The sequence below is a fragment of the Vipera berus genome, assembly GCF_964194415.1.
Source record: "Vipera berus genome assembly, chromosome: 5".
NCBI lineage: Eukaryota > Metazoa > Chordata > Lepidosauria > Squamata > Viperidae > Vipera > Vipera berus.
In genome coordinates this window covers 46,147,426-46,259,638 of record NC_138207.1, presented here as the reverse complement: position 1 = coordinate 46,259,638, position 112,213 = coordinate 46,147,426, and the positions used below count along the sequence as shown (strand labels likewise).

Here is a 112,213-nt window from a genome sequence, read left to right as displayed (position 1 = left end):
AAACCTAAAGTGACGTACTATACTCAATGTCAGGCAAATTATTTATTTTGGCATTCAAGAAAACCCCCAAACACTTCTCCTTGATGGTAATGTTAATAACCTTTAACACCACCAAACAACATCTGCCTATCCCAGATCCTTGGGAAGGACTCGATAGGTGGATAAAAATGTCAAATCTCATTTAAACATCTGGCTGATTAAGCATAACAACAATAACTGAGTTCTATTACCTAATATGAGTACATAAGATGATCATCTTCACTCTAATAATAGAACTAACCCTATTTTTCTGAGTAGTGGATATAATTTTAAAAAATAACAAAAAAAACTATTTCTGTGCCATTAAATTTAAGTGCTTGCCATTGCTTGCAAAAGGTGATAATACTAAAAATTTTAATGATGCTGTCACATGAAGCTTGGACTCCTGGTGACTACATTGAAATATATATTCAGAGGTCATCAGCATTGTGATCTGAATAATTTATTTATTTGTTCAATTTCTTTTTTTTTTTTTAAATTTTTATTAAATTTATTATTTAAAAACATTGGACACAGTACCAGCGAGCTGGCAAACCTTTTTGTCTACAATGTTTAAATATATATATATACATGTATGTATGTACATCAAAAATACACTTAAATACACTTAGATTACAAATCGGTGACATACCACAATATTTAAAACAGTGAGCTAGTCTGTAAAACCTAATAGAGACCTTTCTTTTTATCCATCCAAAGATACAATTTGTTCCAAATTCTATAATAGTCTGATTGGTCTTTATTCTTTAATTCCAAAGTTAATTTGTCCATTTCAGCGCAATCAAAAATTTTCCTAATAACCTCTTTTTCTCCTGGGATCTCATTCTTTTTCCATTTTTGCGCAAATGATATTCTAGCTGCTGTGATAATATGGATCATTAAGTATAGCACATCTTTAGGATATTTCTCTTTCGTGATTCCCAACAAGAAAAGTTCTGGACTAAACTCAAGATCTTGTTTCAATATTTCTTTCAGCCAAATCCAAATCATTCTCCAAAATTTTTGTGTTTTACTGCAAGACCACCACGTGTGGAAGTATGTGCCTATCTCTTCAGAGCACTTCCAACATTGGGGAGATGCTGTTGTATACATTTTTGCTAAGCGGGCTGGGGGAAGATGCCATCGGTAAAACATTTTAAATAAATTTTCTTTATACGATGAGGCCAATGTTATCCTTTTATTTCTATCCCAAATTGTTTGCCAAGTATCTAAGTCGATGTTATGTCCTAAATTGTTAGCCCAGGTCAACATGGGGTCTTTCACTTGCTCTTCAAACAGCTTATATCCCAAAAGTAATTTATAAAAATTCCTTATTTGTTTAGAGTCCGGTCCCAATAATATTTTGTCCAATGCTGTCTCAGAGGTATATATCCCCCATTCATTTTTATCCTTCCTAAATCTCGATTGGATTTGTAAGTAGGCCCACCAATCGAGTTTTATACCTTGTAATTCTAGTTCATTCCTAAGTTTCAATTCCCCCTCCTCATTCAGAATATCCTTGTATGAGATTATGTTACCCAAATCAAACAGATTTGGGTAAACTATCGCTTCAAGGGTGGATAGCCAGACCGGTATTTTGGTGTAATTGTGAGATCTAATTTTTTTCCAAGTATTAAGTAGCGCTTGTCTGATCCGATGTTTTTGAAAATGCGAGAAAAGACCTTGTTTCTCCGTCCATAGGAAAGCATGCCAGCCATATTGCAGATCGTGACCCTCTAAAGTTAATAGTCTTCTATTTCTCAAGATTACCCATTCTCTAATCCAGCTCAGGGCCGCGGCATGGTAATATAATTCCCAGTCTGGCAATCCAAAACCCCCATTTTCCTTCGTGTCCTGTAAATATTTCAATTTAATTCTTGGTTTTTTCCCCTGCCAAATAAAATTTAGTGATAATTTATCCAAATTTCGAAAAAATTTAGAGTCGAGTTGAATTGGGATATTCTGAAACAGAAACAAGATTTTAGGCAGAATATTCATCTTAATGACAGCGATTCTTCCCAATAATGAGAGTTTTAGGTTTCCCCATCTTTCCAGATCACCTTTTATTTGGTTCACTACATTATCATAATTATCCTTTTTGAGTGAAGTGCATCTAGCCGTAATGTTAATCCCTAGATATTTTATTTTCTTGACTATTTCTATATCCATGATTCCGGCCAGATTACCTTTTTGTTTATTGGTCATATTTTTGACAATCATCTTGGTCTTATTTCTATTTATTCGCAGTCCGGCAACCTCACCATATTTAGATAATTCTTCCAATAGCTTTGGTCCCGTCTGACATGGATCCTCCATAATAAAAACCAGATCGTCCGCGAAAGCTTGCAATTTAAAGGTTTCCTTTTTAATGGTTAGTCCTTTTATCTTTGGGTCGTTTCTTATAGTTCTCGTTAATACTTCAAGAGTCAATATAAACAGCAATGGTGATAAGGGGCAGCCTTGCCGTGTTCCCTTTTGAATTTGAAACTTGCTAGATGCTTCCCCATTAATAATTATTTTTGCTTCCTGATTGTCATAAATTGCCCTAATTATATTTATAAATTTTTCACCCATATTCATAAAGCTAAGCTGTTGGCATAAAAAAGACCATTTAACATTGTCAAAAGCCTTTTGGGCGTCTAGAAAAAGTAATGCCATCTGTTGTTCGCTATGTAATTCATAGTACTCCAATGTATCTAATATTATTCTAATGTTGTGCTTAGTGTGTCTCTTAGCGAGAAAACCATTCTGATCTGCGTGTATGAAATCATTCAGAAATCGTTTCAATCGTTCCGCTATAATTGATGTAAATATCTTGTAGTCCGAGTTAAGAAGTGATATGGGTCTATAATTTTGGATTAATGTATAGTCCGTGTTATCTTTCGGGATAAGGGTTATGTTTGCCTCTAGCCAAGATTTAGGCGTTCTTGCGCCTTCTAATACTGCGTTGAATACCTCCACTAGGGGTTGAGCTAGGATATTTTGTAATTCTTTATAAATTTCTGATGGAAGACCATCGGGGCCCGATGCTTTATTATTCTTTTGTGCATTAATAGCTTTTATCACCTCAGATAGTCGAATTTCCTCGTTTAACATATTTCTGGTATCTTCTGTGACCTTGGGTAGTTTGGCTCTTAGAAAATATTCCTCCATTTTCTCCACACTTGCCTGACTGTCTTCTTTGTATAAACACTCATAAAATTCCTGGGCTATAATTTTTTTTTTTTCCTCCTGGTGGAATATTCTCCCTTCCTCATCTCGTAGTTCGTGAATCCAGTTTTTCCCCTTTTGTTTTCCCAATTTATATGCGAGCCACCGGCCCGGTTTATTAGCATTTTCAAAAAAAATTTGTTTCGTGTTTCTCAATTGTTGTGCTAATTTCTCTTTGTCTAGAATGTTAAGTTTATGTTTAATCAGATCCATAGATTGCTTGATGTTCTCTTTTTGTGGATCTTGTTGGAGTGTAACTTCTAAGCTCTTATATTCCTCTTCTAGTCTTTCCCGTTGTTGTCTTTTCCCCTTATTTTTATATACCATGTATGCCCTCGCTACCCCTCTCATCATTGCCTTAGCTGTATCCCAATTGTTTTGTACTGAGGTATCTATAGCTTTATTTTCCTTAAAGAAAAAACTTAGTTCTCTCTCCATCTTAGATTTGAATTCGTCTTCTTTTAAAATTGCTCTTTGTAGCGTCCATCTGGGTATTTTTTTGGAACCTTTCCAGTTAAGTTTAATAGGATTATGATCTGCCCAAGTGCCTGTCGCTATATGTACCTCGTCTATTTCTGAACTAATTTCTTTCGTCATCCATACCATGTCTATTCTAGACCATGAGTTATGTCGGTTGGAGTAATATGTATATTGTCTAGCCTTACGATTTCTTTCCCTCCAGACATCTTGGATATTTAGTTCCTCAGCCAAGTTTAGAAAAGATCTCGGTAGAGTTCTTCTCTTCTTTTTCCTAAGCTTCTTTCCCATATAATCCAAATTTATATCTAGGATAGCATTAAAATCTCCTATTAGACAAATCTCCTCATAATCAATGCTACTTATCTTATTGTGAAGTGTTTTGAAAAATTGTTCTTGGTTATGGTTTGGGGCATATATCTCTACTATCATGACCTTCCTGTGATTTATTATAACCTCGACTATCAGTATTCTACCCTCTTTGTCATTATAAATTTGTTTTGCAGTCAATTTTGGGTTTACATATAGTGCCACTCCTCTCTTTTTCTTGTGTCGGTCTAAGGAAACGAATAGGTTCCCTATTCTTGGTTGTACTAACAAATATTTTTGTTGTTCCTTTATATGGACTTCTTGTATTGCCACGATATCCAATTGTTGGTGAATAAGCCTATTAAAAAATTTCCGCCTTTTCACTGGCGAATTCAATCCATTAATATTCACAGACATAATACTACACTCACCTCCCTTCATCTTACTTATTCCTGGTTTTTGTGGATCTCGTGATTCGGGGCTCTCTCTCTTCCTTGTCTCTAGTTCCATGTTTCTCTGTTAACTCACCGGATTTGTTCCTTCTATCCTCTGTAGCTAAGATCTTCCCATCCATTGCCACACGTATTGTATCTCTTTCTCTTACCTCCCTTCCATCTTGATCTTCTAGATCTACTTCCTCTTGGCTATGGAAGTGGCGTTTATAAAAATCTTCTGCCTTCTCTATCGTGTCCAGTCTATGCCTTCTATCCTGCCACGTAACTAGAATACCCTCTGGAGTTAGCCATCTAAAGTTTACATTTTCTCTTATTAATTTAGATGTTAAAAATTGATAACCGCGTCTCAGATCCCTCATCCTTTTAGGTATCTGTTTAAGGATGGTGATTGGTTGGCCCCGAAATTCTAATGGTTCCTCTCTAGATCTATGCAGAAGCTCATCCCGGATTGATTTTTTAACTAACCTTACATGTACTTCTTTTGGGAGGTTGTGCCTTCTCGCATAATTAGTTTGGACCCTGTATGTTTCATCAATTTCCGCCAGCATTTCCTCTTTCCCTACACCGAGTGCCTTTGCCATCAGTTCTGCCATCATGACCAACAGATCTTCCCCTCTTTTTTCTTGAACGTTTTGGAAGCGTAAATAATGGGCAGCCTTTTCTGCTTCCAGAAAGATGACTGTTGTTTCTAACTCCTTATTAGCCTGAAGGAGTGTTTCATTTAAATCATCTACTCTCTTTTCCTCTTTTTCCATTCTAGCTTCCATATCTTGAAGTCTTTGTTCATTTTTGACTAATTGTTGTTGAATCCCTTCAAACTTATCATCTATCGCTTGGATTTTCCCCTTTAATTCACCAGTGTCGTTTCTTATTTGGCCTATTTCTCTCTTCATCTCCTCGTGATTTTTGGCCATTGCCTCGTGTAGGTTTTGCAAAAGGGCATGTAAATCTTTAAAGGAATTCGAGTTAGATCTTTCCCTTTGTAGCATGTCCTCTATAGATTTCTGATTGGAGGGGCTTGAGGCCATCCCCTGTCCCTGTGCTGCCGCCTTTTTACCAGCGCTAGGCTTAGTTGCTCCCGAGATACTTGTCATGTTTCCCCAATTATAACACGCGTTTTATCAATATGTAATACCCTGAGTCTTATATAAACCTTTTAACTCTATGACAAAAGATATATAAAACAGTTACCACCAGATACTTATTACCAACTAAGCAATTTATATAATAGAATTCTATAGTATGAATATATTCAAAGTCACGTTCTTCTTCTTCTTTTTTTTTTTCCCCCCGTTTCCGGCGCAGAAATTGGCACCTTTTCCGTCTTCCTCTGCTGTCAAAGACCAGTAGGTGTCCCACTAAACAAACCTCCAGTTACTAAATTGCTATGTCAAATGGCCGCCCGTGACAAGTAGAGTAGAATTTCAAAAGTTCCAAAAGTTCACAAATTCAAAATTTACCAGGATAGACCAGACTAGACCAAGCTGATCGCTTTCCACGCCCGACAATCCAGAGTTCAGTCTCTATGGCTCCAAAGCTCAGATTTTGACCTGTTGTAGCTTATCTCCAGCTAGTATACAGTCATATAGCCTTCGGCTTTCTTTCCCTTGCTGTTTTTGCCAAACGCCTCCCTCAAGGCTTCTCTCGCCGCTTATTCCCTCTCCGTGAGGCTCCCACTTCGAACCAGTACCTCTTTCTCAAGCGCTTCCTATTAAATATTCGGATACACTCTCCATCAGCTCCGCTCTACCGTTGTCCCGCTGCTTACGTGCTAGCTCCGTCCCTCTGTCAGATCTTCATGTCGGCCATTACTGGCCTCCTTCTCCCCGGTTCGCTCGCATCAGACTTTCTCCGGATCTTCAACACGAACCGCCGCTCATGAAGGTTCTCCGGGCTGTCTGCAACTTCGGATGTCCCTACAGGACCTCCTGAAGCTCCGAAAAGCCCCCGCGAACACTGGGTGAGAGGTTGTGCGTGGAGAGAGCTCCGTTCACACAGCCGCCCGCTCTGACAGTTGGCTCCGCCCCCCATTATTTGTTCAATTTCTATGGCTACCTACTTCAGTCAATTACTGGACAGCTTACAATTACAATAAAAAACATTTTAAAACAATAAAAAAGTAAAACCACTAAAACATTAAAAACATCCAATTCAGCATACAAAAGACAGCAATAGCAATAGTGCAGGGCTTTTCAACTTTTTCACCCATTGTACCACTTTTAGGATATGGCAACATCCAAGTACCACCAGTCACCTAGCAAGGTGGCAAAAACTTGATCAAAAAAAAAGGAAAAAAGTGATGAAGTACAGGTAGTCCTTGACTTATAACAGTTCGCTTAGTGACTGTTCGAAGTCACAATGGCACTGAAAAAAGTGCCCCCCCAAGCCACAGCCGAGCAAGACACCTGCCTGCCACCCAGCAGCGCTCTTCCTCCTGTCCGAGGTTTTCATTGTTGTGAGCATTTCTGTTGAGGATTGGCAGCGGGGGTGGGGTGAGGGGGTGTTTGGTTTTTATTCCCCCCCTCTGCTGGGTGGTTGCAGCAGGTTTTGGTCACTTCACATGATCCTGGGACACTGTGACCGTCATAAATATGAATCAGTTGCCAAGCATCTGCATGTAAATCATAAGACCCTGGAGATGCTGCAACATTCCAGCTGATCAGCGCTTCTTCTGGGCTCAGCAGAAGCGCCAGGATCAGCACAGAGCTACAGCTGGAGCCTGGCACTAATCCTGGTGCTTCCGCTGAGCCCTGACAGCCCTGCAGCTCCAGCCATCTCTCACTCAGGCTTGTGTGGTGCTACCAATGGTTCAGCTCATTCCCCTCCCCCGCTACCACTTTTCTAGGATGGTTGTCTACCACCTGCTAGGTGCCAGTGTACCACAGGTGGTACCCGTACCACTGGTTGAAAAGCCCTGCCTTAAGGCTACAAAATAAATCTGAGGACAAGAAAACAGATTGGATAAAATCGACTGTAGAGATGACAGGAACATTGGAGAGAAAGGAAATGATAAAAGAAGCAGAGAGAAAGAGAAAGAAAAAGATTTTCAACAAACATGGAAAGACAGAAGGCCCATAAAAAGACACTTCACCTGATTTATTTTTTATATCTACAGTAATATTTACGAACATATGGAAAAACCTTTTTATTCAGCAAAATACATTGATTAAGAAAGATACTGGGCAAAGGAAAAAGACTAAAGTGGAAACCAAGAAAATAGATGATGGGACTTACCAGAGAGAATACTTAAAAAAGAACTATTTGTTTGAATATAGTTAAAGAAATAGAAAAGATTTGGAATATATATGACATTCCAAGAGGGATGAATTCCCTAAATAATATAGTATGCTTTTTTCACTTTTTTATTCTCTTTCTTGATAGGAGTAATATAAAAAAGTTGAAATGACTTTAGATAAAGAAAATGTTTTAGATATTTAAATGTGATTGAATTTAAGAAAATTATATGAAAATAGGTTTGAATAAGAGTTAAAGGACTAGATGACTAGATGTATTAAACGGAATATTTAAAGATTAAATATATTTTTAATTATGGTTAAAAAGAACAAGAAATTTTGGAAACAAATATATATTAGCTTAGGAGGGATATATATTTTAAGTAGTATGTTATTTTTTATGTTTCTTTACTCTTGTTCCCCTTTCTTTTTTTTACTGTTTTATCTATTCCTTAAGAAATGTAAAAGTGTGAGATGGTTCATATGAAAAAATAGAATTAATTTTTTAAATGTAATTAATTTTTGAGAAAATCTTAACAAGTAAGAATACTTAGAATTTGGTGGAAGAAACAAATTAAAATAAGGACTGTAACAGGATCTATGATAAGGCAACCAGAATGATTGGATAGAAAAGAAATATTATATTGATGTGATTATTATTTTTAGGCATAGTGGGAAAATATATATATTTGTTATCTATCAAAATAAGAATTGTATTAACTCAATGTTTGCAAAAGAGGATATTTTGGGAAAAGAGGAAATCAACGTGGATTATGGATTATAGAAATCAATTGTTAGTGATAGTTTTACAAATGTAAAACCAGTCAACACACTGTTCACCAATTATTGATTTATGTTTTTTATTTTTTAAAAATATTTTTTATGTTTTTAAATATTTTTTGCAATATACCAATTTAGAATAGAATAGAGCTGGAAGGGACCTTGGAGGTCTTCTAGTCCAGCCCCCTGCTCAAGTAGACGAATCTATACCATTTCAGACAAGTGACTGTAGTTTCTTCTTAAAAATCTCCAGTGATGGAGCGCCCACGATTTCTGAAGGCAAGCTGTTAATTGTCCTCACTGTTAGGAAGTTTCTCCTTAATTCCAGATTGCTTCTCTCTTTGGTCAGTTTCTAACCATTGTTTCTTGTCTTGCCCTCTGGACAATAGTTTGATGCCCTCTTCTTGGTGGCAGCTCCTCAAATACTGGAATACTGCTATCATGTCACCCATTTCTTTTCTTTAGACTAGCCCAGGGGTAGGCAAACTTGGCTCTTTTATGACTCATGGACTTCAACTATACTGGCTCAGGAATTCTGGAAGTCCACGAGTCATAAAAGAGCCAAGGTTGCCTACCCCTGGACTAGCCAAACCCAAGTCCTACAGCTGTTCTTCATGTTTTAGTCTCCAGGCCTTTGATCATTTTAGTTGCTCTTCTCTGAACTTTTTCCAAGATCTCAACATCTTTTTTGTAGTATGGTGAACAAAATTGGTTGCAATATTCCAGGTGTAGTCTTACTAGGGTTTTATAAAGCGGTACTAATACTTCGTGTCAGGGCTTTTTTTCCCATAGAACGCTCAGAACGGCGTTCCAGCACTTTTTTTTTGCACACACAAAAAAAAGCTGAAGGAAACTGTTCCGGAGCGCCAAATTCTCCTCGGGCAACCAGAATTCTTGCAGAGCAGCAGAATGCATTGCAGCGATGGGCCTTCAGATGGCTCAAATTGAAGGAAATGCAATCCGTACAGGCTAATATAAAAATGGGAGGGTAAGAAGGGCTGAGTGTGAACAGGTTGCCTAGCAACCTGCTTAAACAGTCTCTGTAAACTTGCCTTTTTTAAGCTGGGAAGTTGAAAAAAAGGCTAAAAAGAAGGCAATAGAGTGCTATCAAGGAAAATGTATAGATATAGCCAGCAGACATTTAGGGAACCTTTATTTTTCATACACTGTTCGAATTTTGTTTTAATGCCATGGTGATACACAATCAAATGTAGTCAGTCTTTTTTTTTAATCCCAAAGTATCTATCTGTTCGTTAAATACAGTATAACAAAAGTTTTGGATGATGGAATTATTTTTTATCTAAGGATAATTAATGATAACAGCTCTTAAATCTGTAATTTTATTTTTGCACAAAAAATTGTATAATTTGCATTTGCGTTCATTTACAAATAGAGTATGTTGTTAAAATGTATTGGTGTTAAAAAAATCTCATTGTCAACCAATATAATTCATTTAATTTGAAATCAAGTAAAAAATTGATTTAAATTATTTTACTAAAACAAATTAATGGCACTGCTTCTCGTGATCTTGATTCTATGCCTGTTTATATAACCCAGGATTGTATTAACTTTTCTGGCTGCTGCTGCACACTGCTGGCTCGTATACAAGCGATCATCCACTAGGACTCCAAGGTCCCTTCCTTTTATGTATCTGACATTCACCAGACAATAGGAGGCTCTGTTGCTCAGATCTTTTATTATTTCTGGCTGTGGCACATTCCGATCCCTTAGGAAGTTTTCAGGGGGAAAAATCGCGGCTCATCAGCTGACGCCACGCCATTTTTTACATGCGCAATGATTCTGAGGGACCAATGAGACGCTATACCTCCTAAACGCATGAAGAAAACTTTTATACTTAATGACAACATGCAAATAGCATGTCCCACACGCCCTGCATCTAGAGTCAATTTAACAAAATACCTTCTTCCCCTCCCTTATAAAGTGGGAATCACCCAAATTAACCCGCAATCTCGGTAGCTGCTGCGAGTCTACAGATTGGAAGATTACGGGAACGCCTGCGTCCTACAATCACAGGAGGCTCCTCTTTTGGCACATGCGCACTAGCCGGTAAAGAGTCTTCTTGTCTGGGGGAGCGAGAGGAACCTTCATTCTCTTTCGTTGCTGCTTCTCGGTTCAGTCTCTTCGCTTCAGAGTATGGCGGCTGCCTACAGGCTCGTGCTGATTCGGCACGGGGAGAGCACCTGGAACCTAGAGAATCGGTTCAGTGGTTGGTACGATGCGGATTTGAGCCCAGCCGGGCAGGAAGAAGCGCGGCGCGGCGGCGAAGCGCTGAGAGGTGAAGATGCGGAGGAAGCGGGCAGATGGAGGGAGCAATGCGGCTGTTGATGCTCTGCTGCGGGGGCCGCCTCTGCTCATTTTCACTTCGAGAAAATTGGGACGGGAGGGGGAACTGTTCGTTCTGAAATTTGTGGGGTCGTATAGGTGGATGTTGAGCTATTTACAAAGGTCATAAACGTAGCCTGTAATAACCGTGAACAGTGATCAAATTGTGGGATGGAGAATTCTTTTGACTTTAACCACCGGATATGGATTTATTTTTTTAAAAAAATCCCTCTCCACGGCGGGGGGGTTAGCGTCTCGGGCCAAAATTTTTACCTTGGAAGGTAATCAATACTCCCGTCCGTGTGTCCTCGGTGTCCTTTGAATTAGGTGCAAATGGGATTTTGCGTAAAATCGGCGGGATACTACTGGTTCGCGAATGCAAAGATGCTGCCTGTCCCATGCTAAGAGTGCCCAGTGGAAGACCCACGGAGTAACTTGGGCTTGGCGTTTTAGAGAAAATGGTCCCGAGGCGCTTGGGTTAGAGGACAAAGACAGATTTTGTCTGGGCACGTGCTCTCTGCCTTGTCCCTCTCGGCGGAGAAACGCCAGACGGCGCCTTCCCGCCGGAGGCGAAAGGGAGGAGTCCCACAGTAGCCCTAACCCGGTCCTTTTCCTTTCAGAGTTCATTGATTCCGGCAAGCCCTTAGCCAAGCGTGCTATCGAGCCTTTTTTGTGTGTGTGATTTTTGCTAAGGCTTCCTAACGTTCAACTCCGGGATAACGGAACAAACCATTCTGATTGTAAAAACGATATTCCGCATTAAAAAAAGGGATGCTTTCATTTGAGTAGGTGGCCCCTGCTTCTTTCAAGCTGTGCGTGTTTGACAGTCCCCTTGAGTTAATTATTTTTCCATCTGCCCGAGAAGGCACAATGATGTCTTAACCTAATCCTCAGGGAAAGCATCCAGCAGTTAGACTGTCTAGAACAGGGGTAGGCAACCTCGGCTCTTTTATGACTCATGGACTCCAAATCCCAGAATTCCTGAGTCAGCATAGCTGACTCAGGAATTCTGGGAGTTGAAGTCCATGAGTCATAAAAGAGCCGAGGTTGCCTACCCCTGGTCTAGAAGTTTGCTGGTAATTGGGTAGATACTTTGTTAAAGAAATGTAGTAGAAGCTGAGTCATTCAGTACTGCAACGGAGAAAGGAGAGCTTGTGCTCAATGCAGGAAATGGGGGAGGGCCAGGAAACATTTATTTAAGACGTGCACCTCTGCAGGTTCAAGAAACAGACTGATCTCGCTCTTTAGTTTACTTACCTTAAGGCCCGAAAGAGAGTCACAGTCCTCAGAAGATGAAGATAACCTTCTGCATTATCCACAATTGGAATCTCCCCAGAGTTTCATCTGATTGCTCTCCAGCAAGTTATGAAATCTGTAGAAAGTTTTTGTTAATGCATTAAAAATGTGAATATTAAAATTACATTTTTAATTTGTTGATGGACTTGAGAGCCCATCTAAATAGAATAAATTGTAAGTTTGGCCTTCTCCTGGAAATACTATTTAAAACAAGTTTATTTGAATTCAGCATGGTATCTAAAGAATAAAAAGTTCATTCAACAACTCTAATATTCATGTGTGCGTGTTGTATTGTATAAGTAAGTTTTGTTTTTAAACTCTACCTTTCATTTGGGAGATTCTGGCAAATATTATTCGTGCTTATATGTCCTCATTCACTCTTCTTGCGTTGCACAACTGTTGCTTTCTCCACCATGGCATTAGTTTGCATTATTGCACAATCATTTAATTTTCGTGCACTCTAGACTAGCAACAGGAAACCAGGGAGCACAAGGTGATTATGAAGATCTGATAAATAGTGTTAAAGCGGCCTCTCTCTTAGTTATAGCACGTTAGCGTCATCTTTTGTTCTGAGATTTTTTTATTTTATCTTTTGCAAGATTATTTTATTTTCATACAGGCAAATTTCAGTCTCATGCTAAATGAAGATCCTACATGAATAGAAGGGCCACCATAGTGATTATATATGTGTGTATGTGCACACACACACACACACACACAGACACACAAATACACTTTGCTGGAAGGGCAGTTCAGTTTGTGAGAACTCTTGTGAGAACACCAGATGGATGTCCTTTCAAAGAGGGCTGGTGGCAGGAACCAGGGCATTAGACTCCAGAGTGCTTCTGAAAGAGGAGATTTTAATCCTCTTATCCCCTGAGTCCATTTATCTGCTGCATAGAAATATTTTGTCAGTGGTTATTTTACATATTATGGCAAGTGATTAATGGACAAGTGCGAATATAGAAGGGTTCCATACTAATATGCTATTTTACAATGATTAGGGTGCTTCAGAACTACAGATTAAATGAGTCAAGATGGATTAACTATGTCAGCAATAACAGCTGTAAAGATAAATGAGTTACAGTATTATACTTTCTGGCTCTTTCAGATTCTAAATATGAGTTTGACATCTGCTTCACATCTGTGCAGAAGAGGGCCATCCGGACCCTCTGGACTGTGCTGGATATCCTTGACCAAATGTGGTTGCCAGTAGTGAGGACCTGGCGTCTCAACGAAAGGCATTATGGTGGTCTAACAGGCCTTAACAAGGCTGAGACAGCTGCTAAACATGGTGAAGCCCAGGTCAAGATATGGAGGCGTTCCTATGACATCCCTCCACCTCCAATGGAGCCTGATCACCCTTTCTATAACACCATTAGCAAGGTAAGATGAGGTCGTAATCTATTAATCTGATGAAGTTAGCTGTTGCTTTGAGGTTATTTTAAAGTAATTGTCATTAGGATATAATTATTGTGTAGTTTCGTTTGCCTTTTGCTTTTTTGATTTCTGACTCAAACAATAGTTCCATTGTAGTTCACTTTTATCTTGTTTGACCTGTACTCATATAATATTCTCACTGGCCCACTGTTCTGGGCTTTTTCTGTGGATATGATTACATTGCTGTATGTTTTGAGCAGAATTTTAAAATTTTAGAATACAGATTGCTTTCATGCAATTAATCATTGACATTGGTCTTTCATGAATGTTTATATTCTATGGATGGGAACAGTCAAGGCTATTCTTAAACTGGCGGAATTTTCCATCTATGCAATATTTGTTAATGAATTAAGAAATAGTTAGAGCATTGGCCTCACATGCCGTTTTAAACTTTAATAAGTTTTCATGTACTGTGGTAATATAATTAATGTAGGATATTATTTTAAATATTTAAAGACTAGTTCACCAGAAACTTACATAGTACAGTTAAACTGTAAACAAGGCTACTAAAGAGGCAATCAGTCCAGATAAGTTTGGGTATGAATCCAATGAGTGAATGATATTGAAGGCAGTTTTTCAGTGGTTGAAGATGGTAACAAGTTAAGACATTATTTAACGTTATACAACTTCATCAGACACCTTTAAATTATTTATTGCCTAACATATGGCTGATAATAATTATTGTGACAGTAGCAGAGACCTAAAAATGTCATTAAGCAGGGATTAAAAAAAATATAGTAGCCTATAAGATCACTTAAGTGCCTAAAGTATGGTGCCAAGCAAACAGGTAGTTTGAGACACAACTTTTCTAAAGCATTTTTTAAAATGAAGTACAGCAGTCTATAACAAGTCTTGAGAAAATATGAATCAATCACTGTGATTAAGTTGCTGCTGCCTTTCCTACTCCAGGATCGCCGCTATGCTGACCTTACTGAAGATCAGCTACCTACATGTGAGAGTTTGAAAGATACTATTGCTCGGGCACTGCCCTTCTGGAATGAAGAAATTGTTCCTCAGATCAAGGAAGGCAAGCGAGTGCTCGTTGCTGCCCATGGTAACAGTCTCCGAGGCATTGTGAAACATCTAGAAGGCGAGTATTCTGTTTGTAACTTTGGAGCGAAAGCTGATTTAAGCGTGACTGAATCTAAAAAGTTAGTTGAACCAAAGCTCTCTGGTAAATAGGTCCTGAATAGGGTAATATAATCAAGCTTTTTACCTTGTCATACATTTTCATTTATTTTATTCTTTGCAGGAATGTCTGAGGCAGCAATCATGGAACTCAATCTGCCCACCGGAATACCAATAGTCTATGAGCTGGACAAAAATTTGAAGCCTATCAAGCCTATGCAGTTCCTGGGAGATGAGGAGACTGTCCGCAAAGCTATGGAAGCTGTGGCAGCTCAGGGCAAAGCTAAGAAATGAGGGCAGGCAAAGTAATCAGTAGCATAACCCCTCTTTCCCCTTCCTAGCACATGCCTCAAGGGACTGGGCTGAAGAGCCAGAGATGGTGAAGTTTACGAGAGCCATGGCTTACCCTTCAACATTCACATTTCTCCAGCAGGATCTGGCTAGATATTTTAGAGGTGTGGACCATAGATCAGCAGGGTTACTGACAGAAACAAATCCCAAAGCAATGAAATTCAATGCTGCTGAACCGAAGGGGAGACCAAGGTTTTCCCAAGATAACCTTTCCTATCTTGATGTGAGAACTCCAATTAGTCAAGTATTGTTTCATTTGGTTTTGCCATTCAAGATGGTTGCAAGGACCATTTTTAATTTGTGTTTTTTTAATTTTGCATAAGCAGCACGCCATTTCACTTAAGCTAGATGAAAAGCCAATTCTTATTTTATTGCCTTCTGAATGTAGGAAAGAAGGGTGAGACTAGAAGAAAGGACTAGCTCCCACTCTGGAATTTCCACCTGTGATCCAGTAACTTTGTGTAGTGCCAGTAAACCCTGATACTGTGTATCATCACGTTGCTTTTCTACCCCATAGTTTGTGGTTGTCTCTGCCTTCTGGATGGCAGATTTACACTAGAACTAATTTCACTGTACAATGGCTGAATTTGCCCTAGTCTCAGTAAAATAAAGGAATTATGTGCAATAGCTGCTGTGTCTGTATTACTTGTAAGAGGTTTAATACAGTATTAAGAAATATGTAACTACTGCAATGAAGAACATCACCTGTTGCCAATTTTAGGTGAAACCAATCTCCTGTGTGTGAGATGAGAGGGTGAGACTTAAACCAGGAGTACAGATACATGACTATACATACTTTTCAGAGGCCATACTCCCAAAAAACAGGACCAGAATAAAAATAAGTAATTGAATAATTACGAATTAAAAGCCCTTTTCTATAAAGTAATTTATACATGGGTAGCTCTAATGGGAACACAAAAGGGGACAACTGGATATTGAGGAAGCAAAAAAAAAAAGCTGAACATGAAAGGCAAGCATCGGTCTTACTAAGGTTGATAAGAAAATATGACAGATAAGTCAAGAAAAAGAACTCTGGATGTCGCAACTTGATTTGTGAAGGTTTAAATATATGGGGGGGACCTCATTTGTGTTGCTCCTCAAATGCCACTCCAAAGCAGTATACAACACTGACTGAAAAATATCGTGCATCCCATGTGATGTCAAATACAAGATACAATATGTACAGGAAATACAAGGACATGGATAGGTGGAGGAAAACATTCTGATGTGGGATTTTATTAAAAAAATCATGGTCAAGAATATCTGTTTTGCATTCACCTCTGGAAACATTTCCAAAGTTTGAGCACCAGAAGGATGCTGAAAAATGCATTTTTTGGGACTCTGCATATCTCACTATCATATATACTGTCAAAAGATGCAGTGTTGCATAATTTCACATGCCAGAGGTTGACTGAATGCCACTGTATAAGACTGCCTCAGTAGTTTAGTCAAAATATAGCTTGATAGCATTTTTTACAGTCAAGTTCCTAGTTTTTATTCCATTTTTTGTGATACTGTGATAACTTGAGATTCAAAAGGGCTTGCAATTAAAGTATATTTTAAGAGAAACGGATATTGATTTAGGCTTACTTCCTGGGCAGGCCAATGACTTGTAATTTACAAGCGAAAATGCAGGCAGGTAGCCTTTATAGATTGTTTTCTTATCCTTTTTGCTTTTCTAAAGCAGAGTTTAGCTCCTTCAATTGAAGGCAGAAATCAGAGTAGAAAGTTTTCTGAATTACAAAACAAAATTAGGTTGCCAAATTGAAAGTAAAAAGTTCTAATCATAATGTCCTTCACTAAAAAGCTCTGCAACATTCTTGAAGTTGCTTTTTTTTTCTTTCAAGTTCCTCTGGTTCTTTTCCTAGGATTAATCTTTCCTGCTACCAGTCATATGCTTTGGTGTATGAATCTTTCACTATGTCTGTAGAAATTGAGGCTGAACACGGGCTACTTTGCGCAGCTCCTTGCCATGTGTACTGGGACACTGCATTTCACACCAGCTTATTGGCACCATCTGTACACCTGAAATAAAAAAAGTCAATATTTATATAGACATAAACTCCTGGGGGAAAAAAGTCCTATGCTTTTGAAAATTACCCTGCAATTAGTTTCCGATGTTGTCACAACCTTGCTATCTTTAAATTCAATAATTCCAGTTCAAAATGACTTACCATGATACACAGCTTTCACTTTGACACTAAAGAACAGCTGTTTATGTGGACTGGATATTCTAGATTTTCCTATTTAGATATAGTGACATTTATGGCATCCCTGATATTTCCCACAAAATCACATCTGCAGAGAGCTGAAACTTGAAAAGGTGCCAGTGTGTACATTTAAGTTATGGTTTTTCAGTTTATTCAGAAAATATCCGTTCTTACCTGCTTCACTATGAGCCACTACTACCCCCAGCTCATTTTCTGCTGTGGTCAGCAAATAATTTGATTGTGCATCCCCTAAAGAGATCTAGTCCACAGGTTAAGGGAAAAAGTCAGAAAATTTCCACAAAAAATCAAAAACGCAGGCATAAAGACAACCACAGAAAAAGGATACAACTTTGGCCAAAACAATATCTCCTGGCCGGAAACTCTTGTAAACTTCTATCTATCAACATATAAAGGAGGAGGAAAGAGAAAGCAAATGTCAAAACGCGAGGACAATTTTGAGGGACAAATGTCTCTGGCAAATAGAGCAATTAAGCAAGTCAGGTTTGGATACAGAAAGGTTTGAAATAATCATGACATTTTTAAAAAAGTAAGTGGCCCTTGCTTTAAACCAGGGGTGTCAAACTCAATTTCATTGAGGGCCGCATCAGCATTGCAGTTGCCCTCAGGGGGCCAGGTGGGTATGGCCAGGGTAGGCGTGGCCTACTGGGTGGGCGTGGCTAGAGTGCATATGGCCTACTGGGTGGGCGTGGCCAGCTCTACATCATACGCATCATGGGTGCCAATGGGGGCCTGGGCAGGAGTGGGACAGATCTGAGGGTCTCTGGTAGAAGGAGGGTCTCTGGGCCAGGGCCAAGGCAGTGGGGGCCGTTCCCTCACTGTTTCCAGGATGGCTTCGCGGGCCACATGAAATCACTTCGCGGGCCGGATCCGGCCCCCGGGCCTTGTGTTTGACATGTCTGCTTTAAACACCATAACTGAGACTGGAATTTCCATCACTAAGTGATGTAAAGTGTAATGTCATGTGACCACACTTCTTGGCAATAGCATTCCCAGCAGTCTCCAGCTATTGTCATTAAGCGAATTATTATGGGCGGGCGGTTAAGCTAGGACCTCATGTGATCCAGACTTCCTGCCAGCTTCCCCATTGACTTTGCTTAGGGGAAGTCAGCAGGGATGTTTGCAAATCACAACCAAAGGTCCAAAATCCAGGCCATTTGCCAAGTAAATGGAGCATGATCATGTAAGCATGGGGGAAGGGGGGCTGCAACACATGGAACTTTGAGTGCCACTATAAGTTCAAATGGTCGCTGAATGAGTGGCCGTTAACCATCGGTATTCTTACCTTAGGACTCAAATTACTACCCCAAATATGCAATTTTTGTTCCTAACAAGTTTTAGCAATCACCTGGAAACTATACCAATACACGTGGAATAAAATGATTGAACATATCTTTAAGTTCACACATATTAATGTAAAAAAAGTGCTTCTCTGCCATATCTCCTTCATTTGATATAACCAAATATAAAGCTATCTGACCTTGTCTTTCTCTGTAGCTCGGATATCTTCTCTGCTATAATGGAAGAAAAGATGAAATTGTAATTTTGCCATTTTGTTCTATCCCCTCTTCAACTAATCTTATAGAACAAGGCAACTTTATCCCTCTGCTCCCCATGCATCCTACTCCCTCCCTTTCCATCTTTTAGTTACAGTTGATGTTTATATTTGTACTGTGTATGGGCTTTGTAATATTTTATCTTTTAATATTGTAAACCACCCAATTATCCTTGTGGTAAGGTGGGCAGTCAATAAATTTAATAAATACATACATAAAATAAAACATGTATATTGCATAATAGCATAATTTAGAAAGAAGTTAGCTAATTATATGAAAAAATTATAATCAGCAGAGCTTAAAAACCAACATTATTTCCAATTCTCATTATCACTCAAATATCAATGAGAATCAGATGGAGTATTAACATACTGTAGTTTGCTTATTCTCTCATCACTAATGCCACCTTCAAAAAATGTCCACAAACAAGTTTTCCTCATACCGTATTGTTCCACGGAACGGGGATTTTAATGGTGTAGAACCAACATACAAAATATGCACCTTGGCAAAACGAGAATTAATACTGCAAACCTGAAGTGGAAAAGAGGAAGAGAGAAAGTAACTTTTAGCAATGATCTGCTCTCTCTTATAACTTCAGGATTGTAACTGATAATACTTCAGTTCTACATAATAAAAATAAACAAGCTAATCTCCAACCTGGGATATATAAGCCTTTTCTCTTTCTGCAACATCACAGTAGGCCTGCTAAATATTGAATGCAGGGACTAAACAACTAAAAAACGTAAGTAAAAACAAATGTAGACAGAAACATTGGCAATATATTATGATTTTGATTGTGACTTAGGTTTGACGTACTCATTTTATTGTAGGGGAAATGATCCCATATTTAACTAATACCAGAGAAAGATTAAACAAAAACATTATTTGTTTCATTCATCACACTGTTGGCAAATCTAACATGAGCTTCCAAAGATGATCTGCAGGGGGTGGGGGTGGGGGTAAACCTACTCTTCACTTATGGGTAAATATAGCATTCTATCCATTTGTATTACCTTTTATTTTCATGACACTAATTGCTGGGTTAAAAATAACAATGAAATTATTAGGTAAATCTGCTGAGATTACCTTGCAGGTCACTGTGGCTCCCACATCGGGCAGTAGCTGAGATTCCACATCTCTCATCACAGAGATTACCGGGAGCTATAGGGAGGGTGCAAAACCAGCAAGATTCATCCATGCATTGAGCTACCACCAAGTGATAAGTTGAAGTCCAACCCCTTTTGGATTGCCTGTATGTCATGTTATTCAAGGCATGCAGTCCTTATCATTATCCCTCCCACTGTCATCCACAGCACATACTGCTACATGCAGTCCTTGTTTAATGTTTCACAAGTTATAATGGCATTGGAAAGGGTGCTTTACAGCCCATAAAACACTTCTGGCTATTGTAAAATGTTGCATTCCTCTTTCCCCCCCCCCACCAGCCTTGGTGGAGCAGTGGGCTAATGCCTCCTTAAGTAACACCAGCTGCCTGCAATTAGTGCAGGTTCGCATCCCACCAGGCTCAAGGTTGACTCAGCCTTCCATCCTTCTGAGGTTAGGTAAAATGAGGACCCAGATTGTTGGGGGCAATAAGCTGACTTTGTAATAATGCCGCTTCGGGGGGGGGGGGGGAGCGAAAGCCCTAATAAGCAGGCATATACATAGAATGAAGGCTATTGCTGAGCACATTGATTTGTGCTTTAGATTGTAAGCCGCCCTGAGTCTTCGGAGAAGGGCGGGATATAAATGGGATTAAAATAAAAAAAATAAAATAAAAATCATATGACTGCATTTTGGGCACTTGGAAGCAGGCTCAAATTTACAACTGGTTGCAGTGTCCTGCAATCATGTGACCACAATTTGCAAGGTTATTTTTATAGGTTTCCAGCATCTTTTGCTGTTTCTGGATTCAGACTTATAACCTCAGGATACATTTAACGAACATGTGATTTGGACTTACAATTACATGATCAGCTTAATGACTACTGTAATATTGGTAATAAAATCAGGTCCAGTGACATGGGTGCACGCCTTACAACTGAAAACCCAGTCACAATTGAGAAGTTAAGAAGCTGATGAGTATTTCTATGCAGTAATATTGATTCTCACCATGCCATTCTCACTTTTCTTCATGAAACAACCAGCCAGAGAGGCAAAGATAGAACCATGGCGTGTATAGGTGCCATTCCCAGGGGTTCCTTCCTCCAAACTGCAGAGCCGCTCTCCTGTGAAATAGAAGGCAAGACAAAACAGCTTGTTTTCCCATCGCCACATCTTCTCATATTCTAAATACTCATGTCTGATTGCTCTCACTAGAAATTACTTCCTCTGTGACATATGTACATGAGTTTGTGTGTAACACTAATAAATACTATAGATAGAATAAATGAGTAAAGAAAAAAAGAACACAAGAATAAACCAACTGGATCAGGCCAATGGTTAATCCAACACTTTCTCACCATGGCCAAGCAGAAACCTCTGAAGTGTTTTCAAGCACTATACCTACAGCTAATACTACAGTAGAGGGATGGAATCCCTAATTTGGAAGCAACAATACATCTCAAAACTGGAAGGCTTTGATTAATGTCATCCATGAATTTATCTAATCCCCTTTAAAACATCCAGATGAAGTATTTTTGTCAAATCCTATAGTAATTAATTCTGCAAATTAATTTTGCACTATGTAAAACAATACTTTCTTTTGTCAACTCTAAATATCTTTCTAATCAATTTCATTAGATGGCCCTGATCCTAATATTTTGAGGTACAGATACTTTTTTGTTTTAGTACTTTCTCCATACTATGCATGATTTTGTACATCTTAATCATGTTCCTGCTCAAATGACCTTCCAAATAAAAAAATCCTACATGTTCTAGTTTTTCTGATTCATGGGCAAAATGTTTGTTTTCTACATTTTCCCCATCAATTTTATATAATTTTTCTCAAAATGCATACCAAATACTTGTCTATGGGCATTACAATTTGCCAGTTTTAATTTCAGTCTGTTTCTTAATGATCCCTAGGTATGAAGTTGATATCTTCATTGAGTTATCCACTATGAATCCAAGATCAGTGTCAACTGGGATTTCTTTCATGACATAGTTTTGCCTAAAAGTGATTTAAATTGAATCACAGTTGATTAGTATTCACCCATTTTAAACAGATCCTTCTGGAGCTTTTCATAAACACTTTTGCTTTTGATTATTCTAAATATTTTAGTATCTTCTGTAAATATGGGAAGTTCTGCACTTATATTTAAGATTATTAATGGATATGCTTAAAAGCACTGATCCCCGCATGGAATCTTGAAAAATTCACTTTTTTCTTCCCACTTATTTCTAATTTCTGCTTTTGATTTTTTTTATTAATTAGCAATTCTTAAGAAATAGGTCCTCTTATGCCATGGCTGCTAACTTTACTCAAGAGTCGGTGATGTAGAACTACAAAGGTTTTCTGAAAATCCAAGTACACAAAATGCTCGGGTTGAAAGCTTTCCCGAAGCATCTAATTGGAGACAGGTTGCTAGATTAGATGGTATGGACCGATAAAATGTGTAATATTCTGCCTAGAACCGCGAAAGGTCTCTGCTAGCTTTTCAGACAGGGCCGAATGACCATTTGTGGGGGAAAATAGAGGATTCCTCCACTGAATAGAGGGTTGGTCTGGATGATCAGATTCCTTCCAGTTACATTCGTAGATATATTTTATGAACTAAAACCGATTCCGACGCCCAACAAACCCTATGATCGCGGTTATCTGTGTCCTACAAACCAACTCACCGAGCCCCAAATTCAGCCTTTTCTCGCTCTGGGGCTGAAGCAAATACCAGACATTTTACCCACAAGACTCTCCGGAGCTTGGCCCAGGAAATTAGCTCTCAACCAAGGAACGGCTCTTCTTTGAGCGGACCCCATCCCGCCCTCTCCCGGTCACCCACCAGGAACACAGTAGCGCGTAGGAGCCATCCCAGGCGGCGGAAAGGACTTCGCGCTAGGCCGCGTCTTCCCCGCGGGTGGCTGGAATTTTCATTGGGCGATCCCACCCTCACATTACTTCCTCCAAGCACACGTTCTTCGGAATACCAACCCAAGACCTGGCCTCGGATGTTGCAGAGTAACTGTAACTAGAAGGCCGGCGGAAAAGAATGGCCCTTGAAGCGCACTGAATGATGGGAAGTGTAGTTTCAGTTAGCTTAGCCAACGTGTAGTCGCGCATGTGCGAATAAGAATAAGGAGGAAAAAAATGATGCCGGGAAGGCTCCGGTAGTCGAGGAGGGGTCTATAGCGTGGGGTTGACTGAGCCCCCAAAATGGCAGCTCCAGGTAAGCGGGAAAGAGATGAAGGAAACCGATTTTCCAGTGATGTCTATTGGGTAAACGCCTTTGGGTTCCACCGGCTGGCGCCTCCAGAGGTTCCTGCATTGCTGTTTAGGGCTTAGCCTTCTTGCTGAAGTCTCTGATAGCCCCGTGTTTTCTTGCGTGGATATTGCTTGTTGCTGTGAAAAGAAGCTGGGATGAAGTCTCCTTCGCGGGCCGAAGAATTGCCTAGCCCAGGGGTAGGCAACCTCGGCTCTTTTATGACTCATGGACTTCAACTCCCAGAATTCCTGAGCCAGCCAAGCTGGCTCAGGAATTCTGGGAGTTGAAGTCCATGAGTCATAAAAGAGCCGAGGTTGCCTAGCCTTCTCCTTGGAATGCATGCTGGCAAGATCTCTTTAAGACGCTTTGTTTTCTCGCGTCTGTAAAGGGACGATTAGCTGAAGCAGACGTGTTTTCATTTCTTAAGCCCTGGCCTTCTCCAAAGATTCCGTTGAATAGATGAGACAGTTCTTTTCTGTCTCCTTCTCCATCTGCGGTTTTTGTTGCCAGAGTCATACATGTGCCTAAGTAGCTGAGGTTTGCACAGAGGCGGAGTTACAGCCCGAGCACACCTTGTTCAACTTCGAAGAGTCAGGAAGTATAACAACCTTTAGAAAGCGGTCCATTGGCTGTTCTTCGTAGGTTCCGTTATGTCGTGGGTGTCTTGGTGCAAATTTGGTTGGCGGCACACAAAATACTTAAGTGTGAGCATAAATACACAGTATATGCTTACATGATTTTATTCTGTAGCCTACGTGTGCTTATTGAATTAATGCAAGCATTTTGGCCTGTCACAATTACCAGGGTCTTCTAATCTTCCCTCTTAATATCCTACCCCAAGAAAACTAATTGAGATCTGTTCTTTGTAAATATTATACGATTATATGAAGTGGATTCAGGTAATTCTTGACTCACCATGAAATATTTTTGTGCGAGAAACTGATATCCCTGCTTAATCTGTGCAGTCATATTGTATCTTTACAAAGGATGGGCAACCTTTTAATACTCGGGGGGCGGGGCGCATTATTGTATTTAAAATTGATAGTGGGATGCCTGAAAATTTGAGCAATGATGGAATGCAAGCAGACATTTAGATTTTTCAGGATAGTAGATTTTTATTGTTTATAGTTTTCAGGTTGGTTTTGCAAGCCTAAAGCTTTCCACATATTTATTTGTTTGGTTTCTTCTGGAACTTAGCAAGAAGCCACACTCTTGCACTTGGTAAATTACCCTCAGACGTCAGAACGCGGTTCCTCAATACCAAAGAAAGAATTCCACTCCATATGCAAGGATAAAGTTAAAAGTAAATTATATGTTTTCTATTAACTATAGCAGAACTCTTATTTGAAATAAGAACTGAAGAAGAGAGAGATATTAAGATTTTGTTGGCATAAAACCAGTAACGGTTGCTGCAGTTTTAGACAGAAACATGTGGGTCTAATTTTACATTGGCTAAAATTTAATTTGATCTGCCATAGCATCACCTTACTAGGATGCTTTTGGCTCCCACAGAGGACTTCCCAGAGTCATTCTCACTTAATATTAATTGGCCAAGATCAGTTTTCTCCAGAGCTGATCCAGCTCAAGTTCCTTCCTGCTTTTTGATTAGCAGCTGCTTGATGCTGGAGTCCTACAAACAGGTAAAAGTTATATTTTAAACAGTTGGCCTTCCTTGGTGGCCATAGGCTAGCTAGTCTAAGTGGGATGATTGGCTCCAGTGAGGCAGAGATGCCAAGGAAGAGATTAGTTTTGAGAGGGATTAGTGATTATGGAATACTTTGGTATTTAGAAAAAAGAGATGAAAGCATGAATGAGGAATGAAAGCAAAGATCTTTTAGAAAAAAATCTAGCTACATTACTTGTCCTTAAATCTTAAAGTGCTCTATATAGTATATCCTGTTCAACAATATTGGGCTAAATTCCAGTTATTTCTTAACAGTTTAAATGATGTTCACACTGGCTACAGAGATTATAGAGAAGTGATGTCCAATATCTCAGAGAGGTGCCTAATCCTGGATTACGATTCCAGACCATGCCAGTTTCATCGGCTCTAATATCCTCATCATTTGCTGTATTTTTGGCTTCCTCTGAGTTCATTCTTCCCCCCCCCCCTTTATTATGGTTCTCTGAAGTTATGCAGGGGAAAAAGTAATACAAACATAATAATAAAAGATGAGTTCTTTGGGCAATTGTAGAGCAAATTCTGAGCACTTCTTGCATTCTGAATACAATAAGCATGTGCTGTTCAGCCTAGGAAAGTGAGCAGAAGCATCAGCAAAGTCACATTCCTTATTTCTGTGTTATTATCCCCATTGGTATTATGGAAGAGAGCATAACTCTTCCACCAATGCTGTACTGGAGACATCCAAAGTGAGATTGATTCCCCAGCCGCAATGCTAACCATGATTGCAAAGATTTCTTCACTTACTTGCAGCGAGGCATTACCTAACAAGATGACAATGGAGCAGTACCCAGAGCACTGTTCTGAATGTCTGGTGCCAAAGTTTTCTCACCAAGCCCTGTCAAGTACTTTCTAACACTTCCTCCTTTCTTCCCAGGTTCTGAGCAGCAGGGATGAGGAGTCGCCGGCGGATGTACTCCGCCGTCATGCGTCTCTTCCTGAAATGTTTGCGGATAGGTCAGCGGCGCCGGTTCTGGCTGACCCAGCAAGTGGAACAACTGTGGCTATACGGGCATCTTTGCTTGCGCTCTCTGTTCTACAACTCTTTTGCTGATGGCGACACAGCTCTTGATGCTCTCTTTGAGCCTATATACTGGCTGGTAGATCATGTCACTCGTTGGTTTGGGGTGGTGAGTACTTAGAAAAACAAAACAAAATTTGGAGTTTAAGGAGAAATATTTTCTGCATTAATAAAGTTACACCTCCAGTTTTCAAGCTACATACATAGCTATTTCAAACTAATGAAGCCAGGAAATTAAAAAAAAAGAACTGAATATGTGTGAAGACATGGCATTAGGACTTCATAGAATCTGTTTACTATTTCTTTCAGCTTTCCAGAAAACAAGAAGAAATGTATCTGCCACAGGCCCTTTCTCTTTCAAAGAGCAGATTTGGAATATAGTGTCTTGCTAGTTCAAATTCCTTTATCCTTTCAACAGGTGTTTGTAGCTCTGGTGATTACATTGACCAGTTCTGTAGTGGGCATAGTGTACATTTGCCTCCTACCAATAATTATCCAGACCTACCCCATTGCCTGGATCTTCTGGCACGTTATCTATGGCCATTGGAACCTTGTCATGATTGTTTTCCATTACTACATGGCTATCACTACTCAGCCTGGTTATCCACCACAGGTAGGACAGAGGCTTTAATATTTATGTTTGGACTTCTTTAATATTTAATGTTTGTTTTATATTCATAAGCAGGGCAGCTCAGCATGTTTCCTATCTTTTTCTGTCTACCTGGGTTCACACAGCTTAATGAACTATCTTCCAGCCAACCACATTTCAGCCTTGTGTGTTATGCAGACCATATTGTTAATTTATGATTCAGTGTGTTGTGTAAACCCAGAATATTGGACTCAGTTAACTATGGATAAATATGTTATGGAAACATGACCACTAGTGATTTTACTATGAAATGTCATGGACCCAAAACAATTGGTATTGTTCACATGCTGTGAACAACACATACCCCAGAGTAGTGTTTTTCAATCTTGGTGGCTTGAAGTCCACATTCTTCAAGTTGCCAAGGTTGAGAAACATTGTCCCAGAAAGCTTCTGATCATTATCTTTGATAAGAAAGAAAAGACAGTATCTTTGCTACTCAGTAATACTTACAATTGATTTTAGCCAAAAGACTGAGAAACAATGCTCCACCATGCTCAAAAACTACTGATTTCCCCTTCCTACAGCACCCAAAGAATGATCTTGCTGCTGTGTCAATCTGCAGGAAATGTATTGCCCCCAAACCTGCCCGGACCCACCACTGTAGCATCTGCAATAGGTGAGCCATAATTGTGTTAATTTCTTTCATTCTTCCCTGCCATCTGTACTTTTTTTTGGTCATCCTTGTTATTTGGAAACCTTTAAAAAGCTCTACTCTACTCTTAGCCTCTTTTGTAGCAAGGCATACGGTGACCCCATAAGAGGTTCTGCAAGTCTCGTTTCTTGCTACTTCATCTCAAATTATGAAAATTAACTAGGTTTGCTTCTGCAAATTTGTGAACATGAAATATTAGACATACAACTCTGGTATAGCAGAAGTTTTTAAAGAATTTTTAAGGATCTGTTAGTCTGATTACCAGTTTCCCTTCAGTGTATTCCTGTTTGTTGTATTTTAACCAACTGTTCAAATAGTTGGACTTAGAATAATACAACATGAGCATCCAATGCATGTATTTATACGCTGCGAAGTTTCTATGAGGTAGAAGTGAAGTGTTAATGGTGGCATTTTTAAATCTCATAATTGCCTCAACAGTAGGACTGACTGGCTTAATATTCCCTTTTTTAGAAGAGAGTATTTGCAGCTCAGGGTTGAATTGTGGAGTCCTGAATGCTCACTGAGCTTGATTGTTTTCTTGCAGACATTTCATTACCCAACTAGATAACATCATCAGCAGAGTTTAATTTTCCCTATGTTGTGTTTCAGCTGCGTTATAAAATGTAGAAGTGTGGTAATTTTTTTCCCAAAGTGAAATTTGCACTGACACAAAAAGCAGGGTTGTTTATAAGAAGAGAAAAAAATTACACAAATCCGATAAATTCCTATGTATTGATCTTATATGAGTTCCGTTACCGCTGGGGTTACAAGTAGATTCTAGCTTTAAAATCTAAATCTACTTCTCTTTCTTCTGTTGAATTTGAATTTTTTTTGTACTCTTCAGCAATTAAAAAATATTTAATTTCATCACCTAAAGCAATTTCATTTTTAGAAATGAAGTTAACATTTCCAAACAGCTAATGCTGTACGTTTTATTTGTGTTTATGCATCTGTAGAGTACACACAGTCTTGTCTTTGGGCACAGAAACTTATCATTAGCTTTTTTTTCTTTGGGCACAGAAACTTATCATTAGCTTTTGTAATATTTATTATAAAGTAATCAATAAAATCAAAAACTACTTTGTTATTAATCATAGTATGTAAGCTGCACTGATTTCCAGTTTGCTTCTGGGTGCAATTTAAGGTGTTGCTTGTTATGTATAAAGCCCACATGGCATAAGGCTGGGTTACTTAAACGACTGCCTGTATTCTCTAACTGCTAACTGGTTAGTTCAATCCTGCAGTGGTGTATTCCAAGTTTCTTTGATGTCATCTCTGGACCTCAGAAGTGCCTTTTCGATAGCAGCAACTGCACTCTGGAAGAGGTTCCCCCCCCCCAAGATTTGGATGACCCCAATTCTCCTGTTTAGAAGAGCCATGAAGACCTGGCTCTTCACCCAGGCAGAGCGAGACCTCTCACCATCACACTAGCCATCTTTCTTGCATTTTATTGATTTTATTGCAGTTTCCTTGATTGTTATGAGCCAAAGTTATTGAGAGTAGGGTAGTATACAAGCTTAATAAATTATTATTATTCCCAAGACTGGGAACTAATGATCATGGTCCATTAAGTCTCTACTAAAGGGTAATATGCACTTAGCCTCTGGTTTATTTCATTTTTCATGCTCTATGCTTGAACTGTTCTTTTGTTAATAGTTATGCTGCATATCAACCCTTTTGTGATTAAAATTAATGCTGTTCCCCTCCCACAGGTGTGTGTTGAAGATGGACCATCATTGCCGTATCCTTTTGCAGGTCTGCAATAGGACCAAGGATAATGAATCAGGTTCAGATGGACTGAAGAAATCTAAGTGATTCTGTTCCCAGAAACAGAACGGGATCTCTTGAAAATTTGGCCAAAGCAAGTGATTGGGGAAAAAATTGGTGCCTTCTTATTTTAACACAAGTGGTTCACATTGAAGGTCCAAAATGCTGTGGCAATTAAGCATGAGTAGCTTTTGTAGGCTGGGCTATCTTCTGTTGTAATGGGAAAAGGTTGGCTTTCTCCATGGAGTTAAGACATCTTTAACCTGAAGAGACAGCATGGCTTAACAACTGTGTGGGACACTACAATCATCGTTATTTCTTCTCCTTCATGCTTTTCATGACCATGGGCTGCATCTACAGCAGTGTCAGTGGCTGGGACATGTTCTGGGAAGCTTATGCTGCCATTGAGGTGAGCACAGGAGGCAGCATGTTTTCTTTAGGGGAGAAGGCCTTGAAACATGCAGAGGTGCTGCCCTATGCAGCAGGGGTGCATATAGGCCAAGAAGAATTAAGTGAGGGTAACCGGTGGCCTTTTTTCCATCCGATAGAAAATGAAACTACTTGACAAGGAGAAACTGCACGTGACAGCCAATCAGGTGGGGTATCTGCTCATCAGCTGTTCAAGGACAGGACAGGGCATATAGTTTACCATTTTAGTTCCATTCTGATTCTATAGAAGTGATTGTCACAACAATTCACTGTTAATTTCCTGGGCAGACACACTTCTTCCATTCTTGCTCACAAGGGAGCTATGGAACACCATTCAACTGTCATTTTGTCCCTATACATGGAGGGAATATTTCCAGAACCAGATGTTTTTATCTGCTTTTGAAAGACAAGTGCTAATGGGGAGTAAGGAAAATGTGTCCTGGGTCCCAGTGCTCTGCCCATCGCTCTCATGACCATGGTCTTTGTGCCCTAAAAATGTATCAGGCTTGCTTGTTGTGCTTTCCATCCCATTTGTTTGTCCTAGAAAGCCCTCTGTTTGCTCTTTCCTGCATTCTTGCTTCTAATTGTGGCAACATCTGCTCTTACTTGCAGACTTACTCTCAGACACCACCACCCACCTTTTCCTTCCGCCAGCGAGCTTTCCACAAGAGCATAGTGTACGCCTGGGTCCTCTGCAGGTAACTGATCTAGTTCTTTGGTGGAAAGTGCTGGGAGGGGAAAAATCTACTTCAAGAAACTTTCAGAAAGCTGCCAAGTATCCCAGTTTGCATGACGCTCCACCACTCATTATCTTTACAAGTCTTCCTCTTAGCAGAGTTTGACATCCTTGTTTTTTAAACTGCTCTCTCAGTTCAGTAGCCTTGGCGTTGGGTGCCCTCATGCTCTGGCACTCAGCCCTCATCACCCGTGGGGAGACCAGCATCGAAAGACACATCAATCGCAAAGAAAAAAAGAGGCTACAAAAAAAGGGCAAGGTAAGGGAAGAGGCTGAATCTCCAAAAGGGAGAAAGAAAAAGGGGGACAGACCCATTCAACTGTTGACTGAAAGTTCTTTCTAGAATGCCTTTTAAATCAACAAATCTTTTAGATTTGCCTGTTTCACTTTTCTGTCTTCTAGGAACACACAGCATTTTTTACACTGCTGTTCATTGTAACTTTAAATTTTATACTACTTTATTTGGGTAATTTTAATGTGTTTAGACTTCTATATACATATTATCATCATATAGTAAAGGGTTTAACTTATTTTTTTCCTCAGTTTCTATAGTTTTTGATGGTCTCTCATAAGATCTATTCATCACAGATAAAACTTATAGGCCTTTCTTACTAGGAACTTAGAATTCATCAATTAAAATTCAGATCAAGATACAAGGAATTTTGAAGGCAAAAAGCTGTTTCAAGAGTATTTTCTTTCACTATGGTTGACACGTTCAGCACAAAAATCTTTATTGTATATTTTAAAGCTGCTTTGTATGCAGTTCTGTTATTGTTAAATATCTGAAGTCCTTGCCAATCATACTGAAATACACACACCTTTTCTCCTCTAAAGAAAAAGGAAGAATACTTGAGTTAAAATCAAAATAATTTGACAGTATTTCATTCTCCTTTTTTCTCTTGGCTCTAGATATTTCGAAATCCATACAGCTTTGGTCCACTGGGCAACTGGAAGGTTTTCCTGGGTATCGAAAGACAGAGGTAACAAATGTGCATGTACTATATGTATTAGAATAGGATGGATGTTCCAATTGAGGGAACAAATTATCATAACTGGAATTACTTAGACTCATAACCTCATTGTCTAAGTACCTGGCAGTTAGAAAATGCTAATGGAAGCAGTAATAAAACTGACTTGCATGTCTTCCTGTACTACAGGTAGTTCTTGATTTACAACCACAATTGGGACCAAAATTTTGGTTAAAAGTCAAGGCGCCATATTACCAGACTTGATTTTATGTCTGTTTTTATGATGATCAAGCAAGTTACCATATTCTTTAAACAAATCATGTGGCCAAGTGTGAACCCATTTTATCTACTGGTATTTTTTGACGGAAAATGGCAAAAAAGTTGCAAATGCTATCACATGATATGGGATGCTGCAACCCATTGTAAATGTGAGCTGGTTGCCAAGCAACCAAAATATGATCATGTGACCACAAGGGTAGTATGGCAATCATAACTTCAAGAATGGGTCATAAGTAACTTTTGAGTTTGTTATAACTTCAAATGGTCATTAAATGACCAGTCATAAATTGAGGACTACTTGTACATATTTCTTACCGAAGCTCTGCTCTTTTTCCCAGACACTGGATCACTCGAGTTCTACTACCTTCCACACATCCCCCTTATGGATCTGGCTTGAATTGGAAAACTCCTCCCTGTGTTGCTCAACAGAAGACGCCTCTTTTGGCAATTTGAGTAGGATTAAGAACAAAGTGTACCAACTACAGGCTTCTTTCATTGGGAAGCGTAATAGAAGACATGGTCCCTACACTGGCAGGTTAATATCACAGTGGCATATCTGCAATAGAACTGCTCATCCCACAGGAGACTGAAATGCCTCCAGTTGCAGTCAGGGATCTATTGCCTGTATCTGTTTTGTTTTGCACATAGTCCAATGGGGCTGGAGCAAAGTATTGTCAGTTTTGAGAAGGGGCAAGTAGTTCTTTCCCTAACTCAAGGAAGTTAACTGGCATATTAGGTCTTGTTGCTCTTCCTGTAAGGACTGAGATTTTTTTTACCATAAAAATAAAATATATAAACAATCATCTCATTAGTGGGAAAACGGGCAGTGAAATTTTTTTAATACAAACTGCTGATTCATAACTAACTAAACTAATTTTTTTTAAAAAATAGTAATTCTTTACTTTTAATGCTGACTTCTGATTCAATAGTTATTTCAAGCAGCATTGATACTAAGCAACATGTCCATTACCAATCTCTATCCAGGCTATATTCAACATGTTGTTTTTCCAATCAGTGGGATAAATTAATGTTTCTACATTGATTGGCAATAGTTCTTGCCAATTCAGCTGAAGCTCTAGAACAGGTATGGTATGTCTCTATAACACACTTAACAAGGTTATTTAAAGAGACAGGAGTCTAGAGTTATCCTTTTCACAATAGGCAGAAATCTATATTGGATCTGACCTAGTTAAATCTTCACCAATATAGTACACTACTAATCAGAACATGGCACTACTGGCTAGTATCCCAACTCTTTGTAGCAAAAATTACACATCTGAGTTAGCCAGAATGGCCTTGCATTTCTCCAACTATTTATAAAAAAGCACCAGATAAGCAGTTAATTCAGAGTATTGAAACCAAATAGTCAAGCATTTAAGCCTGGAGCCCCACAATTTATTAATTGATCTATGTTCAATGAACCAAACATCCAAATATTATTTTAAGTAAAAAAAAAAGTTGAAATGGTGTGGTCTTTTAAAAAGAACTTTTCAGCAGTCCTTCCCAGCTTTATATTCCAATACCTTTTACTCTTGTAAAGTACAGCTTTTTCCTAATATTCACAGTCGTATTCACTATTGTGGTCACTGTGCAGTGATCTATTCTTATCCATGTTCTGTTGCAGTTCTGTATTCATTGATGAGATGTCCTTCAACAATACTAAATCAAGGAAACCTATTTCTTAACAGTGTCTTTTACAGCAGGGGAGTATCCCACTGTTAAGGCTTTTCAAAATTAGATTGAATAGGAAATGCTTCATAAAAATCTAAGTGGAATACTATATTCGTACTTTATAAAAACAGCACTAATTAATATAAAAAAGGGATTAGATGTTGCCAATTTTGCTAAATACTAAACTAGCTTGGAACTGTTCAAGTCAGCATGGTGGATGATATTATACTCACATCGCCCTTACCATCCTCCCTGCTTTATTTCAATTATTTCTTATAGCAAAGAACCAGGCTTCACCATTTTTATTTCCAGTATTTTTCAGCTCCAAAAGTATTCTTAGAGAATAAAAATGATGAGTAGTTTCAGCCCAGCACTTTTGTTTCCTAAAGTATCCAACTTATTAACACCCCCCCCCCAAAAAAAAAGATAAGCAGGGACAGCAAGTGGCAATGCATAGTTGTTAAATTGGTGTTTTATAGAATACCACATTCCTATTGTCAACCATATTATACACTCAGCACTCTAAATGAACCTTACGTCTGCTTTCACCAGTTTAATTTTCTCAAATGTAGCTACTCAAGACTGCTAAACAACTGTAAGTAGCCATTTCCATAGTTCTTGCCATTTGTATTTAGAATAATTCTGAATTTCATAATTACCCCCAATTGTAATAATTTATTTTATGACTACGTGCATTTCATGTGTGCAAAATTATTATAAATGAAAATTGTTTGAATTCCTCTAATAGATATTAGCTATGATTTATAGTGGCTAATTTTTATACCACTAAACGAGGAATATAAGAATGATGAAGCATGATGAAGAATAGCAGAACTGAACTCACTTTGCTCAATGTCTTTCCCTTAAGAGGCATCTTCTCCAGAAGCTTTCAACAAATGGGTTATTAATTTTTCTAACCCCACCTATTGCAGGCAGGAGATTCTGCTACCTCTACGCCATACTGCACTGCAGTAAAAAGTAAGGCTTGAGGGTTGCAACCACTGTGGTTAGGATTCCAGCAGCCTATAGAAAAGGCAGCCCACCCCTAAAAAAGGAAGGAAACTCCTCCATTTTTGTCCAAAGCTTTGCTGAACTGCAAGAAAAGTGGCCCAAGGCAAACCGCACAAAAGATTGTCAATCAGGATTCACAGAGTGATGTTTCACCTGCCAGGTGTCCCAAGCAGAAACCTGTAAGGAATAGATCACAGATTTAGATGAGAAAAGGAAAGGATACATACTGCAAACCATGCTTTCCGAGCTTATTATCAAAGAGATATTATTCAGGGCCATTTTACCATTGTATGACTAATTTCATTACAGAGGCTTTTTAAACAGCTGATATCAAGGAGGCCTAGTTGATCAGGGCTGCTATTAAAAACAAAAGAAACAGTACTGCGGAATAATGTAAACCTTACCATTCTCCTCGTGCTATGACAGCTTCTTTACGTACAAGGCGCTTTTTGTCATCCAAAGGCTTGGCCAATGCTCGAATGACACGTGGCTTGAATGGGATCACCTGACAAGAATTGGAAAGCACCACCTTAATGAGGATTCAACTACAGCCCCACTTATAAACTAATGAGGGAGATGATCTGGCAAATTACCAGCCACAAGTGCTTTCATCACTTACCACTGGGGTAGGTAAGGAGGCAAGTGCATGGAGGCATTGAAGTGCAGCAATACGGATTGCCTGCAGCACATAAAAGGCATGTAATTAACCTTCTAAGCTTCTTCCAGATAGAAAAGGAGAAAATAATCTGAGAAAGGAAATACTACTCTACTCACCATGGCAGAATTGTCTGTTAGGTTAAGAAACTTGCACACAAGTGTGTCGATGTGGAGATGCATAACATGAGGTGCATCAAGTAGCAATGGCTGTACACAACGTAAAGTTGAAAGCTGCACCACATGGTCAGGACATGACAGAGATTCTAGCAACAGAGGCAGCAACTGCGGGAATGGGCAAATAAGAGAAGGAAAGGGTCACATTTCCTTTACTCTTATACACTTGGATTTAAGGAACCCCCAACAGGTAAAGAGAAACTTGGCCTTCGTTTCACACTCACAGTAGGCAGCTCTGTCACTAGCACTGGCTTGGGCAAGTGATTTAATATGTGAGACAGGCCTTTCAGGTAATTTGGTTTCACATCTAGGAGGAAAAAGACAGTTTAGTAAAGATTTTTTCCAGAAAAATATCATCGCAACATCCATTTGCAATGGATGCCAACAGCCACAGACCGAAGCCCTTAGTGGAAACGCTTGTTGGCAGCAAAGAGAAAGCCACCTCATTCTCCTATTTCTCAATTCTTTCCCTAATCATGGAGCTGGCCAATTAAGGCTGCAAATTCTCCTGTCTGTCCCTCAAGCAATAATAGAAAGCCCAAACCTTGCAAAGAAATAAATAAAGCAGGAAAGAGTTCCTTTTCTCCTATGGAGAGTATACTGACCAGGAAATGCTTTGAATAAAACAAAATTTCTTACCAGGAGTGGATGTGTGGAAACTTTGCACCAACTGTGGCACACAATCTGTGAAGAAGCGCTGGCGGAACATCAGACGCACCTCAGCATGACAGCTTTTGCCCAATACATCAGTAGAATCGGCCATGAGCAAGGCAAAGCCATCACCCACTGCAGGGCCCAGAACAGTGTCCCCCAAAAGCTGGAGTAGCTGTAGAGCAAACAACGGCAGGACATGTTTAAGGAAGAGGTCAAGGTATTTGGCCTTTATGACAATTCCAGCTTTTCTCTGGAGCTCACCTTGTCAGTCAGCTGTGTGATTAATGGGTGGTAGCGTAGCAGCAATGCTTTACTCACCTGCAGGGACAAGAAGACACAATAAACTCTTGACACTAACATGGACGAAGGATGAGTGTGCATACAACACTGTGCAAACTTACCCACAACAGCAGAGTAAGGGCCTGGCGTTGATAGGGACCTTCATTCAAGCCTCGTTCCAGCATTTTTATGGCCATTTCCAAGAGCTGATCTAAGTGTGGCCCTGAAAACAGTAGAAATAGAGTGAGCAACTGTTACAACTGTGTTACATTTTCTCATAATTAAACTGAGAGATATGTAGCACAATCCAGTTTTAGGGTTTCAGTAGCATGAGAGTATTACCCTAATTCTATGGCATTCGTTGTTCTATCTAGGTATTACCTTCTGGGTATTTGTTAATCAGTCCTGCAAAGCATTTTGCAGCAGCAGTAGCAGTGAATGGGCAGTCACAGGAACAGCTAAGAGCTAGTAGCTCATGCAACAATCGATCCTGTTGAGGAATTACCACCTGCAAGGAAAGCAGACATTGCAGAAGAAGGAAGGTAACAGCAAACTTTCCACCAGCACACTGGCTTCTCGCCTTGGCATCACATAGTGCACATCTACTCTCAAGTAAATTTCCAAATGTTCTTGATCCACAATATCCAGAATCCCCATCACCAGCAATGTTGATTAGTAAGATGGAAGTTGACGGTGTGGATGTTTGAAAGACCATAAATTATCCCATCCCATTCTCTAAAACCCTACTGAAAATTCTCCCCAGGACTTACTGTTCTTGGCAGTGAACATACAAAGGCCATAAGGAGAGCAACCAGTCTTCTTGGGGCCGCTGCTGGACATGGCCCATCCTGTAGAAAAGACATCATTTTTACTATGAAAGTTACCCAGAAATTTTTAGGCACACTTTTCCATACAAGAGGCACTTTGGTGTGGTGCTTAAGGTGCTACATTAAAAACCAGGAGATCATGAGTGCTAGTCCTCCCTCAGGCGCAGAAGCTGGCTGGGTGATTCTGAGATTGTCACTCACTCTCAGCTCAACTCACTTCAAGGAATTGGTGATATGGGGAAAAACAGAAAGAGGAAGCTTTATGTACACCACCTTGAATTGCATCAAATAAATGGTTAGCAGAGATTAGGCTCAAATACCTGAAAGGGCTGAAAAGAACCGAGATAGTTGTTTCCAGTCAAGAAGGAAAGTTCTCCATCTAGGAAGAGAGGTACCACTTTTGACACACTCTGGGCAGCCAACCTGCCGTGATATAATAATTGACACTGTATCAACAGACAGAAATGTCAGAGAACAGTGAGAGAGATTATCAACACCTCTCCTAATCTTGGATCTACATCAAGCAGAAACCCAGTCTTATCCAAATGAAATACTAAATTGTACAGCTTCAGAAACCACAGGAAGGGACATGTTACTCACTCTGGGCTTAAGTGCATGCAAGCTGCACTGATGACTAACACCATGGATGATAACGCTTCTTCTGTTAGCAGAACTTTGTTGGGTGTTGTTTGAGAATTTTCTGAAAGTGGTAACAGAAATTGAGATGTTAATTCTTATCAGTTCTTATCAGTTCTTTTCAGGGGTCCTTCCAATGTATTGCCTGTTAATGGCTGTTTCAGAGAGAAGAAATTATAACATAAGAAGCAGCTCTAAACAGATGAAGGAGGAATAAAGGGCAGCCCAACAGATGAATTTAAACACACAGAACCTCTTCTTGCTCAGAACTCAGAAGTACGAAGACAAATAATAGCCATAGTCAATCTAGGACTGGAAAAGAACAGTCCAACCTTAACTACAGCTACTGCTTTAGTTGAGAGGGTGTAAAACCTTGAGTATTTCTGCCATCCTACCTTCCAAAGCAGCCTGCACTGCTAAGCCTAGCAAGCAGGGCACCACCGCCTGATGGAAGTACCAATATGTCTGAACATTTTGCTGGCACTGAAGGGCGACCTGTTGCAAGCTGTGGCACACAGATACCACTGAATTATTACTTGCTGGCATTTTGCCTGCAAAAACAAGAGCAATTTTAAAACCCACAACTCATAATATTTAAAAAATAGTACTTATTGATAATTTATATATTTGAAAAATGATCAATACATTGTCTGTGATTATCACCCTGTGGCATAATGATTACAAATGCATCATTGGCATTTGTTATGCATGTAATCATTCTGGTCCTCTTCATTGCAAGTAATCAAACCAGAAAGTCTATAATTTCTATAAAATGAATCTACTCAAAATAGTAAATTTTAAATCTGTACTGACTTCAAAACCAAACATTCAAAACATATTTGTTTTATTTCATACTTACAATGTTATACCACCATTTGGAGATTGGAATATTTCAAGGTCAAGCCTATGGTGCACATAGTCTTAAAATGATTTCTCAGTTTAATAAATCAAGATGTGAGATTTAATAAATGAGATAGTAATTTCTTCAAAGACACTAAAGTTTAGTGACTAAACCATGACAATAATAGGGTGCAACAAATATCCTGAAAGCACATCTCCCTCACTACATGATTTCATTTCTCCATTTCCCATAAAAAAAGGTTCTATTGGTGTGAAAAGTTTGTTATCTCTTATTTTCCCAGGCTGCAGTTATACTTTGTTGATGAACAAAGAGTATGTTTGCATAGCTGCTGCCCTGCATTGTGGAAAATTGGAATATTTTTTATTGTTTTTCTTATTTATTTAACAAATACCATACAGATTAAATAAATAATAATAAAATCATAGGAAGTTTAGAATTAGTCCAAACTTTAAAGTCCTGCTATATATATTTATAGAACAATGATTTACCGTCTGTAGCAGAAACACTAAGAATTTTAGAGTTCAGTGCTCTTCCCGTGGAAAGAGGCTATACAAGCACACACAGATTCTACTAAGTCTTTCCACCTTTTAGAACACCACTGTTGCAGAAATCTGGGTCTTTCTAATACAATCTCAAACATCAGATAGAATTCCAGTACCGCCATTTAAAACGCTACCTTTCTGAATCTGCTGGAGATGTTGCAAGAAGACAGGAACAGTTTGCCTTACAATACTTGGATGGGTGGATACTGCTGCCAGAGCTTGTAGATGTTTCTGATGGGATGAAATATTGTCCTGAAGTTCTGGAACATATCAATCATATAATTCATCTGGTCACAATCTGACTTTCTCAGGATAGAACAGCAATCTTCCACATGCACGTTAAGTTTATTTACAATAAATCTATTTAGAAGGTATACATGACTACTGAGAAATTCAGAAAGGGAATTAGCATTTCTGTGCAACCACTGACAAAGGAATCCACTGGAAAGATTCTACCTGAGTCCAGTCCTTTTGAAAGCTTCTGAACCAAACACTTGCTGAAGATTTCTGGGTAGACAGGAGCAAGGGTGCCGGCAGCATCCATAGCTGCCAAACTAAGGATATAGAAAAAGTAAGAATGAATGCCATAATAAAATAAACAGATCGTTCTGTGGGGATCAAATTTTTGAAATTGTAATACCATATATTCTATGTGTGAGGTTTTATAAATGTTATAAACACTGAGCCAATGAGTGATACCAAATGCCTAGATTTTGCTAAATTCTATCCAGAAGTGTTAGACTAAAACCTGGTAGTAGAGGATAGGGATTTTTCACTAGACATATTATCAAATAATCTGACAGGGTTTGAACCGTGGTTAGATGGTGGCTTGAGCAACTGGAAATTTAACTCAATTAACTGGTACACCTATGGAAAAATTAACAATACTACTGGCCAAGTTCCATAAAATACTAATCTGTAAATGCTAATCTAAGCGAAAGTAGGTCTGTGTTAGACCTTTACTTTTTTTTTTACTTTATTTTAGCATGATATGTGATCCAGGACTTCACACTGAGCTATAACATGGCTTATTTCTTTGGGCATTATCTTGTTATGTGAACCCAGCCTAGAGTGTTCAGACACAAATTAATATCAAAAGAATGGCTGTACAAATTCAAATATGAGGAATCAAATGGGATCACAACAGCAGTATTAGAAATGCCATTTTATGTTAATTAACTTGTGTAAAAATCTTAGATCAAGATATGGAAATCTGAAATTGAAGAATTTACAGTTAAGCACTAACTATTGGAATTCTTTTTACTATTTGCAAGCAAATTACTAATAAAATATCCAATATCATACAAAGGAAAAATGCTTTTTCAGAAATTCTCAATGGCTTGTTTGTCTGATCAGGAGAATTGTTCTAACCTGATCTGGGAATCCTTTTCATTCAGGATGAACTGTGCAAAGTGATCTGCAAGCTTTTCCATATCTGTAAGATCTAGAAGCTCTAAAACAGAAAAAAAAATTGCTATATTATATTCTGTTTCTTGTGAAGAAGTAATTGCAACATATACAAAGTCCACTAAAATCAATTTGCTGGAAGCTCAGCTGTTAACGCTAGGAAATATGCTAATCAGCAAACCAGACACATGTAGACCCACTAGCATCTAAAAATGCACTTGAGAGAAAAAAAAGTATATGATCTTTCCTCTACCTCCAAGGAATGCCATTTCAAACCAAAGAATAACGCATACCTTGACGAGATCCTAGAAATGTCAGAATCTGGATTCCAACCAACTGAAGTTGAATATTGGGCTCAGCAAAGGCAGAGAATACTATAGAACACAGAGAGTCTTTGCAAGAAAGAAGTGGACTTTTGTCTGCAAAGGAGGCAGAAAGAGAGTTACATCCAATGAAAAAATCTTGAGTGTATCAGATACTCAAAACTAGAAGCAACAAGGTTTTTGCTAGCATTGTTATAATAATGATAACCTTCCGTTTCGAACCAGTGGTCTGTGAGGGTTGCAGAAAAATTATAATTTTAAAGAAGTGAAAACCATCTAAAGCTCTAGGTGACACAACACTACCACCTTACCTGCAAATTACTGGAAGAATTAAAAAATAACCTCCAGAAAGAAGGAGGCATCTTGAGAAAGATAACAGAATTTGAAACTTATGCAGACTCAAGAACATCTGAGACACATTTATAAATTAATGAAATATAATATGGTGACACAACAAATTTTAAACATGCATGATAAAGTGGATGCAAAACTTCAAAGAAATAATTACAGTGCAACAACAGAATGAGCTATAGGCAAATCCATAAAATTAATTCCAAGCTACAATTTTGAGGGAAAATTGTTAGAAGAATTTTGTAAGACAGTATATATAGTATATCCCTGTCAGTGATTAACAAGATGGATAAACCATACAATATAGGTGGTCCTCGGCCTATAACCATTTGTTTAGTGACCATTCAAAGTTACAACAGTACTGAAAAAGTGACAAGCAGTCCTCGTACTTAAAACCATTGGTCAAGTAATCAAAATTTGGGCACTTGGCAACCAGCTTGAATTTATAATAATTGCAGTGTCCTGGGTTCATATAATCACTATTTGTAACCTTCCCAGCTGGCTTCAGACAAGCAAAGTCAACGAGAGAAGCTGGATTCACTTAACAGCCATAGGATTCACTTAACAATCGCCTTGCTTAGCAACAGAAATTCTGGTCCCAAATGTGGTCGTAAGTCAAGAACTATCTGTAATTGAGGCTAACAATGCTACAATAAAAAAGGGACATTCTGCTCATGGAATGGTTATGTAAAAAGCCCTTCCACCACCCCCCTCCCCAAGTACTGGGAAAAAATATACAAAAAATATAAAAAATGTTCAAAATAAAATTTGAACTGACGCCATATATATATATTATTAAGAATAATTTCAGAGGGCATAAATAAAAATACCTCAGTCTTTTAAGACATGCTGACATAGGCAAAAACTAATCTGATACAATACTGGAAAAATGAAACCTTGTCAACAACATAAGAATGAAAAAAAAATTAGGGAATATGCAGCTTTGGCAAAACTGATTACATATATTTATAAGAAAAGTTTAGCTAAATTCAAGCAGGAATGGTTCCTTTATGAATGATAAATCACACAGCAAAGCAAACTTAGAAATTTAGGATTAGGTTTTTAAGAAAAAGTGTTTTCCAGAATTTATCTCAATCATTACAAAGGCTAAAAATTTCTCTATGCCTCTCCTCTTTCCCTCTCAGTCTACTGCTCAGTCCCAACAGATAAAAAACATTTATCTCTGCAGAACATACCTCTGGGTAACACGGAAGCACAATAATATAAAGAAGCTGTTAAGAGCAGTCTTGTTAGCAGAATACTTAAGTAAAAGAAAATTCTGTCCTAGAAGGTAACTAAGCAGCAAACTCACCTTCCTCCTCAGGACCCCACATTTGCCGTAACTCCAAGAAACCAAACAACACCTCCAAGACTGTCCTGTGCTGACTACTCTACAAGAAATCAAGAGGACACAGGATGGATTGGAGAAACTTCCCTAGATAGAGGAAAAGACAGGATATGCAGACTTTTGCTCTAAATTGGAGTCCAACCAAACTATAAGCCTAGGGCATGACAGAACTGCCAAAGATATATTGAGTCTGGAATTACAGGACCTTTTAACCCTGCTCGTCAAATACAATGTGTTTTCTGCCCCAATTTCTTCTCACCTGTTCATGCTTGGCATACTGTTCCAACAGCAAAGGAAATACACTACTTGTGATCTGATAATAAGCCCGCAAAGAAGCTCCTGCAACTGCCTGCAAGAGCTTAGCGCTTGGCCACACCAGTTTCATGTCAGGCTCACATAGATGGTGTCTGCAATCTAAAATAAACAAGATTGCTTAGGAGTAATAGCATGCCTTACAAAGCAGCATCAATATTTTATTTATTCCACTGGGTGACGATTGCCAACAGCATTAAAGTTCAATAAATTTGTTCTCTGCGTCTTATTTCCTGATACCTTCTCCTTTTTCTTGAATGCTGAGAGCCAAATCATGACTGTAACATTAAAATGAACGATTTTCTCTTCAAGATGTTTGCTTCTTTCAACAGCACATATTAAGGAGGATAAACAGAATGCCTATCACAGAACTGAAAAACCGATATATAAGAGCTCTTTGGGGCTTACCTTGCAGAACTCCTCTAAGGAAGGAATCCAGAAGGTCCTCCTCATCAGTTCCAAGCACCAAACGGGACAGACATGCTGACAGAGCCCGCAAAGCAGACAAGCATTCTGCTTCTATCTTCTCACTTGCTGTCTGGAACACCTATAAAAAGGTGAGTCAGATATTCTTGTCTATTACAGCAAGTCTTTAAAAAGCCAAGCTTAATCTCCTCCTCCCGTTTTTCTCTACAACTTCTTTAAATGTTAGACCACTTGCAACTATCCGCTGTAAAACTACAGTGTCTCGGGTGCAGTAGATCTTCAGAAAGGTAGAGTGGGAACAGTTCAGAATGCTCTGTTCCCTGGAAGCTCAGTCTACGTCCCTTCCCTCCCCAAAATAAACTACTTCCTCTTACTTCTGTGCGCAAGGATGACCAAAGGCTAGGGAGGAATTCTTTCAGTTCTTTATGCCCATAGATCTTGCATGCAGCAATCTGTAAGGAGATCCACATCGAAATAATTAGCCGTGTGTCTTAACAGCCAAATCAGAAGCAACCCCACTGCCAATACATTTTAACCATTCGGGCATAAAGTAAAACTAATTCACATGGCTCAGGCAAATTTAATTATCACTGTTGAGCGCTCTCACCAGCGTCTGCAGGGAATCCAGCTTGGCACTTTGTACATCTGAGTCTATTTTCTCAATGAGCAATGGAAGTAGGAACTGTAGGAGGGAAAAGTAATGAAAAACACATTTTGGAGAAAAAAAGTATTAAAAAGCATTACCAGAAGTTGGGCTTGAAGGTGAATGTACTAGGAACAATTTCCCTTGCTATTAAGAAATCAGAAATCTTTCCCAAATATCAGGGTTGATGGATTTGTTTTCAGTCTCTTATGATGATCTGAATGATATGGGTATTATAGATTGGTCCCGAGGCCGAGGGTCTTTCTCTGTGTGCAAAGTAGCATTTAACACTGAGAAACCTCTTGCCTAATTCGGGCACCTGTTACCAATGTATGACAGAGCAGATCTGTAGTTAGATAATGGTGGGGACTGATGGATGTTGTCGGTGCTGTATTTATACTGAGTGGTTCCAAGCATATAGAAGTTGGAGGAAGAATCTGTAGTGAAACCCCAGCAGGAATCAACAGGTTCAAACAGATCTGCAGAACAAATTAACTGGTGAAAAAGCCTGCTGTATTAGGAAAGAAACCACCTGATTAATGTGCTGGAATTCCAAAATGCTCAGAAGAGAGTTCTTTTGCCTCTTTCTCCCCTTCTCTTTAAGTTAAAAGCAAACCCAACAAACAAAAAGGACTAGAGTAAGCGTATCAAAATTGTAATAAGGAATACCTGTATGAATCGGGGACAGAGGACAGTTACAATTTACTTGAAAAACACTAACAATATGTTTCACTGTAATTTAAGTGAAAAAAAAAGTCATGAAAATTCATGTCCCTTTTCCCATCATCCAACACTCCCAATTGCTGAATACAACTGTCATACTTCAGCAAAAACAGGGGTCGAGGTCAGCACTGCCCGGAGACTGAAAATCAGGTCTTCTCTCTGGATTCCATGAGGATCATTGGAGGGCTAGAACAAACAAGATTGAAAACATTACGGAAGTCACCCACCAGCATGCCCACCCTGGCTATGCTGAATAAACCTCCTCATAAAAAATATCCTTCATAACAGATATTGTTATGTTTCAGCACCCATATTTCAACTTGAGTACTAGTTATAAGACAGACTTGTCATCTGAACAATTCACTCACAGGAGTAAAGTCAATAGGGAAGTAGCAGGAAGTCACCTCAAATAGCTCTTCTGCAAAAGGGCCTGGAAATTACAAACATAACAGTATGACAACTGAGTGTACACAGTCACAATTTCATATTAAGCCATTGCAAATTATAGAAGCTCAAATTTATTTTTATTTTTATTTATTTTATTACATTTATATACCGCCCTTTCCCGAAGGACTCAGGGCGGTTTACAGGGTAATTAAAAACCAAAATACAAAAGTTAAAAACAAGTTTAAAAAAAATTAAATTTATCCCTGTATAAATAAAACCCCAGTTAAAATAAGATTAATCCTCAGCCTGGGCCAGAGAGCTCGAAGAGCCAGGTCTTCAGGTCCCGGCGGAATGAACGGAGGTCGGGGGCAGTCCTCAGCTCCACTGGCAGCTGGTTCCAAAGGGCAGGCGCCCCCACTGAGAAGGCCCTATCCCTGGGTGTCGTCCGCCGGCAATCTCTTACCGGTGGCACCCTGAGAAGACCCTCCCTGTGGGAGCGCACTGGACGAAGGGATCTATATTTCAAGTTCACCTGGTAACATAGCTTGTTCACCCACAACTCAGAAGATTTGTCTTGGAGCTTGACACAAGACAATCTACAACTCTGATTCAACGGTTTTCACTTTAAGTGTATTTTAGCTATTTGCCATGTTCAATAGCTCTCATTACAAGAATACATTCTCATAACTAAAAGGCTAGAACTAAGGATCTGTAAAATCTTCCAGTCTGGATATAGCTCGTCAGATAATTCCGGAACATTCCAGAGGGTTGATTGACAGTTTTTGCAAACATATCATCCAAACTGGAAGTTGCTTAAGATATTTTGAGGGGTAAACCGGTTGAAATACCCTCGTTTCATTTGGAACACCCCAAACGGCTTCTGGTTTGAAGGACATGCTTCTGAAACCAATGAACAGACCCCCAGGTTCGCCTCCAATGAGCTGAATATTATGGAGTTCTCCAATCAGTTCATTCCCACATTAATAATTTTTGCACGTTATAATGGTAACACAAGCTTTTCTTTGGATGATTAACTTCACTTTGAGCTGAATTTACCTATTGCATAGCCTTTTACAATGATGTCTCGAACAATCTGGAAAGCTATTAACAGGTTGCGTGGATCTTTCTCTCCATCCATCACTTGGATGAAGCCCAAGGTGAAATCAGCCCCTAAACTTTTTAGCTCTGTAGAGAAAAAAGTGGAAAATAAGATCCCAAGGTTTTCAAGTTGGACATGTGATTCAATTACTTCCAAAAATAGTTTCTCACCTGCCTCTCGGTTGCTCATGAAATTAGTGATGATACTATAGACAGTATGACGATTTAACTGTAACAAAGACTAAAATAAAAGATAAGAATAGCATGGCTATGAAAGTAATTATTACTTATTACATTCACACAGTCTTAAAATCATATTTTATTAGACTCATTTGTTATTTCCATTTCTTCTAAGGTAAGTTTATTTTGTACTTTATCTACTGCCATAGAGGACAATTCAGGTTAATTAAATGCAAGTCAAAGCTTATGCCTACAATCTGAATTAGTACGGAGATGGTCAGAACTTTTCTTCATTCCATTTCTTTCTCTCATTTTTAGTCCCAGTTGCTGCCTTTTGTGAACCCCAACATATTTTAATTCCAACTTAAGTGCAATGCACATAAGAAACTTCCATCCACACATTACAGATAGTTCTCAAATTGCAACTATTCGTTTAAATGACTGTTCGAAGTTACAATGTCACTGAGAAAAGTGACTTATGAACATTTTTCCACACTTACAACAAAGGCAGCATCTCATGTCGCACCTAATTAAAATTTGGATGTCTGGCAACTGGTTGCAGTGGACATTTATGATGGCTGCAGTGTCCCAGGGTCATGTGATCACCTTTTACAACCTTCTGACAAGCAGAGTCAATATGGAAGCCAGATACAGTTAACAACCATGTTACTAATTTAACAATCACAGTGATTCACTTAACAATTGTGGCAAGAAAGGTCACCAAATGGGGCAAAATTCACTTAGCAAGAGAAACTTTGGGCTCAATTGTGGCCATACCTGTTTATACAACAGTAAGACCTATAATATTAATATTATTAGATTTAATCTCAAAGCTCAGTTACCCAGCCTCACTTTGTCCCTGCTTTAATTATGCTATCACATAAGCACATCATTCAAGAAATAGAATGTAAGAAATAACATGTCAGAAGCAACTAAGCAAGTTTATAGACACAACTGATTTGAACTGACATTTAATGTAATATCTAATAAGTCATATCTGCATTATATATGCCTCAGTCATTGAACAGACGATGGAGACCATTCTTTAATAATATTTCAGGGGATCCGAACATAATTTCAACTTGCGAAGTATAGTATTATAAAGATTATTTAGCAAAATGTGACATATTCAGTCTCTGACACCAAAACAAAGGAAAGGCCCTAGCTGCTTATTAATGCGAGTCACTGCAAGCAGAGCAGGCCTAAGATGCTGGTATACAGTAAAGTCAGCGCAATTATAATGATTGCTGGAAGGAATGTTGAATCACATATAACGCAAAGGACTTCCGTGCTCACCTGAACGTGAACTTCCTGGAAGACAGCTTTGAGAACAGACACTGCCAGTCCTGGAGCTAACACTACACATTTGCTCTAAAAAGAAGAAAAAATATGCTAAATGTCCATCTTCATTAAGAGATGGCTATCTGCAATAGCTTCCAGGAATAGAATCAGAACCTCAGCAAAGTAGATTTAATTTAAATCATTGTTAAGTCATTAATCTCTGTTAGGAAGATTTTGCTACTTATTTTTATAGAAAAGGTGTACATATTCTTACTAATAATTTTACAAAGATAAAAAACTAATATAAACTATAGGAAAAAGTCCAGAGAAAAAGAAAATACAGAAAAAAAATACAGAAACACGACTTTCAAGACAAATACACATAGTATCAGCAACGTGTCACTTTAATACTTCAGCAAAAATCTCTATTTTTTTTTAATTTTAATTCCATTTATATCCCGCCCTTCTCCGAAGACTCAGGGCGGCTTACAAGCTTAGCAGTAGCCTTCATTCTATGTATATGCCTGCTTATTAGGGCTTTTGGGGGCCCCCAAGCGGCATTATTACAAAGTCAGCTTAATTGCCCCCAACAATCTGGGTCCTCATTTTACCTACCTCGGAAGGATGGAAGGCTGAGTCAACCTTGAGCCTGGTGGTACTCGAACCTGCACTAATTGCAGGCAGCTGGTGTTACTTAAGGAGGCATTAGCCCACTGCTGCACCAAGGCTATTTCAGAATAACAGAATAACAGAGTTGGAAAGGACCTTGGAGATCTTCTAGTCCAACAGCCTGCTCAAGCAGGGGACCATATGCCATGTAAGACATATGGCTGCCAATGTCTTCCTTAAAACCTCCAAAGATGGAGCACCCACGACTTCTGAAGACAAGCCATTCCACTGGTTAATTGTTCCCACTGCCAGGAAGTTTCTCCTTAGTTTTGGGTTGAATCTCTGTTTGATAAATTTCCATCCATTGTTGAAAAGAAACGTAAGAACATTTTGAACACCAATTAATTTCTTATTAAGATTTTTCTGGGCTTCAAATCATATGTATTTAAGACATAAATCTATTATTGAAGATTTGTTTACAAACTGTAAAATTTCACCATAGAGTGCCATAAACCAGGCATGTCAAACTGCCGGCCCACGGGCCAGATGCATCATAACAAAACCGCGCCCTTCCCATTGCCGGCAATGGGGAAAAAGTCATGATATGTCGCATGACGTCATGTGACGTCGCGAGTTTGACATGCCTGCCAGAAACAGACAAAATTAATCATTACTTCGAGAGAAATGAATAAGCACTGCGCAAAAGACCTTATTTATATTAAGAATATTCCCTAAAATTGTGCCCTGGGCCTAGTCAGTTAATTAGTTGCTCCCAAAGCAATTTCTGTTGGCCTGAGTTAAATCAGCCAGAACTGTCACTGTCTTAGAACATCTCAGTTAATCCCCTTTGGTTGCTAAAGTCATGTAGCCATCTCCATTTTGCAGCCTGAAACCTCTCTGGTCCTAGTTTTCGATGGTGCAATTGTCAAAATTGATGAGTGTGTTTTTCTGCCATTTTCAAACTGCAGAATAAGTCCTAATAAAGATTTTTGTTAAAAAAGAAGCCCAATCTCTAGGGGGGGGGGAGAATCTCAGTTCTGTCCACATATAAGGCAACATCCCAACAATTTTATATTATCATCCCACCCACTTTCCTTGATCCCTTCTAGCATTTTAAGTGTGCCTCTCAGCCACCAAAAGATTGCCACTGTCATTTAGATCCTGGAAATTTCAGAAAATGAACTATGTATCACTGATAGTAAATTCTCACCAAAGCATTCAGTCCCTGCAGCACAGAAGGAATTACAAGGTGATTATCTTTTAGACGGTTCTCGTAGAACAAGACAAGGTGGGTAACTGGAATAAAAAACATTAATATTAACAATAAAAAACATTATTAGTCACTGCTATATTAGTAAGCAAGTTTTCAAATCACACATTGGGAATTAAATGTAACAAACTGACATCTTGGTCAGGTTTGGAACCACAGGACAAAAATGGGCAATAAAGAAGTATCACAGATTGCTCGATGATGTGAGACTTGTCACAGGGTAGAACAACGGTTAATGACCTTTTACCAGTCTACTATAGAGAGCGTCCTCTCGCACTGTATTGTGGTTTGGTATGCTGGCCTGACAGCCATGGATAGGAAGATATTACAGAGGGTGGTGAGCACAGCACAAAACATTGTGGGCTGTCCCCTGACACCACTGGATGACATCGCCAGGGCTCGCTGCCTTGGAAGAGTGAGGAAAATTCTCAGGGATGACTCACACCCTGGTCGATACCTCTTTACTCTCCTACCATCGGGTAGGAGATATAGGAGTATAGTCAGCTGCACAATAGGCTGAAGAACAGCTTCTATCCATGGGCTGTCAGGCTCTTGAACGGGAAATAACTTTATGTATGATTGACTTGTGAGGCCGGTGTGTTGTGCAATTGCTCACATGGTGTAACAAGATGGTGGGTTTGTTGTCACTGTGAGTTGGGGGGGGGGAATGAAGGGAGGCTCAGCCAATCTCAATGTACACATGTTGTACTTTTGACAATAAATGTTCATTCACTCATTCACCTCCCTTGGGTAGTCCCATTTTCATTATCATTTGGTGATGATAAATACAGAATTCCTATAACAAAGAAAAATTCCAGAAGGCAAAGTGCACATAACCGATCACTTATCATGCTCCTCAGTGCAGAATCACAGTTCCAATCATTTGTTCTTAGCATAGCAAACACTGGAAGGAACATTCTCTTGAGAACAGCAGTAAGCCACATTAAGAAGTGGAGGCCCTGAGAAAAGTCAGTGATAAGCACTCTCAAGGCTGACATGAATTTATAGATGGAATTATATGTTTGCAAATAGAATCTGAAATGTCAAAATTCATAATGGATTCTCAATATAGGAACAGCCAAACACTTCAATCAATCCCTCTTTTTGTGTCACTACAGTTCATTTCCCTATTAAAACTTACACATTATTCACCTCATTCTTTTAATAGGAGCATATAGTAGTTTAGATTTCCAGGCAAAAAGATGTGCCAAAGTAGGCAAGTGCATGAACTATTATAGCAATATAATTTTTTCAGGGATTGTGCAGCTGCCTATTGTAGTCACACAATAGTGCTCTGCTCTCACTTCCAAAGTATCTTTTTGCCTTCAGATCCAAAAAGTTGCATAGTCTACTCTTCAGCTGAACATATGAGATATTGTTTAATATTAAGATGTTTCTCATCTTCTCCAAATAAATACAATTGTTTGTCACATATGGACTAGTTAATAGTAGTACAGTGATGTAAATACCTTCAGGCACTCAGAACTGCCACAAAGGTAAGATAAACTAAAAAGTAAATCATACTGCAGTTTAAGTATTTGTAAAGCTAAAATTAAAACATTCTAAATTTTATGCACAGGGAGAATCTCTAGGAGTCCTCAACTTATGACCATTTGTTCAGTGACTATTTAAAATTAAGATAGTGTTAAAAAATTGGACTTACAACCCATTACCAAAGTTATAGCCACTGCAGTGCCTCCATGGCCAGGTGATCACAATAAGGCCATGTGGCAGCCAGCCTGCGCCTATGATGGCAGGGATGTTTGAACTCCCCCACCTGCCTATCTCTACAATCCCTTTTTTTTTTGGCCCCCTGTGCTCTGCAGTCCCTGCTGCTCTTTGCTGTTTTCTTATGCCTGCTGCTGTCCAAGTAGGCCGGGCCTGGACCTTTGCAAGGCAGCAGCTAGCCAGAGAATTCATGCAGTCTTGTCCAAATTGTATGTGGCCTTCTTCTTAGACTCTGAAACCATCCAAATCCTTGGGAGAAGGACACGTGCTATTTGGACAAGTCCGTGCATTATTTGGAGAATGGCATGAGAAGCCTTGCAATGATGGTCTGGTGTGGCAAGCACCTTTGTGCAAGCCCAGGATGAAGAAGACAGTGAAGGTCAGTGGGCGTGGCAGAATGCAGGACAATGAGGGTGGCTAGGCTGAGGTTCCCTGTTGAGGACTATCTGTATCACAAAATATAAAACAGTCCAGTTTTGCCACACAAGGCTATACATGTCAAAGGCTACCATGTCATTGAATTATATTTGCCTACACATATGCTCCTGGACACTGAATAACACTGAATAAAAACTGAGAGTAGTTCTGTGCCTGGTGAGGAAATCTAGTTCACTGCGAGAATTAAATGTCCCACCTTCCTGCTCTTGGAGGAGGGAATAACATTGTAGGAGGACCTCAGAGAGAACTTGAATGCCCTGTGCCCGCACTTGAGAATCTTCATTCTTCAGAGGAGTTCTGCATTAGAAAGAAACAACAGAGATTCATACATACAAGTAAAGAGAATAATATTGTATTACCAGGAAGGAGTTGGAGTGAGATTTCTCTTACCTGATCAATCACAATTTATTTATTTACTTATTTTATTTATTTTAATTCCATTTATATCCCGCCCTTCTCCGAAGACTCAGGGCGGCTTACAAGCTTAGCAGTAGCCTTCATTCTATGTATATGCCTGCTTATTAAGGCTTTCACACACACTCCCAGCGGCATTATTACAAAGTCAGCTTAATTGCCCCCAACAATCTGGGTCCTCAGATTGTTTAATTTAAATTATATTGCATCAGAAATTGCCCTGATAAATTATCATTAACATATACATACATTTTTCTGAACCGCCAAAGTATTTCTGGAGCCCATGCAAAAGTAAGGCAGGGTAGTGGCTCAGAAGTTAAAGACGCTGGGCTTGTCAGTTGGAAAGCCAGCAGCCCAGGTTCAAGACCCGATTGTCACATGACGGGGTGAGCTCCTGTCCTTGCCCCAGCTCCTGCCAACCTAGCAGTTTGAAAGCATGCAAATGCAAGTAGATAAATAGGTACCCCTTCGGTGGGAAGGTAACAGCACTCTGTGACATCATGCTAGCCACATGATCCTGGAAATGTCTTCAGACAGTGCTGGCTCAATGCCTTGAAATGGATATGAGCACTGCCCCTATACTCGGCAATGACTACTGGAATAAAATCCACAGGGATTCCTTTTCCTTTATGCAAAAGTGGTCAACTAAGTGGCTGTTGACAAATATTATGTTGGCCTAGTAGCTAGCTACTATTTTTTAGTACTAAAGTGCGCTAGAATAACTGAGCCTGTAGGCTGGAAAGTTGGAACTCTCAAACTCTTCCTACCAGAAGCTCTTTGAGCTTTCACGCCCCGATTCCACTTTCTGTTATGAGGTAACAGCTTGGTAAATTCCCAGTGATACACTCATCTTTTAGGGGCATCTCAGCTGGTGTCATCCCCTTATACTTAGTCAGAACAAGACTCTCAAAACCGGTACTGTTTTTCTAGTGTTTAAATGAAAATAGCTTCAATAACAATTCCTCCCAGCAATGTAGCATAGAAGTGTATGAATAGCAAGGTCAGGTCTTTCTTTTCTCAAACTGCTTAAAAAAAGAAGAAATATATAAAATTGTATTTTTACATTATACCTTAAAATGCATGCATTCTATGCTGTAGAAAAGGATTTACACAATTGTCTTATTCAAGCTCAATAACTGAACTGAAAATCTACAAGGCAATACAAAAGAAAACTTTCATGGAGGTCGCAAGATGGTACTGATCTGCTACAAAATAGGAATTTCTTGGCAGAATCTCAAGAAGAAATGCTGCGGGGAGTTCAATTTATTACAGCTCATAATATTATACATACAAATATCTTCATGCTCAGCCTGAAGGCTGAAATTATGCAGAATTCACAACTTACAAAGAAAAATAATAATTTAAAAAAACACAATTAGCTGTGAGTTAACACTACACAGAATAAAAATAAAGAACCAAAAGAAAATGCTGGCTCAGATGTGCATCCATTTAAAAAAAACAACAACCAAAAGAACCATTTTTTAAAAAGCATATATTTCCTGCTTCCTTTTATGTGAAAATTCTAACTTTAACCTTGAGCTCTGAGAGAATAATACTACAGTAATCCTTTCTCTCTTTAACTATGGCCCAGAATCAACTATCTCAATTCTCCTGTTTTGTCTCAGATTTAAAGAACTCACATTTTCTGCTCCCAGATTAGAGAGACTTCTGTGTGACAAAAATGTATGACTTCTCATGGAAATGTGGATTCTAGGTCTGCACTGTACGAGTGTATTTGAAACATCCGAGATGTCCTAACTGGCAAAGAAAATATGATGTAAATCTAATCCTACTATTATACTCTCAGAAGGACTCAAAAATATCTCTATCCAGGAAAACGTATAAGGCAGAAGAGATTAAGACTTGTAACCAAAATAGCTGTGTTAAACAGGATTTTAAAATATTCTGTATATAGCCAGAATCCAGCCCAACTTCAACTTCAGAGCTTTAGAAGCTTCAGAATTTTATATCTTCCTTCCCCTTGAGAAATCGCATTAATTAGCATGATCACATTCTGTGCCATTACACTGTTTTCCTTACATTCACTCTCTACATTTTTTTTGCTAAGTTTCGACAAGAACAGTCATTTTATCCATATTTATTATAAAAGTAATCCTATGATGTTAGAGAATAATTATTTTTAGGTACCTGGAGCAGAACAAAAGACAGGTTTTCAGACTGATATCAATGAGCTAGTTTGTATAATTTCCAAAAATTTCCATGTGCCTCATAATAGCAAATAGCATGTTTGTATGAAATAGTAAGATAGTATGAAAAAGAAGTATAGGATATGCTACTACATACACCTCATTCAGAAATGAAGAAACATCTATATGATCCTGTCTTTTCCAAATGATGCAGAAAGGACAAAAACCATTTTTATTAATGAAAAGGACAGGGTATCACATAAAGCAGAGTTCTCCAACCATTTCAGCTTTGCGGACCAGGGGCATGAGAAGATGCCCGCTGCTCACACAGATAGAACATGTGTGTGCTTGCCTGCATGAGTGGGGAATGTGCACACACCTCCCACTTCCACAGCCTGGTTCAAAAAGGTTCAAGACCCAGTAGTGGGCCGCAACCTAGGGTTGGGAACCCGACATAAATTTTAAAATCCAGAAGCTAGCCATTCAATAAGAATAATCTTATGGAATATATTTATCATTAACAGTTCATATAAAGAAAAAATGTATTTTACATAGGCTAAATACACTGTATCTGAGAAATTAGGTCAAATCTCAGCAGGTCATGGTCCAGTCATTTAGTGTGATCTGCGTTTGGTTACAACAAATGTACAGAGGTCTTAAGAGGCACATTCAGTATAACATGTGTGTCAGCCCATCGGCCAAATCTTCCCATCATTGTCCTCCCTAGAATCATTTTCACACTGCAATTCAATTGCCGAATACCCATGTAAGTCCATCTAATCTTCCTCCATCTTCCTTCCCACCCCCACCTCCACTTGTCCTTTATTCAACCTCAAAATCACAATCCTTTTAGTTCTACTAAAACTAGTTCTTTACTACAGAATGTAGTAGTATATGTATACTTCGAATTATTGTATCTAATCTCATTGTACATATTACATGAATTAAATCTTGTGAACATTTACGCATACTTCATACTTCCTTTCTTTGGATAGCATAGTATACATCAGTGGTGAAAAAGACTGCAGAAAAAAATTGAAAGTAAAAAAATTACAATATGAAGTTAAAAACAAGTTTAATGATTTAAACACAGAATGAAATGGGCAATGTTGTCTTTTTTATTATGGTTGTCCTCAGAGCTACTTCTGATTCAAACACACCTGCTACTGATCAATATTCACTACTGCATTCAATCGGACTAATTTCTTAAAATTTTAGTAAAATTTTGATATCCTTCTTTATGTTGCTCCATTACTCCAATAGTACACAGACATGTTGGACACCAGAATATATACTATGTAGAACAAAGATTGTTGCAGTGATCTACTTACCCCAAGATTTCCACTACATCTAAAATGGAGCATGTTCCAGTCTTCACTCCTAAGAGAAAAAGGAATTGAAATTGTTAATTTCTAGTTCAATTTTTACACAGGGAAAAAAAAGGGAATATATGTACTTTAAAGCCCGGTGTAACCTGTCACACTGTGTGCTTGTTCAATTAACAATTAAGATGCCATTACCTCTCATGAAGCTTAGAATGTCTTACTGGCCCAATTTTCATGATATGCATAACTGAGACACGCAAAAAGACAGGCAGGTTATACTATCTCTCTCCTGCATAAATATCCCACTTAATTAACCAAGAAGGGCTTAGATTTTGCACCCAACTAACTCAATCTTGCTTTGAGTTAACCTAAATTGTCTTATATCTGCAAGCTACCTACTAGGGAATCAATGACTTGTTGATGCTATATGTTATTGACATTCAAAAATGAGTCAGGAGACAAAAAAAGGGTCATTCAGGTTGTGGGAATATAACCTTATACAATCACAAGTTGAGGAACATTTACAGTATGCTAAGCAGGTAGGTTTTTCTAACAGAGGCACCTTCCTATGCTTTTAGCTTGTTTTCTGTGCTGGGCATAAAGAACAGGCCAAGAGTCTCATACCTCTGTACCAGGTCTCTCACCTTCTCCTTACAATTACTGATCATCTAGGATTACGCTAGTGCTTAACACAAGACTAATTCTTATTTTTTTGCCATAATGCATTGCCTCAGGTAAAAACAATCAGTATAATATATTTTATATCATTTGACACTAGAAAGCATCCAGGAATATCTCCAATATGCTTTCAAGACACCAAGATTAGCTATAGTATATTGCTAAACATACTGCCAGTTCAGCACCACAAAACAAAACTTTCCTTGCAGAAATCATTTGACACGAACAGGAACCAAATGGATAAGTGATGTGTTGGTATATAGTACTGTATATATTTCCACCTATCTTTAAAGTGACCAGATTGTAAGAATAAGCTATATGGGTTGGCGTTTTCAGCCTACATGTACTATCTGAGAAATTATACATACTGTCTGAGAACCATGCACACCTGCTAAGACTGTAACAAACCAATTAGGTACTTATATTGCCTCTTTAAAAACCTATTAAACAAGCGTTATAGATGATAGTGAACAGAAACCTCAGCAACTCTTATAGTGGACAAAGTTCACTAAATTTCTTCAGCTTTTCATCTAGAATTACTCTCTTTGGGAAAGCAGCTTTTCAAATCACTCAAATATCCTCTCATAGGTCCAGGTTACCAGGAAAAAGTATTATAAAAAGTATATATTTATAAAACTGAATATTTTAAGGCAAGCATCGCCTAACACTTTTCTTAAATGTGACATTTTCATGACAATATATTTTGTTGCATATGTAGAATACTGAAGAAAAACATTTTCCAATTAGCCAAGTTCAAAACATTCCCCTCTAATAAATATCCTTAACTCTTTCATTCCCAGAAGATCATACATCCAAATGCATTATTATGCTTCTACAATATTAGTAACAATAGAAGAGGCTTGGCTGTCATCTCCTCATGAAATACAGAGTTAAGTCATAGCACCAGTACTTTAGAATTAGACTTGAAAATTCACTATGAAGCCTATTTTGTAATGATTATGCAGGTTTGCATTTCAGGCAAATGGAAGACTGAAACTTACACCTGCAGTATAATTACTTTTACATTCAATATATACTTATTATCCTTGTGCCAGGCACTTATTTACAATATATTCGAGTCATTGATTATATGCTGGAATCCCATACAGAAGCGGATAAAATGCATTTACTATAGATGGGGGAAAGCCACTCTATAAACCTTAGATTTATTCTTAAGGGTACCGTTGAATTATACTACTGAGCATAATTTCCAAAGAAGACTGTTTACCCACCCACCTAACTTCAGCATTTCTCCTTTTCTCTTGATCTAACCCAGACCATCCTGCATTCCTCTCCATTTTATTCACCATTTACTTCAAAGCCCCGGGTAGTCCTTCTTGCCCTACAAATCTCGTTTTCTGCATGCACTGCCGAAAGACGCGTGCTCATTTCCATGCCATTTCTGTACACATTCATTCCCTGACCATACCTTCCGCCGTCTGCCTGGCCGCGTTTTCCCATTCCCAGTCCTGTAACAGGGAGGCAGGTTTTCCAATGCCAACGTGAGCCCCGCCGGCCGCCATGATAACCTGAGAAAAAAAGGGGGAGGCAAGAAGCTCCAACAGCGCGTGCGCGTCTCCCTATCACGTGTACCGAGGTAAACTTCTACCACGTTAAAAGAACCGTCTCCAGCGATTGGGAAAAACAGCGGCGCGAGTCTCTAGGCGGGTCTGTTGGCCAAGGAGGTTGTGCCAACCAAGCCGAAGGGCGGAGTAAGTTTATCCTGTTGCTTAAAGAGCATGCAAATAATGTGCAAACCATAGACATTTTATTTCCTACGATATTGATTTTGGAACAAGATGGGAAGTTGTGTAGAAAAATCAGAAGTCATTTCAGAATACTCAGACGATCTGAGCCTCTATTGGCTTGCCAATCTAAAATATAAATATTAAGTAATATGCTTTATATGATTTTGTCATTACAAGTGGTTGTACAGGGCTACGAAGTAGTGACTATATTTTTTATGTTTTTTATGTTGAATAGCTTAAAATGTAAGACAAGCCCATGTTTTAATCAAAACTGGGAAACAAACAACATTGTTTTTGATAGTCCCCCAAAACCTGGCTCACTAATCAGCTCAAACAGAATTTGCCTATTATTGAAGAACTTGCCAACCACATATTTATTTATTTTATTTATTTATTTGTTTTATATACCGCCCTTCTCCCGGAGGACTCAGGGCGGTATATATTATATATTATAATATATATTATATATTAGCATCATGCACCTAGCCCAGGGGTCGGCAACCTCGGCTCTTTTATGACTCGTGGACTTCAACTCCCAGAATTCCTGAGCCAGCTATGCTGGCTCAGGAATTCTGGGAGTTGAAGTCCACAAGTCATAAAAGAGCCGAGGTTGCCGACCCCTGACCTAGCCCATTGGTTTCAGTGTATCATGCAAACCAATAAAAGTGGATTGAGTAAGCCATGATTCATCAGCATCTGGTAACATTGGATCAACTTTGGCCTCTGAAGCTCAGAAGGGATAGCCTGGTTCTTGGGAATTCACCAGGAAATCTGGGGGCTGTAAGCTAATTAGAGACACTGGGAAAAATATCCCCAAAGAACAAATTACTTCCATACTATAAACATTACACACGACATCTCCCCCCACAAAAAAAAAGTTTGGTCATTTTTATGCAGTGATCTGGAATGAAGCTTGACTTGAATCTTAAATATATATATATATATATATAGCAACCAGGTCTCATTTCTACCAAGAACAGAGAGTTAAGCATCGCAGCCATCAGTTTTGCACAGAAGCCAAGGAACTTAATTCATGTGCTCACATGATATGTTGAAAGCAAACTAAATACATCACAGGTAGCAAAGAGGAGAACTCTTAACTATAGAGTAATAGAGTAAATTTAGACAGGGATAGCTGAACATTTTTAAAAGGGTAAGAGAAAGAAGGCACTGCCTTTATTTCACTAACATTTCCTTTGAATTGAGCTTGATTCCTGGTGATTTCCTGAATATATTCATACATTTGTCTTGGGTGCAATATCGAAGAGTGGTTCTGATAAGTGTCTTCTATCAGAATATTTTTAAAAATTTAATTCTCAGTTTATTGCTTATATTGAACTTATGCATAAATGTTTTGTTTTGGACACATAAAACAATGAGCAAAAATTCTTTCTGAAATTCAGAAGACACATGCAGATTGGTAGAACCATTGTTGAATTAGATGGAGCTAGGTTTCCGTGAAGGGACACGGTGGCTCAGTGGGTTAGGACGCTGAACTTGTCGATCAGATGGTCGGCAGTTTGGCGGGTCGAATCCAGAGTGCCGCGTAACAGAGTGAGCGCCTGTTACTCGTCCCAGCTTCTGCCAACCCAGCAGTTCGAAAGCACGTAAAAATGCAAGTAGAAAAATAGGGACCACTACGGTGGGAAGGTAACAGCGTTCCGTGTGCCTTTGGCGTCTAGTCATGCCAGCCACATGACCACGGAGATGTCCTCGGACAAGCGCTGGCTCTTCAGCTTTGAAACGGAGATGAGCACCGGCCCCTAGAGTCAGAAACGACTAGCACACATGTGCGGGGGAACCTTTACCTTACCTTTACCTAGGCTTCCATGGGCAGAGTTGCTGGTCAGTGTAAACATAGGAAAAGAACCAACTAAAGATTTAAACATCTCATAAATCATTCATTTTTCTTTTTAAAAAAGGATTTGAAAGATGAAAGAACTGTGGCATCAATTAAATCACTCTTTCCTAACTTTCACAACTAAGATGTGTTGACTTCAACTTTTAGAATTCCTCAGTCAATGAGAAGTCCACATATTTTAAAGTTATAAAGGTTACCAGTTACCAGAGGAAACTCCATGCACAAAAGGAACAGGTACCAAGGAGGCAGTTGGAGCGCTTTCAGTATCACATATGGCTTTTTATGTGAATTATGTGTTGTTGTTAGCTGCGAAGTCGTGTCCGACCCATTGCGACCCTATGGACAACATTCCTCCAGGCCTTCCTGTCCTCCACCATCTTCTGGAGTCCATTTAAGCTCACGCCTACTGCTTCAGTGACTCCATCCAGCCACCTCATTCTCTGTCGTCCCCTTCTTCTATTGCCCTCGATCTTTCCCAGCATGCGTAATTCAATGAAGCTGAGCTATGCCGTGCAGGGCCACCCAAGACGGACAGGTCATAGCCGAGAGTTCTGACAAAACGTGATCCACTGGAGAAGGAAATGGCAACCCACTCCAGTATCTTTGCCATGAAAACCCTATGGACAGTACCAAAAGGTGAATTATGTATTTATACATTATTAGCTAAACCATAAGTGAAACTCGCACAGTGATGTGATTTTCTTAGCAATTGTATGGAAGTGGTTTGCTATTGTTTTTTCAGGTCACTGACCTACCAACCTGGAATTCTCCGGTAATCTCCTAGCCAAGCACTAACCAGATTTGGTTTGGCTTATAGCTTCCCAATTCAAACAAATCAGCCGGCTGCTGCCCCCTGCTGAGAATTGTTTATTCAAAGCGATATTATTGATTTGTACGACACATTGAGTAACCATATATAGGCCGACTATATGTAGCATGACTGTATAAGCTAAAACGAGGCTTGCGATTCGGTGCGTCTTGTAGCTTCGGGAACTCACGTTTTCACTTGAGTATTTGGGCATTTCGGATGGAAATGCCTATTTCATCTTAACTCAGGGGTCTTCAAACTTGGCCCTTTTATGACTTGTGGACTTCAACTCCCAGAATTCCTCAGCCAGCAAAGCTGGCTGAGGAATTCTGGGAGTTGAAGTCCACAAGTCATAAAAGGGCCAAGTTTGAAGACCCCTGTCTTAACTCGTCTGTCTTCTCGTTCGGGGGGAAAAAAGTCCTCCAGGGGGAACCACGAAGGGGGCTGTTGATACTAGCCACCCTGCTTTGGAACTAAGCCTCCGTTGCCTCGCTTCCTCCGCAGCCCCGATTCGCCCGTTCCCTCGCCGCTGGAATTGAGGCCAGGGTCAACGGACTATCCGCTTCCTGGCGGAGAGGAGGCGGGGCGGGGCTTGAGCGCTTGCCGCTGAGTCACATGCTCACCTGGAGAAGGAGGAGCCCCGAAGTGTCTCCCAGGGCCGCGGGACTCATCCCGGCTCAGAGCTATAGGTCTCGGTCGGGTGGTGTCCGTAGTACTGTAACGCCCGATCCCTGGGCCTGCCTGGTGTGGATCTCGCTTCAGCAGTACGGAGCCTGCACGCGGGCTTCCTTTTTTTTTTGGCAAGGAAAACCAGAGGATCTGAAGAAGCGCGGAGGAGAAAGCCCCAACCGCGTCTCACAAAGTTTGCGCGTCCGGAGGGCGAACTGGGATCTTGCCTCATGCGGAGCGAGAGAGCCCTGAGCCGGGCTCAGGCACGTAGGTCCTTTGAAGTTACACCCTGGGACTTCGGCCATGGGCAGCTGTGTGGGAAGACAACGCAGAGAGGGGCCGATCACCCCAGGAAACCCGCGCAAGCGAGCAGGTGAGCTCCCCCAACTAAACCAGGCGACCAGGGGAAAGGGTAGCCCAGGCGCTGCAAATACTGAGAGCCGGTCTCCATACAGTGCCTCTCCTTAAGGCCTAAAGGGGGAACCACGGTCCTCGCTCTACAGCGGGCACTGAGCGCGACCAGTCCGAAGCCTGAGAAAGGGTGCCTCCGCGCTCTTTTCCTGCCCAGGTGTGTGGCTCTGATGAGCGTGCGGGGAAGCGGGCATACCTCTCTATGCAGTCCCTCTTGGCTGGAAATAGAGAAGTTATCCTCCTGGGTTATAGAGATCGGTAGATTCTACAGAAAATGTATCTGTGTGTGGGTGTGGGTTTTGGAGCAATCTCAGTTTTAACAAGTCCCTTGAATACCTTGTCTAGGAATTGGGATGATCTGGAAACTTGCCTACTCACTTTATGTAAGAGCCAGTCCAGCCCGTCTCACCAGAGTTGGTAGAAACTGCTGTGCCTCCTCTTCTCACTAATACAGACATGCTAGCTGGGTTAAGGACTGCTTTGGGGCTAGCAGGGTTTCAGCACACATGCTCGATCAAAATGTACTCAGAGAGAAATCGGAAACATTTGTGGTTTCACCCTGCCAGAAACATAGATTTGGCTTTGCTTTCTGATTTTTATGCATCCCAGAATATGGGAACCCTCAAAACACATCCCAGAGAACTACAGTATTTGCTACACTAAAGGAGTATGACCTTCACCAATATTTGGATCAGAAATCCTTGTGTTTCCATGTTCGCTGCTTGGATGCATGTAATCTTTTGTGATGTAAAGCCATGTACATAAGACCTGCCTTGATGCTTTAGCCCATGTCAATCAGTAGCATTATTATTCCCTTTCTGGACTGCTAAGATCTGTCTCACTCTGCTGTAGTTGCATTAGTTGGATCAATAGCACAAACAGTTCTAACCTAAGAATCTCATCAGCAGTATTTGACACTCCAAATACTGTGGTATATAAATAGTGATAAAGGATTTTTGAGGATGGAGCAGTCCTGACTTCAGCAAAAAGAGAAGTCTCAGTAATTAAACAGAGAAGGATGGAAAGTTTAGGTTCTGGGCTTTACTGTTCAAGATTTAATTTTGTTTTTAAAGCTGCAGATAATCTCCCCATATCCTTTTAAACAGCAGATAAAAAAGGGGGAGAATGACCAATGAACCCCTGCTATTTTCTACTTCAGGGAACTCTATTGTGAGAAGGATTATTTGTGGGTTTCAGACCAGGAGATTTACAGCTGCTATTCTGCTTTCATTAAACAGCTTGTCCTAAGATGCCCCTCCAAGATAGAGTAAGACCTCAGACTTTGCTGAGATTTGTGGGGAGACTGATACCATTGGTCTCATACACACTACTGTACTCTGATTCCTGCTTCTTCTTCTTTTTAACAAGACTTACTTACTTGTAAAAGAAAAGAACCAGTCTGTGGAGGGCTAAGGCTGGTTTGTAGCTACTTGGAACAGAGTGAAAAGAATAATGTTACAGACTGTCACAAACATATCTGGAGTTATGCTAACAGGGAGTATGAAAAATGATGGAATAAAAGAGATTGTGGATGAGAAAAATAAATATAAGAGAATGATTGTTTAAAAAAATGAGGATGTAAAATTATTGTATAATTGTATAGAGGGGAAAAAAGATAATTGCAAAGGATGTAGTCAAAGAGAACAGGAAACAGTCATCCTTATAAGAGACAGAAAATACAGAGCAGTTTTGATGGATGGAGAAAGGAGATGAACAAACAGCCTCAAGCAGAGTGAACAGAACTAAAAATAGATCTGATATTGTGATTTGGAATGAAACTAAAGTGACCAAAAGCTTACAGGAGTATGAAAGATTGTGATATGTTAAACAGTAGAATTGAAACAAATGCTATAATCAGTCGTATCTAAAAAAAAGGAAAAAATCATGTTGGCACATTAAAAAATAAGTCTGTAAGTGTAGATAGTATAACAGGAGAAATACTAATTTATAAATGTAGTTTAAATATTGAGCGGTTACGTGACTTGTGTAAATTGTATGTGAAAACTGCATCTCTGCTGGACAATTAGAAGAATATGTTGTTCCCATATAAAAAGGGAAAGATAGCATGAGTAAATGCAAAAACTACAGTTTTGTGGGGAAATGTTTAGCAGAATTCTGATTGAAAGGGTATTACTGGGAGCAAAAATCTAGGCTTGCTTTATGTGAGATGAGCTATGTAGACCAAACTACATTGAATGTTTGTTGAATTGGAGAAAAAAAATGATAAAGTTAGTAAGTATGAATTATGAACTTGGATTGCTGAAAATGATAGGAATGGTATAAGATGGAAGTAAAGATATGTGATAATAAATGGAATGTGTAGTGTGCAACATTGAGCAGGAAATATTACAAATATGTGTGATATTTCCTTGATTGTTTAATATAAAGATGGGTAAATGTTTAAAGAGTGCTTATGGTAACATTAAGAAATATATGGATTGGGTGTGAAGCGGTATATATTTTTATGCAGACAGTGTTATGAGAACCTGAGTGATTCACACTGTATGATGTAAAAGGGAGTATGGAACTGAGAACTGATATATCAAAGACCAAAGTAGTTTTTCTTGACAAAGCAAATGGAATGAACAATTGTAAATTACACACAAATAGTGAAAAACTAGAGCAAGTAAATTGTATCTTGGTAGAATATTACGTAAGCAAACATAGATGAAGAAACGTTAAGGCATGCAAAGGCTGGTAGAATAGTACTGGATTCTATATGAACTGTTACAAAGAATATTGTCGTAAGAAGTGAAAATTGCTTTGTATAAGAGCATGCTTCTATCTAGTTGTTATGTGCTTGTGAGATTTAGATATATTAGAATAAACAATAAATTGAATGCCCTGGAAATGGGGTTCTTAAGAAATGAGTGTGGTCACATAAGAAGAGATAGGATCAAGAATGAATGAGTGCTGACTGGGTGTAGAAGGAATACGAAAATGGTGATCAGTATGGAACAATTATATTGAAGAGAATGAAGATCAAATTGCAAGATATATCAGATATATCAGAAAAGAATGAACAGGCCAAGAGAAACTGAGCAAATCATGGTTGGATGGAGTTGATGTGATCCTCAAAAAAGAGAAGTGAGATGTTTAAAAAGTAGATGGCACAACAATGTATGAAGCAATGTATAGCATGTCAAAAGCAAAAATATAAGGATAGGAAGATGTGGAGAAATATAGTGAATGATGATAGCATAAAACTATATTTAAGTATATTTCCCCTTTTTTTCTACTTATCCCATGCCATAAATTTCTTTGGTTTATTATTGTTTCTTGAAGTCCAAGAGTTCCTTCTTAATTTTATTTTTTTGGAAGATCTGAGCATGCACTTTAAAATGAAAAGTAGACTTCTTCATGTTGTTTGCAAATCTTGGGCAAGAATAACTAATTTTCTTCATGGGGATCACTGAAATATCTATTATTAATAGCTAGATTGTGAGAAATAGGAAGGTCTGTAGTTCAAGGTCCCAAGATATTTTTAATGCGATTTTTCAAGATTCAAAGTATGACAAGTTGCTATTGTATAGTTTATATTGAACTTAGATGGTTCCAATAACCTGTGGTTTTCTGTGTTTCTTAATATATTTGCTTCCAGTGTTACATTCTTTTACTGTTAGACGGTATCTAATGATTTTCTGATACTAGATATAAGTATTGTGAGAAGTTACCCTTTTCCAGAAGAAAAATGTATCCACCCCATTACTATTATTGGCCTAAGGAACTAATACATGTATTAGTTTTTATAAGCATTTCAATTTATTTGCTTTAGGCTGTAATACTAGTGGGATGGGTCTTACTGTGAGGTAAAAAGTGTAAGATTGTGTAATACACTGGCTTTTACAAAAAGCTGAGTAGCTATGACTTCTTATAGGTTGGCACTCCAATATGTATTGCTGGCATTTTGCAAATATGAGCTTGGATGAATATTAAACACGCAGCACAAATACGTACCTAGTAATGTTTTAAAAAAGCATTAGCTAGAAACTACTCAGTAAAATGACATTTTTGGACCAAGAAAAATATATCTAAAATAATGTGGAGTATGGACTGTAGTGAAAATTCAAAAAGTGGCAGGATAATTCCTACCCCTTTTTTCCAGTAAGAATGAAATAAAGTATTCTAGTTATTTAAGAACACTGAAGTTCTACGGAATTCAGAGCTAAAGCATTTGTACCGTCTAATTATCCAAGTGTCAAAGGCTCTTATTCTGATTTCCGGTCCTAAATTATGGGTCCATTGTTGTTAGAAAATCATGTGCTCCACCCCAGAGATGACTGCATTGGTGTTATGGGTGGAATGATAATTCAGTCTCCATCCAATAGTATTGTTTGGGCCCAAACTACGGTATTTTGACAATGCTCCTGCAAATTCAGAGTCCATTGAAGCTGGATGGCTATAATAAACTGGAATAAACCCCAAAAATCATTCTTGTGTCTACATAGATAGATAAACCTAGTGTGCAAATGGTTAACATACGGATTTGATGTACTGATAGGTCTGTGAAATTCCCTGACTAGGAATTCTGCATTTCATAGATCTGTTGATGAGTCAGCTGCATCTGTTACTAATTTATATATCATGATCCATAAACTCTCATAAGATTTTAGAATGCTACAAGCAAAGCATACATGCCTACTTTAAAAGTAGTTTGTTACCTAGTTTGGGTGCTATATGATATGATTGATGTGTTTATTCTCTTTGAACAGTGTGATTCTGGAGTACACCCTGTTAAAACAAGAAACTGGCCCCACCAAAGGACTGTGGAACTGACTCATGTCTTTGCTTTGCTCCTATAGCCGCTGATAGCAATTGCATGTCTCTTGCTTCCAGTAATAATTACTATTTTGTAGGAGGCAAAAATGAGAAACAGGAAGTAGGAGTGAGTAAGTGGGTTAAGAGAAACCCTTGTAAGCTATATTTTTCCAAAAAGGAGGCTGACTACCTCTCATCAGACATTTGTATATAATGTATGTGGGGAGGGAGGCATTTCTTAACTAAGATTTCTCATTCTCCCATTGCAAAAATATTGTTCCCATCTGATAGAAATAAACGCAGCAAGATCAACTTCCAATCTTGGTAATGTTTAATGACTTAATATTTAAGAAATTTATACCCTGTATTTGCCTTCCAGAAAATAGTCGCAGACAGCAACATAAAGTAAGCAGTATGTAATATAGCATTAGCCAATTTGGAAGCTAAGGAAACCTTTGTCTTTGTTGGTGCTTGACTGGTGATTATCTGGGAATATCAGAGAGGTTGGCTAGACTAGGTAGTTTAAAAATACCGTTAACAGAGTTAAGCTCAATTTAGATGGATCTTGTATCTTTCCCAAAATAGTCACTGCAGCAGTTTACAAATATAAAAAGATAGAGACAATGGCAAATCATTAAAACACACAGTTGCAAAAAGCTGAAAATAACAACAAAGATAAAAACACTGAGCCAGAATCAATAACTACGTAAATAACAATAGAGTCAAATACTTACTTGAAAGTAAATGTCTTCCGTTCCTGGCAGAAGATGCCCTAATCTCTAAGGGCAGGAAACCTATGCATAATTGATCTGGACTTCCTATCCAAGAATTGTAGTTTCAGCATTAGCTCTATTTTTGCAGGCACACAGGCAATATGAGTAGTGCCAGTTGGGATAAGTGGTCTTGTATGCCTATAGTTTACAGCGCTGTTGCTTAAATTGTGTAAAATAAAACTTACCGTACTAGGTTTTGTTAGCCATATCATGATTGTAAACTCTTGTTGTCTTTCCCACATGGAATTTTCATTGGCCTTAATCTAAAGATATTTAAATTGTAACATGTGCAACAAATTTCCTTGTGTACCAGTACAGCTTTCTTTAACCCTGTTTTCTGGCTCCTACATTCCTAACTCCAATGTTCCCTCTCCTGGTGTGCTGCTTCTGTCTCAGCTATATAGGTCCAGTGAATTAGGAGGTTAGAACCTTTTCAGTAACGTCTAGCACACTTGGATCCCCATCCTGTTAATATATTTAAAAACTGCAATCAACAGTTATAACCTTTGCAGTGAAGTGCATTTAAATTGGAAAAAATACATAATTGGTTTTGAAATTTGTCAAATTTAAATACTCGATATCTTCCAGTTTAAAAGCACCATGAATAGTAAAAAAAAACTCTGAATAAAATAAATCAGGAAGACTTAGGAATAGTGGGCCTGGATTAAATTTGTAAAATGACAGGAGGACAAACTGAAAAATTCTATTTTTCCTATCACCTTTATTTTTTATTATTTCAGTCTAGGCATTAGACAGGCTACATCAGTACTGTATTGGTAACAAAATTATATGGATATGCATATCAATTAGAAATTCATGTCAATTTTTGAAAGTAATTTGTATTCAATTTCTAAAATAATTTATTTGACATTTGCAGTAATGTTGCTGGTTTCCTCTCCTGATTTCTTTTGCTTTTTTATTTTGCACATATACCGTACATTCTTTTGCATGCATACTTTTGCTGATCCTAATTTTAATACAATATTAGAGTGGAAATAAGTTTCATGCCACAGTAAAACTGGTCTTTGTATCCTTTTTGCATGCCATATAAACCTCATTAACATGGATCTACTTCTTCATTTCTTAGTAGTAGTGATAAGAATCTACTTCTCACCAATAGAGGCCATCAATTAATCCCAGCTCCCAGGCCTTGTTGTTTGTTTTGCTCAGACAGTGTTACCCAGATGTCTTCTCATATGGGATCCAAGGTAGCAGTCTCACCTGGGATCCTAAATTTAGATTGTGCTGCTTGAAGGCATGGCTCACCAATTCAGCAGAGAAGAAATTATTTTCTTAGTTTAGCAACTAAAAGGTTAAGTGAATCTTATTCCAATGTCCAATGAAGGAACTTTTTAATGCAGCAATCTTACTTTGCCATATTCTTAGTCTTTTTGCAGAATAGAATTACCTATAACTGTGTCACTCTGAACTGTCAGACGCAAATTAAGATGAGTGTTGTGCATCTTTGATAAGTCATGTAAAAAAGAAATTTTCTCAATTGCAGCTGGTCATGTCATCATTCAACTGAGCTGAGAAATAGCATTGATCAAAATTTTCTGTCCTATTGTATGAAATGGTAGAATTGGAGTTCCGTCCTGGATGGCAAAATATGATGACATTAGCTCCTATCTCTTCTGTGCTGAATGAACCATGTGCCAAGTTAGATCCAAGCATCATAGGAGAAGCAATGGTGGCAAGGCCTCTGTTGATGAAGCTTTTTCAGCAGAGCATTTTCATTCTCCTGCTTATTGCTAAATCTGTTTGGCAGTGTTGCTGCTGGTCTGCTCCAGTTTTACTCAGTTAAGCCAAAAGATAATTGAGGTTGGAGAGAAGAAATATTCTGTGTGACCTACCACAGCACAGCTTAGAATTGTAATGCAGGTAGTCTTTCTTGACAGTTCCCAACACCATATAGCATTCTTTAATTGGCTAAATTGTCATTTACAGCTCCTAGAATTGCTCTTTCAGAAAAAAAAGCTGATCTGTCTATTTTCTTGCAGAATGTCTCTTTTATATAAAGTAATTTGTCTTCCAAGGTCTCATGCAGGGCAGGAAGAAAGAGAAAGTGGGCACAGCTGTGTGCAAAGGACATGTCCAGGCAAGAAACTGTGGAATAGAATTTATATGTGGTAGCACACACAGCATCTTGTTTCAAGCAAGACAAGTAGAATGCAATATGCATTCTCCCTTTCCATACCAAAGAGGTTGCATTTATACTACAGTGTCCTTTAATGACTGTGATGACTCCTCCAGAACCTTCCCCAGATGCCTTTCCAGATGTTGGTTCAGAGGAGGATGAACCAGTCCCAGCTTCAAGCAGCTGACTGAGAATGATTTGGCTGAAGCACAACTGCAGCAGGACAGCCCTGAGGCTTCAGCTGGAAAAAGCACACAGCTGCAGCCGGTTAGTGATGAGAAAGAGGAACTGCCTTCTGCCCCTGATCTGAGAACACATAGGGCAGAGAAAAAGCAGGAGCAGTGAAGGTCAGCCTGATTACCCATGAGGAGGCAGCCTCATCCCTCTTGATGAGCTGCTCCAGAAGCTGGCTATTTAGCACAATAGATAGATGAAGACGATGCTGGGAACAATGTATACATTTCCTAGCTGTGATTCTAGCCTTGCCTTGGATCAGGGGTGTCAAACCCGCAACGTCACATGATGTGTCACGATGTATTGTGACCTTTTTTTCCATTGCCAGCAATAGGGTGGGTGCGATTTCATCATGACGCATCCAGCCCATGGGCCGGCAGTTTGACACCCCTGCCTTGGATTGACCCCACCTTGGATCTTGCCTTGTGAACTCTGGATTTTTCTTGCCTCATACACCCTCTTGTATTGTAGATTTAATTTTGCCTAGTGAATTTATCTGATTTGGTAACTTTCAAGTGCTTTGTGGACTACCCTTGGTCTGCTTTTGGCTGGACTTATTTGGGACAGTTCTGGGTTTTTAGTGAAGGGAAATGCTGGGGAATATTAACAAACCTACTAGCCTGATGTTACATGTGCTTGTGAGTAAGTGGGACAGTACAATGACTTCTCTTTAGTACTGTACAGGCAGTCCTTGACTTATGGTCACAACTGAGCCCAAAATTTCTGTTGCTAAGTGAGAGATATTTGTTAAGTGAGTTTTACTCCATTTTACATCCTTGCTTGCCACAGTTATTAAGTGAATCACTACAGTTGTTAATAACACAGTTTTTAAGGGACTGGCTTCTCCATTGAGTTGGCTTGTCAGATGGTTGCAAAATGGAATCACACGATGCCAGGACACTGCAAACGTTATAAATATGAAGCAGTTGTCAATATGACTTTGGGGATGTTGCAATGGTCATGTGAAAAACTTGTCATAAGTTACTTTTTTTCAGTGCTGTTGTAACTTCAAATGGTCACTGAATGAACTGTTGTAAGTTGACCACCTGTATTCAGTATCACAGTTACCTTTTGTACACATATGAATATGTTTGTTGCTATACTTGTGTAATCAGATTCCTGATGAAGGGCAATTGTTTTAGTTTGCTGGTCTTAAAAGAAAAATATTAATCTCTTCAGGATTTGGAACTCTTGAATACATAACCCTTCTTTTCTTGATTCACACACAGCACTCCTTCTGTTGATTATATCACATGAGAAGTGGTTTCACGAAGCTCCTATACTGCTCTTTTGTTGGAAATACCATGATCTCTGTTCCTATACATGAAGCTGGCTAGTACTTTTCTGGCTAGTACTTTTCTACCATGGAAAGTCTTCAGTGAACCATGTGTAAGGAAGTAAGCCATAAACCTAGAAAACAAAGAAACCTAGGAGAGATGTCATTGGCTTCAGCCAGATAAGGGCATAATCACAGTATTCCTTCACACCATTGGCTATTCCATTTAAGGCAAATTCTGACGCCTCCTGCAGATGATTGGTCATTACTGTATTTGAATCTACCATTAAAACCAATGTCCTTTCAGGATAGTTTAGTAGAACACATGTGTAACCATGATTGGTCTATTTGAACAATAATAAAATATGATTGGTTGCTTTTGCTATAAATAAACAAGGTCCACTGCTCCTCGTGGTTCAGTGTGCATCCCAGGAGCAGCGGGGCCCTTCCCCCGAGAGATCTCTGTGTCCTTCTTTCATGGGCGCCAACCCTGGGCAGGAGCAGCCTCTGCCCAGCATCACCAGCAGCTAATTTCTCAACCCGGCTGCACAAGCAGCAGCTTCCCAGCAGCAGCAGCATCCCAGCAACAGCAGGTTCCCAGGTTCCCAGCACTCTTTTATGGTCATATTTTACAGGGTGAATCTAAATGCCCCCCCTTCCTTAGGGCTTCTCCCTTTCCTTGTTCTCTGGGTGGAAGAATTGCTCTTTGTTTCCTCCTTTTGTGTTTGTCTTTCTGCTGTCTTTCACAGATACATTCATGAGCTGCAAATATGCAAACCAACATATACTGTATAAACATTTTATAAATTTAATTTCCTATACACTTTTACCAAATCAGTGCCGTAAGAACATAATAAAAGCTATATTTAATCAGAAGAAAGGCCTGATTGGTATAGTAGGGATAGTCCTCAATTTATAATAGTTCATTTAGTGACCGTTCAAAGTTACAACAGCAATGAAAAAAAGTGACTTATTACCATTTTTCACACTTATGACCATTGCAGCATTCCCATGGTTACATTATCAAAATTCAGTTGTTTGGCCACTAACTCACATTTGTAATGGTTGCAGTGTCCCAGGCTGATGTTATCACCTTTTGTGACCTTCTGCCAAGACAATGGGGAAGCCAGATTCACTTCACAACTGTGTTACTCACTTAACACCTGCAGTGATTCACTTAACATCTGAGGCAAGAAAAGTCGTAAAATGGGGCAAAATTCACTTAATTAAATATCTCATTTAAAAATAGAGATGTTGGGCTCAATTGTGATCATACGTTGAGGACTGCCTGTATTTTGTTTTTGAGCCTATAATGTGTACACAGGAGGTATAGAAGCAGGACTTAAAGGTACCGGTAATAGGTTCATATCGACTGGTTCTCTGTGTGTGAAATTCAGTTTATGTGGTTCAAAGAATTCAAAGAATAAAAATGTTTCCAATGTAATTAAAATATTTTTTTCCTCTAATGCCCCACTTAAGTTCATGAGCTTAAGGTTACCTCCTTTGTACCTACCTCCTAGATTCATGCCCCACCTCATTTTATATGTTTTAGGATTAGGATGTAAGATGATGCAGAGTAAAGGGTGAGCTGAACCTTAATTTTGTTTGCTATGAATGCTTATGAGTCTTCTGTATGCACTGAAAACGTTTTAGAAGATAAGATAAAAAAAGAATAAGGTTCAGTATCCCAGTGCTTGGTTTAAAAGTATGCCCACCTAAAGGTAGAGGCATGTTGAGCATTTAGAGTGCATCCTGGTTAGAAGAAGCTGTGGAGCAAGTGTATCAGTTTGCATTGTGGTAAATGGGTGCTTGTAGTTAGCCTTGGCTAACATCACAGTATCTTGTGGGAGAGACCGTAACATCCTTTCAACAATTTTCCAGATATGTCTAGACCCAAAATGGTTGGGGAGCTCTGATGTATCCTATAAATGAAGAAATGGAGATTGGATAGAAGCAGGAAAGTTACTGCACAGATGTCACTACTGTAGTCCCCTTTCGTGTTTTCTGCAGATTCTGTTGTTGACAACAATAGGTACAAATTTATTTAAATAGTTCTTATCTGAAATTACAGCAGTTCATGACACCATAGGCAATTATTTCTTTTCTCTTGTTTCTTATTTCTTCTTTATTCTTGGTGTTCCTTCACCAGTGAATGTTTTAAGAGCATCTTTTATGCCAGTAATCTTTATTGTACCTTTTATTTTGCTTGCATGTTGCCTTTATGAAGCAATTCCAAAAATCCAGTTCAATGGCTGTTCTAACAATATACAGTCAAATTGTTTAATTCTTTGAAAACAGAGTGCACCTTATCAAGTAATGAGCTACTGTAATTCTTGTTTCCAAAAAGCATCTGAAGTATTTTTGTAATGTTATGGTTAAACCAGTCTAGCAACTTGAAATGAAACCTGTCTTCTTCTCACACACACATAAAAATTTTGCTTGTGTAGTTCTGTTTCCTTATTTATTGGAAATTAGATATTTAATATTAGATGTTTACCCTATTTGAAAATATTTTTATTGTATGAATTCTATGATTTTATATATTTTACATTCTATTAAATTCCATGAGATTCTTAGTATTTAATCTTCTATACAAATGTTAACGTTTATTCCCTTGCTGCAGCTTTTATTTTTACATTCTCTCAAACTCTGAGTGATGTAAGAGATGCCATTATTTGTTTTTGTACCACATATACCACTATAATCACGTGTACCATATACTCAACCTGTTCCTTTATCGTATATAATTATAATTTAGATCTTGCTTGCCACAGAGATGAGTGAGCTAGATGTTGTCAGAAATAAAATATTTTAGTTATTAAGTGCTGTAAAGCACTATGGGGTGATATATAAGTCTAAGTGCTGTTGCTATATTTCACCATTTGAAAAATATCAACCTTGGGGCATTGGCCTATTCTTTTTTAGAGTACTCTAAATATTTTATATATGGCATCCAAACAATTAGGCTGTGGCTATATACCCTTATATCACACTTGCATTAAACGATTACCTATCTATCTATCATCTATCTGTCAGCTTAGCACGTTGTGTGAATCCAGTCATTGTGATTTGTAAACAATGCTGCTACATATATATGTGAATCCAGATTTATGCTTCTGAAAAGTAGAGACAAAAACACTAATATTAACATTACAGTTAATAGAACGAGGAAGCATGATTCTGTTTTCTGGAAGGGCAGCTGAACTGTATAACAATGTAGGAATGGTATTTAGGCCTTTCTGAAGTTTGGACTGGAGTAGCAGGCTTGTCTATATAGGGTGAATATGACACAAGTTTATATTTTCCATTTCAGTATAGAAGAATAATTTGCATTGGTTATTAGCTATTTTTCCTTTATCTTTCTTCCTTTTCAGAGGAGTCAGGGATTTTAGGTTTTAAAAGAGATCTCAAAGAACTAAATGAAGAAGGCTAGCAGCTCATTTTTGAACATTAGGCTGAAGGTTTCTATCCCATTACCGGTAAATAAAAGGTTACTTTATAGAGAATTTAATTAGTTACAACATAAGTAAACTAACCTTTTGCTGGGATTTTCATATGATTAAGTTGATGAATTTATTTAATACTGGACATATATAATCTTCAAATAAAATTATAAAGGTAATTTAGCTTTGAAGAAGGATGATTGAGATAATGCATCTCCACGGTATTATTAAATATCTAATGACGTGAGAATGACTGGCATTGATAGTGATCATTACAGTGAAATATTCAGCTAGTGTCAATTCACTAACATTTATTGATATAACTTTTGTCATACCTGTCCTATATGACCTGGGCTGTAGCTTGGTTATAGAGCCCTTGAGTGTAGGAAGGTCAACTGTTTGATTCTTGGCATCCTCAAGAAGGGCTGAAAAGACCCAAGGCCTAAAAAGCTCATAATACTTACCATACATAATATTTACTTGCTTTTGGTCTGAGGTAGCTGCTTGTACTTCTTTCTCTCTGCAGATGGTACACTTCAGGTTAGATACTGGTAGTCCTTGACTTAACAACCACAATTGGGATCAGAATTTCCATGGCTAAACAAGGCAATTGTTAACCAAGTTGTGCCCAAATTTATGAACTTTTTTTGCCACAGTTGTTAAGTGAATCATGCAATCATTAAGTGAATTTGGCTTCCCCCATTGCCTTTGCTTCTCAGAAGCTGGCTGGGAAGGCTTGGAGCAGCGTCAGCGTTTTAAGCTGGAGTGGTGGAGACGGCCCTGGTTAGCGTCTGGGACGGTTGGCGGTGAGGGAGTTGGAGTGCCGCGACCGTCTTGGCATGGTGACTATGGCTGGGTGGAGTATGGACCTTTATGCCTGGACATCTGGAGGCATGGACTATTATAGCTCACTGGACCATATCCTTGAGCCCCACTCCATGACTTTATGGTTTTTTACCCTAATCCATCTCGCTGACTGGTTTCCCCTATTGTCCTCCCTTTTTCCTTTTCCCCTTGGGTTGTGGAAGGTGCCGGGTGTATAACCACTGTGAGAGAGTGGTTAAGAGCTAAGAGTTTCCATCTGTTCCGTCTTAGAGGTGAGAGCTCTAGGCGGTATCTCTCTCCCCGGCTGTATATCTCAGGCTGCTCCCCGGTTCTGACCGTTGTGAGAGAACGAGGATTGTCCCGGGGTTACCCAGCTCTAGTGGCAGAAGAGCTGGGTTTGCAGTCTGGATATTCTCCTTCCATTTTAAGATCCTCCCATTTTATTTATTTTGATCAGGGTCTGTTTTTTGCTGTGTTACCCAATTATTACCATGGTTTTGAGGTACTCCAGCACGGTTTTACTCGCCCTCAGGGGTGCCCCCCCCTCCTGGGTGCGACCCGCCTTACCTTTTAATTCGCCTCTTGATGACGGGCCCGATTGTTGGGACCCTGAGAGATGGCCGGGCAGAAACAGGGGCCTAAGATATAAATTTAATAAGAGGCCCCTGATTACTTTTTTAGCTAAATTTTTTGTAGGGTTAGGGAGGGGGGAGGGTTGTGGTTGGTCGGAGAGGGGGGGTTATCCGCCAACTGCTGTTCAGGCTAGGCCCAGGACAGATCGCGTTGAGGGGGAGCCGGGGTCGGTCATCTCCGGAGCTCTGGAGCGGGTCGTGGGATTGTCAATTCCCACGATGATAGGGAATGGCAGCAGGTGTAAGATCAGAGGGCCGTATCGACCTCCGGGAGGGCCTCTCCGCTATCTACAAGCGGTGAGGCACTCCGACCCTCTGTCTTCGACCCAAGGTTCTGGGAGCGGGGATGTGCAGCCACCTGAGCTCCGGCTGGTGTACCTGAATGCCAGGTCCGTTGCTAATAAGGCTCCCCTCGTCCGGGATCTTGTCGAGGGTGAGCAGGCGGACCTGGCCTGCATTACGGAAACCTGGTTGGGCCCAGAGGGTGGTATCCCCCTGGTTGATCTTTGCCCACCAGGCTTCCGGGTGCTACACCGGCCTCGGACTCAGGGTAGGGGTGGGGGAGTGGCTGTGGTTATGAGGGAGACCTTATGTCCGCAGGAGGCCACCGTTCCTCAGATAGTCGGGTGTGAATCTCTCCTATTGAGGTTTGGTCCCAGGGCGCAGTTGGGCCTGCTGCTCGTGTACCTTTCGCCTAGTCGCGTAGCAGCAGCCCTGCCTGAGCTTCTCGATATCCTCTCAGGGCTGGTGATTGAGTTTCCCAAACTTATGGTTTTGGGAGACTTCAATCTACCATCCCTGGGAGGAGTATCTGAGTTAGCTCGGGAGTTCATGGCTTCCATGACGGCCATGGACCTGACGCAGGTAATTTATGGACCGACTCATGAGGGAGGCCACACCCTTGACTTGGTTTTCTTATCTGGTCGGTGGTTAGATGATCTTGGTGGGGGCTCCCCAATTGTTATGCCCCTGTCATGGACCGATCATCATCTCCTGCGGCTGGTCTTCCGTTTTGCCACCCCCCACCGTGGGGTTGTTGAGCCAACTAGATGGTTCCGCCCCAGACGCTTAATGGACCCTGAGAGGTTCCAGGCAGCGCTGGGGTCCCCACCTGCCTCCTCAGCTCACAGCTCGGCAGATGCCTTAGTGGAAGCCTGGGAAAGGACGGCCACGGAGGCACTTGACCGAGTTGTACCCTTGCGGCCCCTGACCCGGCGCAGATCCCAATGGGCTCCATGGTTCTCCGCGGAGCTCCGGGAGATGAAGCGTCGGAGACGGGGCCTAGAGAGCGTTTGGAGGTCCAGCCGATCTGAATCCGACCGATTGCGACTAAGAACCCACATTAGGTCTTATCTCGCAGCGATGAGGGTAGCGAGATCTAACTACTTCGCTGCCCTCATCGCGTCCGCAGATAATCGCCCGGCCGCCCTGTTTAGGGTGACCCGCTCCCTCCTTAATCAGGAGGTGAGTGGGGAACCCTTGCAGGGGCGTGCCGAGGAATTTAGTCAACATCTGTTGGACAAAATCGCTCGGATTCGGACCGGTTTGGACTCCGACTGGGCAGTATCGGACGATCAGGACACGAGCGGTCTTGTCAATGTCACCTGGGAGGAGTTCGATCCTGTGACTCCGGAGGAAGTGGACAGGATCATGGGGAGGCTGAGCTCCACCACATGTTTATTGGACCCGTGCCCTTCCTGGCTGGTTTATGCAGCCCGGGACACGAGGCTGGTTCCAGGCGGTTATATCTGCCTCTTTGAGTGAGGGTAGTTTTCCCGCCGCCTTGAAAGAGGCGGTGGTGAGACCTCTCCTCAAGAAGCCTGCCTTGGACCCGGCTATTTTGAATAACTTTCGTCCGGTCTCCAACCTTCGCTTTCTTGCGAAGGTTGTTGAGAGTGTGGTGGCGCATCAGCTCCCTCTGGTCCTGGATGAAGCGGATTATCTAGACCCGTACCAATCGGGCTTCAGGCCCGGGTACAGCACGGAGACGGCATTGGTCGCGCTGGTGAATGATCTCTGGAGGGCCCGGGACAGGGGATATTCCTCTGTTCTAGTCCTATTAGACCTCTCAGCGGCTTTCGATACCATCGACCATGGTATCCTGCTGCGGCGTCTCAGGGGATTGGGAGTGGGAGGCACGGTTCTTCAGTGGTTCTCCTCCTATCTCCTGGGACGCTCGCAGTCGGTGTTGGCAGGGGGGCAGAGGTCGACCGCGAGGCCTCTCGCTTGTGGAGTTCCTCAGGGGTCGGTCCTCTCGCCTCTCCTGTTCAACATCTACATGAAACCGCTGGGTGAGATCATTCGTGGTTTTGGAGTTGGGTATCATCAGTATGCTGATGATACCCAACTTTTCATTTCAACCCCAAACCACCCCAGTGATGCCCTCGACGTGATGTCCCGGTGCCTGGAGGTGGTCCGGGTCTGGATGGGGAGGAACAGGCTTCGACTCAACCCTGACAAGACTGAGTGGCTGTGCGTACCGGCATCTCGGGATATTCAGGATATCCCACCCCTCATTATGGGGGGTGAGTCATTATCTCCTGTAGATAGGGCTCGCAACTTGGGAGTCCTCCTAGATTCACAACTCTCCTTAGAAGACCATATTGTAGCTGTGACTAGGGGGGCCTTCGCCCAGGTTCGCCTGGTGCGCCAGTTGCGGCCCTATCTAGACCGGGATGCCTTGCGTACGGTCACTCATGCGCTCGTGACCTCTCGTCTTGATTACTGCAACGCTCTCTACATGGGGCTACCCTTGAAGACCACTCGGAGGCTCCAACTGGTACAGAATGCAGCCGCGAGAGTTGTACTGGGAGTCTCCCGATACTCCCATGTCACACCTTTACTCCGCGAGCTGCATTGGTTGCCAGTTGTCTTCCGGGTGAGGTTCAAGGTGTTGGTAATGACCTACAAAGCCCTTCATGGCATGGGTCCAGAATACCTTGGGGAGCACCTGCAGCCGGCGTCAACTTCCCTCCGCCCAGTACGCTCCCACAGAGAGGGCCTCCTCAGGGTGCCACCGGTCAAAGAATGCCGACTGGTGGCCCCCAGGGGGAGAGCGTTCTCTGTGGGTGCACCGGATTTATGGAACCATCTTCCGGTTGAGCTCCGGATGGCGCCCGATCTCCGCTCCTTCCGGCGCGATCTTAAAACTTATCTCTTTAAACAAGCTGGCCTGGCCTGATGGGACGGGGTGGGATTTTTATAAACGACTTTAATCTTAAATTTGTATTAATTTATGGGCATTGTTTAATCATGTTTTAATAATAATTTTAATTTTTGTATCTAGTTTTTATGTATTGCCCTGTTCACCGCCCTGAGTCCCTAGGGAGAAGGGCGGTATACAAATTAAATTAATAAATAAATAAATAAATAAGGTTGCAAATGGCAATCACACAACAACAGGATCTTTCAAGTGTAAATACCTACCAGTTGCCAAGCACCCACATTTGACTATGGGGATGCTGTGACAGTTGTAAATGTGAGTACTGGTTGTAAATCATTTTTTTCAGTGCTGTTGTAACTTCCAATGGTCACTAAACAAATGGTTGGTAAGTCAATGATTACCTGTATTCTTTCTGAAGGCTTATAGAGGCTGGTTTTCCTTATAAGCCGCTTGGGGTGTGTGTGAAAGCCCTAATAAGCAGGCATATACATAGAATGAAGGCTACTGCTAAGCTTGTAAGCCGCCCTGAGTCTTTGGAGAAGGGCGGGATATAAATGGAATTAAAATAAATAAATAAATAAATATCACCTTCAGCTCAATCATAAGGTCAAAACATGGAGCACAACTTGGCTAATTGTAGCATATTGAAGGCAGGCATTGCATAATGCACAAGGAATAGATAAAAATCTATTCCAGACCAAAATGGTTGGAAATACTGTCATAACTAACTAGCCTCAGTAGCAATATCAATGTACATTGTAGCCTAGAGCTTTTTTTTTAGGATAGTTTACTAATAAATGATGTTCATTGGTTAACATATTTTTCTACTTCCCATTCATATGTTTACAAACTGAAAAATACGACTACAATTGAGCCCAAAATTTCTGTCACTAAGTGAAATGGATGTTGTGAATTTTGCCTCATTTTACATCCTTTCTGAATGACGTTCATTTGTTACGTGAATCACTGCAGTGGTTAAATTAGTAACACGGTTGTTAAGTGAATGAATCCAGGACACTGCAGCTGTCATAAATATAAGTCAGTTGCCAAGCATCTGACTTTTGATCATGTGACCATGGGGATGCCTCCCTGTGTGAAAAATGGTCATAAGTCACTTTTTCCCAGTGCCGTTGTAACTTTGAACGATTATTAAATGGACTGTTATAAGTTAAGGACTACATTTTGGAAGTTGTAACTCTGCACATCTGGAAGTCTCTGGGCTGGGGAGCTAGACAAAAAAACATGTCCATATAATTTCTTTCTCCAAGGTCTTGAAGTGGTAGAGAGAATAATCTGAGTTCTCCTTGATTGTCAGACAGGCACAATTTGGCATTGGGGATTAGCAAATAAGGAGCTAGAATTTGGAATTTAATTAATTTTAGTAGCTTGCTGACATTCCCATCTCTTGTTTCAGAAGTTTCACCTTAAATTGTTTCTTAACTGACTTTAAACTGGCCTGGATGTGTTTGCCATTAGTTCAGCATTTATTTTTTATTTATAGGTCAGCTTTAATACTAGGCAGTAAATAATACCCTATTCAAGACAGTATTTCTTCTCTCCCTGCCATGGCAGGCATAAACCCCACCAAGAGCTACACAGTCATCACCCATAATGAAATTATCATTTTGGAGGCTTAGGGAAAAAGCAGACTGAGTTTGAGACTGAGATTTTTTAAAAATTTTTATTTTATTTGCTATTACAGCTTTTCTCAAGGTAGGACAAAGGACAAAGCTTTGTCTTATCTTGAGAATAGGTTTTACTGTTAGCTGTCCCTCAATTTACCATCCTGTTTAGACTTAATCTGCAACACAGGCTTCTTATACAGCTGTCTTGTAATTCAGTCTGTTTGTGTAGGCAGTCTAGATAGGATCAGCTGAGGAATCTGACTCTTTCTTGCCTCTTTTCCAGAGAATATGCCTGCACTATAGGAAGGGCCACTGGGAAAACCCCACCCTGCCTTGAAGAAGATAGTCTTGCTGGGCTATCTGAATGACGACGGAGTAGAAATATGTTTATTTTTTGTCTGGAGTTTAATAATCACAGAATTTGGCATCCACAGATCCTCTGCTTTTATTTTAAAATAATGTTTTTCTAGCTGCCATAGCTGGAACAAAAGCTAAAATATATGGCCAATGATGTCCTAGAAGACTGTACGAAATCCAGCTAATGGGGCAAGAAGAGCGCTCTGGCCATCCATTGTGTACACTGTGTCTTAGGTTCTGTCCATCTGTTCTTTCTTCCCAGTCTTCAAAACTATTATTAATACTGCAGTCTTCTTCAAAACAGGGAATGGAAAATTTGAATGATTTCCTTAATGTATTTGTGTCACTGACTTTGGATCATCATGCTGCAGGACTATGCACATTCATGTTTTTGATCTGTGAGTACTAAAGAGGTTGTTGCTATCAAATAGTGTTGATTCTCTGGTAACATTGAGTGGGTGTAATCTCTTTTGAAGGAGATGGTGCCTTGGCAGCCCATGAGGACCTATCCTGTGAAATGTACTGCCTGATAAAGAGAGCACAAGGTGATCAATTCTGCTATATAGTGTCCTTTATGGAAGTGAGTGGATAATCGATGGGCAGGGTAAGGTGGTACTCTTATTGGAAGTGCAGATTAGTATTGGCTTCTATTCCAATGAACTCTGTGGAAGAGTTGCTGTCTTTGAAAATTGCTCTCCGGCATTCTTGCCCCAACCACTTCTTTGTGTACGTACACCCAGGTCAGAAAAGCTAACTGCCCTTATATCAAGTCCCAGGAGCTTAGTGGTCAGCACTACACACTAATTCCCTGAGTCAGGTTGATGACTCTCTGTTTTGTGGCAATGAAGTGCAATTATACATCCAACATCATGTGATTTTTCTGGCCTGATGCTTGTAAGCAAAACTTTTAACTACATACTGTTTGGGATTTGTGGGTGTTGTAAAGGAGGGAGCCATAGCTAATTATTTATATCCTTGCAGAATTTCCACTGCCTGCAGTTAATGGGGGTTGATCAGATCAGAATTAATCAGATCAGAGCAGTGTCTCTTTAACATTTGGACCTGTCTCGGAGGTTGAGCATTGCAAGATGATAAAACCTACACTAAGGTACTTGGCAAATAGGAATATAATGAGGACACCTGGGGATATTAATGAAGATGCCTTACAGCAGGGGTGTCAAGCTGCCGGCCCGTGGGCTGGATGCTTCATAGCGAAACCGCACCCACCCCATTGCCAGCAATGGCAAAAAAGTCGCGATACGTCATGACATGTCACATGACATTGCGAATTTGACACCCTTGCATTAAAGTGAACCAAGCCATTGCCCCCATAGTTTAATATCTAATACATGCCTCCCCTTTCCCAGCTTACAAATGACATGGATAATAAGCACATGACTTGGAAGCTCATTAGATTTGTTTTCTCATTTTTTTGGTGACTCTATTAGCAGACATGCTAAGACCCAATTTTCATTGAAGCTACAGTTCAGAGAACCTTATCTCTTTCCACTCCAGAATAAATCCAAGGACAAATAGTCGCTGTCTTGCTGTTCCTAGCCTTAAAAGAAAGGGTTCTCATTGGATTCCATAGCCTTTCAGATTTGATGCCTTCCTTGGCTGGCAAGGGAGACTGATGATCCAAACTAAGAGTTCATTTTTAGCCTTTAGGCTTTCTCTTTGATTTGTTTTATTTATCTTTATCTTGCTTTATGTTTTTCTTATTTTATCTTTCTATATATTATATAAAAGAATGTACGCTAAAACGCTTGCTTCTTGACGACTATTCTTGGGCTCTTCCAGTTGAGAATGAAAAATTCTGAGGAATATGCTAGGCATCTCTGCTTGGCTGGGCTCCATAGACATTTGATCCTAGTGCCTCTTTTTCACCTCCCCCTGTAGATAACAGGTATGCTTGTTTGGAAAGGCGTTTTAAAATGCAGGCAATAGGCAGACTTTGGTTTTTCCCCCTCTGTTTGCAGCTGGCTCTCATTGCATGGTCTCCTTAGCTAGCAATCTTCAGAGCAATTACTGTACAAGGGGACCCTCCCCCACTGCGGCAGCCATGGAAGAACAAGAGCCCTGTGTGAGAGGAGGAGGAGGAGACCGAGGTCAAAGAAGACAAGCATCACATGCCTATTCTTCAATCCATTCAGTTAACCTCTCTCTTATCACAGGGACAGCAGCCTGTGGAAGCCAGCAAGGAGATGGGATGGGGTGGGGTGGGGAGAGGGAGTGGCAAGCAAAGGCAGTGGCAGAACTGCTCTCCCCGCTGTAGCAACTCTGTTGTACCCATTATGCTCCTTTAGTTAAGTTTACCAGTTGTAAATTACAGCCAAGTTGCCCTCTCCAGCACTTCCTTCTCTACCCATTTTTACCTGGTCCCTCATAAACTGGGCTTCTCCAGTCTAATGCCCTCCATATATGTTAGGCCCGTGGTGGTGAACCTATGGCACGCGTGCTACAGGTGGCTCGCAGAGCCCTCTCTGTGGGCACACGAGCCGTCGCCTTAGTCCTAGCCCTTCAGCTGGGTTTTATAAAACCTTTTCGCTTTAGGCCTCTGCTGCTGTGTACAAAAAAAAGAAAAAGAAAAAAAGGTTAATCAATCAATTTCAACTTCTTGCTGGAAAAAAAAATCTCGCAAAGTTGGAATTGATTGATTGAACTTTTTAGTCTCACCCAGTCTGCCATTACCACCGCAGTCACGCCCACCCAATGGGCCACACCCACCCGGCACCCAACGATATATAAGTGGTTTTGGGTTGCAGTTTGGGCACTCGGTCTCTAAAAGGTTCGCCATCACTTTGTTAGGCTAAACTTAAAATTTTGGTGTAGTGGTTAAATCAGCAGGCTAGAAGCCATGAGACTGTGAGTTCTAATCCTGCCTTAGCTGCCCAGCTGAGTGACCTTGGGCCAATCACTTTCTCTCAGCCTTGCTGAGAGGAGGCAATGGCAAACCACTTGTGAAAAACCTTGCCTAGAAAATTGTAGGGATGTGTCCGGGTAGTCTGTGAAAACTACACAATTGAACAAGAAAAAAAAAACTTGAAACATCCACTGGCTAGAAATTCTGCCAGCTGAAATCTTAAAGGTTTGGCAGTTACCAACAAAAAGGAAATTGCTGCTAAAGTGGAATTGTTCTGAAAGAGCCACTTTGGATCTATTTTAATAAAAAAAATAATTTTAAAAGATTTAATTTTAAATTTTAATTTTAAAAGAAATAAAAATAATAATTCCAGACTAGAGTTGATTTAAGGAGCGTCTTTATGACCTGTCCTGAGTAATACTGTCACATGATTTGGCTTTTTAAAGCTCTTTCAGTATTCTATACATAGTAGTGAATTTTTAATTTATTTATTTATTTATTTATTTTATTACATTTATATACCGCCCTTTCCCGAAGGACTCAGGGCGGTTTACAGGGTAATTAAAAAAACCAAGATACAAAAGTTAAAAACAAATTTAAAAAATTATATCCCTTATCCCTTTCTCAGTAATTGTACTTTTCATATCTGAACTGTTAGTTTTCAGCTTCTAGTGTTCCCTTGCTGAGCAAGGAATGTGAGTAGCATCTTACGTTTTTAAATCCTGTTGACCCTGGCATTTATTTTTTACTTCAATCTTAGCAATCTTGATCTTTGAAATAGGATATTTATTTATTGCTTTTGACCAGGATTTTGTGTAATGTTGAAAGAATTCCCATTCTTGAAAATATTAATTCACATACACACACACACACACACATGCCATTACATGGTTGCATTGCAGTATTCTTCCTATGAGCCCGTGGTGGTGGTGGTTTTTTGTCTGCCTATAACTAATGGATTTCATTGTTCTGGTATTTTGTTTTGTTTTTTTAAAAAAAAGATATTATAACTCTAAAGTGTGTCCACATCTGTCTATTTCATTCATATCCATGTATGCAGTATTCAGTCTTTCCTGAGCTAAACGTTTTATGTAGCCTTACTTAAATTAGTCCTTTAGATGGGTTGGGATTAAATGTCCAGAATTCCTTCCCTTCAATCTGTCCGGTTCATCTAGTTTGGAGGCTATCATATCCTATTTAAATGTCACTGATTTTGTTCTTATCTCTCTCTCTTATCTCTCCTTTTTAACAGAATCTTATATTTAAATGTCACTGATTTTGTTCTTATCTCTCCTTTTTAACAGAATCTTATAGAAAATTTAGTCCTGCTTTCTCCAACTTGATGTCTTCTACACATGTTGGATTTTAACTACCATAAGCCCCATAATATTGGCTGAGAATTATGGAAGAAAAAAATATCCAGCAGACGTGGAAAGTACAGGATAGGAGAAGGCTGATTTAATTTTTCCTTTACAGTGTTTTTGGTAATGTCAGATGCTATAATCTGTACAAAATTGATGTATGCTGCATTCATTGCTTTAAGCAACAAAGGGAAATATTGTCACTCAAAGTGCTTCTCAGTTCAGTGATGATCTCATCTTTCTCAGAATGTATAGCATTCTGTTTTCTATTAGTTGTTCCTCTATTAAACCATTCGGCATTTTTTGGATGATGCAGCTAAGAAAGAAAAAAGCAGAAACAATGAAGAGAATTTTAAAACTGTAATATGAAGTTTGCAGGTTTTGTATAGAGATGGGAGTTGATGAAAAGTTGCTGTGTTCAGATCAAAACATATTAAGGGTTTCCTAAAAGGAGTTTGTGATTACACATATTCAAAATTAATTCTATCTCTGATAAAGTAGCGGGACTTGAAAAAATTAACTAGGAAAAGCTGTCATAACCTCAAGGAGTGGTGCAAGTTGCCAGCATTTGATGTAAAAAAAAAGAAGTGGTTGTAAGAAGATGTAGTTAGAAGTTTTGAGGATTCCTGGTTTGAAATGTCCCTATCTCTTTGCAGGTCGTAATGAACCTCTAAAAAAGGATCGCCCCAAATGGAAGAGTGATTATCCAATGACGGATGGGCAACTAAGAAGCAAACGGGATGAATTTTGGGATACAGCCCCTGCCTTTGAGGGACGCAAAGAGATTTGGGATGCACTCAAGGCTGCCGCCTATGCTGTGGAGGCAAATGATCATGGGCTAGCACAAGCCATTATTGATGGTGCTGGAGTTACCTTGCCTCATGGTATGTCCCTCAGTGCAGAGCAGAAATGGTGTGCTAACTTGTTAGAAATTAAAGGATGTTGCTCCTCAAATCAACTCTTTTTCATTCTACTAAAATAAAATAAAAAATGCATTTACAACCATAATAGGTGTCTGGAGCAAATCCATGCTCTGTGGTTATAGGAGTAAGCAGGATTGGTTGTATCTTTGCTATAAGTTGTATAGTGAGAGGTCCAGCTCACAGCTCCTGCTTTGTGGGGTGCCATAGAGTTCAGTGCTGTCTCCACATCACTAGGTGAGATCATCTGCCATCACCAGTTAAATATCTCCATCTTGCAGTGGATGTTCTTTTGTGCTTCATGGAGGCTGTGTGGGCCTAGATGGGGAACGACAGACTCCAGCTGAGCCTGGTAAGCAGGGGTGGCTATGAGTGGGCTCCTCTGTATCCAGGACCCTTATCGTCTTTGGTCCTGGAGAGGATTGCACTACCCTAAATAAACTTGGTGCATAGTCTGGAGATCCTTCAGGACTTAACAGCTCCTGCTCCAAAAGCAGGTGGGATCCATGACTAGGAGGTCCATTGCTCAATTTCGTGTTATATATCAGTTACACCCTTTCCTGGATAGGGAGCCTCTCATGCCCTGACTATCTCCCATTTGGATGGTTGCAATGTGCTCTACATGGGGCAACCCTTGAAAAGTATCCAGAAGCTTTACCTGGTGCAGAATATGGCCACGAGCAATTCTGGCTGTCCAAAGAAGGGTGCGTGTGACACCTTTGCTCTGAAAACTGCACTTGGCGCCAGTTTGCTTCTGGGTCCAATTCAAGGTGTTGGTTATGATCTATAAAGCCCTGCACAGTATGGGCCCAGGCTACTTATGGAACTGGCTTTGTTCCCTTACATCAGCCCATCCCACTCAGGCAGGCAGGGAAAGTTATGTCAGATAAAGGACTTAGGTGCGGTCCAGGAAGAGAGCCTTCTGTGCCATTGCCCGCACCCTGTGGAATATTCACCACCCAGAGGTGCGGCAGGACCCCCACCCTCCCAGCCTTCTGAAAAAGAATCAAAACATGGCTCTGTAGCCTCACATGGGAAGCCCAGAGAAGCATGCAGCCCTGGGGCTTTCAATACCTTGAAGTTTAACAGTGTTTTATCATCCTTAACCTCTTTCTAAAAATTTTAACTTTTATATACTCTGCTTATATTTTAATACTTCGATGTACACTGTCTAGGTCCTTCTCTGAGGGAAATCAGCAGTTCAAAAGTGTAAAAAATAAAATGATGATGAGAAATAGGCTTGCTCCTACAAAATCGCTATTTCCAAGAGTTTAGAGATATTTTGATTCTTTCATAATGCTCTGCACCACAATTACTTTTGATACAAGGATAATAGTTCACTGGTACTAGGACCTGAGTACATAAGTGCATTTTTATCTGTCACATCAGCTTCAACAGCAAAGACAAAAAACTGTAAGTCTCAGTCTATCTTCATTGGACGGTGGCTGCTAGACTGACTTCTGCAGAATGTTGGAGTGGCTTTTTTCATTTTCCCCCCATTTTCTTTCACATGTAGAATTCCCAAGGATGTGTACTGTATATCTTGGGTGATGATGCAGATCTTTCAATCATAACGGAGACTTTTCATCAATGGTCCACGAGGCTGGTCTTTCAATTTTTGTACTTGCTTCTAAACCAAGAGGTGATCTTTCAAACTGGAGATTTGTCAACCTCATGTATACCATAGGATAGCAACTTTAAATGAAAGTGGATTTTGTGTCCAGGGATGGCTGCTGGTTGCACATCTAGTTTCAAGACCAAAAGGAGATTCTAGGACTTTGTGATAAAACTGGAGCATACTATAGAACCGGAAGACCGTCAATGGAGTTCATAGTTGGGTTTAAGCAGCATCATGGCATCAGGAAGGAATCCAAGTTCTGGAAAGGAAAACTGAAAGCTTGAAAGTTTTAGTTTAGAATTAAGATGATCTCAAAATAATTTTTTATTATTCTTTCCTTAAGCTTCTCACGCCCTCTAATGGTGTTTTCATTCCTCTACAGGCTCACTTACTGAGTGCTATGATGAATTGGGTAACCGATACCAACTTCCTGTGTACTGCCTGGCACCACCTATTAACTTGATTATGGAGTGGAGTGAAGAGGAGGGTGCAGACCCTCCAGAGGCAGCACCCAATACCCGCCGTGAATTCCCACTGAAAGTGCGCCTCTCATCTGGCAAGGATCTACGTCTGAATGCCAGCATGACAGACACAATTGGACAACTTAAAAAGCAACTCTACGCCCAGGAAGGACTGCAGCCTGCATGGCAACGTTGGTTTTTTTCTGGCAAGTTGCTGACGGATAGGACCCGCCTGCAGGAGACTAAAATCCAAAAAGACTTTGTCATTCAAGTAATTGTCAATCAGCCTTCTGCACCAAGGAACTGAGTTAGAGATAGTGGGTGTGACACCCCCCCCCCCCAGTTTTTCTCAGAGACTGAGCGAAAACCTGTGTGAGCAGGTGTCTGTTCTATGCATCTAGAGAAGCAGATAGTGCACTTAAAAGCAGACTGGCAGAGCCAAATCCAAAGCCTTTGAAAAGCTGCACGTGCTATCTCGCTGCAGAGCACAGTCAGCAAGCTAGGCAGTAGTACAGATGTGCAATGTTCAAAGTGGTTTCTGTTTCTCCCAATGGTTTGCTTCTCATGTCTATCTGGGCTAGATTTTTATTTTCCTCAAACTCCAAAGAACTAGTTTCCTCACCCATTTCTAGGCTCGGCTGGCACCGAAAAAATGCCTCCTTCCTTTCCCTTCAACTATAGTCCAGTTGGAGCTGCCCACCTTGGGACTGTAAGCCTGAAATGATGGATTGTGGGTCTAGTCCTTTTAAAGGACTCGGTGGAGCTCCCATTTGAGTACTGAAAAGCTTTTAGAGAAAGCATGAGACCAAAATGTCTCTCACATGAGAGAATACTGCCTCTGGCCCAAAATAAATAAATCAATGGCCAGGGCTAATTCTTCCATATCTAAGCTGTTGTTTATACTGAGGTTGATATCAAGGATGGCTGTACTACAAGTCAGCTCATCCTAGGTCTACGGACAAGCCCTCATCCAGATAACGTGTGGTAATGTGGAGGATGGATCGTGTATATGGGTCCTAGTGTAATTTATCAATAAAATCTTTTTCCAACTATCCATGTGCCTGCTTCAGTAAGGATTTAATTACATTCTTTCATGTCAGCGATTACAGTGTGTGAAGGGATAGTTACACCTTGCCAGAAAGTAACTGTCAGCATGATGGATTAACCTTTGTAATTGTAATGTGGTGCCCAAAGAAATGATAGTCTGCATGAGACAAACAGATAGGAATGTGAAATTACAGAAAAATACGGCTATATTATATGTGATTAGAGTGCTGAGCTAGAGAAAACCAGGTTTAAATTCTCAGTCATGAACTTCATGCAAGTGACTTACTTGCAGCCCATCTTACTCGTTATTGCAATGATACACTGTGTAGAGATGGTAGAAAACCATGTAAGCTGCTTTGAGTATATGGGGGAAGCCTGGGATACACATGTAGTAAAATAGAGGTATGTGTCTAGATGTGACAAGAATGCAGGGTCAGAAAAATATGTATAGGAACCATCTCCACTTGGGAAAAGGGCTACTTATATATTCTGCCATCTTCCTCCAAGCTTTTGTTCCCATTCAGCCAGGCTTGCTTTCATTTGCAAGGGCAAATCAGGTTAGAAAAAAATATATATGCCAACCTCACAATGGTTCTGTGAAGAAAAGAGGTTGGAACCCAATGTTTAAATGCTAATATCTATTTTGATTCTCAGATGCAAGTTTTGTGCTATATGTGTACTTAATGTAGAAGACCTAGAGACCAGAGAAATGCAAAATTGGAATGTTATTTAAGAACATAGAACAAAGTACACCAATCTTTTTCTTTTTAACTTAGTAATGTACGATAATGCTCATCTTGTACAGTACACATATTTAAATTGCTCATCTGCTAAGTACAAATAAGGGAGGATAACAAAGAGTGTGTCATGGCTCCGATAGATGAGACCAGTAAAAGAACTCCAAGGCAAAATGTTTCCTTAAAGAACATATTTGGCTACATAGTATCGGCACGATCAAAAGTGAAACCAAAACTGAAGTTCCCTCCCAAAGGTTACAATGTTACAAAGTTGAACTTCCCATCCCAGTAATATGTCATAAATCACATTCCCCAATGAACTACTTAAGCGGGCTTTCTGACAAAAGCTTCAGCTCGCCAAAATGCAATCAGCAATGACCTTGGTTCCCACAGAACAATTTATTCTTTTGACTAAACTACAAAATACTTATTCCCCCTCCCAATTCTGTGGCAACCAAAAACGAAGGGAAAATGGCTTCAGCCAAATTCATTTGCAGTGTTGACAGTCGGATCCCCTAAAGAAAAGAGAAATTCTGTAACCATAGAAGAGTTAAAATTAGGAATCTCCTCGAGGCTTATTAGGATGCTTATCAAAAAATTACGTATCAATCTTTCAGCTTTTACATCAGTACTTTTTACCCAAGTGGCCTCTGATAATGGGTATCCTTTCCACTATACTAAATATTGTAATTTTCCTTTGTACAATCTAGAGTCAAGAATTTGTTTTATTTCATAATGAGTCTCTCCCTCTACCATAAGGAGACCAGATACTTGTTTGGGAGGAGGTCTTAAAGACAATTCCCTGAAAGTTTTTAACAGACCGCAGTGGAAAACCAGGTGGATCTTTCCCAAAAGGCAAGGGAGTTTTAACTACTGTGACTGGGTTTATAATTCGGACTATGAGGAAAGTTCCAAGGAATTTTGGTCCCAATTTTCTACTAGTTAACTTGAGTCTCAAATATTTTGTAGAGAGATAACCTTTCCTCCCGCACGGAATGGTTTCTGAGGAGCTCTTTTTTTATCAGCCTGTTCTTTGTAAATTTTTGAGGCTTTTTTGCATTGTCCCAAACAGTTTTCCAGGAGGCCACCCACTGATCTAAAGTCTGAGAAGCAGGAGGATCCTGTGGGTATTCAGGCATGGGAACGAACTCTCTACCAGTAGCTATTTTAAAAGGAGCGAGTCCAGTGCTGCTATGCACTGGGTTATTGTAAGCCACCTCAGCAGTAGAGAGGAGGTCATCCCAATTCGTCTCCTGGTAATCCACATAGCATCTAATGTATTGTTCCACCCTTCCGTTTGGTTTTTCAGCCACTCCATTCATAGACGGATGAAAAGCCGATGATAGTCCTTGCGTGGATCTGATCAGTTTAACCAAGTCCCTCCAAAATCTAGCAGTAAACTGAACCCCCCTTTCCGAATAATCTGTTTTGATGCTCCTTGGAGCCGGTAGATATGTTTGAGGAACATTTTGGCTAACTTCTGGGCAGAGTGGAGACCAAAACAGGCTATGAAATGAGCTTGCTTCGAAAAAAGGTCAATCACAGTCTATATTACCGTATTTCCCCTACTTTTTGGTAGTTCCACGATAAAGTCCATGGCAATCTCTTCCCAGGTCTGGGGAGGGTCTGCAACTTGTTGCAATAGTCCAGAGGATTTTCCAGGCCATTTCTTCATCGTTGCACACATTGCACAGCTTTTTACATAATTTTCAACATCTTTCTTCAAACCTGGCCACCAAAATTGTTGCGGACCAAATGTAAAGTTTTTAGATATCCAAAGTGGCCAGCTTGTTTAGTATTGTGGCTGCACTGAAGCGCTTGAACTCTTCAGTGGCTCAGGCAAATATAGTTTTGACCCCTTCCAGGCTAGCCCATCTCGATATGTCAGTATGGTCTTGTTTTCTTTGAGCCAGGAATCAGTTTTCAATTCCCCCTTTAGTTTTTTCGTTAACAAGCTATCTGGTTCAGGTGGTTTTGTTTGTTGTTGCCCCCGGGCAACAAATGTTTATGATCAGTCCATACTTCAAAAGGCACCTTGCTCCCCTCGAGGTAATGACACCAAACTAGCAGGGCCCACCTCACCGCAAAGGCTTTCTTCTTCCGAACAGCCCACCTTCACTCAGCGTCTGTTAATTTCTTGGAAGTGTAGGGGCCCTTTTGGTTTCTTTTCAAAAGAACTGCCCCCAAAGCCACATCGCTAGCGTTAGCTTGGATGATGAACTGCTTCTAAGGGTTGGGGTGTTTGAGAATAGGTTCGGCAGCAAACAGTCTTTTAAAGTTCTCAAATGCTATTTGGCTTTCCATAGACCATGGCAGGGGCTGACAGGGTCGTGGCTTACCCCCATTTTTTCCTCTCTTTAATAGTTCAGTAATTGGTAAAGTGATCTCAGCAAAAGAGGGGATAATTGCCAGTAGAAATTTGAAAATCCCGCAAAACGTTAGAGTTGTTTACAGGTTTGTGGGGGTTGTTATTCGATCATCACTTTAACTTTGGCTGGATCCATTTCAATGCCTTCACTGGAATCCTATATCCTAGGTAGTCCAGGCGTGTCTGATGGAATTCACATTTTGAAAGCTTTGCGTAAAGTTTAGCGTTCAGGAGTTTTTTGAGTACTTCACACACTAATTTAGTATGCTCTGCCATGGTCTCTGTATAAATGAGAATGTCATCAAGGTAGACTAAGATCCCCTTGTAGAGGTGATCAAGTAGCACCTGATTGACCAATTGCATGAACACAGCAGGGACTCCCTGTAGCCCAAACGGCATAACATTGAACTGAAAGCTTCCCAGGGGGGTGTTAAAAGCTGTCTTCCACTTGTCTCCTTTTTAAACTCTCACTCGATAGTATGCCTTTCTTAGGTCCAGTTTGCTAAAAAACTTTCCTTTTGCCAAATGGGCTAACATGTCTTTCATTAAAGGCAGGGGGTACATATTCTCCACACTGATCCCATTTAACCCTTTAAAATCCACACACAGCCTCAGTGACCTATCCTTTCTTTAAAAAGCACAGGGGTGGCTACTCAGGATTTTGCTGACTGAACAAACCCTCTAGCCAAGTTCTTATCAATGTATTCCCTCAGTTCTTTCAACTCACGGGTACATTTTGAGTACATTTTCGGCTTGGGCATTTTGTCTCCCAGCAAAATCTCAATAGCACAATCGGTCACTCTGTGGGGGAGCAGGATGTCACACTCTGTCTCGCTGATTTGTGCTTAGATTGTAAGCCGCCCTGAGTCTTCGGAGAAGGGCGGGATATAAATGGGGTTAAATAAACAAATAAATAAATAAGTCTTGGGACGAGCGACATCCCAAACAAGGAGTTTACGGCAGTTTTCAGGCTTTCAAGAGATTGCCTCTGGTTTTCACTTGTGTCGCTGGCGGGGGTGAGAGGTGAAGGTCCTGTTGCTAACCTTAAAGTCCTCATTCTGTCATGGGTTGCCTTTTATCAAGTCAGGCTAGTCCAAAATTACTGCCTCAGTCATTTTTGGGACTACCACAAAATGGATAAATTCCCAAATCTCCCCTAGCTCTAGACCTACGGGTTCGTTCAAGTGAGTGGGGAGGAGAGGTGATTTGTGTGGCTTGCTCTTGGCTGGCCCAATTCGATTTTTCATGCATTGGTCGGGATCCTCTCTTTGGTTTTGCAGAAGCAGTAGGTGCGCTTTTAGGCAGAGGAAATGGGACTGGACAGTCAGCTGCCCGGTGTTCAGTCCCAGCCTATGTACATCCTTGTTACTTCACAAGGCAACACCTAATTTAGCAGTAGACTGGATAAATAAACCCCTTTTATTGAAGTTACAGACCTTGTCCACAAACAAAGCAGAGCAGGAGCCAACAGGAAATAACTCACTGGTAAAATAAACAGACCATCATCTCTTAACACAGAAGTTCTTTGCAAACGGTTGCCTCCAGCAACCAGCCCTGCCCACACATTCTCTTTTTGTTATGCAGCCCCCAAGGCGTGGCTTCTCACTGTTTTCTCCTTCTCCCCTAGTTGCCCTATTGCCTCTCTCTGATTCACTCATGTGACCTGTCTACGTTTCTGAGCGTCTTTGAGGTCTTCCAGTTGTGCTTCCTCTGAGTCTGATTCTGCCTCCCAGCCCAGCTGGCTTTGAGCTTGACCGTAAGTGGAGGGGCCAGGTTCTTCCTCACTTTGTAAGTCTGGTAACTCATCAGAGCCTTCCTCCGACTCTGATGGCTCCCCAGGCCCCTCCTCCTCCTCTGATTCCCCAGACTCAGCTGCCGGGATCACAGACTGACACGGAATCACAACACCCGCTGCCCTGGTTGACCGCATCTGAAGCACTTGATTGGAGGTCCCGCAGGTGCTCTAGGGGCTCCGGTGGTCATGTCAGGTGAGAGCCATTGAGGAACCTGACATGTCACTTGGTCCTGCTTTGGTCTGGATCCTGGTGCTGCAGGTTTTTGGTAGCGGTTCAGCTTGATGTCTAGGTTTATGGCAAGGCGTGTAGTTGGTTAGGAATCCCTTGGTAGGTGAATGGCTGGAACAAATCATGGTCCAACCTGGCCTTGAAGTGGTGGATCAGTGATCGCTCAGGCCACTGCCTGATCTGTCCAGCCTCTCTTCAGAACTTCCTTACGTATTCTTTCACTGATCAGCCTCTGTTTCAATTCGTTGGATGTCCTTTTCAGCTTGCAGGGCTTGGGATTCATCTTTGAATCTGGCTCTCAGCCTGCGCGTGAATAGATTGAAATCCCACAGCTCTGGTGCTTCTCGTCATGCAAGACCCACTCCATTGCTTCGGCCTCAACATCAACCATTTCAGCTCCGTCATGGTAAGCCTGGCCATAACGATTCATGTGAGCCCACACTTGGTTCAGCAAAAAGGACAGCTTCTCAGGATCCCCATTGAAGGTGGGCTTAAGAGGGGGTGGGTCCACAGGTTGTTGCTCTAAGACAGCCTGTAGTGTGCCAGGCACATGGCACTGGGGTTGCTGATAACCCCCTCCCTGGAAAGCCCTTGGCTTGGGTCCTGGACTGGCTGGATATTGATAACGGTCAGGGCTGGCATGACATTGATAGCGGCCAGGGATGGCATGACGTCGGTGATGGTCAGGACTGGCAGGATGCTAGTAACGATCGGGGCTGGCATAATGCTGGTAGCGATCAAGGCTGACCTGACTTTGGTAGCGGTCTGGGCTGGCATGGTGTCAGCAATGATCAGGGCTGGCATGGGTTGGTAGCAATCAGGGCTATCATAGCGCCGGTGCCTGTCAGGGCTGGCATGATGCCAATAATGGGGCTCTGCCAGCACACTGGGCTTGAGGTTAGAGCTGATCTAGGCAGTGGGGAGGTGGCACGAGTCACTGGTATGGACTGGGGCTTCGCAGTGGCCGTGGACAGTCACGGGGATGCCTGTCCTCTCACCTGCTGGAGATCACCTGTCAAGTGATGGCTCCACTTCTCCCATCTCAAGTTGATCAAACTTCTCCCTCAAGCATTCGATGGAGTGACTGTGGACGACTGTCAGGTATCTCCATTCCCCCGATTCATCCCAAGCGGCTGGCCGCTTCGCCTTTTTTAGCATCGGCGAGCGAAATCTGCAGGAATGAGAATTCAGCTTCAGCAGCCTTCATGGTGCTTTTCTGTGGCAGGGCAGCATCCAATTGCCAAGTCCCTCCAAAGACTAATGGCTGCATCATGCGGAACCTCCTGGGCTTTCGGTCTGGCTCCAGCTGCAGAGGCTGCACTCTCTGCCTGGGCTGTAGCCTGCTTTCCATCCGATGCCACCGTGCTGAGGCTCACGGCCAATTCCTGATTCCTTCTTTTCCATCTTGAAATCTTCCCTGTTTCTTTGTCGTTGTCCCAAAGGTTTAGGTAGGTGACTGGGGCTCAGGATCCTGCATTTTAAAATAAAATGGAGTTTTGGTTTAATGTCATGGTTCCGATAGATGAGACCAGTAAAAGAGAACTCCAAAGCAAAAAGTTTCCTTAAAGGACATATTTATTTGGCTAAATAGTATCAGCATGATCAAAAGTGAAACCAAGATTGAAGTTTCCTCCCAAAGGTTACAATGTTACAAAGTTAAACTTCCCACCCCAGTAAATATGTCATAAATCACATTCCACAATTAACTACTGTACTTGAGTGGGCTTTCTAATGGAAGCTTCAGCCGGCCATAATGCAATCAGCAATGACCTTGGTTCCCACAGAACAATTTATTGTTTTGACTAAGCTAAAAAATATTCATCCCCCCTCCCAATTCCATGGCAACTGAAAACAAAGGGAAAATGGCTTCAGCCAAATTCATTTGCAGCGTTGACAGAGTGAACCCTGAATTACAGATCAACTGTTCATTTTTTATAGGTCAAATTATAGGTCAAATTAACATGTACCAATTTATATGATGCTACCTAGCATTCTTAATATGGCAATTTTATAAAGACCTATATCTGCTGGACCCTAGAACCTCACATCAGTTGTTAATATTTGGATGTGCCAACTTCTACAGACAAATTACACTTTTGCAAAACTTGTGGCCATGAACTGTTATCTATATATTTAGTAGCAGAGTTACTTTGCCTCCAGTTCATATAGCTTTGAAAATTACATTTTCACAACTTTAACATTTTTTTTAAATACCTAGAATGCAAGATTACAAGTTATAAAGAACTTCAGTGATAATAAGTTAACTCTCTGGAACTAAATTACCAGATGTTTAATCTGCTTATAAAAATACATATGCAGTATACGATCTTGTTTTTATCGTGCAGATAGGTATTAGGAAATATAGACTGATTGTGGTTAAAATCATTCACCTCAGGAAACTGGGATAGTAGGAAAAAGGATGTTAAGCAGATTCAAGCCTCATTATAAAATGGGCCAAAATATATTTGGTCAATCAACCTATTCCCTCCCTTAGTAGTTCATTCTGTATCCCTAGGTAAGAAAACTTCTATTGTTGAAAAGAAAGTTGCCCAAATAAATTCTGAGTGATTATTAGCAAAAAGGATTCCCATTTTGTGCATGCAGGAACATCCCATTATTTGAGCAATATTGCTGTCATACTTTAAAGGGGGGGAGGGGCACAGAGACTGTGTCCGCTATAAATAGTTCTCAGCTCAACTCTTCCTAATGTCATCTCATCTGCCCCCAGTTCACCCATTATTATTCATAGTATTCCATGCTCACTATTCCAGGCTTTGTGACTAAGTTAGATGCCTGGCAGGTTGGCAAACCTTTCTGGCAGACCCTTTGGGCTGGTATGTAATATGTAGCACTTTCCCTTAGCAGGTAGCATTTTAAAATAAATAGGGAGCTTCCTAATTTGGTATTCTTCATATGTGTTGGATTATAAATCTACTGTTCTCAACTAGTGTACTCAGGCTATGTAACTCAACACATCTGGAGGACGCCAAGTTGGGGATCACTTCTATGTTTATATATTAGATTATTCTACCAAGAATTGTAATGATTCGTAAGTAGTTATGGAGAATATCCAGGCATGGAGCTATAAACACTACCCACAATATGGGACTAAAGGAATTCTGCCAAAATCCCACCCCCCTTTGCAGTTCAGGGAATTATATGTTCACTTCCTGATTAGCCAGAGACGTGTGACTAATAAAGGATCACTAGAAATACGATTTGTGAAAAGGAAGAGAGTTTGACAGACTGAGCTCATGACAAAGGCACCTAGGGGCAGGACATACATCTTAACATCAGTGACTGCGAGAGGAGATGTCAGAGAATACTTACTGTACAGTATATAAGATAGGGTAGTTGAGTCAGAACCTGAGGAATAGGCGAGAAGATTCACATTTCCAGGACAAACAAAGATGGATATGGACCACAAGATAAAATGGGCAACGGAGCTGATTGAAGAGAAGCTGAAACTGGAAGAAGAACAGCAGCAAGTGAGTATCTAAAGCCAAATAAGGCTGGTTATTTGGGACCCAGGCAGTAAATGTAGATGTAGAAGATAGGACCTGGAAGGTTACTGAATCCTATGGATGGAAGTTGTTGGCACAAGTCAGGCAAAATATTCTTGCCAGCCAAAGCTTTATCAGAGAATTTTGTGAATTGGTTCAGGAAGCATGTTTTGAGGGGAAACCATGTTTTGGCCTCGAGTTTTAATGTTATGATTAAAAGAATCTGAAGAGGGAACCACTTTTATGGCAAGCATGAAATATATTGCTGCTTTATCAGACTGTAGTATACCAAGGTCTCCCAAGAAAACTCTAGGTATTAAGAGAGAAAGCCTCATTCTCTTACTCCATCTGGATATCTTGGTGGTAAAAATTAGGTTTCGAGGTAACTATTGGGGTATGCTGGGAGCAGCAAGAGATTATTGTTTACTTTTTATATTTTTCTTAATTGATATTACTTTTGGGCTTTGAAAACATTAATAAATTTAGAAGAAAATGAATTTGGATAAATCTAATAAAGCTCTCAAAAGTAGAATGCACCATAAATTAGAAAAGAAAAGAAAAAGCCGGGAGGACATGCCTCAGGCTTGAACACTTTCTCCATTTTTTTTTTAACTCAGAAAAAACACTCCTCTGTAATGCCACGCGAAGTGGTCCGGTTGAATATCCCACATCTGGAGAAAGAGAAAAAACATGAACCTCTTAACAAGGACATTGCAAGTCTTAAGGTGAGTGGGATTCTTAGATCCTATTTCACTATTCTACCAACAAAACTCACACCCAGAACATATTTCATTGGCTAAAACATCCTCTGTTTATTAGTCACTAGCTTTCTCCAGGAGGCATTGGAAATCAGCAAACCACTGTGATGTAATTGTCAGAGTAGATCTGAATGTGAAATGGGGAAAGAAATGTAGATTCAAATTGTGATCACTTCATACAATCATCTTGATTGATTACAAGTTTTTATCAATGATTTTTATGATGGCAAAAAAGCACGTAAAGGTCACATTCAGCATGCTAATTATTGTCCAATCTATATTGATCAGTGTTGATACAAAGATTCTAATGGAAGTGTCAGCAAACAGATTACAGCCAGTGATATCATTTGTTAAGAATGATCATGCAGTTTATAAAAACTAGGCAAGCAGTAGACAGCATTAGGTCATAGATCTGATAATGCTTGAATAAAAATAAAGAATCAATTTGTAATTTTATCATTTGATGTTGAAAATGCCTGACAAAATATATCAATAGTACATGTTTGCTGTACTAAATAGAATTCATAAAGTAGAATATATGAATTGTCCACAATTGTTTTCGCCTACTTTTTCATTACTTAGAGGAACTAGACAAGGATGTCCATTTTCATCCTTGTTTTTTTAATATCTGCGTGGAACCCTTGGATTTTGCTATTAGACAACTTAAGGAGATCCAAGGAGTAGTACAAAACTCAGCTGAACACAAATTGGTTTTATTTGCAAATGAAAGTATTTTGTTTATTTCTAAACTGCATGCTACTATCCCAGAGTTGATGCACGTACGGATGTCTTTAGTAAAACAGCAAATACTCCATTTGGTTACCCATTTAGTTAAGGAATACTAATTCTATATTTGTGCTGAATCCATTAAAAATCCAGGTATGTCTATACCAAAGGATATGATAACATATAAATACAATATATAGAGAGGTTTCTTGAGATAGATGGTAATCATAAATCCTTACACTTTGGGGAAAGGTGAATGCTCTCAAAATGAATATTATTCCCAAATTAATTTATATTCTAAGAAGAATTCCAGTTCATATTTCTGGAAAATATTTTCAGAAAATATTTTTTCCTTTAGAAAATTACTATGGAGTTGTTTGATTTCAAGAATATCTTCACAGAAAATGCAATTACCAATTAATAAGAGAGGAATTGGTTTTCTGAATTTGGAATTATATCATCGTGCTTGCCTATTGTCAGATATTAAGTACTGAAAGCCAATAGATGGTGTTAATTTTCTTACTTGGACAACTTATACGTTAAATATACTAAAACTCTAGTAAACCTAGAAACAATTAAGTTAGTTAAAAGTGGATTGGAATGTTTAATCAAAAAAGATTTGTTCCTTTTTCCCATGCTATATTGGGAAACCCAACTTTAAAAATTAAGAAAAGGATGATGATATGGAAAAATTGAATGGAAGTAGTGATAATTGACTTTGGATCAACTGATAGATGAATGAATATGAATTTTTAACATACTCTGTGTTAAGAGACAAGTATCCTGTACTAGGTATAATTCAATCGCAATATTTATAGTTACCACACTTGTTAACAAGGTTGGATCGGCAGCATTTTCAGCTTCTGAAACCCTATCTAGTATAACTTGTTAAATCTTTAAAACTAAAACATCTATTGTTATTTTTAAAACAAATATCATAGAAACTATCAATTTGCTATGCAGATGCTAAGAAATTAGAGGAATAAAGAATTAAAGGTTGCTCTATTTATGTATTTATTTATTTTTATTTGTTATATTTAAGAACCACCCATTTCCCTCACTAAGGGACTCTGGGCAGTCTACAATAAAACATTAAAAGCATAAAAACAGTATATAAATTTTTAAAGAGGCAAAAATTGTTAAAATTAATTAAAAAGCAAGGGGAGGGCTCCAGGGCACTAATCAGCCCCATGCTTTCATACTTCTCGGTGCGTCCCAAGCAAGGGGGCAGAGCCATGCTTTTATGTCTTTCCTGAAGGTCAGGAGAGTGGCAGCCCACCTCATCTCTGGGGGAGCGTTCCACGGTGGGGGGAAGGGGTGGTAATGACAAGAAGGGTCTCTTCCTGGACCCCACTAGTTGGAATTCTTTGGTTGACAGGATCTGCAACATACCTTTCCTGCCTGACTGGGAAGGAAAGGCTGATGTAACAGGCCAAAGATTATTCCGTGATATTACTTAGAAAATTATTATTTATTTATTTATTTTTATTTTAATTCCATTTATATCCCGCCCTTCTCCGAAGACTCAGGGCGGCTTACAAGCTTAGCAGTAGCCTTCATTCTATGTATATGCCTGCTTATTAGGGCTTTCACACACCCCCAAGCGGCATTATTACAAAGTCAGCTTAATTGCCCCCAACAATCTGGGTCCTATTAGACAACTAATAGGTCCTAGACAATTTTTGAAAATCATAAGGGTTTTTGTGTATGTTTCTCTTCCTATAGGGACAAGAAAAGGTGCGGAAGAGTTCTGTAGACCTAAGAAAGGAGATCCTTGAAGTTGGTGGCACCGAATACTTCTTCAAACTACACAAAAAACCAAAAAAGGAGGAGAAGAAACCAGAGCCTGAACCAGAGGAAATTGTAGGAAAAGAGAAAAAAAAATAACTGGGGGGAAAAGGAGAAAGGGAGAAAGATCAATATTTATTCCAAGCAGATGTTGGGAAGCATAGTAAGATGGCAGAGAACAATGTTCTACAAACTGGCTGTGGGGAGAGAGAAGGAGAATTATCAAATTTATTTGCCATCCATCTCGGTGTTTGAGGCGCTACATAGATATGAACTTTAACTCCCAGAATTCCAGACCCGACACGACTATTATTGAGGATTTCAAAATAAAAGCCCATTAGTATTTTCCAAGAGCCAGTTTGGGGTACTGGTTAAAGCATCAGGCTAGAATCTAGGAGAGTGAGGTTTTTTTTAATCCAGTGCACAATATCTTGGTGGGGTTCATATTTACTTTTTCCTATAAAATACTTTTCATATAACTTTTTATATAAAAGTTAAAATATTGTCATCTTTTTTTAAAAAAAATGCTTACAGACTGGGCCTGTGGCAATGGAGGATTTTTTGAAAGCCGCTGTGCAGGGCCGGGTACAAGTTGTGGAGAAGTTCCTGGTAGATGGAGGCTCCCCAGACACCTGTGATGAAGTAAGACCATGCAGGTGTATTTTTCTTGGGACTATTTTTCACTTTCCATAAAGATATGTATTCAAATGTTTGTTGATTGAGTAGGATAATGTTAAGTTCAATGCCTGACTTAGGGTGTGCTTTGATGCTTCTGTTACTGCAAGTAAAATCCAACGTGTAAACCCTTCATTGAGGGGAATTTTTTGGACATAATCTGTTTTTAAATTGAAACAAACTCCAATAGGAGAAAAGGCTCTTGATCATTAATAAAAGTAATGTTAAAATTGGAATAAGTTGCCCCAAATTTGTTATTTTCTTTCTTTTGAAAGAAACATATCCAAAACGTATCTACAAAAAAGAGGCGCAGATGAGTAGCTTGTAGACTGCTTCTGGATTTAAAATCTTTGATTTCAAGTACAGGTAGTCCTCAATTTACGACCACAATTGAACCCAAACTTTCTGTTGCTAAGCAAGACAGTTAAGTGAATGTTGCCCCATTTTGTTGCCACAATTGTTAAGTGAATCACAGCAGTTAAGTTAGTACAATAGTTGTTAAGAGAATCTAGCTTCCCCATTGACTTTGCTTGTCATAAAGTTGCAAAAAGTGATCATACGACTGTGGAACACTGTCATAAGAATGAATCAGTTGCCAACTGTCTAAATTTTGATTATCTGGGCATGGGGATGCTGCAATGGCCATAAGTGTGAAAAATGATCATAGGTCACTTTTTTCAGCCATTGTAAATTCAAATGGTCACTAAATGAACTGTTATAAGTTGAGGGCTACCTGTATGCTTGCTCATGTCCACCTCAAGAGTAAAAATGTTTGGAAAATAGAAACGTAAAATAGAAATAGAGCACTGATGGTTTTACCTAATTTCAGTAATTAAATGTCTGCAAGAAAACAAGCAAGCTCAGAGCACCAAGGTTTCCTCATTTCAATCTTGAGCTACAAATATTCTCCTTTATTAATAGAAACATCATTCCAATAGCACAACTGCTCTTTTCAATACATTCCTATAAAAATAAAGCAGGGGGGGGAGAAATTTGGTTTAAAACAGCATATGGAGGAGTCATGCATATTGATTTGTTAAGAGCAGCTACGGGAAATGTGGTGTTGGCAAAGATTTTTAAAAAGCAAGGAACCCATGAATGTTAGAAAATCATATTTTGGACATGGCCTTTTCTCTTTTTATCCAGCCATTTACAGAAGACTAATGCTTTCCCTCACTTAGTTCCACAGGACAGCTTTGCATCGTGCCTCCCTGGAAGGGTACACAGAAATTGTAGAAAAGCTTTTGGACCGAGGTGCCACTATTGACTTCAGAGATCGCGTAAGATACTTCTCTGCAGTGCTTTTTTTGTAAAAGAAAAAGGCGCCGGAACTCACACCTGTCATACAACCTGCCTTGCCTACCCTACAAGGTTCTATCCAAAAAAGGTGCCGGAACTCCATTTTGAGCGTTCTATGAGAAAAAAAGCCCTGCTTCTCTGTCTCTGCTGAGATGGCCACCCTTTCTCTGCATGGGCTATTTATGCATTATTGTCACCAAATTCCTCTAAAGCACAGTGGAAATATATATGGAGTATATCTATTTGTTTGTCTTGGGTTGAGAGTTATAACTATATGGAATCAAAAAGAGGATCCCAAAGAATATTGGAGACAACCTTGGAAGGAGACTGGAACAGTTGTCTCCTGACAACTCATGTTTTTTGTTGACAGTTGGATTGCACAGCTTTGCACTGGGCCTGTCGTGGTGGACACCTAGCTGTTGTGAAGCTCTTGCAGGAAAAAGGGGCTAATCTAAAGTTGAAGGACAAGGTGAGTTGAGAGGTGGAAAACTGGTTCAAAGAAAGAGGTCAGTGTCACATGGGAAATTTGAAAAAAAGATTTAAGGAAATAGGAAGATTCTAATGTTAAGGCAGAATACACAACTTGTAGTTCTCTCAAAGCTTTAGGTGATTCAGTAGATTGTCTCCAAAACCCAACTATAATATTTCATGCAACAAAGGAAGAAACTTATCAAATACATGATTGCGATTAATGAAATTAAATTAATTCTGTCTAGAATGCCCGCTTTTTGGAGTGTGAATCCAAGTACATTAGTCACAAGTGAAGATACAAACCTTTATCTCCCCACTTTCAAGATTCAGGAATATAACTAGGCTTTCTAGAAGAACTGGAAAATAAGGTTTACTGAATCTACTATTAGTATTTTATTTGGGATGTACTTAAATTTAAACCTCTAGTATTATTGTTGGCTATACAGTCAGCCAGATGTTAGATTTGGCATTTTTATCTACCTATTGAGATGATACCACTCTAATGGCAGAAAGTGAAGAAGAACTAAAGAGCCTCGTGTTGCGGGTGAAGAAGGAGAGTGCAAAACTTGGGTTGAAACTAAACATTAAGAAAACCAAGATCATGGCATCTGGCCCTCTCAATTCCTGGCAAATAGATGGGGAAGAAATGGAGGTAGTGACAGATTTTATTTTCCTGGGCTCGAAGATCACTGCAGATGGGGACTGTAGCCAAGAAATTAAAAGACGCTTGCTCCTTGGGAGGAAAGCCATGGCAAATCTAGACAGCACACTAAAAAGCAGAGACATCACCCTGTCAACAAAAGTGCGTATAGTCAAGGCTATGGTCTTCCCAGTTGCAATGTATGGCAGTGAAAGCTGGACCATAAGAAAGGCTGAGCGCCAAAGAATTGAAGCCTTTGAACTATGGTGCTGGAGAAGACTCAGCGATGCCCTCTCCGTGATGTCCCGGTGCCTGGAGGCGGTTCAGGTCTGGATGGGGAGAAACAGGCTTCGTCTCAATCCCGCCAAGACTGAGTGGCTGTGCATATCGGCATCTCGGGTTAACCAAGTTATTCCACCTCTAACGATGGGGGGTGAGGTGTTACCCCCCGTTGATAGGGCTCGCAACTTGGGCGTCCTCCTGGACTCACGGCTCAATTTTGAAGATCACATAGGAGCCGTGACCAGGGGGGCTTTTGCACAGGTTCGCCTGGTGCGCCAGTTGCGTCCCTATCTGGACCGAGACGCCCTACGCACAGTTACTCATGCGCTTGTGACCTCCCGTTTGGACTACTGTAACGCTCTCTACATGGGGCTGCCCTTGAAGACCACTCGGAGGCTTCAACTGGTGCAGAATGCGGCCGCGCGAGTTGTAATGGGGGTCTCCCGATACTCCCATGTAACACCTCTACTCCACGAGCTGCATTGGCTTCCGGTTGCCCTCCGGGTGAAATTCAAGGTGCTGGTTATCACCTATAAAGCCCTACATGGCCTGGGTCCGGGGTATTTGAGGGAACACCTGCTGCCGGCATCAAACGCCCTTCGCCCAGTGCGCTCCCACAGGGAGGGTCTGCTCAGGGTCCCGCCGGTAAGAGATTGCCAGCGGGTGACACCCAGGGATAGGGCCTTCTCAGTGGGGGCGCCTGCCCTCTGGAACCAGCTGCCGGTGGAGCTGAGGACTGCTCCCGACCTCCGATCATTCCGCCGGGGCCTGAAGACCTGGCTCTTTGAGCTCTCGGGCCCAGGCTGAGGAGATATTCATTTTAATTGGGGTTTTTTTAATAGTACAGGGTTGATTTAATATTTTTTAAATTGGGTTTTAACTTTTGTATAGTTGTTTTTTAACTCCCTGTAAACCGCCCTGAGTCCTCAGGGAAAGGGCGGTATATAAATGCAATAAATAATAATAATAATAATCCTGCGAGTTCCTTGGACTGCAAGGCGATCAAACCGGTCAGTCCTAGAGGAGATCAACCCTGACTGCTCTTTAGAAGGCCAGATCCTGAAGCTGAAACTCAAATACTTTGGCCACCTAATGAGAAGGAAGGACTCACTGGAGAAGAGCCTAATGCTGGGAAAGATTGAGGGCAAGAGAAGAAGGGGACGACAGAGAATGAGGTGGCTGGATGGAGTCACTGAAGCAGTAGGCGTGAGCTTAGATGGACTCCAGAAGATGGTAGAGGACAGGAAGGCCTGGAGGAACATTGTCCATGGGGTCGCGATGGATCAGACACGACTTCGCAACTAACAACAACAAATTGAGTCCTTCCCAAGGACCTGGGATAAACAGATTTTGTTATCTGATGGTATCAAAAGAACCTTTGGAGGATGTAAGCTGTTCCAAGTGCTTTTTGACTGATGGGGATTTTGTTAATGCCAATGAAATTCAAGTGGTGTACAGATGTCCAAGGTGCCTATTATTATTGATACTAGCTTTGCTTTCTTTTGCAACAGTTCTACTTTTATTAGCAGGTCCTTGTATTTTGTGATTTTCTCCAGATCTTTCTCTTCTAATTCTGCTGTCTGCAAGCTCTGCCATATCCACTATGCACATTTTTTTGTCTTTCTTATTGACAATTGTTAAGTCTAGGTGTTATATGGCAGGTGCTTGTCTGTTTGAATTCTAAAGTCCCAGAGCACTTCATTACTATTAGATTTCTATACTGCCTTTTTAAAATATAGAAATAACTCAGTGGTGAACATAATACTCCTCCTTACTTCTCTTCCCCCCCACCCCCAGTAACCCTTTGAGTTGGGTTGGGCTAAGAGAGAGCAACTGACCCAAAGTCACTCACCTAGTTTTCATATCTAAGAGAGGCCCAGTACTTACAATCTCCTGGTTTCTAAGCCAGCATCTTAAATATAAGGCCTGCCTTCTCCCACCCTCATTGCAGTAGGTTGGGTTGAGAGAATGACTGGCCCAGCTGATTTCCATAGCTGAAAAAAAAGTCAGACCTGAGTCTCCGTTTTTAGTCTTAACATTTCACTATGACACCAAATACTCATTTTAATTAACTACCTTTAATTCAAGAAAAAAAAGCTAACAAGGAATCATATTTATCCTTTTCTAAATTTGCTTTTTGTTCTTTATTTTTCTTCATTGTCTGAACTCAGCTTCTCAGTACGCCTTTACATGTGGCCACTCGCACTGGTGTAGCAGATGTTGTGGAACATCTGATAAACAATGGCGTGGATGTCAATTCTCGTGACCGTGTAAGAAATAACTTTTGCTGACTGCTTGTCTATTTAACATATAACTTGCACCTTAATCCACTTTTTAATGTAAATGACCACAACTACACACGCACAGAGGATTTTGTAAGAAGCATATTACCCAGATTTTCTTGTAGTACAGGTGAGACATAAATGTAATATGAAGTTCATGCAAATATATTTGCACTCAAAGTCACAAATGAAACAAAATGAAAACTAAGCTTGAGAAAGATGTGCTATGGTTTTATGATTTAAACATCTTCCTTTTGAAGTTTAATTTCAAATTTCTCAATCTTAATATGCTTCTTTTTTCTTTTCAAGATAGCCAAGCAATTCTCTATTGTAACAGTGTCATATCATCTTAGATATTTCAACCTACTAAGTACAAAATGAAATACTCTATTTCTACTTTCAGATTCCTAGTGCTTATATTTTCTACCTATAATAATGGCAAACCTGCAATCTTATCTATGACAGACAGACATTATTCAGCTGACCTGATTTTTAACTTTGTAGTATTTGCCCATTTCTTGCTATAGCTGACTCGGGAAGCCATATTCAGTGGATCCAGGCTAATTTTAATGCATGTTTTTTAATCTGTTTATTTGGCTGCTATTTCTCCTGTTTTGGTACTATAAGCAAATTCTTGTTGACTACCAATCTTACATATAGATTTAATTCTCACATAACACTGTCATTGTGTAGTTTGTTTGCTTTCGATAACATAATTTATGAATTTTCCTATAGTTGACTAGCATTATCTATGAAGTCATTAGAATTATTCAACAAACTGGTTAAAAATATTAGCATTATATGTGAATTTAGACAGCGTGGTATTGTTATTTCTCTACTGCAGGAGGGAGACAGTGCCCTGCATGATGCTGTACGCCTCAATCGCTACAAAATAATTAAGATGTTGATTTTGCATGGGGCAGATATGTTGGCCAAAAATCTGGTAAGTTTTGACCCATTGTGGCCTGTACTGTGGGTTATGTAACTTACGTTTGCAGATAAATCAGTAGCAACAAAAATAACAGCAAAAGAAATGTGGTTTCTTTTTTAGATGCTGTCCAGTGGTATTCAATAAATCAGCAAATGCATAGCCATATTTTGAAGAAATGGAACATTATCATGTCAGTTTAGAGTTTGTCAAATAACCTTATCTCTATTTCTCCAATACAGGCTGGCAAAACACCTGCAGATCTGGTGCAGTTATGGCAGGCAGATACACGGGAAGTGCTGGAAAAGAAAGAGCCAATCACAGCAGAAATGCCAACATGAGATGTAGTTGGATGAACAAAGCAGACACCCGCAATTCAAAGCAAGAATGGTTTGAAATTAAATAAATGTGGTCACAAAACTCCAATAAAGATAAAATCAAAACAAAACAAAGCCAGAAAAACAGTGGAAAAACAGCTATTCTAATGTTCTGTTGAGTCAACCATAATGCTACTTTATCTTTGGCAGATTAAGTTCAATAGCTGAGAACTTTCCATTTTTTTCAAACAGGCATTGTGAAATTTCTGCTTGTCACACAGCTGTTAAAGGTCTGATAAACAACTGCAATTCTGATATCCACTGAGTCAAATTGCAGTAAGCTATTGATAATTTCCACAATTTTCCAACAGCTGCATGATAACAAACTAGTTGGATATGACAGTTCAAATGTGATTGTTCTGGGACTGCTTGCAGGTGCAGATAACCATGTGCATCTTTTCCTATAACTGGCCAAGTAGTGAATGGCAGAAGAGACTCACAGCTTGAGAAGCAACAGCCTTTCTGAGCGCAGAGCAACCTGCTTTCAAGCTTCCAGGAAAAATAAAAGACCAGCAATTCAATGGCTACAGGAAAAGCCATTCCATAAAGGAAATGTAAAAAGTTTATCCACAGCTTTTGCTTTTGCAAGCAGAATGTAAAGGAGATTTTAAACTGGGCCTTAACACTGTTTGAATAGATACCTTTTTACCAGGAAATTGAATTTTCTTTTAAAAAAACAAAACACTAAACATATTACAAATGTTCAACAGAACTCACCTATAATTACTATTAAATAATTGAAACAAATTAAAACCATGTGCAAAGAGATTACAAAAGCAAAATTGTTTAAGGGGATAGGGCAGGCATGTCAAACTCCCGACATCACGTGACGTCACGTGATGTATCATGACTTTTTCCCCATTGCCGGCAATGGGGTAGGTGCGGTTTTAGTATGATGCATCTGGCCCACGGGCCAGCAGCTTGACATGCCTGGGATAGGGGAACATCATCACCAATTTAAAAAATGTAAGAGTAGAAACATACAAAAGCCAGTAAAAATAATGACAAAACATCACCATTACATACAAATGCATAACGTAGAATAGGTAGTTGCATGATTCTTGCATTAAAGGAAAGATTAACAAGAAAAGTGAACAATCCTTCCTTTACAAGAGCTGTGGTGGCGCAGTGGTTAGAGTGCAGTACTGCAGACTCCTACTACTACCTGCCGGCTGCCAGCAGTTTCACAGTTCGATTTTCAGCGGTTCAAGCTTGACTCAGCCTTCCTTCCGAGGTCGATAGAAAGGACCCAGACTGTTGGGGGAAATAAGCTGAGTCTATAAACTGCTTAGAAAGGGCTGTAAAGCACTGTGAAGAGGTATATAAATCTAAGTGCTATTGCTTTTGCTACCGGTATTTACATATTAATTTTAAAAATGCTAGGAGTGTAAGAAGAAAATGCAATATGTTATGAGGATAACAGTTGCAAAGTTGCACAAGCAGACACAATATATTGAGCATGTGAAGTCAGTACAAATTGTGTTATTTCTATGGTCAAAAATAGTATCAGTGCTGATTACAACAAGGCTACAAATCATGTAAAAACACAATACTCCACTCTATAGTCAATTTAGAATTAACACTAAAGATGAAAAGACACAAACGTGTTGTCTTTTTATCTTCTAACGTTTAAAACAGAGTACAAAAGAAAAATGTAACTTTGATCTAGCCATCTGTTAAAATTATCTACCAACCATAGCAATGTACACACTAAATATTAATTTGATTAATTCATGTCCAAAGCATACATTTCAGAGAACTGCAAAGTCTGACAACCTGGAGAACCTATTACATACTAGAATGTGAACCTAAGCATCAATTGGGTGGCTGCCATGAGTTTGTCTGCTGGCCTTACTTTCCAAGTTGCATATTCACTTAAGAACAATTCACTTGAGGACATAGGACAACCTTTGTGTCTTTGGCAGAAATGTCCTTTCCAATATTGCATAAGATGCATTCCGGGTGAACAGGGAAGCCAAGGCTAAATTGGGTTAACAAATGGAGATCAGATATGTTGGCAAAATAAGTTATTATTTTCTACCCATTAAAAGCACTAACACCCTTCAGCAGAGAAGTAAAAGAAGCATGTGAACAAGGCACATTAAACTGAGTAAAGCAAATGCAAACTGCCATGTTGCCACTTTCTAGTCAGCACAACTCTTGATGGAGTTTTTCTATGGATAATTGCATTGCCTAAACATGGATGGTATCATGGTAAGGAGAGAAAGTACTTCTGTGGGAAGTTAGCCCCTAAAAGAAGGAAATATTAAAAGGGCAGAATATATTTCCCTAAAGGATTTTAAAAGCAGAAACCAACCCTGCCCCCAAGTCTCTCTGTCCCAGGCAGAAACCAAGTTGCAGATGTGATAATCTTGTCAGAAAGACTGGAATCAGGAAACTGGGATTAGGAAGAAAGATCTCTAGAATCAACACCAAAAATCTAAGAGTCATCAGCCACAGCCCCAGGGAAGCAGGATATGACCTTTGGGACATAATAGGATTAATCCACCACCATTAGAATACCAGAAAGGCACACTCAGACTCAGGTCAAAGTTTATGCCATAAGAACAACTCCAAACAAAAGGCTCCAGAGGGTATAAAAACCCACTCACTACATGTGCTCTCTCTCTCTCTTTTTCTTTCAGAGCCATCTTCCTGTCTGGCTCTTCTCTTCAGTAAACTGCAACTTTCTTTCTAAAGCAGTCGCCATGTTGTTTATTCCTGGCTTGGACTGAACCGTGATGAAGACTTGTCCTTCAACACTTCTGAAACATTGGTACAGCTAAGATACACTTAAGCAGGGCTCTTTGAAGGGCTAGGGGCATGCTGAAGACGTATCATGAAATGCCCCCCAAAGATGTTGCCAGGGCATGTTTGTATCATGGTTAGGTGAAAATAGGGAAAAGCCTATAATTCCCAAGAACAACCTCAAAGTTTATAAAATCTGTTAGGGTTTGTCACTGTTTACCTGGGGAGAAGGGGGAGGATTTGAATGACTGAATGGATCTGAAACAGCCAACAGGTGCCAGTGCTGTTTATTAATGGAATTTATAGGTTGCTCAGAGTAGTCTCAGACCGGAACAGGTATAAATCCAATAAACAAGCTCAAGGGATGGGCAGATGTTTCTGCTTTGTAGTGACAAAAGGCTATAAAAGCCTAATTTATATCTAAGCAAATAAGCCCATTCTCTCAGCCACCTCTTTGCTTAACTGTGGATTATTGAATAAGCCACATTTTTAGCTAAGCGTGTATTTGTGGGGGCAAAATCAAATAAATCATATTACGACATAGAGCGCAATTGCCATTTTGCTCTCTCTTTTTGGCCTGTCATGGTTGTTTATACTGCTGGTATGGCCTGTCACGAAAGGCTCTTTTTTTCACCTCTGGCTTTCCCTTCTTCTTCCTCTTCTCCACAACCGCCTTTTTCATGGATTTTATCAAACTCAGTCCTCAAATACTTCCTTAATAGCACTGAGTGAAGCGATTTATAAACTCATAAAGACCTGAAGACCTGGCTCTTCGAGCTTTCTGGCCTAGACTGAGAGTATTAACTGGGGTTTTAACTGTATTTTTAATTGTAATTGAGTTTTTATTTCAAGGTTAGAGTAATTATTTTAATTGTTTTTAATTTTTGTAACTTGTTGCATTGTTTTAAAAAAACCTTGTGAACCGCCCTGAGTCCTACGGGAGAAGGGCGGTATATAAGTTTAATAAAATAAAATAAATAAATAGCTAAGGAAACCCTAGACTCAGTGGGAGTTTGGCCTACTTCCCTATGGGGTTCAGGGCCAGCCTGAAAGCTGAAAAGGAACCGAAGAGAAGGAAGAGGTGAAGCGGCGCCCGCTTTCTCATTTCAGGTCTCCTAAAGCAGAGTTTCTCAACCTTAGCCACTTTAAGAGATATGGACTTCAACTCCCAGAATTCTCCAGACCGCATCACTGGCTAGGGAATTCTGGGAGTTGAAGTCCACACTTCTTAAAACAGCTAAGGTTGAGAAACATTGTCCTAAAGGAGGCCAGCCAGCCAGCCGTCTCCGAGCTGAAATGTGAGGTCTGACTCCCCGCCCCTCGGGCGGTCTCGGAGGACTTTTCCCCCCGCCTTCTTCAAGGGATCCGGTGGTCCGGGACGGCACAGCATTCGCCTCAGGCAACAGCGGGGATGGCCAGGGCGACCCTAGCCCGGCGCTTTCTGTGCCCCTTTTGGCCGCGGACCCCTTGCGCGAGCCCCGCGCCCGTAGCGGCGGGAGGTGTTCTCCGAAGGTCCTTGGCTGCAGCGGCACCTGCTCGCCGCCTAGATCTGCGGGGTATCTATCCGCCCCTCGTCACCCCTTTCACGTCTCAAGGCCGTGTAGATTACGCCCGGTTGCAGGAGAATCTGCGCCTCTACGCCGAAATCCCCTTCCGAGGTAAGGGTTGGCACTCTCGAGGGGAGAAGGACACGCGGGGTCCTTTTTGGGTACGACATCTGTCAGGGAAGGGAGGCGAGAGGCTGGGGTGCCACTCTGCCTTACTTGCTGCATCCATGGCCAAGTTCTGTTAGATTTGTTAACTAGCTTGTGGCTGTTATGATCCCTGTGGAAAGGGGGGAAAAATCTTT

The 112,213-nt window shown here is 40.1% G+C and overlaps 7 protein-coding genes across 19 annotated transcripts in view; 5 read left to right on the top strand and 2 right to left on the bottom strand.

Moving 5' to 3' along the window:
* Window positions 1-10,532: 10,532 nt before the first annotated feature.
* Window positions 10,533-15,863, top strand: PGAM1 (phosphoglycerate mutase 1). Its single transcript, XM_081329666.1, has 4 exons — window positions 10,533-10,778; window positions 13,233-13,507; window positions 14,471-14,651; window positions 14,814-15,863. Exons 1-4 carry the CDS (start codon window positions 10,637-10,639, stop codon window positions 14,981-14,983), a joined length of 768 nt encoding a protein of 255 aa, XP_081185792.1. The 5' UTR covers window positions 10,533-10,636; the 3' UTR covers window positions 14,984-15,863.
* Window positions 15,864-16,244: 381 nt separating this feature from the next.
* On the bottom strand, window positions 16,245-22,970 carry EXOSC1 (exosome component 1). 2 transcript variants are annotated; one of them, XM_081329672.1, is made up of 8 exons: window positions 22,766-22,970; window positions 20,937-21,052; window positions 19,911-19,985; window positions 19,267-19,355; window positions 18,749-18,779; window positions 17,597-17,647; window positions 17,425-17,509; window positions 16,245-17,065 (listed from the first exon to the last, which is right to left on the bottom strand). In XM_081329672.1, the coding sequence occupies exons 1-8, from the start codon at window positions 22,791-22,793 to the stop codon at window positions 16,959-16,961; spliced, it is 582 nt and encodes a 193-aa protein (XP_081185798.1). In that variant the 5' UTR covers window positions 22,794-22,970; the 3' UTR covers window positions 16,245-16,958. The 2 variants fall into 2 exon arrangements, with proteins under 2 accessions (XP_081185798.1, XP_081185797.1); XM_081329671.1 differs by having other exon boundaries at window positions 18,749-18,782; window positions 22,766-22,969.
* A 53-nt stretch (window positions 22,971-23,023) lies between these two features.
* ZDHHC16 (zDHHC palmitoyltransferase 16) lies at window positions 23,024-32,175 on the top strand. Of its 5 annotated transcripts, none has more exons than XM_081329661.1 (11): window positions 23,024-23,149; window positions 25,744-25,996; window positions 26,306-26,500; window positions 27,061-27,152; window positions 28,901-28,929; window positions 29,225-29,364; window positions 29,504-29,551; window positions 29,997-30,082; window positions 30,256-30,379; window positions 31,030-31,100; window positions 31,706-32,175. In XM_081329661.1, exons 2-11 carry the CDS (start codon window positions 25,760-25,762, stop codon window positions 31,818-31,820), a joined length of 1,137 nt encoding a protein of 378 aa, XP_081185787.1. In that variant the 5' UTR covers window positions 23,024-23,149; window positions 25,744-25,759; the 3' UTR covers window positions 31,821-32,175. The 5 variants fall into 5 exon arrangements, with proteins under 5 accessions (XP_081185787.1, XP_081185789.1, XP_081185788.1 ...); XM_081329662.1 differs by having other exon boundaries at window positions 23,025-23,149; window positions 29,231-29,364; XM_081329663.1 differs by lacking the exon at window positions 29,504-29,551.
* Window positions 32,176-33,690: 1,515 nt separating this feature from the next.
* On the bottom strand, window positions 33,691-60,429 carry MMS19 (MMS19 homolog, cytosolic iron-sulfur assembly component). 3 transcript variants are annotated; one of them, XM_081329659.1, is made up of 32 exons: window positions 60,376-60,429; window positions 57,198-57,297; window positions 55,097-55,145; window positions 51,401-51,501; window positions 48,979-49,064; window positions 47,175-47,249; window positions 45,870-45,939; window positions 45,657-45,785; window positions 44,582-44,643; window positions 44,313-44,399; window positions 43,455-43,529; window positions 43,222-43,299; window positions 42,830-42,968; window positions 42,369-42,523; window positions 42,074-42,152; window positions 40,381-40,506; window positions 40,052-40,133; window positions 39,137-39,234; window positions 38,815-38,940; window positions 37,672-37,827; window positions 37,241-37,340; window positions 36,961-37,063; window positions 36,584-36,661; window positions 36,195-36,321; window positions 35,936-36,036; window positions 35,796-35,852; window positions 35,520-35,706; window positions 35,105-35,187; window positions 34,824-34,988; window positions 34,669-34,728; window positions 34,454-34,554; window positions 33,691-34,226 (listed from the first exon to the last, which is right to left on the bottom strand). In XM_081329659.1, exons 1-32 carry the CDS (start codon window positions 60,397-60,399, stop codon window positions 34,199-34,201), a joined length of 3,087 nt encoding a protein of 1,028 aa, XP_081185785.1. In that variant the 5' UTR covers window positions 60,400-60,429; the 3' UTR covers window positions 33,691-34,198. The 3 variants fall into 3 exon arrangements, with proteins under 3 accessions (XP_081185785.1, XP_081185784.1, XP_081185786.1); XM_081329658.1 differs by having other exon boundaries at window positions 45,657-45,939; XM_081329660.1 differs by lacking the exons at window positions 42,074-42,152; window positions 42,369-42,523 and having other exon boundaries at window positions 45,657-45,939.
* UBTD1 (ubiquitin domain containing 1) lies at window positions 42,777-88,749 on the top strand. 3 transcript variants are annotated; one of them, XM_081329669.1, is made up of 3 exons: window positions 42,777-42,978; window positions 85,369-85,596; window positions 87,633-88,749. In XM_081329669.1, exons 2-3 carry the CDS (start codon window positions 85,422-85,424, stop codon window positions 88,016-88,018), a joined length of 561 nt encoding a protein of 186 aa, XP_081185795.1. In that variant the 5' UTR covers window positions 42,777-42,978; window positions 85,369-85,421; the 3' UTR covers window positions 88,019-88,749. The 3 variants fall into 3 exon arrangements, with proteins under 3 accessions (XP_081185795.1, XP_081185793.1, XP_081185794.1); XM_081329667.1 differs by lacking the exon at window positions 42,777-42,978 and adding an exon at window positions 60,944-61,227; XM_081329668.1 differs by lacking the exon at window positions 42,777-42,978 and adding an exon at window positions 72,339-72,475.
* Window positions 88,750-97,211: 8,462 nt separating this feature from the next.
* ANKRD2 (ankyrin repeat domain 2) lies at window positions 97,212-107,698 on the top strand. Of its 3 annotated transcripts, none has more exons than XM_081328259.1 (9): window positions 97,212-97,375; window positions 98,008-98,115; window positions 100,600-100,737; window positions 101,197-101,304; window positions 102,519-102,617; window positions 103,007-103,105; window positions 106,201-106,299; window positions 107,156-107,254; window positions 107,482-107,698. In XM_081328259.1, exons 1-9 carry the CDS (start codon window positions 97,298-97,300, stop codon window positions 107,578-107,580), a joined length of 927 nt encoding a protein of 308 aa, XP_081184385.1. In that variant the 5' UTR covers window positions 97,212-97,297; the 3' UTR covers window positions 107,581-107,698. The 3 variants fall into 3 exon arrangements, with proteins under 3 accessions (XP_081184385.1, XP_081184384.1, XP_081184386.1); XM_081328258.1 differs by having other exon boundaries at window positions 101,197-101,318; window positions 102,527-102,617; XM_081328260.1 differs by lacking the exon at window positions 106,201-106,299.
* A 3,944-nt stretch (window positions 107,699-111,642) lies between these two features.
* Window positions 111,643-112,213, top strand: part of HOGA1 (4-hydroxy-2-oxoglutarate aldolase 1) — a 9,451-nt gene continuing 8,880 nt past the window's right edge. For both annotated transcript variants that reach the window (XM_081329019.1, XM_081329018.1), the window contains exon 1: window positions 111,643-112,022. In XM_081329019.1, the coding sequence (XP_081185145.1) occupies window positions 111,776-112,022 (247 nt within the window). In that variant the 5' untranslated portion in view covers window positions 111,643-111,775. The remainder of the gene's footprint in view (window positions 112,023-112,213) is intronic.

Coding starts and splice junctions, on each gene's coding strand:
- PGAM1 (XM_081329666.1), top strand. CDS start 10,637: ATGGCGGCTGCCTACAGGCTCGTGCTGATTCGGCACGGGGAGAGCACC. Junction 10,779..13,232: donor CGGCGGCGAAGCGCTGAGAG/GTGAAGATGCGG, acceptor TGGCTCTTTCAG/ATTCTAAATATGAGTTTGAC. Junction 14,652..14,813: donor CATTGTGAAACATCTAGAAG/GCGAGTATTCTG, acceptor TATTCTTTGCAG/GAATGTCTGAGGCAGCAATC.
- EXOSC1 (XM_081329671.1), bottom strand. CDS start 22,793: ATGGCTCCTACGCGCTACTGTGTTCCTG. Junction 19,986..20,936: donor AGAAAAGTGAGAATGGCATG/GTGAGAATCAAT, acceptor CCCTCCCTATAG/CTCCCGGTAATCTCTGTGAT. Junction 18,783..19,266: donor CCGTTCCGTGGAACAATACG/GTATGAGGAAAA, acceptor CTTCCATTATAG/CAGAGAAGATATCCGAGCTA.
- ZDHHC16 (XM_081329661.1), top strand. CDS start 25,760: ATGAGGAGTCGCCGGCGGATGTACTCCGCCGTCATGCGTCTCTTCCTG. Junction 27,153..28,900: donor CACTGTAGCATCTGCAATAG/GTGAGCCATAAT, acceptor CCCCTCCCACAG/GTGTGTGTTGAAGATGGACC. Junction 28,930..29,224: donor GAAGATGGACCATCATTGCC/GTATCCTTTTGC, acceptor TTTAACCTGAAG/AGACAGCATGGCTTAACAAC.
- MMS19 (XM_081329658.1), bottom strand. CDS start 60,399: ATGCCCAAATACTCAAGTGAAAAC. Junction 43,300..43,454: donor TGGATTCCCTGCAGACGCTG/GTGAGAGCGCTC, acceptor ATCTCCTTACAG/ATTGCTGCATGCAAGATCTA. Junction 35,853..35,935: donor CCCTTACTCTGCTGTTGTGG/GTAAGTTTGCAC, acceptor TTGTCCCTGCAG/GTGAGTAAAGCATTGCTGCT.
- UBTD1 (XM_081329667.1), top strand. CDS start 61,158: ATGGGCAGCTGTGTGGGAAGACAACGCAGAGAGGGGCCGATCACCCCA. Junction 61,228..85,368: donor AAACCCGCGCAAGCGAGCAG/GTGAGCTCCCCC, acceptor ATCTCTTTGCAG/GTCGTAATGAACCTCTAAAA. Junction 85,597..87,632: donor TGGAGTTACCTTGCCTCATG/GTATGTCCCTCA, acceptor ATTCCTCTACAG/GCTCACTTACTGAGTGCTAT.
- ANKRD2 (XM_081328258.1), top strand. CDS start 97,298: ATGGATATGGACCACAAGATAAAATGGGCAACGGAGCTGATTGAAGAG. Junction 102,618..103,006: donor CTATTGACTTCAGAGATCGC/GTAAGATACTTC, acceptor TTTTGTTGACAG/TTGGATTGCACAGCTTTGCA. Junction 106,300..107,155: donor ATGTCAATTCTCGTGACCGT/GTAAGAAATAAC, acceptor TCTCTACTGCAG/GAGGGAGACAGTGCCCTGCA.